The sequence below is a fragment of the Schistosoma haematobium genome, chromosome 2, assembly GCF_000699445.3.
Source record: "Schistosoma haematobium chromosome 2, whole genome shotgun sequence".
NCBI lineage: Eukaryota > Metazoa > Platyhelminthes > Trematoda > Strigeidida > Schistosomatidae > Schistosoma > Schistosoma haematobium.
In genome coordinates this window covers 7,602,387-7,746,565 of record NC_067197.1, presented here as the reverse complement: position 1 = coordinate 7,746,565, position 144,179 = coordinate 7,602,387, and the positions used below count along the sequence as shown (strand labels likewise).

The following is a 144,179-nucleotide window of genomic DNA, read 5'->3' as shown; positions in this document are numbered from 1 at the left end:
CGAGGTGGGGATGAACATCCCAAACCACCTGTTGTAGACAGTCGTGTAGAGCTGGCACATTTAACCGTTTAAAATTCCGACGCAAGTTATTGGTGGGGTATCTTAGCTTAGTTTTGCTGACAAAACTGAAGGTTTTGACGGCATGATCGCTTTTTCCCAGGGGAGCCAGGATTGAGAGGTTGTTAACTAGAAATTCTTCGTTTGTGAATACACAGTCCAAGCGCGATGGTGTCTGACTGTTTCTCCAACGAGATGCCGACCTCATGTTTTCGAACAATCCCAAGTCATCGATGAGGTTGAAGAACCGAGCTTCAATTGACTTGTCGCCTCCAGTATACGTGTGTTCCGCGAAGTTTAGACTTCGTTTTCATTAATGATGTGATTATATATGCGACTCGTAAACGTGCCCCATTATCTAGCTCGGATCACTGTATAATTCGTGTTCTACCTACAGTATATGGAGAGCATGGGAAGAGTACACTCTTACATCAAACCAAGAAAGACAAATATAGGAATTACTCAGAAGAAAATATCCGAAATCTGAAAAACATGTTTCATACGACTAACTGGGAATTATTTACAGATGACTCACTGGAAAACACTACTGACGTTATCACTTGTTACCTTAAATTTTGTTCTGACATTTGTTGTCCCACCGAAACCATTTTTGTAAGTTTTGATCGACTTACATCTACACAACTGAAACGACTACGGAGGATGAAAGAAAGAATGTACAAGGAGAAGAACTCTAATGAAGTTAGTAAGCTAAATGGTCTGATAAACCTAGAGATTAGACGCCTCAACTGTATGTTTACTTAAAAACTCTTGTCTTGCAAAAACTCTCCAAGTATGTGGAAACTCTTTAAAGAACTTACAGGTGACGGACAGTTTAGAAGCGATAACCAGCTGAATGTTTGTGACTTAAATAAGTCTTTTGTACGTCAGTCATCTGATGTGATGCTCCCTCTATCCACGGGTTTAAATAATAGCTGTGTTCCTACTTTCACTGAGACTGATGTATGAAGATGTCTCCAGTGGCTTAATTCATCTCGATGTTTGGGACCTGATGGTATCCCAAACATCCTTTTTAAAAAGTGCTGACGTCCTATGTTATCCGTTCACAGCTATCTTTAACAGATCCTTCCCATCTAATCTCATACCAAAAATGTGGAGAAAGATGAAGATAATTCCTGCACCCAAGAAAGCATCTAGTGATAAGAATGTAAAATTTAGACCTATTGCAATAACTTCACCCTTCCACAAAACAATGGAGAAATTATTAATACCTCCACTTCAGCCTGCGATAAAAGAGCATATTGATCCGTATCAGTTTGCTTACAGACGCAAAAGAAGCACTTCAGATGCTGCTGCTGTTCTGCATCACAACATAGTGTTCAACTAAGAAAAGGGTAAGAAGTATGTTCGATGTGATTTTCTGGACAATACTTCAGCTTTTGATTCTGTACCAAGACAACGTTTAATTAACAAGTTATTCAGCGTCAACACTGACAGCTGGATAACCAACTGGCTATGTTCCTACCTCTCTGGAAGGGAACAGTACACTGTGTTTGGAGGAAAGTGTTCAGAGTCTCTGCTGTCTCATGAAGGTGTGCCACAAGGAGCTGTTCTTTCACCTCTTCTTTTCTCTTATTTTCTGCATGATCTGCCATCTTCCACAGAAAACACTTTTTTTGAAATATGCGGATGATCTTACTGTATGTATGCCTATCTCTTCCTCTTTACATCCCATAGAAATGAATGAGTTATTGTTTCGTATTGATTGTTGGTCTGTTGGTAATGGTGTCATACTTAATCCGTCTAAATGTCAAGCTGTTAACTTTAGCATGAGACATGAACGGAATCTAAACACCATTTTGAGATCCCATAATGCTTCTACCATCGGAGACTCTTTAATATACACAGTGTCGAGGGTCAATTATCTTGGTGTCACTTTTCCCTCTGATCTCTCTTGGTCTTCCCACGTTTTATTGTTATCAAAGAAGGTTTTCCGTCTGACCTACTACATAAAGAGATTACATGCTCTTGGGATTATTCGTCATTTACTCTTACAATGTGTCAATTCTTGCATATTACCTATTATTCCTTACTGTTCTCCATTATTCTTTCCCGGGCTTTTGAGGAAAGACTTTGCTGTACTGCGGAGAGTGCTGAAGGCAGTTAGCAAGATGTGTGGTAAATCTTTCGAGATCATAATTAATATGAATGTGGATAGACATTTAAAATCATGCAAACTCCTGGCAGGTGTTATTTTATCAGATACTAGCCATCCCCTTCACTCTTATCTTTCTCCTTGTATATCTTCTGGTAGAACGAGACGTAATTACATTCAAATCCATACACGCAAGCAAAAGTATAAAAGTTCTATAATACCTTACCTGGCAAATATACACTGTGACGAACAGGTTGTTAGAGTTAACCTAGTCAATAACTTACATTCTTAACATGTCCTTAATTTTAAAAGTACAGTTTTTCGGTTTTTTTTTCTTTTTTTTCCTTTTTTTAAAAAAAATTCTCTTTTTTTGTATCCGTTACTGTGTTTTTTCTTTTGTTGTTGCGTAAGTAACTTGTTGAAATAACCTGTGCTGAGAATTCTATATTGTACCAAAACTATAATATTGAATAAAGCCACTAATAATAATAATAACAGCGTCGGATACCGGCTCAGTGGTCTAATGGTTAAGCGCTGGCGCGCGAGACTGGTAGGTCCTGGGTTCGAATCTCACAGGGTGGAGTCGTGGATGTGCACTGCTGAGGAGTCCCATATTAGGACGAGACGGCCGTGCAGTGCTTGCAGGTTTTTCATGGTGGTCTAGCTTCAATTGACTCATGATTTCAACTATTGTAAGTGTATTTGTTAATCAAAAAGGAATAAATCACTGTTCGTAACTCTGTAAGACATCATTTTTATAGTTGAATATTCTAATGAATTCCCTAGGCTATCGAGCACAAAGTCTTGAAGTGAGTCAAGTTAAAAAAGTAAGCTATTTCGTTTATAAAACTTTATTTGCTTCTACAGTCAAAAATTAACACAGTGCAAAAGCAGGGATCAATACAATTTATGAAACAGAAAAAAAAGTGGAGACAAAAATGGTATATACACAACAATATCTAGAGCACACAACAGTTGAGTCAATGAAACTTACTCTTGTTCATAAAAAAATGTACACGTTTATAATTGGCGAATAGACTAAGCATAATCATATCAGGGTCAGACCGAGTTCATATAGTGGCAGTTTATTAATGCTATTGGTAGATCTGTTGATTGTTCACATTTGACACATTTCTCTGGTTCTTCTATTTATTTAAGATAAAGCACTTATTCGTCACTGATCTTTATAAAATTAGTCAAGTAATTCAAAGGTATCTTCTGATAGATAGAACTATGGCCCTATATCATAACAAAAATTTCCAACAGCGCATATCCGTCTCTGGATTTAGGGGATGGATACTCTTTCATATTGACATCTGAATTGATGAATGTTATTACTTTTAGGGTTACAGATAGGCTTTGTTGAAGAGTAACGTTAGTTTTATTTGTTTAGTAAACATGCCAAAGTGTACCACAAAATCTCACTTCGTTTAATAGTTGAATTATAGATTCTGACCATGATTTACATTTATTAGCTTGTATTACTTTTTAGATTGATGAAATAACTAAAGGATAAAATGTATACAACCCTTACAAATCTGAACTCATTTTGTATATTACTGAAGAGATTTACTCGAATACAAAGCATACATACAGTTTCATCAGATATTAACCATGCTGCAAGTGATTAGTTCGTATTGACAGCAAGTAGTATAATTTTAGCATAAAAATAAGATAATCAATTCCGATAAGTTCTTGATAGTTAAACAACTCAGTCAGTTAATTCAGCTCAGTTCCTTCGTATAGTCAAAACTAGTAAGCTGATGAGGACAAATACAATGCAATTGATTTCTTCTAAATAAAGATTTCCTATGTCATATAAATTGTTCTGGTTTGTTCTCACTAATGAATACAAAGTTATTTAAACAAAGAAAAACTATCCAATAGTCAAAATACTGAAATTAGTGAGTCTCTCCTATTTAAGTAGTACTCTCATATCCAAGTATCCATATGAACTATTGATAGCAATTATTATAATTGATTGAACTTATTTTTCAATCATCAGTTTACATACTTTACTTAGTGTACCGGTTATCAAGAATGGAGTGAAGAGAGAGAGAGAGAGTTTAGACAACCCTCTGTGTACGGCAACAAAAACTTAGAATATTGTAGTGTCGGTTGCTATGTTAAGCTTACATAACTTATTCTCGCTTCTGGACAAGTCAATTCATTCATTCTTCATGAATCACATTTTGACAGCAATTATTCAATAACAATCAGAAACGATCAATTTGGAGTCAGATTAAGGGCCACTAAAATACTAACTATGGATTTTACAATTTATAAATTTTATTGAATCACGGCCAAGGAAGAATGAGAGGTTGAACTAAGGCATTGGTAATCCACGAACTCAAGCCCGAACTTTGCGTGCAGAAACTATTCGTCCAACCTTTCATCCTTTCTTGGCCCTAATTCCCTTTATTGTCGCCTTAGGATAAATACTTAGAATATTAATAATCCTTTTGGCTACTCTTTTATCGAACCATTTAAAAGCGAATAAATTCATCATATAAATTGTTTATTCACGGTGAATAGTTAGTTAAGCATCATATATCATGTACGTCAATCTGAAGAACTAATGCATCTATGAAAAAATAAAATAAACCTGAAAATAATTGAAATAAATTATCAAGAAATAATGCCGTTGATAAATGAATGAGCTGGTTGTTATCCTATTCATTTGAACTATTCTGTTGATTTTGCCAAATGAATATACTAAGTATCTACCTACCTTTGTTTGAGTTCTCAGAGAATTTGATGGCAGAGAATGGGATTCAGTGTTCAAAATTCGATTTGGTTTTAGCTTGTCTAGCTGATCACAAGTTTCTTTTGCAAGATGTAAGTAAGTTTCATCCACCTGATAAACAAATGATATTAAACGGTGAGAATAGATTGTGTGGAACCTTTGAGCGATTCGTTTGATTTAGTAATCATATTTTCAGTATGGGGTCGCGGAGATTGTTGAATATCATCGACATCATGAACCGATCAATTTTAGAATCCGGAAGCACTGGGTGGCCACTTCATTCTAGTATGGGGCTCCTCAACAGTGTGCATTCACGACCTCACCAGAGAGTCAGACTAAGGACCTTCTGTTTCAATGAAACTCAGTAATCTGTACAACCACATACTGAAAATCATCATGTGCTCACCAGTGACTAGCTTCGAAATGTAGTTCTCTGAGTTCTAGTGAGAAGCCATGACTAGTGGAGTTCAGCCGTGTCGGATACAAGGTATTTACTCACCGTAGGTAATATATGTGCTGGATCATGGATCGAATGAAGTTAGACGTCAACATCGTTGGATGCCAGCTCAGTGGTCTAGAGGTTAAGCGTTCGTGCGCGAAACCGAGTGTTCGAGTCCAAAGTGTAAATTAATGGATGCACATGGCTGAGGAGTTCCATACTAGGATGAATGGCCGTCCAGTACTTCAAGGTTCTAATGGTGATTTAACATTGATCGGTTCATGATTTCAATGGAATAACTATAGTTAGCAACGTCGTCAATCAAAAACGCTATTTCCGACCTAAATCTAAACAAAAACAATTGAGAGTGTATGTCATTTACTGACAAGTAACACTATTTGCAACTGAATAACCAATTTGTCATTTTGTTCAGTTTAGCTATCGTAATCATCATGACAAATGAATATGCTAATTATCTACCTACCTTTGTTTGAGTTCTCAGAGAATTTGATGGCAGAGAATGGGATTCAGTGTTCAAAATTCGATTTGGTTTTAGCTTGTCTAGCTGATCACAAGTTTCTTTTGCAAGATGTAAGTAAGTTTCATCCACCTGATAAACAAATGATATTAAACGGTGAGAATAGATTGTGTGGAACCTTTGAGTAATTCGTCTGATGTAATAAAAAAAGTTCTTTCCGCTTGACATTGAAAGAATTGCAGCTTTCAAAAGTTACAGTATCTGAAAACGTTCAATAAGTTTTTCTCTGAGATGAAATTGTAGTCACTGATACTATGTCAAGCCTACATAGGTTATTCTAGCCTCTAAAAAGACCAATTTATTCATTCTTCTCAAGCTACATTTTGACCTTGTTGATTATCCGCTTATTAACCCTGACTGTTTTTATATGATCTTATGTGTGTTAATTGCTTGTCTTATTCATTACGTGTCTGTAATTTATTTATGTTTGAATATGAATATTGAGTCACACTTGATCAGAACGAGTTGGTTCACTTTCCTCCTGCACTGCGCATCCCTTTGTTTCGTCTCACTTCTCTTCCTTCACTTCGTTTCTCTGATTATTTGTCTGGATCAATGAGTGTATGAAATATACGTATTTAAAATTGGTTCTTGTATTTGGTTTATTTTATTCCGTTATTCTCCAAAGTGAATCCAGTCAGTAATTATGTAAGAGGATAGTTGTTATGTGTATTTTGATAACAATCAGTATATGGTTTTATTGTGGACCGCGGGGTGGCTACTCTAATTTCTACCGACTGACCAACTTCAGATATCCCAGTACGACCCCAATATTGTTCCCCAATCTCCAATATATCAGGACACGAACCGTAAACGAAATTGTTTATGGGGTCAGGAGAAGAATAAGAATAGAAATAGGAATAATACTTTACAGACAAATGCATATTTATACAGTTGAGACTACCGTGAATATTGACCAACAGGAAAATGAAACGTGAAATAAGTATTGGCCATTAGGAAAATGAAGCCATTTCACGTTCAAGGATAACGTTAGAATTAACAAGGTAATTTTTGGGACATTTTTCTGAATATCCCAACAGATTTAACTGAAGTCAAATATTCGGCCACTAAACAGGAAGAAAAACTACAGTACAATTTGTTTACTATCAAACATAAAACTGGTTCTCAAATTTCCATGTTTTATATAAACAAAAATTTGTTCACTAAAAATTGAATGGGGTTTGACAGTTTGGTACTGTGAATAGCACCCCGTCTTCATATTCCCTTTTGCTTTAAACTAGAAAGCATAAATTATAATGTTTATCACTTTCATTTTATAAATCAAATTGCTAGTCACTTTCGATAGACGAACTTGATAAACGTGAATTTTCAAAATACTTGGTAATGAAAGATATTTCATATTGAGTTGTAACTGAATTCAGTTAAGATATTTTCATCTTCTGACTTCTGATTACTATAGATCGTAGGTTTCAACATACTTAAAGGGAAAAACAAGATTCTCCGATACAACACAACATGCACCAATCGAATCACACTTGACGGAGAAGCTTTGGAAGATGTAAAAACCTTCACATATCTGGGCAGTATCATTGATGAACATGGTAGATCCGATGCAGATGTGAAGACGCGGATCGGTAAAACAAGACCAGCATATCCACAATTGAAGAACATCTGGAACTCAAAACAACTATCTGTCAACCAACACCAAGGTCAGAATTTTCAATACAAATGTCAAGACAGTTCTACTGTATGTGGCGGAAACTTGGAGAACTACGAAAGCCATCATCCAGGAGATACAAGTGTTTATTAATAGTTGTCTACGCAAAATAATCAGGACCCATTGGCCAGACACTATCAGCAACAACCTACTGTGGAAGAGAACAAACCAGATTCCAGTGAAGGAAGAAATCGAGAAGAAGAAGAAGATCTGGAAGTGGATAGGACGCACATTGAGGAAATCACCCAGTTGTGTCACAAGGTAAGGCCTCACATGGAATTCTGAAGGGGAAAGGAGAAGTGGAAGACCAAAGAACACATTACGTCGAGAAATGGAGACAGACATGAGAAGAATGAACAAGAATTGTATAGAACTGTAAAGGAGGGTGAAGGACAGAGTGGGTTGGAGAATGCTGGTCGGCGGCCTATGCTTTATTGGGAGTAACAGGAGTAAGTAAGTAAGTAAGTAATAAATTGTATAGAACAAAGTGTGCACATCTGTTGGTTTCAAACTAAACCATACTCTAGTTATAAACAATATTTATTTAGTCTTCAGTCTATTTTCAAGCTTTTCATAATTCAAATTCATATCAACAAATATCATTACATAATAATTATGAAATTGCTTACTTCATTTGAGCTTTTCTCTGATGACATTTGTTTCACATTTGACATTTGATTGGATGATTTATTACCATTGTCAATAACTTCATATACTCCTTCTATATAAGTTGAATTCAATGCTTGTGGTATAGGAATAAGCTTCAATGTATATTTAAACTGAAATGTATATAAAACATTTACCTGTAGAGAAAGTAACTATCTTATCTCTAATTTAATATTAAGAGAAAATTGCAATGGTCAAGAGATAAAAAAGAAAAATCACTTTTATATCTTTTTCTTTTTCATTTTTCATAAAAATAATAAAAAGAAAACTGAATTTTGATTCAATTATAGGTTGTCAATTTATGGGTCAGACTGTGGTGTATGCTACTGATGTCGACAGATATAAGTAGTATGTATCATCAATAGAAAGTGAAATGCCTGGCGGATCGAAGAAAAGAGAGTGAGAACAGAGAATGATTGGCATGAAAACGAAGAGATAATAAAGTTTGAGACGACTGACTGATATTTTGCAAATGAAGTATTCACTACTGTATGGTTCTCAGATTTTACTAAGAGATTCTGTAATTTTGTGCTCAAATCCATTTGATTGTCCATACTTGTGTTCTCGTTTACTACAGTACTAGTTGAGTAAATAATCAAATCCACACTTCACTAACATAATGCAACATATTAATCAGGCGAAATAAAACTGAATTAGTTGTATATGGAGTGTTTACAGTCAACAGCTTTTTGTGATTCTATGTAAAAGTTTTACAAATCAGAATTTAGATTGTTACAAATTATTCATAGGATGTTAATACAATCATATTTAAAGGATTTCATACACTAATAAGCACAGTGATTCATTGTGATCTTATTTAAATGATATCACCAAAAAGAATAAATAAAACGGATACACAATGGCTGGTATATTTCTTACTAGTTTTACTAAGCGTTAAAAATCAATACAATCCTTACAACAGATTGATCACTGGGTGGTGGTCAGTGTTATATATGTCAGGTCTTTCTTAGTGTAGATCGAATACTATCGACCAAGTTGCAATGTAGTCACTAGTCTAGGTGATTCGATATTGAATGCACTATGTTGGGATAAGATGATGGTTGGAGATAGTCAACAGGAAGTACTGGGTTTAGGTTTCGTGATACTTGGCATTTGATCTAGTCATTCGCGGCCCAGATAGCTCAGTGGTAACGTCTCTGACTGAGCATCAGTTCCCTCGAGATTACAAGTACATTTTGCTGACGAGCACCAAGTGGCACGAAACCTAGGTCCAGGGTTTCCTGTTGAATACCTCCAACCACTATCGTATATCAATACAGTCCGGAATGAATATATTGATTCTCGTTAGTTAAATAAACCGTAGATATGCAGTGCCGAGGAGTCCCATACTAGGACGAAACAGCCATCCAGTACTTCCAGGTTGTCAACGATGGTCTAGTATAAATCTACTCGCGAATTCAACCGTTAAAATAATACAATCTCCATAAATTTCCATACTGATAGATAAAATGTGTTTACATTGACTATTTTTTAAAAATTAAAATGTTCAAATCATCAACTTATCATAGCATTGTGAAATACTTGACATTAACAGTGAAGAAGTGGTAGTCAGTCAGTATCATACCCTAATTGTTAATAAGTTAATTCAGTTAGTCGGAATTCAGATGTTTCAAAAATACACAGTTCATACAATAAAAAAGAGTAGTTTGTAATTGATTTTATGTAAGTCACTAATGTTAGATCTGAGTTTTTCTTTAACTATGATGAGAAAAGAACTCAATACACGATCGTAACTAGTAGTATGTAAAATCTAACATTTGATCAGTAATTTATAATCTATTTGCATCAAATGTACTTTTTTATTCATTTCTGTTAATTTTTAATGTTAAGATTTCAAATATGAATCTACAATACTCATGGACTTAAGAACGATTGATCTACTCTAATATGATCGGTTCGAATGTGTAGAACGGTAATGGGAACTGGCTAACATAAGGGAAAGATGAATTATGGGAAATCTTGATATTCCAAGTAGAACAAACAGAACATAACGAAATGTGATAACTTCGTATACATAGTAACGAAAACATGGTCTTCAAGTGTGAAGAAATTTAAAGAACTAGAAATAATATTAACCAATTGAAAAACGGCAAAATTTATGTGAGTAATTGGATTCGTAAAGAAATACACTTTTGGTTATTGTTTCAAATAAGATTTTAGTAAAATTTGAGTAATCTTATAAGCAATTGAAGCTAGACCACCATGGAAAACCAGGAAGCACTGAACGGCCGTTTCGTCCTATTATGAGATAATGGTGGGCGGTGACACAATTTCGTAAATTGGTTAAAGTTAGACATTAGTACCGTTGGATCCCGTCTTAGTGGTCTAGATTTTAAGCGTTCACACGTGAGACCGATAGGTCCTGGGTTCGAATCCCACGGGGCGGGAACGTGGATGCGCTCTGCTGAGTGGTCCCATACTAGGACGAAATGGCCTTCCAGTACTTCCAGGTTTCCATGATGGTCTAGCTACAACTAACTCATGAATTCAACTAGTGAATTACTAAAATCTCCACAAAAACCTCTTCTAATAATCTTATAATCATTTAAGTTCCCACTTTATTAATTCATTAAGTTCAGTTAATTTCTTCTCCTTTTTTTTCACGGTTTTGAAATATGGCAACTTTTCTGTATGGTCTTGGTGCGACTTTGTACATGTTATCATATTTTTCTTAATCTTCCGATCTGACTATTGAACTGATCATACCATACTTATTATAATTAACTAAATAGTAGTAAATTCTAATAATTAAAAACTTGACTTTTTGAGTGAAATTAAACAACACAATTTTCTACTTGTAATGAATAATAATAACACCATTATTATCAATTAATAATGATAATGATAATTACTGGTTTCGGGGAACTTGAACTGGTAAGAATACTTAATCTGACATTGATATTAGTAAGTTTTGATGAATCAGAAGATGGAGATTGTTCATTGCGGAAATAGTTCGAACGATGATCAGTCTGAGAATTTGAACCAGCTATTTGAAAGTTTTCGTGATTAGAGTCGTTTGATACTGATAAGTTTATAATCGTTTCTTCTGTAAGTAAAAAATAAACAACTGATAACAACCATATATATATATATATATATATATATATATATATATATATATATATATATATATATATATATATATATATATATTGTAGAAACGAAAGGGTTATATGCTCGCTATTTAGATGTATCAGTTATATCAGAGAATATAACTATAGTGAACGACTAGCATGTAGGGAGTAAAGTCTCCATTTAATTGTTCCATCAAGATCTTCGTCATTTCTTCTAAATTGTATTGACTAACAGTCGAAATAATATAAAAAAAGGCTACTTATTATTACGTTACTTGGAAAAGTAATCATTTCGCGCTATGTAAAATAGAAGGATTGGTTTTAATTTTAGCATAAACAGTATCTTCATTACGTGATAAACTTATCCCTCTTTGGTTAATAGAGTTTTTAAATACTGAGGAATTTCCATAGATTAAATAGCAAGTTGACCCGAGCTACATCATCATTAAAGACCAGGAAGCACTGAACAAATATCTCAACCTATATGTGACTTCTCAATAGAGCTTACTCACCAGAAGCCTTGATCAGATCTATTCAATCATGTAAGGTATGAGACAGTTATCCACCGCAGGCAATGGGAGATGATTATGCAATATTACGATGAGCTATCACTGGTCAAATTCTCAATTGTAGTTTTCTTTAATTCTTATTCAATTTTCACCAAACATTTTATTTTAACCTGACTGCTCTATGAATTTATTAAAAAATATGAAAACTTTCAGAAAATATTTACTGATATCATTTAATAGTCCCAGAGTGAACATCAATTCTGAGATGCAGGTACATCCAGCTGACGAGTCCCAAATAGGACAAAACGCGCTTCTTGGATTCCACTGCTAGCCACTGTCCGTCTTTGCTTATTTAATAGTTATGTTTATTTTTTATCAATAGGCTACGATAACCGATATTATCATTGCTATATCAGAACGAAGATTGAAGGAATGGTAACTCCCAGGATTAATTTATGAATTATTACTATTATTATATTCTTATTGTATAATTATTAAGAGACTAGACTAATATGTATATATCCCCTTTGTCATAAGCTTTCGGTTGACCTATTTACTAATGTTATACGTTTTACTTTTCCTAATTTATTCCCAGTCTATTTTTTACAGTCTCTCCTATTCACACCCATTTTTGGCATGTTTATGAATGATTGTTATTTTTTTAAATAGTGTGAAGCGGTCTGGTCTGTCTGTAGATAAACTACGTCTGTTTGAAATATAATATAGAGTAGAGACTAGTTGCTGACTTCTAGGTCCAAAGTTTTAGTCATGAAGAGCTAAAGAGTCTTGGAGCAATAGTAACTTAGCCGTCGATTCAGGGTTAATAGTTCTGATCGGGCGTGTACTTGACCAAGCCAGAGATACTAAATCGCAGGAGTAAGTTACGTTAGCAAAATAGATCAGATTAGTATCAGGATTCTGAATGGAGATTTTTCAGGTGATTTTGGGCATTGGTCACAAAGCATATCAATTATTACTCCGATATTTATCGGTAAAGGTATAACATACTGATGGCATTGAGTTAACCAATCATAAATGAGACAACATCCTCTGTATTCCGCGCGAATTTTCACATACAGTGATAGATAACATGTGTGTTATCATTAATCCAGTAAAAATTGGCATTATTTGTTTCTTAAAGCGATTGAAGTCAATGAAAATATCTATTATGAAACCAAAAAGCGAATTTTAAATGGTACCTAAGCTAAATTATATAACATACTTGCTCTGAAGTCAGATTGTCTGTTAAAGTACTTGATGTCGTTCATTGTGTAATTAAGTGATGAATGAAACTTGATTGTGTTCTCCTTTTCTTACTCTAACTCTAAATCTCAACCCTAAGTCACTCAAGTTTATAAACAGAAAGATGACAAAGGACTGCATTATAGACGATGTTAGCTCATGAGGAAAGCCCTGACCCTTATTTGTAAACTTGACTCAGAACTCCAGTTTAAATCTCAATGCTTAAATCTAACCTGTTTACGTTGAAAATGATGTCAGTTGCTGGAAAAAAACTTTAAGGGGTGACAACCTCAACTCATAACACTATCCCAACTCCTGATATGTGTGCATACATGTAAACATACCCCTCTTTCTTTACAAGAACGGCTTATGAGGGTTCATTACTATGATCAAAGTCTTTGTTCCACTATTAATTTATCACTTTTCATTGTTAATTATTTTATAACTAGGCAACGTTTACTGATTGGCTGCTAAGTTGTCCAAGGTCGTCGGTATATTATACCTTTACATTGATATCAACTTACCACATGATTCAATATGTGTGTTGGTATTCTTGTGATCATTTGCCACATCACCAGAAGGAGCTTCATTTTGTTTAGAATTTTCGAATATAACCATTTAGATCTATGGAATAAAATAATCGAATGATTATAATATATATGAACTGTTCACTCATTTTTGCGTATTATTACATTCCTTAAAAGTTATAATTTCTCACGAAAATAAGTAAGAACTTGACAGTTTGTCCCATATATTCTTTAATTACTTTAGACAGTGTATTCGAATAATAACAATAAGTCAATTTATGAAATTCAATCGAATAGTGCACGAGTCAATTGATTATTAAGCTGTAGATATCTGATCTGTTAACATCTTAGTGATAATCATTGTCATTACTACTATTGATGCTACTACTACAGTAGTGAAAGGGGACTCAGATGTAAGATTACACAGTGGCTTAGTAACATGAAAATCATACGTTAAATACATTATTTTCTCATCTTCTTTCTTTTTTGTCCTTTACATGCTCCATTATTCTTCCAATTCTTTTGTTATTTTAATTGCTCTCCTGTTTCCTTTCTGTTCTCTTCAATCCCATATTCTACTGTCAGGCATTCCACTCCCGGTTGAGGCTACATACTACTTGTATCTGTCAGCATAAAGGAAATCCACCACAATACAACAACAACAACAACTACTACTACTACTACCACTTCGGAGTGTGGTACTAATGTCGACAGATTTGAGTAGTACTTTTCACCAATCGAAAGTGGAATGCCTGGTTGAGAAAATCGAAGAGAAGAGAACGAGGACAGAGAATGATTGGTATGAAAACGAAAGAACAACAAAGTCTGAGACAACTGATGAATATTTTGCAAATGAAGTATTGCTGTATGGTTCCCAGATTTTACGAATAAGTGACTTTTTTCGCTTCTTCTAATCGATCTGAACTCTACCAATGAGACATTTTATCAGTATAAATTAATGCCTAACGGTTGTCCGAAGAAGGATTGTCAGTGATGGGCGTTCGGATTAGAATTCTTATTTTAATTATAATAAAGAATCTCAAAAATTACCTGTAGATTTCTTATTATAGAGTTGGATTTTTTATATTGTCATTCAATGTCTTTATATAAGTAGCTACATTCTCCATCTCATCTATTTACATCTACTAGTTAAAATGGTTAATTTCAATGATCATAAGTTTATCTAAGAATATTTAAATATTTATGATTGCTATACAGAGGTGAAAATTTTCTATTAGATTGGAGATTCACTATGAGTGGTTTGGCATTACTTTGTCAAGTTTTAGTGTCTATTTATATGCCAAACAATTTAATCGAATTCATTGATATTAGTAGTTGCTTTTCAATGTTCTCAGGAGCCCCTGTCATTCGGTTGGTGCAATGCATATCGCTATTGCTAGTTATGAAGGATTTGACAGTCACGTTATTGGAGTAGGTTAAAATTGGCCTCTTCGTACTGTACATAGTTAATTGACGCTATCATTGACCGGAAATAATGTATGTTTATGTACATATAGATGGATATATACAGTGCAAACGGTCCACCGTGTTTCTGGAGAGCTGTATGGTTGAGCCACAGTAATGAGTTGTGCTGTTTAGTTCGTGGTATTAAGACCTGGATGATGTCTGAAAACCGATGTAAAATTACTTTTATCCACAAAGGTATATTCGCATAACTGTAATGACAATAATAATGATAATAATCAGTATAGTATGCTGATAATTATCATGTGCTCACTAGTAACTAGCTTCGACAGGTAGTTCTCGGAGTTCTAGTGAGAAGCCGTGACTAGTGGAGTTTTTAGTGGCCCGTGAATCTGACTCCTATTTAGAGCGTACGAATGTTTGCTATCGCTGATTCTCGTATATTATCGTCGACTTAAATCACGTTAGTCAATAACGGAATTTAGATAAGTCAAATAACGAGAATGGGATTTTGAATACATATATTTTGTATGTAAAGTGAATGTAATAGAACAGAGCAAAATGACACGCAGGAAAGATGGCTGGGAAGCCAACTCCATTTTAGTCAAGCGTTACTCAATATTTATAGTCAGACAAAATAAAGCTACAGACATGTGATTAATAGGATAAGAAGGGCACACACATATACGCTCATATAAAAACAGTCTAGATTGATAAGCGAATAAATAACAAGGTCAAAGTATGGCTCGAGTAGAATGAATAAAATGGGATATCCGGAAGCTAGAATAAGGTATATGGGCTTGGCATAATAACTGACACTACAAGTTCATCCGTTCCGGATATGATGTAGTTACCTACTGTAAGTAATCGATGAAGGTTTAAGCAAGACCATAGATTGATTGAAGTTAGACGTTGACACCGTTGGATGCCGGCTTAGAAGTCTGAAGGTTAAGCGTGTGTGTGCGGAACCGAAGGTTTCGGGTTCGAATCCTGCGTATGAGTGGTTATTATTATATCAATATAATATATTATTAATAATATATTAATATAATTAGATAAACAAGATCAAAAGTGTATTTGACTTACCAATTAAAATATAAAATAAAGATCAAATGAAGTAGAAATCTTAAAGAGATTAAATTCTCCTCCATTCACTGTAGTATAAATACTGAATTCATACTTAAATACATCCTTAGCTAAATTATAAACACCAATCAAATATACTCAGTTTATTTACTATAGTGATACATTAACATTATATTAATCATTTGAATTTTATTTAGCCATTTTTTTCGAATATTCATATTGTCAACAATCATTTATTGTCCATAGGGTTATGTACTACATTCATAACTAAGTAGTCAATAGTAATGTGTGTAAGTGTTACATATCATAATGTAATTTGTATAAGTCAAGTATGTTTAAGACTAGTGTTCATAATCAATTGTTATATGTACTAATACTTATAGTAACAGTTTATTACACAAAATATTTTTAAAAAAATACATTTTTGATTGGATTAAATGTTGTGCTACTAATCGGTATTTCATATGAACTTGTTTAACGTTTATATATATGTAATATTGTATACAGTGAAGAGCTAGAATGCGGTTGGACGATCTAGACTTTGCAGATGATCTGGTTCTTCTATCACACACTCAACAACAAATGCAGGAGAAGACGACTAGTGTAGCAGCAGACTCAGCAGCAGTAGGTCTCAACATACACAAAGTGAAAAACAAGATTCTCCGATACAACAAAAAATGCATCAATGGAATCACACTTGATGGTGAAGATTTGGAAGATGTAAACACTTTCGCATATCTGGGCAGTATCATTGATGAACATGGTAGATCCGATGCAGATGTGAAGACGCGGATCGGTAAAACAAGACCAGCATATCTACAATTGAAGAACATCTGGAACTCAAAACAACTATCTGTCAACCAACACCAAGGTCAGAATTTTCAATACAAATGTCAAGACAGTTCTACTGTATGTGGCGGAAACTTGGAGAACTACGAAAGCCATCATCCAGGAGATACAAGTGTTTATTAATAGTTGTCTACGCAAAATAATTGGGATCCGTTAATCAGACACTATCAGTAACAACCTACTGTGGAAGAGAACAAACCAGATTCCAGTGGAGGAAGAAATCGAGAAGAAGAAGAAGATCTGGAAGTGGATAGGACGCACATTGAGGAAATCACCCAGTTGTGTCACAAGGTAAGGCCTCACATGGAATTCTGAAGGGGAAAGGAGAAGTGGAAGACCAAAGAACACATTACGTCGAGAAATGGAGACAGACATGAGAAGAATGAACAAGAATTGTATAGAACTGTAAAGGAGGGTGAAGGACAGAGTGGGTTGGAGAATGCTGGTCGGCGGCCTATGCTTTATTGGGAGTAACAGGCGTAAGTAAGTAATATATAATGTTGTAGATCATAGTCATACACTTTCAACCGGATCCTAGTTTCATTGAAATTTAACAACCTCCACAATTTCATACTGATGAAAATTTTATGTTGTCTTTATTTGGAGAAAACAATCACGTGAAATTTCCCCTCGAACCTAAAAGGTGTAAATATTTCAGAACAAACATAAAGTACGAATACAGCAGACAATGATGATGGAATAATGGGAACAAAACACTGTAGTTTACATTCTATGCAAAGTAAATAACAGAATAGTTTATTGTTTGTAATGAATCAAGCTTAATGTTATAGATCAAGTTTTTGGATGAGTATGTAGTGACTCACATTTATCACGAGAACTAGACTGGTTCAATAAAAACGCTTATTATTATAACCAAGTATACCAGTGACTGTTTTAATGTGCTTTTGTTTGACTGTGCTAATGACAGCTATTTTGTGCTTCCATTCTTTTACTTACACTTCGATTGTAACTTCGAGCGAATTCGGTTACCTTCTGTAACCAAGGTTGTATCCTGGCACGATCTCGGTATCCTTTCGATGCCACGAGATCGCCAGCAAATAGACATCGACTTGGTCCATTAATTGCCTTCTGGTATTTGGCTTCTCGGAGATTCTATTGGTTTCTTTGGTTACGTTCAACCTACGCCTTCTGATTTACCTGGCACGTGTTTCTCTGTAGCGGTGTTCATAGTTAATCTCAACTCGACGCCACGCAACAATTGGTGATCCCACAGTTTGGAACACGCCTCAAGTTCTGGTCAAATCTACCAAAGAAGCCAATTCGGTGAGTCTATGATTTATCTATCCACGTCTGTCGTATATTTTCATATTTTTTAATATATAATATACTCGACATGACGGATAACGATAAGAATAGTATTAATATAATAGACTCACATGTATGTGTACCGAATCCTTGTCACTTATTATTCGCGTGACGATGAATTCCACGCTTTATTCGAGAAATTTTCCCCTATTAACTATTCTCCTCGCTGACCCGGCTGCTTGGTACGGAATGCATTCGCATACGCATTAACGTCAACCTCCCAGCATCAAATGGTTAAGTTGAACGGTTTCACTGCCAACTTAAAAGTGCTCTACGAGCACACGAGAACGACAACTGGTACGAAACCTTATCGCTCGTCCCCTTAGGTATTCGAACGAGCTTGAAGGCAGATATACAATGTTCCGCCGCTGAACTGGTATACGGCACGACATTGCGTCTGCCCGGAGAATTCTTCACACCACGGAGCAGACCTCATTTCGGTAAATCAGACTACGTCCATCGACTGTCTGTATTTATGCGAACGCTGCCTCCGGTGTCAACTCGAATACAACATCGACAGGTCGCTCTCCCTCGAGAGTTATCTACCTGTCCACATGTTTTCATACGAGTAGATTCGGTACGCAAACCTTGGCAACAACCTTACGAAGGCCCTTTTCACGTGATCGCTCGTCACGAAAAGACCTTCAAGGGTGATCGACATGGCCGCGTCGAGATCGTCAGCATTGATCGTCTCAAACTAGCACACGTTGATGACAGTGCCGTATCTGATAACCTGAGATTCAATGCTAGACCTATCAAACCTAGCGGGATCCTTAAATCTTCTTCAGGTCCCACGCTGGATGCATCTGAGACCTCATTCTCACGTCCCGGTCAACAGCACGCGTCATCTGCACCGTCTGCGGATGAGACGATAGTCTCACGTCCAGATCAGCAGACCACGCCGCCTCTGACCTCGGATGGGATTGCAGGCTCACGCGACACGAACGAGACTACCGTCTCACGTTCCGGTCGCCGAGTACGGTTGCCCGTACGCTTCCGCGACTAGCCGCACAGTTAACAAACGATACGGTGTAGGAATATTCCTATGCTACACGCATGCTACACTCTTCTCTTTTTGATTTTCTTTTTGTTTCCTGAGCCCACGCCTTCGACCACCTCCGTTTGGTTCAGTCAACTTTGGTGAAAGCTGGCCTGATCACCCACGCTCTTGTCAACGTACTCAGTCGATATATTGGTTTCGAATGCTTGGCATACGCTTGGTCTCGAACATGGTCGTTACGGTCGCTTCTAGTCTTTTGGCTCAACGTGGTTTCGTCCTACGTCTGCAGCGTTTCTGGTCCGCATTCCCTACGAACGCAATCCTCAGATTCTGGATACAAACCACTCTCGTGTAGCATGCCAACTCAAGCAACAAATACAGCACATCGCTCCTGGTACCGTTCTCCGAAAACGACCTCCGTTGGCAACTCGACGATCAACGATCGCTTTCCTGTTCGCCAATTCCTCCGTCCTACAATCGCTCGTCAGCCGATCAGTCCCACGATTTAAACCGCTATTTATCGAAAGTGTAAACCCTTTCTAGCGGGGGCTCCTGTAGTGACTCACATTTATCACGAGAACTAGACTGGTTCAATAAAAACGCTTATTATTATAACCAAGTATACCAGTGACTGTTTTAATGTGCTTTTGTTTGACTGTGCTAATGACAGCTATTTTGTGCTTCCATTCTTTTACTTACACTTCGATTGTAACTTCGAGCGAATTCGGTTACCTTCTGTAACCAAGGTTGTATCCTGGCACGATCTCGGTATCCTTTCGATGCCACGAGATCGCCAGCAAATAGACATCGACTTGGTCCATTAATTGCCTTCTGGTATTTGGCTTCTCGGAGATTCTATTGGTTTCTTTGGTTACGTTCAACCTACGCCTTCTGATTTACCTGGCACGTGTTTCTCTGTAGCGGTGTTCATAGTTAATCTCAACTCGACGCCACGCAACAATTGGTGATCCCACAGTTTGGAACACGCCTCAAGTTCTGGTCAAATCTACCAAAGAAGCCAATTCGGTGAGTCTATGATTTATCTATCCACGTCTGTCGTATATTTTCATATTTTTTAATATATAATATACTCGACATGACGGATAACGATAAGAATAGTATTAATATAATAGACTCACATGTATGTGTACCGAATCCTTGTCACTTATTATTCGCGTGACGATGAATTCCACGCTTTATTCGAGAAATTTTCCCCTATTAACTATTCTCCTCGCTGACCCGGCTGCTTGGTACGGAATGCATTCGCATACGCATTAACGTCAACCTCCCAGCATCAAATGGTTAAGTTGAACGGTTTCACTGCCAACTTAAAAGTGCTCTACGAGCACACGAGAACGACAACTGGTACGAAACCTTATCGCTCGTCCCCTTAGGTATTCGAACGAGCTTGAAGGCAGATATACAATGTTCCGCCGCTGAACTGGTATACGGCACGACATTGCGTCTGCCCGGAGAATTCTTCACACCACGGAGCAGACCTCATTTCGGTAAATCAGACTACGTCCATCGACTGTCTGTATTTATGCGAACGCTGCCTCCGGTGTCAACTCGAATACAACATCGACAGGTCGCTCTCCCTCGAGAGTTATCTACCTGTCCACATGTTTTCATACGAGTAGATTCGGTACGCAAACCTTGGCAACAACCTTACGAAGGCCCTTTTCACGTGATCGCTCGTCACGAAAAGACCTTCAAGGGTGATCGACATGGCCGCGTCGAGATCGTCAGCATTGATCGTCTCAAACTAGCACACGTTGATGACAGTGCCGTATCTGATAACCTGAGATTCAATGCTAGACCTATCAAACCTAGCGGGATCCTTAAATCTTCTTCAGGTCCCACGCTGGATGCATCTGAGACCTCATTCTCACGTCCCGGTCAACAGCACGCGTCATCTGCACCGTCTGCGGATGAGACGATAGTCTCACGTCCAGATCAGCAGACCACGCCGCCTCTGACCTCGGATGGGATTGCAGGCTCACGCGACACGAACGAGACTACCGTCTCACGTTCCGGTCGCCGAGTACGGTTGCCCGTACGCTTCCGCGACTAGCCGCACAGTTAACAAACGATACGGTGTAGGAATATTCCTATGCTACACGCATGCTACACTCTTCTCTTTTTGATTTTCTTTTTGTTTCCTGAGCCCACGCCTTCGACCACCTCCGTTTGGTTCAGTCAACTTTGGTGAAAGCTGGCCTGATCACCCACGCTCTTGTCAACGTACTCAGTCGATATATTGGTTTCGAATGCTTGGCATACGCTTGGTCTCGAACATGGTCGTTACGGTCGCTTCTAGTCTTTTGGCTCAACGTGGTTTCGTCCTACGTCTGCAGCGTTTCTGGTCCGCATTCCCTACGAACGCAATCCTCAGATTCTGGATACAAACCACTCTCGTGTAGCATGCCAACTCAAGCAACAAATACAGCACATCGCTCCTGGTACCGTTCTCCGAAAACGACCTCCGTTGGCAACTCGACGATCAACGATCGCTTTCCTGTTCGCCAATTCCTCCGTCCTACAATCGCTCGTCAGCCGATCAGTCCCACGATTTAAACCGCTATTTATCGAAAGTGTAAACCCTTTCTAGCGGGGGCTCCTGTAGTGACTCACATTTATCACGAGAACTAGACTGGTTCAATAAAAACGCTTATTATTATAACCAAGTATACCAGTGACTGTTTTAATGTGCTTTTGTTTGACTGTGCTAATGACAGCTATTTTGTGCTTCCATTCTTTTACTTACACTTCGATTGTAACTTCGAGCGAATTCGGTTACCTTCTGTAACCAAGGTTGTATCCTGGCACGATCTCGGTATCCTTTCGATGCCACGAGATCGCCAGCAAATAGACATCGACTTGGTCCATTAATTGCCTTCTGGTATTTGGCTTCTCGGAGATTCTATTGGTTTCTTTGGTTACGTTCAACCTACGCCTTCTGATTTACCTGGCACGTGTTTCTCTGTAGCGGTGTTCATAGTTAATCTCAACTCGACGCCACGCAACAATTGGTGATCCCACAGTTTGGAACACGCCTCAAGTTCTGGTCAAATCTACCAAAGAAGCCAATTCGGTGAGTCTATGATTTATCTATCCACGTCTGTCGTATATTTTCATATTTTTTAATATATAATATACTCGACATGACGGATAACGATAAGAATAGTATTAATATAATAGACTCACATGTATGTGTACCGAATCCTTGTCACTTATTATTCGCGTGACGATGAATTCCACGCTTTATTCGAGAAATTTTCCCCTATTAACTATTCTCCTCGCTGACCCGGCTGCTTGGTACGGAATGCATTCGCATACGCATTAACGTCAACCTCCCAGCATCAAATGGTTAAGTTGAACGGTTTCACTGCCAACTTAAAAGTGCTCTACGAGCACACGAGAACGACAACTGGTACGAAACCTTATCGCTCGTCCCCTTAGGTATTCGAACGAGCTTGAAGGCAGATATACAATGTTCCGCCGCTGAACTGGTATACGGCACGACATTGCGTCTGCCCGGAGAATTCTTCACACCACGGAGCAGACCTCATTTCGGTAAATCAGACTACGTCCATCGACTGTCTGTATTTATGCGAACGCTGCCTCCGGTGTCAACTCGAATACAACATCGACAGGTCGCTCTCCCTCGAGAGTTATCTACCTGTCCACATGTTTTCATACGAGTAGATTCGGTACGCAAACCTTGGCAACAACCTTACGAAGGCCCTTTTCACGTGATCGCTCGTCACGAAAAGACCTTCAAGGGTGATCGACATGGCCGCGTCGAGATCGTCAGCATTGATCGTCTCAAACTAGCACACGTTGATGACAGTGCCGTATCTGATAACCTGAGATTCAATGCTAGACCTATCAAACCTAGCGGGATCCTTAAATCTTCTTCAGGTCCCACGCTGGATGCATCTGAGACCTCATTCTCACGTCCCGGTCAACAGCACGCGTCATCTGCACCGTCTGCGGATGAGACGATAGTCTCACGTCCAGATCAGCAGACCACGCCGCTTCTGACCTCGGATGGGATTGCAGGCTCACGCGACACGAACGAGACTACCGTCTCACGTTCCGGTCGCCGAGTACGGTTGCCCGTACGCTTCCGCGACTAGCCGCACAGTTAACAAACGATACGGTGTAGGAATATTCCTATGCTACACGCATGCTACACTCTTCTCTTTTTTGATTTTCTTTTTGTTTCCTGAGCCCACGCCTTCGACCACCTCCGTTTGGTTCAGTCAACTTTGGTGAAAGCTGGCCTGATCACCCACGCTCTTGTCAACGTACTCAGTCGATATATTGGTTTCGAATGCTTGGCATACGCTTGGTCTCGAACATGGTCGTTACGGTCGCTTCTAGTCTTTTGGCTCAACGTGGTTTCGTCCTACGTCTGCAGCGTTTCTGGTCCGCATTCCCTACGAACGCAATCCTCAGATTCTGGATACAAACCACTCTCGTGTAGCATGCCAACTCAAGCAACAAATACAGCACATCGCTCCTGGTACCGTTCTCCGAAAACGACCTCCGTTGGCAACTCGACGATCAACGATCGCTTTCCTGTTCGCCAATTCCTCCGTCCTACAATCGCTCGTCAGCCGATCAGTCCCACGATTTAAACCGCTATTTATCGAAAGTGTAAACCCTTTCTAGCGGGGGCTCCTGTAGTGACTCACATTTATCACGAGAACTAGACTGGTTCAATAAAAACGCTTATTATTATAACCAAGTATACCAGTGACTGTTTTAATGTGCTTTTGTTTGACTGTGCTAATGACAGCTATTTTGTGCTTCCATTCTTTTACTTACACTTCGATTGTAACTTCGAGCGAATTCGGTTACCTTCTGTAACCAAGGTTGTATCCTGGCACGATCTCGGTATCCTTTCGATGCCACGAGATCGCCAGCAAATAGACATCGACTTGGTCCATTAATTGCCTTCTGGTATTTGGCTTCTCGGAGATTCTATTGGTTTCTTTGGTTACGTTCAACCTACGCCTTCTGATTTACCTGGCACGTGTTTCTCTGTAGCGGTGTTCATAGTTAATCTCAACTCGACGCCACGCAACAATTGGTGATCCCACAGTTTGGAACACGCCTCAAGTTCTGGTCAAATCTACCAAAGAAGCCAATTCGGTGAGTCTATGATTTATCTATCCACGTCTGTCGTATATTTTCATATTTTTTAATATATAATATACTCGACATGACGGATAACGATAAGAATAGTATTAATATAATAGACTCACATGTATGTGTACCGAATCCTTGTCACTTATTATTCGCGTGACGATGAATTCCACGCTTTATTCGAGAAATTTTCCCCTATTAACTATTCTCCTCGCTGACCCGGCTGCTTGGTACGGAATGCATTCGCATACGCATTAACGTCAACCTCCCAGCATCAAATGGTTAAGTTGAACGGTTTCACTGCCAACTTAAAAGTGCTCTACGAGCACACGAGAACGACAACTGGTACGAAACCTTATCGCTCGTCCCCTTAGGTATTCGAACGAGCTTGAAGGCAGATATACAATGTTCCGCCGCTGAACTGGTATACGGCACGACATTGCGTCTGCCCGGAGAATTCTTCACACCACGGAGCAGACCTCATTTCGGTAAATCAGACTACGTCCATCGACTGTCTGTATTTATGCGAACGCTGCCTCCGGTGTCAACTCGAATACAACATCGACAGGTCGCTCTCCCTCGAGAGTTATCTACCTGTCCACATGTTTTCATACGAGTAGATTCGGTACGCAAACCTTGGCAACAACCTTACGAAGGCCCTTTTCACGTGATCGCTCGTCACGAAAAGACCTTCAAGGGTGATCGACATGGCCGCGTCGAGATCGTCAGCATTGATCGTCTCAAACTAGCACACGTTGATGACAGTGCCGTATCTGATAACCTGAGATTCAATGCTAGACCTATCAAACCTAGCGGGATCCTTAAATCTTCTTCAGGTCCCACGCTGGATGCATCTGAGACCTCATTCTCACGTCCCGGTCAACAGCACGCGTCATCTGCACCGTCTGCGGATGAGACGATAGTCTCACGTCCAGATCAGCAGACCACGCCGCCTCTGACCTCGGATGGGATTGCAGGCTCACGCGACACGAACGAGACTACCGTCTCACGTTCCGGTCGCCGAGTACGGTTGCCCGTACGCTTCCGCGACTAGCCGCACAGTTAACAAACGATACGGTGTAGGAATATTCCTATGCTACACGCATGCTACACTCTTCTCTTTTTGATTTTCTTTTTGTTTCCTGAGCCCACGCCTTCGACCACCTCCGTTTGGTTCAGTCAACTTTGGTGAAAGCTGGCCTGATCACCCACGCTCTTGTCAACGTACTCAGTCGATATATTGGTTTCGAATGCTTGGCATACGCTTGGTCTCGAACATGGTCGTTACGGTCGCTTCTAGTCTTTTGGCTCAACGTGGTTTCGTCCTACGTCTGCAGCGTTTCTGGTCCGCATTCCCTACGAACGCAATCCTCAGATTCTGGATACAAACCACTCTCGTGTAGCATGCCAACTCAAGCAACAAATACAGCACATCGCTCCTGGTACCGTTCTCCGAAAACGACCTCCGTTGGCAACTCGACGATCAACGATCGCTTTCCTGTTCGCCAATTCCTCCGTCCTACAATCGCTCGTCAGCCGATCAGTCCCACGATTTAAACCGCTATTTATCGAAAGTGTAAACCCTTTCTAGCGGGGGCTCCTGTAGTGACTCACATTTATCACGAGAACTAGACTGGTTCAATAAAAACGCTTATTATTATAACCAAGTATACCAGTGACTGTTTTAATGTGCTTTTGTTTGACTGTGCTAATGACAGCTATTTTGTGCTTCCATTCTTTTACTTACACTTCGATTGTAACTTCGAGCGAATTCGGTTACCTTCTGTAACCAAGGTTGTATCCTGGCATGATCTCGGTATCCTTTCGATGCCACGAGATCGCCAGCAAATAGACATCGACTTGGTCCATTAATTGCCTTCTGGTATTTGGCTTCTCGGAGATTTTATTGGTTTCTTTGGTTACGTTCAACCTACGCCTTCTGATTTACCTGGCACGTGTTTCTCTGTAGCGGTGTTCATAGTTAATCTCAACTCGACGCCACGCAACAATTGGTGATCCCACAGTTTGGAACACGCCTCAAGTTCTGGTCAAATCTACCAAAGAAGCCAATTCGGTGAGTCTATGATTTATCTATCCACGTCTGTCGTATATTTTCATATTTTTTAATATATAATATACTCGACATGACGGATAACGATAAGAATAGTATTAATATAATAGACTCACATGTATGTGTACCGAATCCTTGTCACTTATTATTCGCGTGACGATGAATTCCACGCTTTATTCGAGAAATTTTCCCCTATTAACTATTCTCCTCGCTGACCCGGCTGCTTGGTACGGAATGCATTCGCATACGCATTAACGTCAACCTCCCAGCATCAAATGGTTAAGTTGAACGGTTTCACTGCCAACTTAAAAGTGCTCTACGAGCACACGAGAACGACAACTGGTACGAAACCTTATCGCTCGTCCCCTTAGGTATTCGAACGAGCTTGAAGGCAGATATACAATGTTCCGCCGCTGAACTGGTATACGGCACGACATTGCGTCTGCCCGGAGAATTCTTCACACCACGGAGCAGACCTCATTTCGGTAAATCAGACTACGTCCATCGACTGTCTGTATTTATGCGAACGCTGCCTCCGGTGTCAACTCGAATACAACATCGACAGGTCGCTCTCCCTCGAGAGTTATCTACCTGTCCACATGTTTTCATACGAGTAGATTCGGTACGCAAACCTTGGCAACAACCTTACGAAGGCCCTTTTCACGTGATCGCTCGTCACGAAAAGACCTTCAAGGGTGATCGACATGGCCGCGTCGAGATCGTCAGCATTGATCGTCTCAAACTAGCACACGTTGATGACAGTGCCGTATCTGATAACCTGAGATTCAATGCTAGACCTATCAAACCTAGCGGGATCCTTAAATCTTCTTCAGGTCCCACGCTGGATGCATCTGAGACCTCATTCTCACGTCCCGGTCAACAGCACGCGTCATCTGCACCGTCTGCGGATGAGACGATAGTCTCACGTCCAGATCAGCAGACCACGCCGCCTCTGACCTCGGATGGGATTGCAGGCTCACGCGACACGAACGAGACTACCGTCTCACGTTCCGGTCGCCGAGTACGGTTGCCCGTACGCTTCCGCGACTAGCCGCACAGTTAACAAACGATACGGTGTAGGAATATTCCTATGCTACACGCATGCTACACTCTTCTCTTTTTGATTTTCTTTTTGTTTCCTGAGCCCACGCCTTCGACCACCTCCGTTTGGTTCAGTCAACTTTGGTGAAAGCTGGCCTGATCACCCACGCTCTTGTCAACGTACTCAGTCGATATATTGGTTTCGAATGCTTGGCATACGCTTGGTCTCGAACATGGTCGTTACGGTCGCTTCTAGTCTTTTGGCTCAACGTGGTTTCGTCCTACGTCTGCAGCGTTTCTGGTCCGCATTCCCTACGAACGCAATCCTCAGATTCTGGATACAAACCACTCTCGTGTAGCATGCCAACTCAAGCAACAAATACAGCACATCGCTCCTGGTACCGTTCTCCGAAAACGACCTCCGTTGGCAACTCGACGATCAACGATCGCTTTCCTGTTCGCCAATTCCTCCGTCCTACAATCGCTCGTCAGCCGATCAGTCCCACGATTTAAACCGCTATTTATCGAAAGTGTAAACCCTTTCTAGCGGGGGCTCCTGTAGTGACTCACATTTATCACGAGAACTAGACTGGTTCAATAAAAACGCTTATTATTATAACCAAGTATACCAGTGACTGTTTTAATGTGCTTTTGTTTGACTGTGCTAATGACAGCTATTTTGTGCTTCCATTCTTTTACTTACACTTCGATTGTAACTTCGAGCGAATTCGGTTACCTTCTGTAACCAAGGTTGTATCCTGGCACGATCTCGGTATCCTTTCGATGCCACGAGATCGCCAGCAAATAGACATCGACTTGGTCCATTAATTGCCTTCTGGTATTTGGCTTCTCGGAGATTTTATTGGTTTCTTTGGTTACGTTCAACCTACGCCTTCTGATTTACCTGGCACGTGTTTCTCTGTAGCGGTGTTCATAGTTAATCTCAACTCGACGCCACGCAACAATTGGTGATCCCACAGTTTGGAACACGCCTCAAGTTCTGGTCAAATCTACCAAAGAAGCCGATTCGGTGAGTCTATGATTTATCTATCCACGTCTGTCGTATATTTTCATATTTTTTAATATATAATATACTCGACATGACGGATAACGATAAGAATAGTATTAATATAATAGACTCACATGTATGTGTACCGAATCCTTGTCACTTATTATTCGCGTGACGATGAATTCCACGCTTTATTCGAGAAATTTTCCCTATTAACTATTCTCCTCGCTGACCCGGCTGCTTGGTACGGAATGCATTCGCATACGCATTAACGTCAACCTCCCAGCATCAAATGGTTAAGTTGAACGGTTTCACTGCCAACTTAAAAGTGCTCTACGAGCACACGAGAACGACAACTGGTACGAAACCTTATCGCTCGTCCCCTTAGGTATTCGAACGAGCTTGAAGGCAGATATACAATGTTCCGCCGCTGAACTGGTATACGGCACGACATTGCGTCTGCCCGGAGAATTCTTCACACCACGGAGCAGACCTCATTTCGGTAAATCAGACTACGTCCATCGACTGTCTGTATTTATGCGAACGCTGCCTCCGGTGTCAACTCGAATACAACATCGACAGGTCGCTCTCCCTCGAGAGTTATCTACCTGTCCACATGTTTTCATACGAGTAGATTCGGTACGCAAACCTTGGCAACAACCTTACGAAGGCCCTTTTCACGTGATCGCTCGTCACGAAAAGACCTTCAAGGGTGATCGACATGGCCGCGTCGAGATCGTCAGCATTGATCGTCTCAAACTAGCACACGTTGATGACAGTGCCGTATCTGATAACCTGAGATTCAATGCTAGACCTATCAAACCTAGCGGGATCCTTAAATCTTCTTCAGGTCCCACGCTGGATGCATCTGAGACCTCATTCTCACGTCCCGGTCAACAGCACGCGTCATCTGCACCGTCTGCGGATGAGACGATAGTCTCACGTCCAGATCAGCAGACCACGCCGCCTCTGACCTCGGATGGGATTGCAGGCTCACGCGACACGAACGAGACTACCGTCTCACGTTCCGGTCGCCGAGTACGGTTGCCCGTACGCTTCCGCGACTAGCCGCACAGTTAACAAACGATACGGTGTAGGAATATTCCTATGCTACACGCATGCTACACTCTTCTCTTTTTGATTTTCTTTTTGTTTCCTGAGCCCACGCCTTCGACCACCTCCGTTTGGTTCAGTCAACTTTGGTGAAAGCTGGCCTGATCACCCACGCTCTTGTCAACGTACTCAGTCGATATATTGGTTTCGAATGCTTGGCATACGCTTGGTCTCGAACATGGTCGTTACGGTCGCTTCTAGTCTTTTGGCTCAACGTGGTTTCGTCCTACGTCTGCAGCGTTTCTGGTCCGCATTCCCTACGAACGCAATCCTCAGATTCTGGATACAAACCACTCTCGTGTAGCATGCCAACTCAAGCAACAAATACAGCACATCGCTCCTGGTACCGTTCTCCGAAAACGACCTCCGTTGGCAACTCGACGATCAACGATCGCTTTCCTGTTCGCCAACTCCTCCGTCCTACAATCGCTCGTCAGCCGATCAGTCCCACGATTTAAACCGCTATTTATCGAAAGTGTAAACCCTTTCTAGCGGGGGCTCCTGTAGTGACTCACATTTATCACGAGAACTAGACTGGTTCAATAAAAACGCTTATTATTATAACCAAGTATACCAGTGACTGTTTTAATGTGCTTTTGTTTGACTGTGCTAATGACAGCTATTTTGTGCTTCCATTCTTTTACTTACACTTCGATTGTAACTTCGAGCGAATTCGGTTACCTTCTGTAACCAAGGTTGTATCCTGGCACGATCTCGGTATCCTTTCGATGCCACGAGATCGCCAGCAAATAGACATCGACTTGGTCCATTAATTGCCTTCTGGTATTTGGCTTCTCGGAGATTCTATTGGTTTCTTTGGTTACGTTCAACCTACGCCTTCTGATTTACCTGGCACGTGTTTCTCTGTAGCGGTGTTCATAGTTAATCTCAACTCGACGCCACGCAACAATTGGTGATCCCACAGTTTGGAACACGCCTCAAGTTCTGGTCAAATCTACCAAAGAAGCCAATTCGGTGAGTCTATGATTTATCTATCCACGTCTGTCGTATATTTTCATATTTTTTAATATATAATATACTCGACATGACGGATAACGATAAGAATAGTATTAATATAATAGACTCACATGTATGTGTACCGAATCCTTGTCACTTATTATTCGCGTGACGATGAATTCCACGCTTTATTCGAGAAATTTTCCCCTATTAACTATTCTCCTCGCTGACCCGGCTGCTTGGTACGGAATGCATTCGCATACGCATTAACGTCAACCTCCCAGCATCAAATGGTTAAGTTGAACGGTTTCACTGCCAACTTAAAAGTGCTCTACGAGCACACGAGAACGACAACTGGTACGAAACCTTATCGCTCGTCCCCTTAGGTATTCGAACGAGCTTGAAGGCAGATATACAATGTTCCGCCGCTGAACTGGTATACGGCACGACATTGCGTCTGCCCGGAGAATTCTTCACACCACGGAGCAGACCTCATTTCGGTAAATCAGACTACGTCCATCGACTGTCTGTATTTATGCGAACGCTGCCTCCGGTGTCAACTCGAATACAACATCGACAGGTCGCTCTCCCTCGAGAGTTATCTACCTGTCCACATGTTTTCATACGAGTAGATTCGGTACGCAAACCTTGGCAACAACCTTACGAAGGCCCTTTTCACGTGATCGCTCGTCACGAAAAGACCTTCAAGGGTGATCGACATGGCCGCGTCGAGATCGTCAGCATTGATCGTCTCAAACTAGCACACGTTGATGACAGTGCCGTATCTGATAACCTGAGATTCAATGCTAGACCTATCAAACCTAGCGGGATCCTTAAATCTTCTTCAGGTCCCACGCTGGATGCATCTGAGACCTCATTCTCACGTCCCGGTCAACAGCACGCGTCATCTGCACCGTCTGCGGATGAGACGATAGTCTCACGTCCAGATCAGCAGACCACGCCGCCTCTGACCTCGGATGGGATTGCAGGCTCACGCGACACGAACGAGACTACCGTCTCACGTTCCGGTCGCCGAGTACGGTTGCCCGTACGCTTCCGCGACTAGCCGCACAGTTAACAAACGATACGGTGTAGGAATATTCCTATGCTACACGCATGCTACACTCTTCTCTTTTTGATTTTCTTTTTGTTTCCTGAGCCCACGCCTTCGACCACCTCCGTTTGGTTCAGTCAACTTTGGTGAAAGCTGGCCTGATCACCCACGCTCTTGTCAACGTACTCAGTCGATATATTGGTTTCGAATGCTTGGCATACGCTTGGTCTCGAACATGGTCGTTACGGTCGCTTCTAGTCTTTTGGCTCAACGTGGTTTCGTCCTACGTCTGCAGCGTTTCTGGTCCGCATTCCCTACGAACGCAATCCTCAGATTCTGGATACAAACCACTCTCGTGTAGCATGCCAACTCAAGCAACAAATACAGCACATCGCTCCTGGTACCGTTCTCCGAAAACGACCTCCGTTGGCAACTCGACGATCAACGATCGCTTTCCTGTTCGCCAATTCCTCCGTCCTACAATCGCTCGTCAGCCGATCAGTCCCACGATTTAAACCGCTATTTATCGAAAGTGTAAACCCTTTCTAGCGGGGGCTCCTGTAGTGACTCACATTTATCACGAGAACTAGACTGGTTCAATAAAAACGCTTATTATTATAACCAAGTATACCAGTGACTGTTTTAATGTGATTTTGTTTGACTGTGCTAATGACAGCTATTTTGTGCTTCCATTCTTTTACTTACACTTCGATTGTAACTTCGAGCGAATTCGGTTACCTTCTGTAACCAAGGTTGTATCCTGGCACGATCTCGGTATCCTTTCGATGCCACGAGATCGCCAGCAAATAGACATCGACTTGGTCCATTAATTGCCTTCTGGTATTTGGCTTCTCGGAGATTCTATTGGTTTCTTTGGTTACGTTCAACCTACGCCTTCTGATTTACCTGGCACGTGTTTCTCTGTAGCGGTGTTCATAGTTAATCTCAACTCGACGCCACGCAACAATTGGTGATCCCACAGTTTGGAACACGCCTCAAGTTCTGGTCAAATCTACCAAAGAAGCCAATTCGGTGAGTCTATGATTTATCTATCCACGTCTGTCGTATATTTTCATATTTTTTAATATATAATATACTCGACATGACGGATAACGATAAGAATAGTATTAATATAATAGACTCACATGTATGTGTACCGAATCCTTGTCACTTATTATTCGCGTGACGATGAATTCCACGCTTTATTCGAGAAATTTTCCCTATTAACTATTCTCCTCGCTGACCCGGCTGCTTGGTACGGAATGCATTCGCATACGCATTAACGTCAACCTCCCAGCATCAAATGGTTAAGTTGAACGGTTTCACTGCCAACTTAAAAGTGCTCTACGAGCACACGAGAACGACAACTGGTACGAAACCTTATCGCTCGTCCCCTTAGGTATTCGAACGAGCTTGAAGGCAGATATACAATGTTCCGCCGCTGAACTGGTATACGGCACGACATTGCGTCTGCCCGGAGAATTCTTCACACCACGGAGCAGACCTCATTTCGGTAAATCAGACTACGTCCATCGACTGTCTGTATTTATGCGAACGCTGCCTCCGGTGTCAACTCGAATACAACATCGACAGGTCGCTCTCCCTCGAGAGTTATCTACCTGTCCACATGTTTTCATACGAGTAGATTCGGTACGCAAACCTTGGCAACAACCTTACGAAGGCCCTTTTCACGTGATCGCTCGTCACGAAAAGACCTTCAAGGGTGATCGACATGGCCGCGTCGAGATCGTCAGCATTGATCGTCTCAAACTAGCACACGTTGATGACAGTGCCGTATCTGATAACCTGAGATTCAATGCTAGACCTATCAAACCTAGCGGGATCCTTAAATCTTCTTCAGGTCCCACGCTGGATGCATCTGAGACCTCATTCTCACGTCCCGGTCAACAGCACGCGTCATCTGCACCGTCTGCGGATGAGACGATAGTCTCACGTCCAGATCAGCAGACCACGCCGCCTCTGACCTCGGATGGGATTGCAGGCTCACGCGACACGAACGAGACTACCGTCTCACGTTCCGGTCGCCGAGTACGGTTGCCCGTACGCTTCCGCGACTAGCCGCACAGTTAACAAACGATACGGTGTAGGAATATTCCTATGCTACACGCATGCTACACTCTTCTCTTTTTGATTTTCTTTTTGTTTCCTGAGCCCACGCCTTCGACCACCTCCGTTTGGTTCAGTCAACTTTGGTGAAAGCTGGCCTGATCACCCACGCTCTTGTCAACGTACTCAGTCGATATATTGGTTTCGAATGCTTGGCATACGCTTGGTCTCGAACATGGTCGTTACGGTCGCTTCTAGTCTTTTGGCTCAACGTGGTTTCGTCCTACGTCTGCAGCGTTTCTGGTCCGCATTCCCTACGAACGCAATCCTCAGATTCTGGATACAAACCACTCTCGTGTAGCATGCCAACTCAAGCAACAAATACAGCACATCGCTCCTGGTACCGTTCTCCGAAAACGACCTCCGTTGGCAACTCGACGATCAACGATCGCTTTCCTGTTCGCCAATTCCTCCGTCCTACAATCGCTCGTCAGCCGATCAGTCCCACGATTTAAACCGCTATTTATCGAAAGTGTAAACCCTTTCTAGCGGGGGCTCCTGTAGTGACTCACATTTATCACGAGAACTAGACTGGTTCAATAAAAACGCTTATTATTATAACCAAGTATACCAGTGACTGTTTTAATGTGCTTTTGTTTGACTGTGCTAATGACAGCTATTTTGTGCTTCCATTCTTTTACTTACACTTCGATTGTAACTTCGAGCGAATTCGGTTACCTTCTGTAACCAAGGTTGTATCCTGGCACGATCTCGGTATCCTTTCGATGCCACGAGATCGCCAGCAAATAGACATCGACTTGGTCCATTAATTGCCTTCTGGTATTTGGCTTCTCGGAGATTCTATTGGTTTCTTTGGTTACGTTCAACCTACGCCTTCTGATTTACCTGGCACGTGTTTCTCTGTAGCGGTGTTCATAGTTAATCTCAACTCGACGCCACGCAACAATTGGTGATCCCACAGTTTGGAACACGCCTCAAGTTCTGGTCAAATCTACCAAAGAAGCCAATTCGGTGAGTCTATGATTTATCTATCCACGTCTGTCGTATATTTTCATATTTTTTAATATATAATATACTCGACATGACGGATAACGATAAGAATAGTATTAATATAATAGACTCACATGTATGTGTACCGAATCCTTGTCACTTATTATTCGCGTGACGATGAATTCCACGCTTTATTCGAGAAATTTTCCCTATTAACTATTCTCCTCGCTGACCCGGCTGCTTGGTACGGAATGCATTCGCATACGCATTAACGTCAACCTCCCAGCATCAAATGGTTAAGTTGAACGGTTTCACTGCCAACTTAAAAGTGCTCTACGAGCACACGAGAACGACAACTGGTACGAAACCTTATCGCTCGTCCCCTTAGGTATTCGAACGAGCTTGAAGGCAGATATACAATGTTCCGCCGCTGAACTGGTATACGGCACGACATTGCGTCTGCCCGGAGAATTCTTCACACCACGGAGCAGACCTCATTTCGGTAAATCAGACTACGTCCATCGACTGTCTGTATTTATGCGAACGCTGCCTCCGGTGTCAACTCGAATACAACATCGACAGGTCGCTCTCCCTCGAGAGTTATCTACCTGTCCACATGTTTTCATACGAGTAGATTCGGTACGCAAACCTTGGCAACAACCTTACGAAGGCCCTTTTCACGTGATCGCTCGTCACGAAAAGACCTTCAAGGGTGATCGACATGGCCGCGTCGAGATCGTCAGCATTGATCGTCTCAAACTAGCACACGTTGATGACAGTGCCGTATCTGATAACCTGAGATTCAATGCTAGACCTATCAAACCTAGCGGGATCCTTAAATCTTCTTCAGGTCCCACGCTGGATGCATCTGAGACCTCATTCTCACGTCCCGGTCAACAGCACGCGTCATCTGCACCGTCTGCGGATGAGACGATAGTCTCACGTCCAGATCAGCAGACCACGCCGCCTCTGACCTCGGATGGGATTGCAGGCTCACGCGACACGAACGAGACTACCGTCTCACGTTCCGGTCGCCGAGTACGGTTGCCCGTACGCTTCCGCGACTAGCCGCACAGTTAACAAACGATACGGTGTAGGAATATTCCTATGCTACACGCATGCTACACTCTTCTCTTTTTGATTTTCTTTTTGTTTCCTGAGCCCACGCCTTCGACCACCTCCGTTTGGTTCAGTCAACTTTGGTGAAAGCTGGCCTGATCACCCACGCTCTTGTCAACGTACTCAGTCGATATATTGGTTTCGAATGCTTGGCATACGCTTGGTCTCGAACATGGTCGTTACGGTCGCTTCTAGTCTTTTGGCTCAACGTGGTTTCGTCCTACGTCTGCAGCGTTTCTGGTCCGCATTCCCTACGAACGCAATCCTCAGATTCTGGATACAAACCACTCTCGTGTAGCATGCCAACTCAAGCAACAAATACAGCACATCGCTCCTGGTACCGTTCTCCGAAAACGACCTCCGTTGGCAACTCGACGATCAACGATCGCTTTCCTGTTCGCCAATTCCTCCGTCCTACAATCGCTCGTCAGCCGATCAGTCCCACGATTTAAACCGCTATTTATCGAAAGTGTAAACCCTTTCTAGCGGGGGGCTCCTGTAGTGACTCACATTTATCACGAGAACTAGACTGGTTCAATAAAAACGCTTATTATTATAACCAAGTATACCAGTGACTGTTTTAATGTGCTTTTGTTTGACTGTGCTAATGACAGCTATTTTGTGCTTCCATTCTTTTACTTACACTTCGATTGTAACTTCGAGCGAATTCGGTTACCTTCTGTAACCAAGGTTGTATCCTGGCACGATCTCGGTATCCTTTCGATGCCACGAGATCGCCAGCAAATAGACATCGACTTGGTCCATTAATTGCCTTCTGGTATTTGGCTTCTCGGAGATTTTATTGGTTTCTTTGGTTACGTTCAACCTACGCCTTCTGATTTACCTGGCACGTGTTTCTCTGTAGCGGTGTTCATAGTTAATCTCAACTCGACGCCACGCTACAAGTACTTTAGTATGTAGCGCTTACAAACTTTAAAATCAACTGATATATTTATTTATGAAACGAGGATTCAAGGAAATCCGCGGGAATTTGTTTTAAAATTTTATAAGTGAGGTACTATTGAATGTGTTTTTTTTAGCAATATATTATTTTTAAAATCGTAATTGGATATTGATTCGTGCTATTTTTCAGTTCAACATTTCTTCTTGGGTTTCAAGATAATTATCTGGCTTATAGGATGGGAAACTCACAGCTCTAGGGTTATCAGTACATGCTCATCAATAAGGAAGGAAAGGATAACAGCGAATGTCATCTAGTATTACAGAGTTATCAATGATGGTAGTGAGAACGACATGGAACTGTTCTATGGGAGGCTTCATTTTATCCTAGGAAAAGGATTAACCATTCTGATTAGGGGCCGAAACGCCAAGGTTTTAATAAACGACACTCGGAAAGAAAACACTGTGGGATGATATAGACTAAAAAGAACAAAGATGGTGGCAACATAACCCATGGATTCAACCAAAAGTATAAAATCCTGACAATACTGTATCGAATATGTGACAAACAGGTTGGGAAAGATAATGTTGTTAAGTCACAGCTGTATAGATTCTTATTTTCTCACGAATATTTCATATAATTATGTACAATTTCATTTATTTATATAATGTTTTATATGAATGCGCACACGTTTTTGTAGTGTATAAGAGCAGTTAAGTGGATTATTTAAAATATTGTATTGCTTTTTGAGAATTCCACACTATGCTTTTCGTACAGTACTGAATAAAGTCACTGTTATTATTCGTTGTCATCAAAAGTATTATCTTCTCTGTTTCCAGTTTAGTAAACGTATGTGCGTATGGTATGGGGAGCATTTCAATGTGATTATTTCAGCATCAAAAAGACATAAGCAGAATCACAGAAAGTCGAATATTCGTCCAAGATTTGGCGAACGTGATGTTTGTGTACAAATATGATTCTTTTGTACATTATTCTGCGGATGATTCGAATTCCAAATACAGTACCTTCAACTGTGCTCATAGAGTTCTCCCCGACTTGAGTACTGGTCCATACGTAACTAACAGAGTACAAGTTGGACAGTTCTGGGTATCACTAGTTAGCATGCAGAGTTCTATTACTTCTGCTCCAGGATATGAAAAGCTATTTTATGTATTAAATCTTTGTTTTCTTATATTCTTAGGAAAAAAAGGTTGCAAATCTCTGTCATCACATCGCTACGAAACTTATTCTAGTCTTTGGGCATTTAAATTGTTCTAATCCTCCTATCTGCCCTACTGTCTATATATTCGCCTTTCTCAATCAATCAAGGGTAACCTTGATCACGCTTTATACATTTGAGCATACAAGTGCATGTGTGACCGTAAACTTACTTGTATTCCATTTATACGTATAAAAACTTGGTCACTTATTGCTCATTGAGTTGGTTATTTCTACTCCTATACTTCACGTGCATTTCTTCTCATAACTTATCGTTCACTTACCTTATCGAAAGTCCGAAATATATGATTCACAAATAATATCGTATTCGAATTTTTATATCTGAGTTGTTATCAATGGAATTAGTTGAGAGAGCATATACGAAGTAAGTAAGATAAATATTTCATTAACGTCGTTACCACACGATAATATAAAGTTAATAAATAGATCAATAAATCGTGAAAATTTCCTCAAGGATGAGTCATTTTGCGAATGCAACCGGTTCCTACGAGTTTTTAGGTAATTGTTTGAAGATACAATTCGTCGCAGTTTTCGGGACTTTGTCAATAAGATAATTGCGAAATTATGTTCCGATATTTAATTATATATTGTGATTGTCGTCAACCTGAGAACAGTGTAAAATCCATACCCTATTTGTCCGTATAAGTATGTGAAGAAACCCATCCGTGAATGCTTTTCCATTTGATTATTTCCTTGGTTCATAGTAAATGCGACAATTTCTTGCGATCGATATTCATGTATTTGTCTCATGAAACAATAGAACTTTGTCTTATACCTAAATACAAAATTATTTTGGATACCTTAGTCCACATAGTTCATCTTTCTGCTTAGAATCAAGATGAAATCGCAAATAATAATTCTACTTGAACTCACTGTTTTTTTATTGCATCACAGTATAGACGGTTTGCTGTAGACTGTGTTATTCTTGTTTTCACAGCATGCTAAATTGGGTAACTGGCATGTTTCTTTTTTCCTTTTTGATTATTTCTGCCTGATCTAACAAAAATGATGTTACCAGTATTCCAACTCTCTTTAAATGCTCGAGATATATGAACTTAGGTTCTTCAGTTGCAATCTTTAGTGGGAGTTAGCGTAAAATTACTTGGTTTTCCTCTAAGGGTACACGATAAGGGTTGTATGTGCTTGGCATTCGTCGACGGAAATAGTTGATGAAGTCCTGAAAAATTACTAAGTTATTTCTATGAATTCAACAGAATACGTTGTTTTATTGCATGCGGATCTTTTTCATTTGGTTTGGTCGCGTCTAGATCTACCGTATGTCCGAGGATTACCAACGTTAATTCTGAAAATAGACTTACTTCGGTGCACGTTTACTGCATCATCATCTAGTCATTCTAACAAGGCTCTCAAATGATCTTCGTTATTTAAACTAGGTACCACTAATTAATAAATCACCAATGCATATTTGTTTGAAAGGCGTGATTTGTAAAGATCTGTTCATGCACCATCGATATGTTTGTGTAACATTCTTCAGGCCGAAGGCATTCGCATAAATTAGGACGATATAGATGATATAGTAATATCAGTATTGGGAATATCTTCCTCAGTTATTGCAATTTTGCGGTATGTTCCAACTAAGTCGACGTGAATATCATCATTCCTCGTAGTTTGTTGTCACTGAAACTCCGAAATTTGAGACAACGTCCCTCATCCAAATGTCGCGAATTTTATTCTGATGGAGGCTTGAAGCGTATTTATGAATGTTTTTCTAAAATCTGATTTATTCTGAGTAGTGATGCAAAGCTCTACACTTGTATCCACCAGAATGATCGTGCTCGAATTCCAGGCTCTAATATACACCACACGATTGTTTAGGTACACCTTCCAATTGTCACAACATGTGGACAGGCTGATTTTACCATGCTGACTTGGCATCGAACTTCCAGTAATACCAGCATAACCTTTGAACTGTCATGAAGTGATCTGAGGTCTTGTTGCAATAACGAACTGCTCCGTTTTCTGTTGTCTGTTCGGTCAACAGTCTCTGTGAGTCTCTTGCCGATCGAGTTGGTTTGTACTGTGGTTGAATCTGTCCATGGTTTCGCACTTTGTGTCACACGATTGTACCGATCTGAATCAAGTGCTGAGTGAGGTAAGGATATTTAGATCTCTTGTAAATCTAAACATGGAGGGCTTGCATCAATCCTCGTTTTAAGACTGCCTCACCCACTACGTTGTAACCAAATGAAAATTAATGTCTCTTGCTGGAAATTTTCGGATGCTTCAAATGCTCGACAAAGATAACTGATTAATTATATCTCGTCATATTGCTGTGGGTAGTTGGGGTGTGAGCAAACTTAAAATTATTTCAGGAACCCATTTTGTAAGTGATGCCATGTTGCATCTTTGATTCCTATATATTTCCCTTATGCTCGTAGTGAGACCGAGCCAGGGATATTTGGGGTGTTTTACGTCTTGAAGAGATCGCAATTGTGTCGGCTATATTTCGCAAGGCAAAGTTCCATTGCCTTAAAACATTCCTTCTAAGGTTAAATTTGATCTTCCTAATCAATTTTCCCTCACCGTCGGATAGATTCTAGAGCACTCTTATCATTTCGTAGTGGGGAAGGAAAAAATATATTTCCATGATCTAAATGGTGCCTAGCAGAACTGTTGAAAATTAAGGTGAAAGTTCTTCTATCAAGATGTGTTTCCTACAAAGTGTTTGTTTGATTGTATAGTAAAGGACACTTCGTGTTCAAAAAATTTGGGCATGTTGGGTAATAAGGAGCAGGTTGATAAACATGTTTATCATCTTCTTGCTAGATGTTGTAATCTAAACGAGGTGAGGATAATTTTCAATTTTTACGTATGTTTAGAGAAAATCGAAAGCTCTTGAGATAGCAAAACTTTACCATGGCGTCAGTGAATTCACAACAGCTAAGAGGTCAGTGGACTTGTTATCAGTTATTTCTGCAGTTATGTTGAAGGTTACTTGGAGTTTAGACCCGATTCTGTACCTGCGTACACTCTTTTGGCGAAAATTCAGGAGGATATGGATGATTTATTAGGAGCCTTAGGGACCTACAAGTCCCTTCGAACACTGACCAATCTCGATAAAAGCACTGCACTGCATGGTATGTGTCTCATTTTCGCTCATTAGTTTTAAGCTTGTCTTCTGGCGCAGGAGTCACAAGATATTTCGGAAGTTGAGGTACTTTCTTTACACTTTATAATTGTTTAGTTCTGGTCCGGTGTAGCACAAGACATGTTTCCTTCTGAAAAAATAACATTTCTGTTAAAAGTATTTGTTATTACAGCAATCTCATGTCTCTAGGAAAAAGTCTTGACTCGCGGCGACAAGGTCCCAGAATTGTTAAAACTTTTGGAAGCTCAGTTGGTATGCTATTTCGTCATTTTACCATTTCTTTTCAGCAAAAAGATGAGAGTGATTCCGAAGTCTGTATTCGACTTGTTAACTTGCTTTGCAAGTCAGGATCTATTGTAGATGGATTCTCACGCTGTTTGAATTGCATTAATGCTGGACGACATATCGGTATTGCTGGCTGGTTTCATAACTGCCTGAGTCTTCTGGAAGTAAGTGCCCTCCTTAGTTATAAGTCACGTTTAGCCTGCGAAACTTTCCACCTCTAAAGCAGAACTACCTTTGGAGTCGTTATGTTTGGTTCGTGCAGTTTGTTTGATGGAGTTGATTCGTGTGACATCACAAACTTCCTGTTTGTCTGATATGCATCAGTTACTCATCCAGCTAGAAGCAGTCTCTAGTGAACTTAGTAAATTACAGTCTAAAGATTCAAGTATCCTTAACGAATTCGCTGTTATTTGGCTTAATTTCTATGGTGGTGTTTATGCTCAACGGCGTTTTATGAATAAATGTACTGAGGTTAGTTTTATTATGCAATCTACTAAGTAGCTGACTAGAACTGTGTCTTCATTTTAGCGAATATTTGGTATCTTATGGTAATCTTTCTCAATCCTCAGTAGTATGGAGTTACGAATCATTCGGTTCAGATAACACAGTGCCTCTAGGGTTCATTTCTACTTCAAAGTTGTGAACAGATGCTAGTACTATGTGTTTGAGTAGTTAACTTTCCTAATACACTATTCGATTCAAGAAAAAGTTTCCCTAGATGTAAACAACTTAGTCCCAGTCTTTTAATTGTTTTTGTGGGAATCTCTAGATGGTCAATTGCAGATGAGAGAAATATAAGACGTTGAATTATAAAACAGCCAACACGACTTTAACCTTTGGCGTACAATAGAACTGTGAAACAGGGTTAAAGTGTTTGAATTCTCTTGTAACTCTAATTAAAAAGTGTTTTTATAATTTAGTTACTACCTACATTAATCGCTTTCGTGGTTCATTGTTGGGGTTGGAAGAATTTGCGAATACCTGACGTTACGACAAGGGCGTATAATGCGTACTCTCTACTTGAGAGGTCAATTCATACAGCTTATGGCTACTTAAAGGAGTTTCAGACGGTTTTACTAGCAAGTGTCCGACATAGAACGCTTCACAACAATGTGTCAATTAAGGTTGTAACGCAAGAAATTGTTTTTAAGACGTTGGTTACCGAGTTGATTTTAAGTGCAGGTGCTTTATAAGATTCCACTCTCGTATGGATCAATTACTGTAATGCTAAAGATATTTCACTTAATGATAAACAATTTGTTTCAAAACTTAACTCATTGTTATTTTGGTGCTTAGTCTTCAGATTTTCCACACTTCCTTGCATTCCACTTTTATCAACGTGTAAGTAATACTCGACAGCCCGATGTTACACCTGCGTCTTCCAATATCTCTGCTTCACTTCGACATCATCTTCGTCGAGAATGTTCTTCAATTTGTACTCAGGCTACTTACCTGGTTCACTTATTTTCAACTTCACTTAATAAAACAAAACCTAATAAGGAGAACGCGATCAGCTTGAATACGTTAACGTGGAAGGAGCTAATTAGTTTGACTGATGAGGTTGTGTTATCTGAAATCTCCACATTGGATATATATAGTTTTGATACAGATGACCAGAAATCATCCAAAACCTTCGAAATGCATGGTTCCCTTGACGGTAAGCTCCAAAGGTCTAACATTTTATAGATTACCAGATCTAACTAATTATTGTATTATCTGACCGAATTTTTTCCCACTTAGTCCGAAAAAAATATGCAATTCACATAAGCTCCAGTTTGGTTTATTTTGTCGATACCCCTCTTTTCAATATCAATGCCATATGTAACGTAACGACCTAGCACAAATATGTATCGGCTACACTACATCGTGTCATAGATTCATCAGCAGTATCAGTGATAAGAAAGATTAATCAAAAAACGATTCGAAAAAAATAAGTTTGTGAGGTAAAACGTTTAAAATAATTTTGAAAATCAGGATTTTGTGGTAAGCAAAGTGAATACATCTACATATACCACCTATCGTCTCCAACCACAGTAGTTGCGCAGACTCCAACCAGGTAGTTTACATTTATCAACATGACTCAAAGTAGCAGTCAATGTTAGTCACATGCAACGTAAAGCGTAGTAGTTGACGCATTAATATCAAGCCTTGGCTTGGTATCCCCTAGCTTTTTCCAACCTGCTTCTATGTCAACTAACATTGTGTCTTCTTTGTAATCAATAATTTAGCCTAACTTTGTTCTCTCACTTGTTGTAGCATTAAGTAAGAAACATAATACTGATGGCGGGAATTCATTATGTTGACTGCTTTTTAGCTTGTACAGCAAAAAGCTATTTATTAAAATGTGCCTGGTTAGCGTATGCGTTGGAAAAAGGCTCATACAATAATAATGATTATAATACTACGTTCAATTTTTTATGTTAATTTATTCATTCGTCGGTAACTGTCCAACCCAAAAGTTTAGGTGTATATTCAGCAACCACATTTGCCAAGTAACACTAGTGATATACATGTATGAATTCTCTTCCATCCTTTTGCCTAAGGTGTTGTATACCATACAATATAATCGAGTGTTGTACATCTTAGAACAGGCTTTTTGACTTTAGTACTTTGTTTATCCATTCCACTATGGACTGCTCTAATTTTCAATACGATTATTGTCTGTTATTGCGTATATGTTTCTCGTGCAACTTTGACCAGTTTTTAGGAATAGTTTTTATTTAAGTAATTTGTCGAATTTTTATCCAGAAAATTTTTCCCGTCTTCAGAATACTTAACATCCCCTGATTGTTTAAATCTTATACTGTGGATTTGTGCTCAACAGTTATCATTCTTGAATGTAAGTGACGAGGATTTTACTCTCAACTTGCCTAGACTGGAATTTCTGCTTAAATGTAAGTTCATTTACTATTACCGCATAGGTCTTAATCGAACTGTATTTAAATATGTTGTTTTAGTTTTTGCTACTATTAAAACTACGAAGTACTTGAGTGTTCACCAAAAATTTTCTGTCAGTATTATTAAATGTGTTTAATCATTTTAGACGCGAAGTGAAATGCAATAGTTCTTCAGTTTTCTGTATCTCTAGAAGTTGTGCAACTTGAATCTGTTATTCAACCGCCTATAAAAGTATTTTCGATGGTAATCTGGATAATTTTCATTGTCTTACCATTTGTTATGAACGTAGAACCGGACGTAATGTGCGTCGTCACAAATTATTCCACAAACGTAAAACTGTTCAGAAAAGATACGTGTATGAAGTAATGTGTCTTGTCTGCACAGAGATTTAAAGTGTAATTGCATCTACTGTACGATGGCATTTTAGCCGTTGTCAACTGAGGGTTCGACTATTGATTTTAGTGTCTAGATCACTTACTAACCCTCTATTTCGAGAATGCGGTGTAAGATGTTACGTAGTGTGCACTATTCTAACTCATTTAGAAACTACAGCCTTATATTCTTCACTTTGAGTTACACTTTTTGTAAGTGCTAATGTTACTCTTTGATTGTTCAAACCGGAGCAGGTGGAGTGCAGTTTTGATGTTCGACTTAATGGTTAAATGTCGAATGTTGTAACCATTACTGCGCCATTTGACAGCGTAGATACTTGGGGCTGGGCGTTCACTCTGTGGTTGAAGTATCCAGCGTTCAACCATTGAATCGTAGGTTAAGGCACGACCTCACCCACTTTATTCTGGGTAACTGAGTAGCTTCACTAGCTGCTAGACTTGAAAAAATGTAGTTCATAGATGATTGCATGAATATCTATACATGGTAAATAAGTCCCATTATTTAAGTTATTTATCATTACTTAATGATGCTTACACTAATACTGCATATTTTTTGTATCAGTAGTCATTTAATAATCACTTGTTCTTACAAACTTTTGAATATATCCATGCTACTTGTGGAGCGACATCTATTCATTTTCAATTTCACATTATTATTCAGATTTCAAGCCTATTGATTTTTAGCACATTTAGAGGATAATCATTAGGATTTATAAAATTTGATTATAATTACTCAAATGCACATTTGTGTAAATAGTATCTTACTAAATAATATTATTTCAGTCATAGTCATTAAATGGTATTTTAAATGTTCATTATGCCACTGTCAGTATTATTATTTCTATATTGCTCTTTTTGTTAACTTCCCCTTGTTATGCTTCTGAGAATAGTGGTAACTTGAATTAGTACACAGTTATAAACTAACAACCATAGCAAAAATAATATAGGTACATGGAATGTCCGGACAATGGAAAACCGGGAGGACTAATCAGACAGCTACGGAGATGGGGTGATACAACTTAGCGGTGTTCGGAATCAGTGAAACCCATTGGACCCAAGCTAGACAGAACAGGTTAGATTCTGGAGAGATGCTGTTGTACTTTGGTTACAAAAAAGAAAATGTTCCATACACTCAGGGAGTTGCTCTGGTGATGTCCAAAGAAGCACGTAAAGCACTTGTAGGATGGGGATCTCATAGACTCAGAATCATCTAAGCATCATTAAAACAAATAAGGAGGGATTCACAGGGAATGTTATCCAATGTTGTGCACACACCAATTATAACAATAACAACGATAAGATCAGTTTTCCAAGATGCTGCAACCTATTATAGCAAAGTGCTCAGCAAAGGACCTGACCATCCTGATGGGAGACCTAAACGCTAAAGTCAGGATGAGCAACAATGGCTATGAAGATATCCTTAGACGACATGGACTGACTGAGAGAAAAAAACAAAGATGGGGAGAGGTTTGCATATCTATGTGCATTTACCAAAATGGTTACAAGCGGCACTGTATTCCCCCCACGAACACGTGCACAAAACTGCTTGGGTCTCACCGGATCACACTACAAAGAACCAGATCAATCATATTTGCATTACTAAAGAAAACCACAAGGTCAATTGAAGATCTGAGAACCAGGAAAGAGCTGACGTGGCTTCAGATCACTACCTGGTGGTTGCCAAGGTGAAACTGAAGCTAAAGGAGCACTGGACAACTGAGAAAACAGCATTATAAATGTCCATTAAAGCCGTCCTTCGAAATACTGAAAAACTCAACGAATTCAAGATAACTCAACAACAAGTTCCAAGCCTTACAAGATCTACTCAAAGACGAAGAAACAATTGTCTACGCAGGATAATCAATGTCCGTTGGCCGGTTGCCATCAGCAACAGGGAGATAATAAACTAGCTTCCAGCTGAAGAAAAAGTTACGAGAAGAGGTTGGAGGTGGGTAGGAAACACATTGTAGAAACCATCAAACTTTATCATGAGGTGAGTCATGACTTGGAATCTTAAAAAGAAACGGAAAAGAGGAAAACTTAGGAACACACTGCGTCAGGAATCAAAAGCAGATACCAAAAAGATGGATAGCAACTGAAAAGGATCGCCCGGGACAGAGTTCGATGGAAAATGCTGGCGGTCGATCTAGGCTCTTTCACTAGAAGTAACAGGCGTAATTAAGTAAGCTATGACTTAACAGCCCTGTCAGGTGACAAAAGCGTCAATTGGAATTCGTTTCAACAGTATGTCAACGGCTAATTTCGTATTGGTCTTCGATTCGGTAGCTTCTCTCCCTGCCCCGTCCACAGTTCAGGACACAGTAATCAACCTCCACTATGCGAATACTACATTCAAGCATACGTAGCTTACATGCAGACATAGCCGACCACATCACAACATAGAATAAAAGATAACAGTTATATATGATCAAGCCAAAAGTGGCTTTGGCTAAGGGAGATTACAAATAGTAAATTGGCAATAGACTAAGAACAGTAAATCGCATAACAGTAGTTAGTGAGTCAACTGAAAGCTTATGGCCATATATATATAATTGTCCATAAATCAGTCTCGGAAGTTATCATTATTTTAGTCCTCATTCGGATATAGCACACACTTGTTCAGATTCTACGCTGTTTATGACTACCTGACTGACTAACTTATCACCGAAAATGTAAAGATATCGGTTCTGTGTCCTTTTTAGATACATTATAAGAACTAACTGATTTCATGCTTCGAAAGTTCATATAATAATTTAATTTTACTAGACTTTTTTTAATATGAGTAACTTATCTAATTCTTTACAGCGGTCAAAAAACTATTTCCCAAGTTGGAGTTTTCTTGTCCATCACCCGTTTTTGGATCACCTTCTGAGCTTAAATCTGATTCAACCGCAAATGTTGATCAACTTTATCAAATCGACGTAATTTGTTTTCTGATCACCTGTTTTCTTCATATTTCTACACGAAGTCTTTCCAAAACAAACTCAAATTACGCACAATCTCTTAGGTCACAGTTAGCATTTAACTCAACCATTTCAGGTGTCGGACTCGATTTTCTCTTCCTGCCTTTGTGTTTGATACCTACTGTGCAACTTGCCACTTCTACACAGCGTTCATGGTGGTCATTACTTACCAAGAATACATTAGAATTTAGTTCACAGTACGTTTGGCTTTACTTCAGTAGTATAATACACTATGTTTGGTTCTAAGTTCTCTTCAATATAACTCTTGAAAAAAATATATCCTAATGTCGATATCTTTATGCCAGATTTAATATAATTGTATTTAAAAGTATAATGAATTGGTACGAAACTTTGTGTTAAATATTAGAGTACAATTGAAATCAAAAGTTGTCAACCAATTAACTTCAATCTCACTTTTTTAAAATTTTGATTCACTCACCTGGCACAGAGTCGTGTACTTGGTTTCGAGTCACTTTCAAAATGTGGTGGAAGCTAATAATATAATCTGGTTGCCCAAACTGTTATGTTGTTGGAGCGGGATTCGAACGTAGTACTTAGTAACTGAGGGTTGGGGGCTTTGGCCAATGAAATGCCGTTCTATGAACTAAGTAGTAAATTTTCTGTCGAAATATATTGGGGCGCACTAAAATATTTGGATTTAATGCTTCCAGGGAATCTACATTCATTAATGTGTGAACGATTACATGAACTTAACGCCTACATATGTGTTACTGTTAGAGATTTTGTTTGACATCGTCTGCAGTGGTTATCATTTAGTTGGTGTTCAAACATTAATTTCCGTCTTAAAACTAGTAGAGCATCGTTTCTCCTCTGTCGGATCGGAAAATCGCTGTTATAAAGGGTTAGTTCTAGCATTTATGACGAAAGTATATATTTTGACCTCCAAATGCCCTGTTACAGGCAACAGTGATAAGCCACGCGTTTATAGATACTGCTAGGCAAGTCCTATTCTGCTTTCTCATGGCGCGGGTGTTGTTTACGAAATTAAGAGGGCAAAAAGTGAATATCCAGTTCTTAAACCGGGTTGGTGGGTAAGGGGGTCCAGCTAGGGGAGTTGGAAAACTCTGATTACAAACCAGTGATAAGCATAGACTCCATGTTTGTGATGGAACAGATGGAGTATGAACCTATTCTTTGTTCCCAGCCACCTTGGGACTGCATTTCTTAACGTTGCTTCACTGCCTTGTTGTTTAAACTTCTAAGTCAAACGCTTGGTGAGTGACTCCCGCTTCGGTTTAGGCACCCGGGCAGTATTCCAGCCCTCACAAATTTACTGATATCTACTTTGTGTGACGCGTATATATTTTAGTACCTTTTACGTATTAATGTTTATGTTTAGATAAATAAACAAACGAATTGAGTTGTTTACATTACGAACAATGTTTATAAATATATATTACTCTCTAATACGGTATGACTGACTGGTAACCCACAAAATCTCGTTACATGCTCATGTGTGACAGTTATTGGATGCAAGAATAAAGATGACCAATTATTTTTGTAAACATCAAAAGGTACAAGTTTCATGGGTTATTCATGATCCAGTGAAACTAAAACCTGACTCTCTGGTTTGGTTCTTGGTTCACTGTAGCAATCGTTTGTCTCAAGGATTTATTGTATACATTTGATTTGTTCACATTTTAAACATCTGATATTGTTATTTTCGTTATTCCTGTGTAAAATTGCAATTGTGTGTTTCATTTCTACAGGAATAAATTGGAGGACGATAATCGTGCGTTTTTTCAGTGTGGTCTGAATCAACTACGACTTATATTCCATCCTACTCGCTGTCTAAATTATGAAGGTGGTATTATGAGTCCACCTTTTTTGTTTCGAGTTGCTCAAGGTCTCACTAATTTAATGAACTATTGTTCATTCAGTCGACTGGAAACTTTTGAATCATGGCCTTTACAATACTGGTTATTTGCTTTGAAGAATCATATCTTAGGTTTTTCAACTGAACAAAGTACTCCAGTCATTCAATCACACAATGCTTCTTTTTGTTCGGGTTACAAAAAATTTGGCACCAATCGTTGTTTTAGGTAAGCTTTTTTCTATAAATATTAACTAGATAACTGTGACATTTATTTATTCTGGATTTTTGTACTTCTCAAAATAATCTATACATTCCTTGATAAAAAAATAAAACATCCCTTGTTATTTCATCTTTATTATGGGAAAATGTCGAGATTTCCAGAGATAAACTCCACTTGCCCCCTTTCCTTAGTCTAATTAATCTTTAGTGATAATCAATCAAAACTTCAATTTAAGAAATAACCATACCTTGGGTTATGTTTGTAAACTAGCTCTTCAATACATTTCCACCTAAGTTATTTCATCTGCTAAATCTAGTATTTCAACATTTAACAGTAGCGTAAATGTAAGGAAATTATTTTGGCTACTGTAACTTGTCCTCATATTTCTAAAAAACGGACAACATATTACCGCTTGTATGCTCATTTCTTGGCTATCATTTCGTTTGATAATTATATCCATTTCAAGGGTATATAACAGTTAGTGTCTCATATGAATGCCCTCAAATAATTACTAAACTTTCATATGTCAATGGTTATTTTTATAACATTATGTGATTCTTTTATCAGATATCATTATCACAATCAAAACGTACTGTTAATATTTGTTCAGAATTATTTTACAGTCGAATGTAGTACAAGCAGTGCTGTGTACAAGTATTTATTGTCTATTTTTTTTAGTATTTCTTATTGTATGTTACTGATTTTAATCATTTAACTTTCATATCAGTCCTATGGTGAATCGAAATATGCAGTGCAATAAAACAGAATATACTGGTTCTCATATCTTGTTTTTAATACCGTCAAATTACAACAGTTGGTGTGGTGTTTCAAATGATTCAAAAGACATCTCTTCTTTATGCATTGAATGGTGTAAACGGGGTTGGCTCTGGTGCTTAAATACTATTGAAGATTATTTTCAGACAGGTTGTGAAGTAAGCAATAATGATAAAAAGCTTGTGAAATTACTTAGTCGTTTAAGTGATCATGATTCGTCGATTTGTGACGCGACAGCCTATTCACGTTTGAATAAAATTCTTGTTCAGTTGTCAAAATCAAATGAATTTACTAGTCTTACAAATACAGAATCTCCAAGAATTAATCATGATCAACGAGTCAAAAGTCTACAATCAGACCAAAATTGTTTGCGAATGTCACGAAATACCTATCCAGTAAACGAGTCTAATGCTTATAATTCTATTTCGTCAGTTCTCAGTAGTTCAGTAAGTTAATACACATATATACGGTGAACAATATTTGTTTCAATATACAAATTTTTATTTTTATTATATTCTACCGTTCGTACATCTTCTAAATGGACATACTTCTGTATATACTTTGTCTGCATCACCCTACTGCTGTATCTTCTGTCCTACTTGAAGACCATAACTACTGAAATTCCCACAAAAGGAAGTAAACGTACGGATGACTTGTGGAAATGAAGATTTACTTACTCTGTAAAATAACATTCCCAAAACTAAAGTACACTCATCTATATACTGGTTCTCACACACGTACTATCGTCACATATAAGGAAATATACATAAAATTACTGCAGAAACACAGAATATAGTTTACCTTAATCAGTGCAGTGAATATTTCACGTTGAACGTGTTGTGACTTAAAATTCTAATCGATATCACTTGTTATATTGCCTAATCATAGATCATGATTAACGATTAGTTCACTTATGAGCAGGAGGATCGATTTTCTAATTCACGAACTGACATATCAATCGATGTACAACACTCAGGACCTTAAAGCTTATTGGTCCTTGAGCTCCTTCCAACTCAGTAGCCAGTCAGAAGACGCAGACAAGAAGCAGATTTGTTCTCTATCTTAATCATTTCAATTCATTACTCAAAACACATACAAATAATATACTTAAAATGAATGAGCACACATCCTACCAAGTTAGAAATCATACCATAAGGAATAGAGAGCTAAACAAGCAGTACATAATTAATTAACAATAACTAAAGGATTGTAAAACCTATAGCGACATTCAATAGATCCAATAAAACCTTACAATAGGAGGTATATAGAAATCTAACAACATTGTTGTCTACTAATGAAGCAATAAAAATGTAGATAATGATGCGAAAAAATAGTTCCAAAAGTTCACACTCGTCATATTGAATGAAATTTATACTTAATCGATACAAGAATATTAACCTGAAATAACGTCACATTGAACGAGAATTCACAGGTGTGTCATGCTGGATGAAATTCATACTGATCAGAAACAATACCACATTTTTATTCTTTCATAACAGTATACAAGAATTTGAGCTAGAATTAAAGCATAAATGGAAGTGTTACTTTATGACCAGTCAAACAATAATAGATAAAATTCAAGATTATCATGTACTAGTGGTTGAAAGTTGTTATAAAGTTTTCTTCATTTTCCATTTATTTGATAGTTTGGCAACGAATGTATTCAACTATTTACAACAAGTTATCCGGAAAAAATTCTCAAAATATTATTTATGCATATATATACATATATATAAGCCTGTATTTAGGAGGTAGGACACGTGCCCGTGAATTCGTAACACATCTTCCTCTCAATGTATAATGTATATGCAATATCCGGTATTTTCCTGTTCATTTGGTGATTAAATATCTGCATCTAATTGCATCATTTTCGCTGAACATTTATTGCAAACTCTAACGCGTCCAGCAAGTTGGGTTACACTACACTGATGCGTCCGCAGAAGACACGTAGATACCTTTAGATGGTTAAAATAATGTCTTCGGTGAAAATTATACTTTTAAATGCAGGATTGATACACTAAATGAACGGAAGAACGCTCAAAAATGCTAGATATCACTTTTGTTGAACATTTGAAAAGGCTGGTTATCCTTAAATGTAATATATCTTATCTAGAAGTGTTGTCACGTTCTATTTTTAATTGTTTGTAATGTGAATATTTAAAAGATGATAGTAAGAACTTAGTATAATCACGTCCTTTTTTACTGCATTGTAGGATACAAAAGAAATGCCTACTATAGTTTCACCTATAGTTCAAATGAACAATTCACATCTTAATTCATGTTCTGTTACAACTAACAACAAAGATACAGAACATTTACAAGTGAATGCAATGAACAGTATCAATCAAATTCAGACTCCTTCACAAACTTCCATATCACCTTCATCGGTTAATACTCCTATTCGTTCAACTTATATAACAGCAGAAAATCCTAACCATAATGTTAACTCAACTCTTACTTGTTCATTAACAGAATTTTGCAAATCACTACAAAATGCTACTGGTGTACCATCTGTTAATCAAATGACAACAACAGCTTATCGTCAGGTAGATGAATTTCTTCAAATAAATACTTTGCATCTTTTTTCTTCTCTCCTTCTTTGTTTACCACGTGATATGATTTTGTTAATTTACTTTGTTCACAGAATAGTTAAATCTTTTTCATTTCTATGTAACATACTGGTTGTAATATTGTTACTTTCCTTTAAAATAATTAATAATATTATAGTAAAAAGAACACGATATTTTCCCCTTTGTTTGTACTTTTTGATTGAATTGTTTGATGTGCTTTCATAATGACTGTATGCTATCTATTACATAACAGTGTGTTTAAATCTTGATTCTGTTTTTTTTTCTCTTTTTTTTCATTTTATTATATTTTAGGATTCTTGTCTAACTAATCTAATCAGTGTTTGGCAGACTTTAGTCAGTGGTCTGTCTTGTCAGTTAGCTGAAACAAAAGCTGAACTTACACGTAGTCGAGAGCTTAATGAACAGTTATCTAAGCAATTAAATGAGACTAGCAAACAGCTATCAGATGCAGTTAATAAATTTATTGAATTTGAAAAAAGTAATCGAATTGTTTCAACTAAGCCTTCAATTGATATTACTGCACCACTAGGAGTTAATATGTTTGAAAATCCAATCCGAGAACTTTCAGTTGCTATTAGTGAACTTCGTCATTGGCTTCCAGAGAGTATGGCAGCTGCTGCTTGTGCTGCTGTCGATGCGCGCTTAACAACTTCTGTTCAAGCTCCTGTACCACCGTGTAGTCAGTATCAATTATCAAGTCATTCAGAAGTATTAATACAGTCAAATAATACGGGTATTTTTCGCATGTATCTTTTCTAATTATTCGATTATTTCTTAAGGTTTTTATTACCGAATAATGAGTGTTTTTCTGTGCTATCATTCGTTCTTTAGATCAAAAATTGACACAATGAAATCCTATGAACATTCTTGTTTACAATCAAAAAGATTTTGGTGTATTGATTTTCGAAAACTTGTCACAAAGTTTAGTGTTCTCTTTTTTTCTTCCAAAAAGAACTCCTTTACAAATAAGTTTTTGATAAGTATTGAGCATATCAACTGTACTGGTGCTTAACACAAATCCCTATATTGATTCTATCTGTCCTAACCAAAAAAAAACCACATCAAAATTATGTCAAGGATTACAAACTTATTTTCTGTTTGTCCCGTATATTGAATGCATAAGATTGTCAAATCTTGTAATGTAACAGTGCAAAACTGTTATAACCGTAAAGAAACAATGTAGCTTTTTTCCTATAGGGTAACACTCTAATTGTTACGAATATAGAATTGTCAAATAGAATTTATGCAAAAACAAATCAATATAGATTAAAATGAATTTCTGTAACATTATTCAATGTGATAAACTGTGCTCATGAACTTCCCGTCTACTTTAACTAGGATTTCTGTTCAGTGACAAATACTCAATTCATAATTTCTATTCATTATAACTAATATGTAATAATGATATATAGTACACTGATTGAAGTTAGACGTCGACGCCGTTGAATGTTGACTCTGGTCTAGAGGTTAGACTTTTCGCGAGCGAGACTGAAGGTCATGGGTTCGAGCCCTACGTGCTGGACCGTGAATGCCCATTGCTCCTATACTAGGGAGAAACGGCTGTTCAATGCTTCTAGACTTTTAATAATGATCTAACTTGGGTCAACTCGTAATCTCATCTATGAAAATACTACAATCTTCACAAATCTCTATACTGATAAATTATAATCGATTAACTTAAATGCATTTTCAATTTATATACTTGGGTCATCGCCAAGGGATCGACTAGAAGTGGTTTTGTTCATTGTATTAAAGTTGGCAGTTGTAAAAGTATATTAGCATAGTGCGTGAACGTACTATGATTATATTTGATATTTATTTGTTTTATACAATATTTTTACAATTGACCCTCAGTGTTTTTCACATATTGATTACTTGTTTCTTATCGGATTGTTTCTTAACAAACGTCAGAATATATATCTTGTTCCATCTTCTACTTTTAAAGATTCTTTGTAGTGTATTCATTTGTGTGAAATGATCACTTTATTGAGTCTTTTCGGAAATAGACATCGTCAAAAATGCTTGACCCTAAGTTTTCTAAACAATTAGTTAACTAACATTTGGTAATAATTGTTATCAAACAACTTCCATTTCTTTCATAATTGTCGTATTCTTAGTTTAGATATATTATAACAGAATTAACAGTAAAAAATAACTTGATATCATGTTCGATTTTAGATAATCCTTTTGTCGTTATATCTACTGAATCTATCAATAGCTTTGTTAGTAGTAATTTTAAGCGATGGTCAAAATCACATCGTGATATTTTCTTTGGATTTAGGTTACTACTGAATTGTAAAGATAGGTTTCTTCAATTGTTGCATAATAAGTGAGATTAAAAGTTTAAAACAACACGAACCTAAAATTTCATGGGCGATTTGCCCATTGACTAGTTTGTGAGTAGTTATTCACACTTCCGTTGTTAGTGCTATGCTGATGTTTAAAGCCCCCAGGAGCTGAAAAGAGATTGTTCAATCAGCAACGCTCAGTGAAAAAGTTTCTAGAAAAACTAAAGATTGTGTATCACATTCTGATCGGATCATTTCCTATTTCGTCACTAAATTAGGCGTTTTCTCAGACTTCAAGAATGTCAAGATCACTTCACAAACCTAAAAACACAGAAATCAACTCCGAAAGTAAAGCTTCTGCTCATAATCCTTGTCTTTTGTTGAATGTTCGGAGTTCAAGTGTACAAAAATTGTGAGGGATTAAGAAACGGTCAAAAAGCCATTATGAAGCTTTTGAGTACCGGATATATCAGTTCATAATTAGGCACTACATATTTTCAACTAGTACATGTTTACTTCATACAATTTCACATTTTTTAAAAGCTAAATCTGTCCAAGAAAAACCAAAGCTCAGTACTGTTATTTCGTCACCCAAATCAAAGGATAAAGATTTCGAACAATCTCCTGAGGCTTATGAACCAGATGTACATTTTACACCCGTCATAGAAACACTTCCAGATCTTGTTGAATTGAAAAACGAAGAGGAAGATGAACAACGTCTATTTTGTGAACGTGCTCGTCTATTCCATTGGGATAAGTCAAGTGGGAGTTGGAAAACTCGTGGACTTGGTGATGCTAAAATTTTAAAGAATCCAAAAACTGGTAAATGTCGCTTAGTTATGAGACGTGATCAGGTATGTATGTGTATTCTTATTAATTTAGGTTACATTTATTGTGTTTTTGTTCATTCAGTATCTCATTGTTGGATGTTTAGATATAGCTTTTTTATATCGTTCACATAGCATTTCTTTTACAACAAATCCCCTGCTACTAGCCTTTTAAAGCAAGTTGAGATGCCATAATCAAATTTATTTGTGTTAACATAAAGTTTGAAAATAGTTGTTTTCATTGTTGTACCAGATATATTTTACTAAACACCATACATTAGTTGCTTATTTCTAGTTTTCCTCTTCATTTTTTTAGGTGAAAAAATTATGCGCAAATCATTTTATTACTCCTTCAGTTAAACTAACTCTTTCAACGAAAGATCAAAAAATGGCTATGTGGACAGTTAAAGATTATTCAGAATCTATGGAGGGTATCGATGAATTGTTTATGATTCAATTTAAATCACCCGAAATACTTAATGATTTTAGTAGAATCTTCTCTGAATGCACAAAAGAAACCAGTATTGTAAATACATCCGTAAAGTTAATATCTGATACTGTTAATAAATCACCATTCAAAAATGATACTACTGTTGGTGTAAAATCATCAGGACCTGTGACAGAAAGTGTTCAATCAACTTTGAATGTTAATTCTAAGCCATTAAAAGTAGACAAATCGAAAAACACTGTTCAATCGACCAAACCGTCATCGAACATAGACCTGTCAAAGTTTGCTCCTAAATTAGATTCATGGGAATGTCCAACTTGTTTACTGTATGTTGACTCGTCTATTACTGTGTGTTCAGCATGTCAAACTGCTAAACCGGGCTCTTCAGGAGAACATTCAACTGTTACTTCTAAATCTACTCTTTCAACATCTTTATTTGGTGGCATTTTACAAAATGCTGGTGGTTTTGTATTTGGAAATCCAAAAGGTTCAGAGTTCATGACTACTACCACTAATACTACTTCTACTACTACTACTAATGCTAATATTACTGATTCTGTTGCAATAGTCACAGCAACAGTTACAACGTCAACAACACATAAACCTATATTCAGTTTTGTTGCCACCTCTCCTAAGCAACTTACAAATGTATTTCCTTCTTTATCATCATCTCAGACACCAGTAACAAAGTCGTTCCTTTTTACTTCTCCATTCACTACGAACTCTTCTACATGCGCACCATCGATCCCTACGTTTTCCACTCCTTTAACATCCAGTGCGTCAGCTGACGAGAAGAAGACAGTTGCACCCAGTTCAGGATTCACTTTTTCTTTTGGTAACGCATTATCTAAACTGAATGAAACAAATAAGCCATCGACAGTTAATTTTTCAACTCCCACTCTTAATAGTAGTCATCATAACGACGATAATGATGACGATAAAGTCGAACTTCTAGATGATTCGAAGTTGACATTTAAACCTGTGCTTGAAGTTATGCCACAAAAGATTGAAGTTGTAACCGGAGAAGAAAATGATGACGTTATATTTTGTCGTCGCGCCAAACTTTATCGTTGGGATAATAACACTTGGCATGAACGTGGAGTTGGTGACTTAAAATTACTTCGTTCTACGATAACTGGTGTAATACGTTGTTTGATGCGTCGTGATCATGTTTTGAAAGTATGTTGTAATCATGTGATCGGAGCTGGTATGCATTTAAAACCCATGAACACTGGAGGTGGTCGTGCTTGGAGTTGGTGGGCTATCGATTATTCTGAGCAGTCTGATGAAGCTAACAAAACGACCGAAACTGACTCATCTGATTTGGTTGGTGGGGGTAAACGTGAGACATTTGCAGCTCGTTTTAAGCTTACTGAGGATAGTGATGAATTTCGATCACTTTTCGAGGAAGCTGTTCAAACGGCTGAGAACCGTGCCAAAACATCTCAGTCAAGCGAAATAAAACTGTCGAATAAACAAACAGTGGATCTAGATCAAAATGGTGATGATACGGACTCTGATGTAGTTGTCGTTGAACTTCCTTTAAAGGTTAGTTCAGTGTTTATTATGCTCACTATGAATCTGTTTAACAAACATAGATGACGTGTTCTGAAATAATTTATCCCATCGTTTCGTATTTTCAAATGTTTATAGTTTCTAGGGAATAGTGTACTAATGTGAGGTGTTGACAGTTGACATATGTTATTTTCTTAAGATATATTTAAGTTAACTTGTAGATTAAAACTTTCTTGGCCGTCTCCCTCCACAACTACATTTCGTCTTTTATACTTATATTTCTAGGTCTCAGATGATCAATTATCTAGGGCTCGTAGACTTAAATTACCTGATGAATTTTACAGTTTTGAAAATGGTCACATAACTGGTGAATCAGAGCATCTTACAGCACGAGAAGAAGCCGAAGAAGATGCACTATTAGAAGCTGCTGTAAAAAGTAACAGAGACAGTGGTACTACTACTACTACTACTACTACTACAGAACATTCAGATAGTGATTCTACTGTTAAACTCACACCGACTTCTAAACAGCAAAACGTAACTACCGAGGTTCAGTGTACAAAAGCAGTTACAGGTAAGCGTTTGTTTTGCAAATCCAACGAAAGTACCAGTTTCCTTTTTTAAATACATATTCAGCAAGCTTATGTTTTATCAACGGTCTTCGTGTGTTTAGTCTCCAATATTTAAGTAATAAATAACACTTATGTTAGGTTCCACGTCTAACGCGATTGAAAAATGTCAATTAATTTGGACATGAATTTCTGTGTATTACTCATAGTGCTGAATTGAACGGCAAGTTGATCAGATATAGGTTGGAATATTAATAACGCTGGAATAAATCTTGATTATTTTTAATAACTAGCTAAATCATAGTTGCAATTGTATATACAAAACTATTATGTAGGGGTCCAATTCAGTCAATAAAATTATTTTTTGCTTATAAATTTTTTTTCTGATATTCTCTGTTACTATTGTAACTCATTGACTAAATATCTATATACTCAGCTTTAAGTGAGCTACAATGTTTGTATGATGGCTAGTGATATTATTAGGTATGGTTGGCCAAATCATTGCACTTGAACCTGAGTTGGAAGCCAAGGGTTTTAATCATTCAGCTACCACTGATATCTTCTATATGACAAATATTTTCTTGTTAGATCACTAAATCATGAGAACTGTAAATAAGTATACAATATTAACAATACAGTGTGATTGAATAGTTTGTTTTACTGCTCACAATATCTTTACATTTATTTATTGTAACGATGTTTTCACCTACTTGTCAGCTTCTTCATCGTCTTCCATGTACATCCCACAAGCCAAGGGTTTAATTAGTTTTTCAACGTTGAGTAGTGCTGCCTCTAAAGACAGTCAACCAACATGGGGTTCACCGAATAATGCTCCAACATGGAGTAATGTAGGTGCACAACTATTTACTAAACCTGTCAAGGCAGCAACTGAACAAGATGACGAAGACACATCTGACACAGAAAATGATCCTCATTATGAACCGATTGTTCCATTGCCAAAACTTGTTGAGGTATGTCTTTCCAATAGTATATCCATAGTTTTCAATTTGATTGTCTTCCAAATTTTAATAATAGTAGTTCTGTTCAGATTTCAAAAACCAGAATTAAATACTGCAGTTTTCATTGCCTACACATCTATATGTTCTTATTATTCCAGGTCAAGACTGGAGAAGAAGAGGAGCTTTGTATTTTCCTTCGACGTTGCCGTGCCTACCGTTATGTTGATAAAACCTGGAAAGAACGTGGCATCGGTGAAATCAAAGTTCTTGTACAACCTCGTACTATGCCTACAGATGCTAAACACTTTGGACCACGTGATGTAGTCCCTCTAGAATATAAATTGACTGACATTGGACGTGCACGTATTTTAATGCGTCGTGATCAAGTTTTAAAATTATGCTTAAATCATCCTATTAGTCATGAAATACCAGTGTTAAAACCAATGGGTAATATGTCTAGTGGTAATAGTCTATGTTGGGTTGGTGAAGACTATAGTGAAGGTTCAGCTAGCCTGGAAACATTAGCTGTTCGATTTAAGGTGAGTGTGATAAAAAGAGTAGAATTCAATTTATTTAGATAATCAGTATGGGATTGTAAAGTTTTCTATTGAGATCATGAGTTGATCAATGTTAGACCACCATTTAAAACCTGAAAGCACTGGACGGCCGTTCCGTCCCAGTATGGGACTCTCCAGAAGTGCACATCCACGAACCCGCAAGCAGGGTTCGAACCCAGGACATCCGGTCTCGCGCGACAATGGATACCGACTTAGTGACCTAGAGATTAAAAGTTCGCACGCGAGACTGTAGCTTCTGGGTTCGAATCCTGCTTGCGGGGTCGCGGGTGTGCACTGCTGTCGTCCCATACAGGACGAGACGGCCGTCCAGCGCTTCTAGGTTTACTATGGTGGTCTAGCATCGATCGATTCATGATCTTAATCATTTAAATAAATATGATACTACCAGTAAAGTTTTATTTGTGGAGTCGCTTCTTTATTGTCCTAAAAAAGTTATTATTTCTTTCTTTCCTTTTCGTTATCGTTTAGCTTGATACAGATGCTGAGGAATTTAAAGCTGCAATCTCACGAGCACAAGCAGCGCTAAGTGATTCATAATTTCAGCGAGGTAATAAAGTAGTATGTATGTTGTGTAATATACTTCGAAATATATCTTGTCTGTTCAAAATCGATTAACTATTATACTTTTTAATGATTTGCTTACCAATTGAGTAATAGCTATTTTAATTTGCGTGATTAGTATACAATTTGGTCTCTACTTTTTTGTAGCTAACTCATTTGCGAAGTACAACTCGATCACATTTGTCTTTGCAAATTGCACAGATTTGTGATAAACATATTTTTGACAAAAAAGCGACATATATGTATTGGTTAATAGAGGACATATCATATTCCAAGGAATACCGTCCAGGTGATAACTGCTCACGAAATTGAATTATTAACATAAGCTCTTGTAAATGATAGTGTAATCAAACAACGCAATAGGTCATTTTACTTACGCCTGTTGCCCTTCGTTGAGGAGCATAGGCCGCTCACCAACATTCTCCATCCAACTCTGTCCTGGGCAATCTTTTCCAGTTGCTATTTATCCTTTTGATATCCGCTTCCATGACCAAGCTTTGCAGATTGCTCATATGGCGGTTAGATTTTGACTACGAGGTTAAATTTTCACTCGTTATATTAACTCTAGTGATAATAATTAGTCAGTGATTCAATGCTTGAAACATTTGACTATCCCAATTACTACTGAATTGCATATTCAGACAACCACTTCACACCAATTTCAATGTAGATAGTCATGCAGTAAATGTCATTAGCAAGCCTTATAGACAAAGTTAACTCTAATCCACACTTACATATATTGTGTAAAATGTTAATAGTATTATTGTCATACTATCATCCATATTTGTTTGAGTAAAATGATAAAGATTCAAATTTACAGGTCATTAAGTAATCCTCATGCATTACACTCATATGGCCACGCGTATATAGCCTCTGCCAGGAAGTCCTACTCACTGCCTTCTCATGGCGGGGGTGTTGTTTACGAAAATGAGAGGACGAAAAGCGAATGTCCGGCGCTTTAACCGGATCCCAAACCAAACCAATGGTGCACATGGGCTCCAGTATCCTGCGGGGACAAACGGCGTATGAACCAATCGTTGGTCACCGGCTTCCATGGGACTGCATCTCCTTACGATGCTCCACTGCCTTGTGGATCAGACCTTCAGTTCGAAGGCTCCGGGTGTGGCCCCCTAAGAAAACCACCTGCTTCGGTTTGGACACCCGGGCAGTATCACAGCCCTCACACATATCAAATGAGATCTGTGTAGTGCATATGTATTTGGTGTCTCCTTGTACCAATATCTATGTGTTAAAATAATAAACGCTCATATTTACTTGTAAACTTTTTAATCTAATCATACATTTTGTTTCTTTTCCATTTCAGTATTATCTTCTCCTTGGATAAATTTCTTTCGTGAATGTTTTCATGACTGTTCAATTATAAGAATGTCTTAATCTTATTCATTTACCATCTCTTATATATGTTATTGTATTCTCGACTCTCTCGATCAATGTACATCATTAAATACTACTTACAATATAAAACTGGTCATATATACCTATGTTTTGTAATAAAAAAATATAACATAGATTTATCATTTGTCTTCCCTCTTTTTTGTTGTTGGTTCTATCCCCATTTCAAATCCAACCGATAAATAAATTACTAATATACAATTAGATTTTATTTCAAAGGAATAATAAAACTGAGTAGATTATCATCATACAAAGGTTACAAATGTTATTTAATAATAGTTCGATCAATTGTTTGTTCATGAAGTTGTATCAATCGAGGAATTAGAATAGATTCAATTTCTTGTGATATGATTTGCCGTTTATTAATTTCATCAATATTATTCTCCATATTTATATGTTCAACAATTATGTCCTGTGTATTGTTCTGTTTAAATACTAACCATACTTCTTTTGATCTGGTTTGTAAAAGATTAGCAACTATCACATTGGGATTGTACATTTCAAGGGATTGTTTTGCTTTAACTAATAACAGTCGATGATCTGTTTCAAGCTCAAAATAAATAAATACATTTATCTCAACATTTTATAAGAATTATAAACAATATTTTCACAATAAACCAGTTCAATGCTAGGCTTATATTAATTTCTACATAATACTGTCATGAACGAGGATACAGGGTGGGGACAACCAAATGTATTTTTAATTAAAAAAAAACAGAATGTCTTTGTTTTATTACGATCACTGGTCAGTTTCTCTAGATTGTGATCATTTTATTCCGGAGTTAAACTAGTTAACTGGCCTGTTAATATTGTGTAGTTGCTCGAACGTGATTTGGATTTTGTATTTGTATAGATGCCGTGTTGAAAGCGTAAATGAGCAGTTTGTGGTGGGGTTGTTTAATTACTCAACTTCACAATTGATTGATCACTGGGTGGTGATCAATGTCATGCTTGTCTAGTCCTTATTAGTGCAGATCGAATGCTATCGATCATGTTGCAATGTGGCCACCAGTCTAGGTGACTCGACACTGCGGGCACTATGTATTGAGATTTAGATGGTGGTTGTAGGTAGTCAACAGGAAACCCTGGACCCGGGTTTCGTGCCACTTGGCACTCGTCAGCAAGGCGTACCTGTAATCTTGAGGGAACTGGTGCTCCCTGGCGGATTCGATCTCGTGTCACCCAGCTTCACAGTCAGAGACGTTACCACTGAGCTATCCCAGCCGTGACTGACCTCAACTTCCACTTATTAGATTTTAGTCTCTGATACCACTTCATCTACCTAAATCTAATCAATTGGTTAGTCCTTGTAGTTGAATAGTGGCTTGAATTTTGGTTACACCATTTATTTTTGGTTGTAGTATTGCTAGCCTTGACATAAAGGAATGTAACTAAAGGCTGACTGTATTAACACGTAATTGGTGAATGAGTAGCGTTTGCATCGTAGTACTTGCAATCAAAGGAAATTTGTCAAAGCGATGTGATATGTATCAGTAAAATACATTTCAACCTGATCACACGTTTGGTGTTGTGTTATCTGAGCTGGTCGATTGAATTATGAAGTTTTCTTTGCTTAACTAGACAACTTGTCATCAATACATATTTCAAAAGGCAGTGAGCTATTGGAATTTTTTCACAATCGATTAATAGTTCGTTATTCTGTTGACATGGAATCCGGAAGGATTGTTGTCCATTATTATATGGACGTTGTTTGCTTGCAAACAACTTAATACAAAGTTTTGGTTGTGATATTTTATCCGAGAATTCAATAAGTTAGCATTAATTCACTACAGTTTAGATTTTACAGGGAAAGCTCCTAAAAAAAAGCATCACCTTTTTTAGTACAATAATCAGATGCCTTAGTAGCTTAGTTATGTATATCATCGCTAAATAGAAGACTACATCCAGTTTGGTACATACAAATTATCACATCAATCTATCAAAATTATAAGGTGTGTAATGAACTTAGAAAACAGGCATAAGTTATTCAAAACTGTATAGATTTTGAGAAATAAGTAACAGAATATTTACTTGTAAATAAATCACATTTTTAACTAATTATAAATTAAGGTCATTTTGAAATGTTCCATAGTGAAGGCAAGTATTGGTAAAGCAAGAGTGGCATTCCTACAGTTGAAGAACATATGGAATTCGAAATAACTGTCAAACAATATCAAAGTCAGAATCTTCAACACGAACACGAAGATAGTTCTGTAGTACGGAACATGATGAAGAGCGAGTACAAATCAAATCTAGGTTAATCAAATGTCTAATGGACGACTGTGAACAGTGGTGGGCAACGAAAGCAAAAGAGATAGAAAAGGCGGCGGCTATAGGGAACACAAGACAGCTCTACAGACTAATAAAAGAAACTGGAATTAATAAGTCAACTGTAAGTCAGACTATTTCGGAAAAAGACGACACTCTCATCTGCTCCCAGTCCGGACGTTTAGAACGATGGGTGGAACATTTTAGAGAACATTTCAGCTGGACTTCGGCTACTCCACAACTACCCACCATTCCCAGACAGCCTGAATGGAACATTGAAGTAGGTCCCCCAACTCTAGCAGAAGTTCGAAAGACTATAGTTAGTCTGAAACGAGGAGGAGCAGCTGGTTCAGATGGATTGGCTCCAGAGGTCTTCAAGGATGGTGGTCCCATTTAAGTGCTTAGGTTGACTAAGATTTTAGCTAAGATCTGGGAGTTGGACGTAATCCTATCTGACTGGTCACAATCACTTATCGTCCCAATTTATAAGAGGGGGTTAAAATCATCCATAGAGGGATTAGTTCAACTAATATAGTATATAAAATACTAGCTCCGATGATTATCGGACGCCTAACTAAGACTCGTGAACTGCAAACTCAAGAAAATCAGACTGGCTTCAGACATGGCCGTGGCTACATCGACCACACATCATTCGTCATGATCTAGAACCCAGGCGTACTTATCGACGTCCGACAATGGTGGTCTTTCTTGATTAAAAAGCAGCATTTGACTCCGTAGACCGCGAGATTCTGTGGCAGTGTCTGTCATTGAAAGGTGTACCTCAGAAGTACATAAAGCTTGTGAAGGCTCTTCACTCGAACACTACTAGTCGAGTCAGAGCTTATGGAGAACTGTCATCTGCTTTTGCAACCTCAAGTGGTGTCCGTCAAGGCTGTCCACTTTCTCAATTTTTGTCTGACTTCATCATAGAGCTGCTGATGGAAATAACGCTTTCGTCGACTGAATTTTCAGGAATTGATCTTCCAGGAGATCCAATTATCGACTTAGAATACGCAGATGATATAGTCCTGTTTGGTGAAGACGCTGAAAAAATGCAGTCTTCTGGTGGCACTGAGCAACAATGACAGGATGTTACGGATGCGTTTCTCTCTATCTAAATGCACGTTGTTGCTTCAGGACTGGTCTGCGTCAACACCTGAATTAAGGATAATGAGTGAAGTAGTCGAATGCATCGACAACTTTACTAATTTTGGAAGTCTGATCAGCCCAGATGAGTTAGTGTCTGACGAAATCTCCGCACGGATTCGAAAAACTTGTTTAGCTTTTGCCTAAGGGACGAGTATACTGCGCGGCAGTTCGTTCTGTTCTAATTTACGGCCGCGAAACGTGGCCATTAAGAGTAGAAGATACTTGTGAGCTACTAGTGTTTGACCACGGATGCCTTAGAAATATTGTTGGCGTCTGCTGGGATCACCGGGTAAGTAATAGTGAGGTTCGATGCAGGGTATTAGGGAATGATGGTAAATCAGTTGATGAGGTTGTGAATTTTCACTGACCGAGATGGTCTGGCCATGTGTTACGCATTCCCAACCACCGATTACCACGACGCTCAATGCTGACTAGTGCTGGAGATGGTTGGAAGAAAGTTAGAGGCGGCCAAACCAAAACGTGGCATCAGTGCTTGAAGACACTAACTTCTGATATGAGCCATGTTGGTATATGCAAATTACTTGGTTGGGGTCCGCGTGACTGTCGTGGCCAATGGCTGGAGACTCTGGGTGAAATGGCTCAGAATCGATCGTCTTGGCGTGGGTGCATACACTCTTTGTTTTCCTTTAGACTGAGATTAAAATTGCTTTATACCTTTATTTCTACGAACTAGTACACAATCTTTCTTTTATATATTACTACCATTGCAGTAACTACTATGAATTCGATGTTCGTCTTGTTGTGCCAGTGTGGTGTGGCAACTTGGACCGATGTGTATATGTGCTTGGTCCTGCGTTGTTGCTTTTGACTGATTGACTGATGGACGTGAAACCTGAAGAACTACTACAACCATCATCTGAAAAGTGTAGGTATTTATAAACATTTGTCTACACAGGCTGATACATATCTGTTGGGCAAATACCATCAGAAAAAACCTACTGTGGGAGAGAACAAGCGTGATTCCAGCTGAAGAAAAAATTACAAGAGGCTGGAGGTGGATACAATACATGTTCTGGAAATCATTAAACTGCATCACAAGACGAGTCCTGACTTGGTAAAACGAAAAGAGGGAGACTAAAGAAAATATCACTCCGTTATTTGGAGGTAACACTTGGTGACAACTGTAAAGGATTTCCCAGGACAGACTCGGTTGGAGAATCCTGGTGGGCGGTTTATGCTCCACCACGAATAGTATCAGGTGTAAGTGATTAAGAACGAGCTCTTAATTTTGTTTATTCATAGTGATGGGAACAGCTTTAATTTATTCGTGTGACTATTAAATAAGCAAAAAAGATAACGCTGAATCTAACTGTGACAGTCAATTTAGCTTTGATATTCATTTTCAAATCATTAAAAATGAACTGTTAATTTTACCTAGGTAACTTCTTTTTTAAATGTGGTTAGCGAATATAGGCAAAAGCGAACACCATGTCAAAGTATAAGTTTTTGTTGTTGGGTTTCAACTCTTTGATATCGTAATATAAAGATTTAATAAAATATATCACTCACTATTGTTTAACTCACTTTAAAACTAATAACATATGAAGAAGGTGACCATAATGTAGTGAGTAATTTCATAACTTTAGGTACTGGTTGTAATGATAAATGTAAATCTTCTATTGTTGATAAAGATTTGTCTAAATAATCATCACTACTCTTAGCAGTAGTGGATAACATTGATTTTGTTTGTATTTTATGCTCTGGACGATATTCTCTATTTAAATAATAATCGGAGACAGCAGCAGATAAATAAAAGGACAAATGAATTTGTTTCTGTCTACTGCTTCTGTTTAAATGAATCGCTTCTAATTGTTTTGCTATCCAACGTAAACCGATTAAATAATCTTCTATCGTTTCAAAATCTAGTGTAAATAAGTACTGACCTTGTGTTAATTAGGCATGAATGAAAACAGAGATCATTGAAAAGGAATGATTAGTATGTTGTATTATAATAAATGCAAGCAGTTAACAAAGAGTCATTTTAGGCGTATATTAACGTTCAACAATTCATGGCAGTCAACAGGAAGCTATGGAACTAGATATAGTCAATACTTATCAGCAAGAATGGATAATCCAAGACGTGGCATCAGTCTATGGAATAATTCATTGTTGCATTAAGCTCTCTAGGTGGATGCAGATTATCATGTTGGTATCCTCGCGATTATTGTAACCAATGCTTGAAGATGGTTCAAAATCATTCATCCTTTCGATCTTGAGTTTTAAAATTATCGTGTATTTTTCTATTTCTACAAATTCGTTGTCCAACCGTATTGTATATGCCGAAAGTTTTCTACTGGTACTGTTACTATTTCTACTACTAGCGTATTTGTCTTGATAGTTTCGTCTGGCTATATCAAGATGGTGTGGCAACTTGAACTAGTACAAAATTGTGCCAGCATTTGGATGACTAATGAACTCTGTTAAATTCTTATTTGTTCGTATCTAGTCTAATGATTGAAAAATTGTTGCTTCCATTCTGTTGCATTCGAAGAAGATTAAATGAATGGTAACTTCCAGGAATTATTTATGGACTGGTATTTTATATATATTTATTGTATAACTATTCATATTCCTTTTATCATAAGTTTCATTTGACGGATTGGCTACTGTTATACGATGTGCCATTCTTAATTTATTTCCAATCTATTGATTACAGTATTCCATACTCACAGCCACTTTTAGCTTGATATTGTATAATTATTATTTTTGATTTTATAGCGTGATGCAGTCTGGTTTGCTTGTATATAAACCACGTATGTCTGAAGTGTACGATTCATACAGTGGAGGCTGAGATTGTGTTCTGGGCTCAACAGACAGGGCTAGGCGAAAAGTTACCATACAGAGGACCAATAAGGATCCACAGTTGACGCAAGGCCGCTAGTGCGGGTTGATGTATAATTGGTCTAGCTCGGGAACAAGGTCACAGAGGCTGGTGTTCTGATTGGTGGCTTTGTTACGTGCTATTTGACAAGTCCATAAGTAATAACATATTTTTAAGTTTGACTATTGCGTAACTTTACTCGATACATGATTTTTGCCTTACTTTTGATATTTATGTCAATGATGCAATACTTTTCTATTTTTATTGTAGACTACTTTGTGTAAAATTTAATATTAAATACGATTACACAGCTTTAGTAAGTGACATTGTCAAATACAAAATGAATTTTTCGATTGAGATCATGAATCGATTGATGTTAGACTACCATAGGAAATCTGGAAGCGCTGGATGGCTGCTTCATCCAAGTATGAGACTATTCAGCAGTGCGCATCCACGATCCTGCATGTGAGATTCAGAAAAAGGATGTTCTGTCTCGCACTCAAACGTTTAACCTCTAGACCACTGAATTATCTTCATTATGCCTGATAAGAAACCCATTTTAAAATTATAATCCACCGGGTAAAAAATTTAAACAACAATGAATAATAATAAAAACATGCAATAACTTGACAATATACTGCTCACCATACATAGTATATTCATTGAATATTGAACTTAAAAACTGTACAGAATTCTCTTTCAATTGTAATTTATTATCTTGTGGATTAAACATGAACCAATTAAATATTTCGATGTTATTTTGGTTACTATTATTATTATTATTATTATTATTATTATTATTATTATTATTAGTAGTAGTAGTAGTAGTAGTAGTAGTAGTAGTAGTAGTAGTATTAGTTAATTTGTTTGAATCCACCTCTTTGGTACACTTTTGTTGTTGTTCTTTTTCTTCTTCTCGGTGATAATTTTGTTGTTGATTGGTTAAACGATGTAAAAATGGTAGTAAAGAACCTTTACGATGAAAATATAATACAGCATAATTTGAGCGTAGAAAATATTCGGCAGAAAGTGCACCTCTTAAACCTGTACTGTTATTTGAAAAAAAAACAAACAAAACAAAATAGTCAAGTTGAATTTTCAATGCATACACATTGTAATCTATCATAATGAGATACGTGAACTGAATTTATAAGAACTGCACAAAATTAAAGAAGTAGCAATTTTATCCACTTTAAATTGCATCCTATATATGAACTCAGAATCATAGAATAGAATCGTGAGTACAGACAACTTTTTATAAGTTCAATTCATCAGTAATCATCTGGATATTAGATCGGCGATCAGAAAGCAAATACATTCAGCTTTTATACCAGTATAAGAGGTTATCCTAATCTTGAATAATTTTTACAGTCCTCATGATCATCGTAAGCGTTTGTACTTGGATGCGTATCAGAGAGAAGAGGAATATTTAACAAAGACTTTTGAAATATTTGATGTATCTTTAAGATTCATATCTAACATCCAAACTAAGTTACGAACAAGTTTTCAATCTATCAACATACAACGATACTTAATATACAACTATCCTATGATTGACAATGATAGGTGTTAGGGATGAGCATTAGAGCTGAAGTTGTACCATGGAATTGAATTCCTACTGCAATAAACTTATGTAGTGTTTAGCTAAAAAGCTCAATTATAATGAAAAATAACCAGATGTATCATTTATCAGCGATATTTGTTCCTTCTGAGTGCAATCACTAATGTCCTTATAAAACTGTTCAAGAGCTAAGTTCTTATGTATTAAATGGAACACAGGTTGGTTCCAAGAAAGGAAGATACGTATATCATTAATTCGACAAACAGCCAATAAAAACATGTTAAATCTAAAGAGAAAATTAGTGAGATCCTGAAATAACTATTTTAAATACTATCTGGAAAATTGTTGAGCAACAGTTAGACAGCAACTATTATACGATGAAACGGGATTCAACACTTATTCTAAGCATAACTATTTAGGTTTTAGTGTACTATGAATAAAGTTGAAATCCTGAATTGCTGATCCATCCTACATAGAGCTTATCAAACGGATCTAAGTGTTGATGTACACATACTGTGGGACTCGAACACAGTTCCTATCACTACAAACATTAAAGCATTGCCCATTAGGATAGAGTAAAAATTCTTATCTGAATAATGAACTTACCTGAAATTATCAATATACCTAACCATATTTGTTTCTAAAGGAACAATAGTACCTCCAGAAGTGATGCAAACAATTTTATTTATTATAGGGTGATCTAATATTTTGTTTAGCCATGAATTGAGACGATATTCTATTGAAGATCTGTTATCATGTCTACTACTATTTTCAATTTCCAATTTATCCAACCAAGAATCCAGTAAATTCATGTTTGTTTGATAATACTTGTTATAAAATCTGATAAGTTATAAATCAGTAAATAAAAGTAGTGAATTAGATTTTGAAAAGAATGTTATGAAGTTACTCATAAGTAGAATAAAAGCAATCAAACAGTTCACGGGTAAATTCGGATTATAGTTTAATATACTACTGAAACAATGATTTTAATGAGAATGTGAATAAGTTACTTTAATATTACCAAGTTACTCTAAGTAGACTTAATCATTATTCATATAGTTCAGCTATTGTAAAAGACTTTAATGGGTTTCCTGACATATCAGACTATTGACTAATTTGCATGCATATTATATTGATAACTTGAAAAAAATATCTGTACGCTGTATATTACAATCAAGGGTAAACATTCCCCAATTGAAAGCCAATGGATTCAATATTAAAATGAAATGGAGAACTAGTTGAAGAATTCTACTTTTATCCATTTAATGTCATGTGAGAATTTTCGCCTAACTAGTTCCTTTCAGCTAAACAAGTAGTATCACTAGCCCACACAAAAGTATGGTTCATGAACGAATAAAGCTCTGTTTACTTGGGTATGCAAGTCTACAAGACAGTCCAATTTCCCAATAAATATAAGTAAATCGCTCCAGTGTTTCTCGAAGTTTTCATGACTGATCGCAATCCATGCGTATGTGCGATCAAGTTGCATTTTGAATATCTATTCAGTTATGACAATTAATATTACTGGTCTACTATGACCTAATGTATTCAATTTCGAAGGACTCTATTCTTGTAAAAGCAAATGAGACCACAAGTTACCCTTAAATTTAAGTGAGTAAGGATGAATCTTAATGTCAAAACTACTGACTGAAGGTGAAACGAAGTGACTATTACACAGAAAATATTGGTGGTAGGTGGACGTCTAACAAGAGGTGACTGAGAGTTTAAATTATGCAAACACCTATCAATGATGTTCATCATGAGATAACTCATTACTAAAGGAATTTGACCGTACGGTCATAGGTCAAAGATTGAAATAAATAGACATCACCGTAAGTAGTTCTTACGTTAGTGACTTAAACTATTTCCAAGCCAACGTGGAATTCGATATCTTCAGGAAGTTAGCATATGTTCTAGATATACTAATGGTGCAACATTTCTATTAGCTCTAGGTTTTGTTCAGAATATAAATGTTAACAAAAGCACTGGTAGTTGTTACAAATAAAGTACCGTAGAATCTTACCACACACCAAAACTCCCTTTTACTTGGGATCGTGAATCGATCAATGTTAGACCAACATTGAACACGTGAAAGTACTAGACAACTGTCCCATCCTGGTATGGGACTTTTCAGCAGTACACACCCACGAGCCCAGAATCTTCAGTGTCGTGCGCGAACGCTTAACCTCTAGACCACGTCTACATTCTTTTTCTTATCCAAAACACAGTATTATATCTCGATAATCAACTTAGTAGACGAGTTAAGGATAAGTACCCATAAAATTAGGCCTTTTTATCTAATAAAATAGTATACTTATAAACACGTTGACAGAAAACCTAACATAATCAAACATCATAGACGATTGAAGAAAATCAGTGGTGTATTTCACTAACTTTATAATCAATTAAAATTTGAATGTGTTAGGCATAATTCTTGTCTATTATATCCGTGTACAATTCACTAAATAACTATAACTATGTATAAAGAGATACAGTCATTTATTAATTATGTTGACGACTTTCATTCATTCTTTAGGATATAAACATTAAATGTACGAAAATGATTTAGAATAATTTTACGAATAACCAAACGAAGACAGTAGTTTATTCATAATAATCCTAATAGTTGAGATCATGAATCAATTCAAGCTAGACCACCATGGAAAACCTGGAAGCACTGGACGGCCGTTTCGTCCTAGTACGAGACTCCTCAGCAGTGCACATCCACGATCCCATCTAAAATATACGGGGGTTGTTGTACGAATAATTTCTTCTGTATATACATGACAAAAAGTTATTGAAATTAATGTTTACGATATTACGCAACAGACAAGTAGTCAACATAACACTTTCCTTTGGTAAATTTAACTAAATATATATAAGTGAATATATATGTATTTATTTATGTATATTTCAAACTAACAAAATGAATAAGAAAGAAAGTTCTTCTTCAACAGTCAAGTTTGAAATCTTGTATGTATATGATAAGGAATTGTCGCGTAAAACAAGCCACATTTCAACCAATTAAGAATTACATATGTATAATATGCACAAAGGGCTTATACATGTACAAGGAATAGAGAAAAAAAAATTTACACCTAGAAAACAAAGAAGTAAAAGAGAAAAAAAGAGGAAGAAATTACTGTACAACGACAACAATATAAACAACACATAATCGGAACATTTCATTTTCATGACAACTGACTTATTATCATTATTATCATTTCTGATCTTGATCCATTCCATTTGTTATTATACAAGATTATGAATAGATGACTGTACTCAAAAAATAATTCAAATTAAAACAAAGATACTACTAATAAGATCATTAATTTTAGCGATATGTTTGTTGTAATAGAATCCAAAAAAAAATATCAAAGGGTGAAGATAAGACAAAGTGGAGGAGGAGAAGAAGAAGAAGAAAAAGCAATAGGCGAGAATAGGACAATAGAAAGTTAAGTAAGCAGAACAAAAAAGGCACACTTGAATGTATGGAAGAGTATGATTAAGACTAAACACAATGTAGAAATATTCTGTTGTTATAAATATTATAAAATGAGGAAAGATATGATGAAATAGATATCTTTTTCTATTAAAAAAGAAAGAGAGAAACAACAATAAACAAACAGGATTATCTAAAGAAGTCTTACTAAACTTTTATTTTTTACGGAAGAGAAAAGAGGGGGAAATCATTGATACATGTAAAAATGAAAAGATACAATAATGTACAAATTTTGAAAGATCAGATTAGGGCATACACAAGTGGGATACCATACATAATACTATATAATAATAATAATAATAATGATAACAATATGGTGATTTTAATGAATTTCGAAATATTAACATAATATACAAAAGATAGTTTCTTGATTGTCGTATTAGTCAGTAGTCGATAGAATACTTCGAATTGCTGCATCAATATCTGGATCTTCAGAGTGTTGAACTGTTGGTAAGCTATGAGTTTGTCCATTGTCAAGTAAACGTAATGATTTATTAGGTGGTTCATCCTACAATAATTAAAAAGAATGAACTAAGGCAGATGTGTCCATCATAGTGGAAATGAATTTTTTTTGAACATACATGAAGTATATGACTATTAACTTGTTACCGAATACAAATATATATTTTTGGCTTTATTTAAGTCATACTCTAAGTGTATGAACGCCTTGCACATTAAGCCACCGTGCTACACTACATATAATTTCAATTTTTGAGCGAATAGGGGATACTCCAAATTGAAGAATGTTGAAGATGTTTTCGACACTTGTTTGGCTACTCCAAACTGTAAAACACGACTACTTATTTTGTACGAAATTCAACAGACCAGCTAACAAGGAGTACAAATGCATACACTAGTACAGATATTCATTAATGATTGAAGAAAATAACTATTACAACAATCATAGCTGAAGGTGTATTACCAAACTTTGATTGTAGATTGAATGGAAAAATAATCGATATTTCCAACACGTTAGGATGATGATCTTGTTAAAGTTTCAAATTATTTACTTCTCTTTTGCTATTCTGATGTGAAATATTGATTCAGCAATAATCATTTTTATAGAAACAGATTAGCATTTTTATGTTAAGATTCGAGTTGCATCGAACTTTAACGAAATTAACAGCTGTTTTTCTTTGAACATTCATCGAAGCGACTAGAAAAAGGATCGACATTCGAATAATACAATGAAATGTCACACCTACTTTACAACGAATATGTATATCTCGGCCGTAGGTGCTACCATGACGTGGTGGTCAAGCTTGTCTATCGTGATGATCTGAAAGGGTTATATTACACAGAACACTTGTTCTTTCACGTCCAAACATACAAACCAAATAGGTCGTTTGGAGAAATGAAAGACTATAAACAGCAGATCAATGTTCCAGGATGAATTCGTACTGTTGAATGTAAAGGGGTGCGACAACACTAAGACATTTCTTTCAGACAATTAGTATCTCACAACGGAAGGGGTTAAAAAAGGTCGAACTTAGAAACACTATACCTCATCTTATCCCATAGGTTTCCGTATCCGGAAGTAAGGCCTTCAAAGCCCATATATGACCGAACTCAAGCAGTTGTCTGTTGAGTTTTGTGGTCATTAAGATTATGGTCAATTCAGCTTCCTTTTCAGACCCCTCACGAAGAACCATCTTTTCACGATGTGGAAATTGATGTGACCACTCTCCACACATCAGTTACAACCTCCAACATACATATATCTTGAAAATTACTCACGTCTACAAAAATAGGCTGGATTCGAAAAAAAGAAACTTGAATAGGCGAAATATATGTATGAAATAAACAAAGATGATTACCAATAAATTAGATTCATTATCAAAATTATTCTCTATTAGACCGGCATTCATATCCTCAATATTGATACTTCTATCATGCATTAATTCTTGCCAAAATGCATAAGCTTCATCGAATTCTCCATCGTCACTATCACCACCACCCCCATCGCATTCCGAATGATTTCTAATACCTCCAGTAGATTGATGATTATTATTATTGTCGAGTAGACCATTTGTAGAATTGTTATCCAATAATTTTGACCGATTAATAATTAAAGCTGGAATACCACTACTATTACTACTACAACCACCACCACCAAGACCAAGTAGTCGATCAGCTTCAGCTTCATCCGACGATTCATCATTTACATCCTCATCATAATCATTGTGTTTTTCTACTAGCAAATTATTTGCTAAGTTAACGGTATTTGATTCAGATATTGAATTAATTAATATCACATTATTGGAAGAAGAATCAGTAGAAGATTGTATTTGAGCGTGTGTATTATTTTCATTGTGTACTGTTAACTCTGAGTCGTTTGAAGGGAGTTTAATTTCAGCTACAGTTGTGTTACCATTAGTATCAAAGTTTAAAGGACGTAGATAGGCTAAAGGACCTAAGAGATCACACCATGGTGAAGGAAGCAAAGAAACTGAGTGCTTTAAAATGGGAGTAATTTTCTTGTTCAAATGCCTTTTATCATCACTGTATTTGTTTGATATAGATTGCTCATTTACTGACTCAACAATAATTGGTTTCTTATCATTATCATCATTATGAATATCAACACAATTCTCTTTTTTGTCAAAATTTAACGCTTCTGCAAATATTTCTTTTTCAGTAGTAAATACATCACGTTCCAAATCTAAAGCCATGTTAGCTACCAGTAAACGGTCTTCTAAAAATGGTTCTAGTTTGTGCTGTTCATAATTCAGAGGAAAAGAATAAATTGGAAACAGAAAATGTGTTATCAATATTGTCAGGATGGAGGAAAAAGGCATAATTGTAAACTTTATTCTCGGCTTATTACCACGTATTATACAATTTTGAAAGAGTATTTTAATGAGTTAACAAATACACGTCATGTGGCTGACACTGCGCTCTATGAAAACGATTAAACTTACGCTGTGGATGGGCACTACTGAGGAGTCTCATACTAGGACGAGACAGTAGTACAGTGCTTTCAGACTTGGATAAGATGAAGGGAAATCCACAGTCTGCTGAAAGCAATTAGTCCTATTATTTAGTGAAATCATAATTATTTCAGCTAACTGATAGTGGGTCACTGAAATGTCTTTTTAGCTTAGCAGTCAAATCACTCTACTCCCAACCAGTAGGTCGTAGGTTCAAACCATACTAAATCTACTTCAGTTTGGGCAACTGAGTAGGCCTCACACATATAAGGGATTGCATTAAGATTCAACTACACATCTAGATATTGGTCATAACAGGTTAAAAGTTTGCATATATATATTGATTGAAATCAGATTGGATCAGTTGGAGTAAGAGTATTTACTCGGACACTTAAGTTATAGTTATGAATATTAATGAGACAATATTGTTCAAATCGTGACGAAAGTGTATATAAACTAAAAATATAGTGTCTATCTGAAAGTGAATGAAGTCATTGAGTGACGATACAAAGTATATAGATAATTGTGATGTAATGTTTCCATTGAAATTTAATAACTAAGCTGAAGTAAATGAATAACAGAACTTACACATTTAACGATAAATAAAAAAAAAACTAAGAACATAAACTACATTATATCTAATAGACGTGAAGAAAAAAATTATTCGGAAATTCTCCAAATGCTCAACGTCACCAATGAATAGAATGTATTGATGATGTATACATACATAAGTAAATTAAACACTCTTAGTGAGAACTATAAAGACTGTTAAAGAAGCTGTAACCAGTGGAGTTTAAATGTATAGGGTGTGAGGAAGTTACCCACCGAAGACAACTGAAGATGCTCGTGCAATATCTTGAATTGGTTGAAGCCAAACAATCGTCTGAATATTAAGAGCTCACGCGCGAGACCGAAGGTCCTGGTTTCGAGTCTCATGTGAAGGAACGTGAACGAGACGACCATCCATTGCTTCCATAGTGGTCTAAAATTGATTGATTCACGATCTCGACAAAAACTACAAGCATGATTTAAAGCTAAGACGACTACCAATCTCATGTACGGACGGAACTATAGGATATAAATGGTTCAGCGAAGAGATTAACTTCTAAAGTATTTCTAACGAAAACAAAGACTTGGCCAAGTGTATTGCTATAAATTTGCAAGTGTTGTTTAGAAGGGATATCATCAATGCATCCCAACTTTTGTGGGTCTTTATTACTACAGTTAGCATTTTTGTTAAATGTAGTTTATATACATATATACATACCAATGATTCCTTGAAAATTAAAGAGTTCACAGCTTCAATTGTTTCTTTTTTCTTCTGTAAAAGTAGATTAACAGATTTTTCCAATATTAGGTCAACTAAAATTATGATAAGATTATAGAGAAAGAAAAAGAGATCAATAGGTGAATAAAAATTCTTTATTATTTCTTTATACAAACTCAATTCATTTAAGTGAAAACAAATATGAACAGTAGTACCAGTTAAGGTGAGTAAAACAAACAAATAATTCACTGTAAGATTGTGCCACTTATAAAGTTTTAAAATGTGTATACTTTAAATTTGATTTGAATTTTTATAATGAATATATAAGTTCTTATTTGTTTATCAATACTTAATGTTGTAAGCAGAGATGAATGGTGGATAACAATGAGACCTCTTAGAGTTGATCTTCACTCTAGGATAATACGAGACTGATCAATTGCAATCCTAAACATCAATCGGAAGACTCAAACAACCAATAAAAAAAGTAATGTTTCCTTTAAAAAAAATCAGGTTTATTAGTTAGCTTGGAAGATTGTACAGTACAATTTTACTGATCCCGTGCAACTACTACTAGCTGACAAATGAATTGTTTCAAAGGACAATTTTACTGATGAAGAATGTATTGGATATCCTATTAAATGTTACTGAATTCATTGAGAATAGCACATTTCATAGATAATTTATCTCATGAAGATAATATGGGATAGATCATGTCAATAGATAAATTTTACAAATAAGAAATGTTAAAATGACAAAAACACTTTTATTTGATACCTTACTACTCTTTCAGACAATTTTAGGTAGAAATAAAGAGAGGAAAGATGAAAAGCTACAGTATAAATCAATTTTATTATCTTAAGGTCTACTTCTTCTTTCCTCGGTTGGTAAAGTAACAAGCTTAAAAGAATGACCACTTTAACCCTACTTATATATGTTTTGTTTAGGATTGAAATTTCAAACATTAAAAAAAACCCATTCATGATACATAATAATCACCCATTAACTAGGAGAGAATTGTTAAAAGAAACAATAATTTATGTAGAGATAGTCTGTGACGAATACAATCTATATATAATATCAATCTTTACAAAACTCCTTCACATCAAATAATAAGCTTACTAGTGACTTCAGGAAGTTCCTAAATTTATACTAAGAGGTCATGACTAAAATGAAATTCAGATATATAAGGAGTGAAACGATTGTGACCTCGTTAGGCTATATCCGAAATCGATTAAAATTGGAGTAGTATCACTGGTTCTAATCGTTAACCGTACAGAGTGATCCGTAAAGGTCCTGAGTCTGATTTACGGCGAGGTTACAGATTAAAGCTGGTGAACGGTCCCAAACTACGATAAAAGAGCTGTCCAGTGTTCTCTGGTGGGTCTTCAATGGTACACCAAGTGAGGTCAGTTTGGGACGAATACAACCTACAAATCAAACCAATCACCACCATTTCTCTTTAACAATAATTTTTCTAGTTCTCATCAACTGCTTATAACATCAAGTTAAGTTATAAGCCGCTAACGAGAAGCAAACGTAATGAGATGAACTCATATTGTTCTGCTAAAATCCCTGTTCGTGATCTCATCAAGGTGACTAAAGGGTCCTAAGTGCATAAAATTAATGTGAATGATTACTATTATTACTGAAATGAACCAACCTTTATCTAAGGCTTCTTTAGTATTATCTGCATCATTAAGAACGTGATAAGGTGCCAACGCTTCAAGTAGTTCTAATGGACTTGGTAATTTTGTTGGATCATTAGTTTGTAATGTTGGCGGTTTGTCGACTGCTAATCTAAGATCATTGGTTAAATAAGCACGAAGTCGACCTATTCTAGCAGCCTGAAATTAAATTATAAGAAATATGTGGTAAGAAAACCAGTTTCTTATTAGACTTGTAAAAACAAGTAGTAGACTAAGTTTACAGTTAGTAATGGGGTAACTTAATGTAAACTGCAGGATAGGAGAAAGAAAAAATCTCAAATATCAAGTATGTGTCGATGTAATATACTAAAGTCGGGATAAGAGTAGCGTGATAGACTTAGAAGTTCACAATTCTTTATGTAATCTAGATATTTTTAAATTTCGACAATCAAGGTATTGGGGTTTCCAGTAAGCCTACAGTAAATTCTCTTTGCCGTCAGGGTTTATTTGATAACGACGAAACGAACAAGCACTTGAATAGACTGGATGTTTGTCACACTACAACACTTCAATATCAATATTCAGTGTAGATGCATTATATGTGGTTACTGAATCGTCGGATCACTTTTTCTCTTCTAGAATATCTCTTACACACGCCCAGAAAATAAGGTACCCCCTCAGACTATACGTAGACACATTACAAAATACCATAGAAGTTATATCTTTTAGAGAAAGAACTGATATGTAATAACCAAAAACTAGATAACCTGATCATTTCTTGGTAGACTAATAGTTAACGGATATTTTAAAAAAATTTCCAGCGTACTATCATTTCAGTCAGGATAGCAGATTTAAATCGATGAACGTCTGGAACAACAAAGTCACTTGAATGAATTCTAACCTGTTCACATAAAGTCGAATCTGACTAGTGTTCAATTAATGATTTCACTATACATAAACAGCAACTTGAAAACTCTTAATATCTCATTTCTGTAGTTATATTATACGCTAGTCCTCGGATATCGTGCTTAGCAGATGCAAGTAGTAGAAAGAAGTGAACTGATTTGTAAAATCTACACTTGATGGGCTATTCAGATATCTGAAGCTATGGGCAAGGAAATATTTGTTTATTTATAGAGGAAAAATGATTGAAAAAATTGATAACATAGTCAGGTAATTTACTTGTTGAATATTCAGTGCTACGGGTCGTATCGAATTAACAACATTAATAGATTCAGGTGGTAATGTGAATGGACCAGACTGTGTACAGAACCCACTAGTATTAGGAGTTAGAATTGTAGTACCAGTAGAATTGACTAAAGTTGAATTCGATAAAACAAAGTTTTGCGCTGCATTATTCACAGTTGAACTAAATGAAGTTGTAGGTATTGTTGTTAGTAAACCACTTGTTGCATTTATGGTGGACATCATTGCTGAGGACATTGAAAGACTAGGTGAAACTGTAGGAATATTAACTGCAGCAGAATTTAAAGCTAAGGCGGGTGCAAACACTGAAGAAAAATAATGAGCGAGGGAAGGAAATTAGTGAAAATGATGAGAATTAAAAAGCATTTTTGAACGAAATGAGTAGTTTGGAAGAGAATATTTGAAAAAGCACAAGTATATAGATAGTTGTGGTACATCAGTCATTCATTATATTTAAAAATAATCAACTGGGGTAGTTCGGACATGTTTTAGGCACGCTTACATAAATATTACTTATTTTGAAACGAAATGCCGGTCAGCGTAGAAGTCGATCAAAAAAAGATTAAGAGTGGTAATAAGAAATGGAGTCAATTTACAAGATATATGATCTTTATAGTTGGAGATCTTAGGTGACAAGGTTCAAAACTGATCGCAACGTCGTGAATTTATTTACTTCTTATCGTACTCTAAATATTGACAATAGTATTAATCCTTACTATCTACTATTCCCCAAATTTGTCTTTTTAAAACTACACTTGATATGCTGAATTCGTAACTTTTATTAACATTATTACACTATTTTTAAATAAACAGAATCCAGAGAAGAAAATTTTCTTTCCGACGAAACCACTTACTTAAGCTGTACATTCGTATTTATAGTTATATGGTAAATATATGTCTTTAAAAGGATAGAAATGATTACATCATATATTGATTCGAGACTCTTATTGTCTAGTGAAGTTACGCAACAATCAAGGGGTAAGAGGAGAATATAAGGATGAAAATAATTTAAGGTATTGGCAATCCACCAACTCAAGCCCAAACTCTGATTGCAAAAACGATAGGTCCAACCTCTCATCCTTCCTTGACTCTAATTCCCTTTTGTAGTGTGTTTTGATTATCATTTTCATTATCATTAGCGAAACAATCTCAGAGAAAGATGGACATATTATTCATTCTCAATCCAGGAGATTGGATCGATGGGCAGAACACTTTAGGGATCAGTTCAACTGGGCTTCAGCCACACTTCGGTTTCCCACGATCTCTAGTCAACCTGAATGGCAAGTTAATGTAGGTCCTCCGTCCCTTTACGAAGTTGAAAAAGCCATAGGAAATCTGAAACGAGGGAGAGCAGCAGGCCCCGACAGGTTTACTCCTGAGATTTTTAAGGATGGTGGTCCAGTATTAGCAATGAGATTAACCGAGGTCTTAGGTAGAATTTGGGAACTGGACGTAATCCCATCTGACTGGTCTCAATCACTGATTGTGCCAGTCTATAAGAAAGGACAAAAGTCTTCTTGTAACAGTCACAGAGGAATCAGTTTGACCAATATAGTGTCTAAAATATTAGCTTCAATAATACTTCGACGCCTAATCAAAGCTCGTAAAGAGCAGATTAGAGAAAATCAGGCCGGTTTTCGACCTGGACGTGGTTGTATCGATCAGATATTCACACTACGTCAGGTTCTAGAACACAGACACACATTCAGACGCCCCACAATGGTAGTATTTCTCGACCTTAAGGCGGCATTCGACTCTGTTGATCGTGAGGTTCTATGGCAGTGTTTGTCACTGAAAGGAGTACCAAAGAAGTACATTAACCTTATAAAGGATCTCTACTCGAACACAACTGGTAGAGTAAGAGCTTATGGCGAACTGTCATCAGAATTGATTACCTCAAGTGGTGTTCGTCAGGGCTGTCCACTCTCTCCATTCTTGTTCAACTTTGTCATTGACGCACTTTTAGAGATAACACTCTCCTCATCTAAATTTCCAGGGATTGAACTTGTACCGGGAGGTTCACTTGTTGACTTAGAATATGCTGATGACATAGTTTTATTTGGTGAAGACGCTGACAAAATGCAGAGTCTTCTGACCACTCTAAGCAACAATGCAAGCATGTTCGGGATGCGATTCTCCCCCTCAAAATGCAAAATGTTGCTTCATGTTTGGGTTACATCGACACCCGAACTAGTGATAGGGAGTGAAGTAGTTGAGTGTGTCGACCGCTTCACTTATCTTGGAAGTCTCATCAGCCCTTGTGGTTTGGTGTGTGACGAAATCTCAGCACGGATACAGAAGGCTCGACTAGCTTTTGTTAACTTGCGTCATTTATGGCGTAGGCGAGATATCCGTCTATCAACCAAAGGACGTGTTTACTGCGCAGCAGTTCGTTCCGTCCTACTTTATGGCAGTGAAACATGGCCGGTAAGAGTAGAGGATATCCGTAGGCTACTAGTATTCGATCATAGGTGTCTTCGAAACATTGCTCGTATATCATGGGACCATCGAGTAAGTAACACAGTTGTTAGGAAACGGGTACTAGGTAAGGATGGCAAATCAATTGATGAAGTAGTGAAACTTCATCAGTTGAGATGGCTGGGACACGTGTTACGTATGCCCAACCACCGACTGCCTCGACGTGCTATGTTCAGTGGTATAGGAGTAGGTTGGAAGAAACCTAGGGGCGGCCAGATCAAAACATGGTACAAGTTCATGAAGTCACTGACAAGTGGACTGAGTCATGTTGGTAGGTGTAGACTACCTGGTTGGGGACCGCGAGATGATAGCAACCGATGGTTTGAGACCCTGAATGACATGGCTCAAAATCGTTTGCAATGGCGCAGGTGCATCCAGTCTTTGTGTTCTCCCAGATTCTAATCTTCTGAATTCTCCATGTCCCTTTTTTCCTCTTTCCAAATTTATTTCACTGTATTATACTCTTTAAATAACATCTCCAAACCCTAATCTTCCCGATTACTGTTTATACTCTTGCTACCTCTACCACTACGGGATTTGAATCGACAACTGCATCTCTGTGCTAATGTGGTGTGGCAACTCGAACTGATGTACGCACGTACGAAGTTCTACGTTGTTACTGACTGACTGACTGAATAACAATAATAATACGATCTTTGAGCGACGCTAAAATCATCTTAAGAGAATTCACCTATTTAATAAGGTAAGAAGAGCGTTATAAATTAGTATCAGGAATTAGGATTAACATTTCGAGTTAGATGTCAGGATTGGGAATTAGGACAAGGGTTTTCACCACAAACTGACATAAGCTATAGATGAGTGAATCTCGCGCTAAAATCCTAGACTTGCCTACAATACATGAAGACTAAAACAAACATCATTGTGATTTCTAAAAAAAACATCGTTCATTAAAATATCTTACTAGGATTATTAACACAAGTTCCAATAGGAGGTACAGCTAAAGCAGTAACAACACCTACAACTGGAGTTGAAGAACATACAGGAGGAATATTTGATCGAACAATAGGTCCTGATATAGCATTTGGTGGTACAACTGGCCGAGCTGTAACCAGTCGTAGACCAGATGTACCATGAAAAGTGTGCATAGGAGCAGCTGCAAACGTTGGAATTCCAGATTGTAATCGTAAGGGTTGTGAAGCAATACTAAACCCAACAACTGGAGATGTTGTCATAACTGGATTACTACTTTGACTGGAAGGAGCTGGTAATCTTGCCCGTGGTGTTGAAGCAAGCAGACGACTTTGTTCCTGTTGAAAAATAGTTAACACTTCAGCCTGACGTTGTGGAGTATTAGTAAAAAGTAAACGTTCCATATCAACTTTTTGAGAGCGAGTTAGTCGCAGTTGATATCTTTGTTGATTTAGACGAAATTCTACTATGAAAGTTTCTTCATTGCTAGATCCAATAGGTTGTGGTAGTAATTTGTGCTGAGAAAGTAAATCTAAGACTTCACGACGCTAAAAAACAAGATGATTAAAAGAGAAATCTTTAATAAGTTCAATATACATAATCACAAAATTAAAACAATAATTAAATTGAAATATGATAAAGTATGAAAAATAAGCAAATCATAAGTATAAACGAAAGGATGAGTGAACTGATTTGTAACCAAAGTCTAATAGTTTCACATATTGATTTAATTTCCTTTATGCACTATATTTAGAATCTTTTTGGCAGTGAAACGTGACCACACATTTCTTGTCGACGTAAGGAGTGGCTGGGCATACGTAACACTTGTTTCAATCACCTAAGCTGATGAAAATTCACTACGTCATCAATCAATTCGCTATATTTATCTAGTACCTTTAACTCGTCTAGGCAAGAAAACAGGAAAACCTTAATTTAAAATACGCTGATAAGATTTAAAAAAATAATAATGGCAGTAATTAATATTATTATCAAACAGGTATCTGAGTTTTATTTAATATCTTACTGTAGGCAATAATTTGAATAAAATCTTACCACACTTGGAGTGATCTGCGCACACACAGGACTAGGATTTCGACAAGCAGGAGTATTCGTAACCGCATTAGATGTTGGCAAGCTACGAGGAGCCAATGCATTGGGAGGATTGGCAGATATATTAGATACTTTTGTTAATTGGTGTTTAACTTCAACAAGCTGCTTTAGTCTATTTAATTGCATTTCTGTAGGTGCAGTCAAACGTTGTAATGAAGCTATTTGATCATCTAAACGACGTAGTACATCTGTATCGGCAGGTGGAGAACCAGTTAACTTTGGTCTGGTACGTGAATTAGGAGCACTACGTTTTGGTGCAGTTGAGGTATCATTTGGATTAGCCAGTGTAGATGGAACACAAGCATTATTTACAAAAATCGGTGATGAACCTGATATTCCAGTAGAACTAAGCGACACTGTAGCGTACGTTCCATTCGGCAATCGGGCAACGGCCATTCCACTTGGCAAAGCTTGAAGACTAGTGTACTGTGATGTATTCGTTCCAATACCTAGTTTTTGATTCTGAAAATGTAAAGAAAATAGGTAAGTAAAACTTAGTGACAGAAGATATATACTTAAATACTTCTAAGAAAGTTCAAAGCTTTCAAAATATGCTGGAAAAAAAGCTGGCTATACTGAATACACAAGTATTACCAACCCTTGGGATCTGTAAACTAAAGAAAGATAAATAAAACAGAAGTTGAAGGTAGTCAGTCAGCTAAAGCGTAGGACCAGGCACATATATGCATTGGTCCAAGTTGCCATACCTCATTAACACAACAAGATGGACACCGGATTCATAAAAGTAGTTAATTCAGAGGCGGTAAGAGTAAAAGCAACAAACCCAAGGTCCGAAGGCGAAGTCGTACTGCTGACTGTACAGAGGTGTGACAGCAGTAAGGTGTTTCCTTCAGACAACCAGCATGACAGCGGTGCTGCCTTCCCACAAGGAGGGATGGGGTTAGAAAAGGTCGACCCTAAAATTGCACACCTCGCCTTATCTTACGGATATCCGTCTCCAGCGGTAAGGTCTCAACAAGTACGGAGCTAAAAACGAAAATTACCCATAAAAAGGTCGTGTGTGACCGACCTCAAGCAGTTGTCCCTTGGGCACTGCGGTCACGCTCCCAGGTCACTAAGACCACCTCTAATTAGTTGACCACAAGTTCCAACTACCTCAGTTGATGAAGTTTCATAGATTTACGAGCCGATTTGCCACCTTTACTCAAAACCCTACTTTTAACATCCGGATTGGTTACTTGATGGTCCCAATATACGAGAGCTGTGCTTTGAAAGCACATGTGACCGAATTTTAGAGACCTACAAATATACTCCATTTTTAAAGGCAACATTTCATAGACTTGAGGTCGAGCAGAGCATACCGCTGCACAACATACTCATCCTCTGATTGGAAGACGGACATTTAGATTACACCATATGTGACGCACCAATAGAACTTTCATAATCTATACCGAGATTTGGCAGAAGAAAATTCATCACTATATTCAAAAGTTGACAGGTATGTATTTATTTCAGAACCTGATCAGTACATTCACGTCAATGTCCGAAACCAGCATAGTTTTCCCAGAGTTGTTCTTTACAAGTTCTAGTTTAGCATTTAGTGATTATTAAGGCTAATATACTAGGTATTATATTGGTTAAATAGATTTCTGAGAGGTTAACACAAGACTTCTGTTCTTCCTTATAAACCGGTATGACCGATAATCGAAATCAGTCAAATGGGATTGTCCATTTCCTAAGCTCGAGTTACCATATCACCAGTCAACTTAACAGCTGAAACTGGACCTCTATCCTTATAAGTTTACATGAGGACTGGCTGATTTCCTTCACTTTAAACTAGCTATTTTTCTCGCAACTTTGCTAAGAGTTAATCTTCCATTCTGGTTGTTTCGAAAAAGTGGATAACCATAGAACAATTGAACTGTTCTTCGGAGTATCCCATCCACCGATTCATTTATCCGGGCTGGTAGTAGATGACAGTCCTGATTTTATGGAGATAGTCTCACTAACAACTGAACTTTTTGATGCCCAAAAAGTTTCGTTGTTACGGTAATTGAATTGTCGTCCTCTCAATGGAGGCATTGAAGCAGCATGCTTAAATATGTTTTAGGATATTTTAGACTTTGGTTTGGCAAAATAACATTTATTGGGGAGTGATGTTGATAAATGTTCATTAGTTATGCATTGAGGCTTATGTAACAAAAAGGTTGTGCGAATAAAGACTACAGGTTTGTATTACACATTACCAAATATTATGCAGTTATACAATTGATATATTTTAGAACAATTTTTATTACTTGTACAGTGTATGCATCTAATATTGGAGTTCCAGGACTGCAGCCTGTGGGGAGAAGTAATCCAGATCTATTCATCATTATTCCAGAACAAGCAGGATTCAAATTAGTACCAAGTGGTCTAGGAGCCAACTGAGCTTGATTTGATCCAGTCGCAGGGGTTATAAAAGTACCGGATTGGCCATATAAAGCATTCATCTGTGAGTTAGCGAAGGATACTTGAGGTCCTGGTTTCATTGTTGACATTGGATGAGTTTGAAAATTAGTACCAGTATTCAGTTGAGAGGTAGTGAAAACTGTATTACCAACACTGACACAACTGGTTGGCATCTGAATATAGAATGCCTGTGAGACAATAGATTAAACGATAAGCACGTAAGAAACTCAATGATAACGCTGATTTGCACAAAATATATCAGAATGCTGTTATTTGGAAGTGACTAACTGTTTACTTAGAAAAAATATATAGAAGCTGGATAATGTCAAAGCAAGACAAAAACTAACATCTACAGACAATAAATGTAAACCTCTATGCACAATTAAAGCAAAATGTTTATTTCTTTTAATTAACTTACTTGGCCTGATGGTGGTTGGGCGATTTGGGGAGTCAACGAAGGTATTGTAGATGAATTTACACTAGTAGGTGCAGATACTGTAACAGGGAAGTAATTAGGCTGAGGGCCACAAATACGAGTTAAAGATGATTGAAGATTTAAATTATTAGGAGCAGTAGCTGGTAAGACAAACCGTCCATCAGGAAGACGAATAACACAATTTGCTGGATTTGTATGAGTGGCCATTTGTCCCGCGATGGGTGCCTGGGATAATGGGTGAGCAACCACAAAAGCATTTTGATTAGTCTGACCAGGAGCAAAGACAAATGATGGAGCACCCACAACTGGAGTACCAATAGGTGTAGATTGGGCAAGGAAAAAGTTTCCCGGAGCTCTGTTTAAGGATTGACAAGAAAAGGACAAAAATTAAACGAGAGTGCGATTTATGTTAATTTAAACCCATATGAATGAATAATTTGTCAGTCAGTTAGCTACAAAGTAGGACCAGACACATACATGCATAGGTCCAAGTTGCCATACCTCATTAGCACAGCAAGATGAACATCAAATTCGTAGAAGCAGTTACTCCAATGGTAGAAATATATAAAAGATTGTATATTAGTTCGTAGAAATAAAGGTGGCCAAACCATCTCAGTCAGTGAAAATTCACAACCTCATCAACTGATTTACCATCATTCCTTAATACCCTGCGTCGAACCTCACTATTACTTACCCGGTGATCCCAGCAGACGCCAGCAATATTTCTAAGGCATCTGTGGTCAAACACTAGTAGCTCACAAGTATCTTCTACTCTTAATGGCCACGTTTCGAGGCCGTAAATTAGAACAGAACGAACTGCCGCGCAGTATACTCGTCCCTTAGGCAAAAGCCAAACAAGCTTTTCGAATCCGTGTGGAGATTTCGTCAGACGCTAACTCATTTGGGCTGATTAGACTTCCAAGATAAGTGAAATTGTCGACGCGTTCGACTACTTCACTCCCTATTCCGAATTTATTGTCTTAGTGAGATACTCCTAGTATATCATATGGGGTCGTCTTATCACTACAGGTTGCATTGCGGACGTTATTTGGAGTACTAATGTATGAAAAAGTTTGCAAGACAGGAAACGTAAACAAACTCAATATAAAATGTCAGGTTATTTAAAAAGTTAACTAATTATTGCCTACTACTATTATTTATGTTGTATAAATTGTTTTCCGGATGATAAAGAGTAAGAAATGTTACATTTTTCGTCTATTTATCAAGCATTTGAAAATTTGGAACAGAAACAGAGAGGAAACCGACTGAAAAGTGTACATCTTACCACCCGGTTTACATACTAATTATATATGCTTTTCTTTTAAAGCAATCAAAGCTTACTGAAACAGATACAATGACAAAAATTATGTAAGAAATGATTAAAAGTATAAAAGCTTGTAAGTATTTTGCTTGCTAACTGTTGATAACCCCGATTTTCATACTGTCGATAATATCTGAGTGAACAGCTCTGAAGAATACTCCAATCAAATACCACTGTTATGATAGTTTTGCACGAAGAAACCTAGTCTAATAGAATATAAAACAAGGAATCATTGCATACGACTAAAGTATAAGGGAGGAACATAAATGTATTAAAAACCAACAGGAGTTTGTACATTGACAAATATATTCAACATATCCAAAGGATGGATGATCTGAAAACAGAAAACCACAAGTTTTGATACACCTGTGTATATGGCAATTAAATTCTCCCAAATCTAAAGATTAATCATCAATATTGGTTAGTATTTTTAAATAAGATTTTGTGAACCGCTAATCCTAACTCAAAAAGGTAATTAAATAAGCGAAAAAAGGTTTCACTTGCCAAAAAATTTTAATGATTACTAACAGGATAAAATTTAACGAAATAAATAGGATGAAATAAACTCACGCAGAAAATATTACAGGCTGTTGAGACTGTATGATATTGGATCCAGGTATAGGGTTTGTAGACGTTGGAGATGTGCATACAGGAATAGAAGAGTAAGAAACTGCCGGCATTAGGCTAAATGTAGGTTGAGCCATGGAATTTAAAAAGGCCTGGTTTTGCTGAGAGAAATTATTTTGAACTTGATATTGAGGTAAGCAAGAACTTGGAATTGCTGTTGGCACAGAAAAAGAACGCATAGCAAATACACCAGCTCCATGCAGTTCTTCACAAGTAGAACAGGGTGAAAACTAATGACTAAATTACTTTATCCAGTCAGTAATGAATAAAGAATAAAACTAAAAGATCGTAGAAATGAATTTAAACAATAGCAGCTATGAGAAGGTCTGGTAATTGACTAAAGCCATGGAGATTAATTCAACATATGATAGATTGCCTAAAATTTGGGAACAAAGTGGAAACGTATTGAAAGTCACAGGAAAACTGAAATCTAGTTGATCGAAAGAGTTGATACAATTGAAAATTGGCAGTAAAGGTACGCGTGAGTAAACTACTATTCTCCATACATCATAGACATGATATCGTTTAACACTTTTTATGATCTGATTTTCTTCTATAAGGACACTTACTTGGATGGCATTGTCTTAATAAATTTGGTTTTATTGTATTGCTGATGTGCGCACAGAAACTATGGCTGATACGATGATGACCAGATTGAATTTCTGGACTGTTTACTCATCATCTGTGTAAATACTGGGTAAAGTTTTCTTGATTTTAATTTGTTTTAACTGACAACAACCGTTGATCGTACTATTTATTCACAACATATCACAACCCTGAACACCAAACAAAAAACAGGAGATATCAATGTGGTTGGCATGCGTTTTTAGTAAAATCCAGAAAACGTACCCTAAATAAAGGTAAAGCGAAATATGATGGTTATACAAGTATTACAAAATCAGAGGATTTGATGGCGAACAAGATGATCTCAGGTGTTGTTAGAGGTATGAGGGTAATCGTTACTTATCAGCTGAGTACACCGTTAAACGATGGTTCAGCTTAAAATACATGAAAAGGAAGCCAGGTTAGCCGAGGTCTTATAGATCTGAAAGTGTGGCCGCAATGCTCAGAGGACAGCTTTTTGAGACAAGTCATAGTGCTTTTTTTGTGAGATTTTAACTCCATACTCTGAAGGCCTTACCTTTGGATATGGAAATCCGTGGAATAACGTGGTGTGACATTTCTAGGACCAACCTTTTTTAACCTCTTCTTTTTGTTGCGAGGAGGCAGAATCGCTGCAGATGCTAGTGGTTGTCTGAAGGGACTAACTTACTAGTCGCACCCGTGTACATGCTAAGTTGTAATGTAACTAACCGGAAACATCTGTGATGGAAAGTCAATATTTAGAGAAAACCTTGGATGTCATGGAATTTAGAGTAATAGAAATTTGTTGCAATATTTTGTACTTTTGTGCTGAGGATTCTTTGTACTGAATAAACAGTAGTGAATAATGAATACATAATTCTGTCAGCTTTTATATCGATTTAACTTGTTTGGGACCATGTTGCAACGGATTCGAAATATAACGCCAGTTCCTAGTGTCGAATTGTCTTGATTTTACATGTTATTGCCGACCCTGGTCATTATTAAGTGTATTAAGTACATCCTATGGGCTCACTGTGTTTTTGGCTCTTGTTTTTTAATAGTTTCCTTACTTTTCAGAGTTTATACACGCTGTTTTGAATGCTTCTACAGTACAAAACGTAACTTCAGATGACACACGAATCGCTATACATGTGACTGAAGTGCATCCTAACAGTCTGAAACTATAAACTTCTGGTACTGATATTTTTGGTGAGACCATAATTTATGGACGACCTTTGAGCGACGCCAGATTGACCTTGAGAGTGTCCACTTAATAACCAAGACCAAATGGGGGTTATAAAACTGTGTGGGGAATTAGAAATTACAGTTGATGATTAAGGTTAGGAATTAGATTTCGGGTTTTCATCACGAAATGACATCAGCTATATTGCTAAAACTCTGTTTATCCAAATGGATAAATGAATTTCGCGCCAAAATCCGAGACCTGTTATCTGATACCTGATTGGTCCATTCATAAATTATAGTCTCGCTAATATTTTTTTTCTTAAAAACGAGGAAAGAAAAAAGAAGCCCGTATTTAGTTCATATTTTAAACTGGATTCATTTAGAGTATTTTACGGATGAACCGAAAAAGCTAAGCATAATTAACCGGTAACTTCAGATCATCGAGATAGGTTAGGAAGAACTAGGATGATATCAAGTGATTTGGGAAGTGGAACAAGCATTGGAAAGGTAGACCTGCAATTAGCAATGTAGGCTGCTATTTACTACCAAAAAATATCCACTTATGTAGGAAAGAACAAAACTCAAAAAAGAATGAGTAAAATGTATATATACCAAGTAGAGGAAAAAGTCAAATATTGAGTGGGTATTGCTCATAACAACAGAATCGTAGTGTTTGACGTAAGGAATAAGTACCAATCAAAAATTTTGTCACAGGCGATTGGAGTAAATCAGCTTGTAGATCACTAATTCTCCAATTATTTAGGACCTGACCGTTAGACTTAATTTTTGAGAATCGGATTACATAGACAGATTAAGCTGTCAACAAACTGATTTGTAGATTACAGAAATAACTGGAGACATCAGTAGGCTTAAGCCCCATGCTTATTTAGATGAGCCAGTTAGATGGTTACAGAGCTTGAGTATGGAGAATAATTCTGGAAGCAGTACAGCAATACAGAATAGCATGATGATATATACCAGTACACTATCAACAGAACAACTCAACCAAAAAGAGAATTTCGCTAAAGTGTTATCCAGATTAAAGTGACTAATCAATTTAAACTGCTTGAGGGGTTGCAAGGTTTCTGTGTTATGTCCCGATAAGCATAATAAATGGTAACTTTGGGATCCATTTATGGACCAATACTATGCTTATAATTTATCGCATAATTCTTAAATAAATAAAATATACATATTCATGTCCCTCTTATTATGAGCCTTATTTTGACCTATGAACTATTATTATACGTTTTACCATTCTTGAATTATACCGTCTATTAATTACTACCTCTCACATTCACAGCCACATTTGGCTAATTATTGTATAAATGTTTTTTCCTATTTTATTGTTACGATGTGGTCTGTCTGGTTGCTTTATATACCCAGTATGCTTGAAATAAATGATTCATATTACAGAGCTTGAGATTAGTATTCTGGACTTAACCGGCTGGACTAGGCGGAAAGCAGGACCAATAAGGACTCTAGACTGCTCTCACGGGTTTTATGCGTCACTGGTCCGATCGGTAATTCACTGCTCTCTAATTGGAGGTATCGTTACCTTATACATTAACAGGGCGCACAGGCTACAAGTTATAACAAATGGCGACGGGCTAAAAAAGACCTCTGGAGCCAATCCATCTAGACCAGCTGCCCTTCCTTGTTTCGGATTAACTATAGTCTTTTGAACTTCAGCTAGAGTTGGGAGAATGGTGGGTAGTTGTAGAGTAGCTACAGTCCAGCTGAAATGTTCTCTAAAATGTTCCACCTATCGTTCTAAACGTGTGGACTGGGAGCAGATGAGAGTGTCGTCTTTTTCCGAAATAGTCTGACTTACACTTGACTTAATAATTCCAGTTTCTTTTATCAGTCTGTAGAGCTGTCTTGTGTTCCCTATAGCCGCCGCCTTTTCCATCTCTTTCGCTTTCGTTGCCCACCACTGCTCACGGTTGTTTCTTAGACTTTTGCTTAACCTAGATCTGATTTGTTTACGCTCTTCATCGTGTTCAGAACCTGATGGGATGAGTTTGCGAAAATCTATCAGTGCAATAGACCTTGAAGAAATCCATTGGTTCTTTGTAACCCTGTGGTTTAAATCACTAATAGATGTCACTGCTGTTTCCACAGCTGTTTGTATGTCTTTCCAAACAACATCTGGGTCAGCCTCGTTTTCAGAACTACCTAAGTGTGACCTCAGTTGTTCCTGGAACCTACTTTTGGTTTTCTTGTGTACGTTGCGTACGTTGAAAGCTACAATGTGTAATTTGGAGCGAGGTTTCAGTAGACCTAGGACAATGTTTCGCGCTTCAGAATCGTTGGCTATGGTGACACTTGAGGACGCCGAAAGAGGAAGTTTAGAGTTGAAAGTCGATGTAGGAGGAATAATAAGAATTGAAGAGGGAGGTTGATTATGAATATAGTGGTCTTGAGTGCTGTTAGAGCTTCGCACCCTAGGTCAAATAGGTCAGCAGGCTTCCTTGGCTAAAACCCTAGTCTCGTACCATTGATGTATGCTGTGTCTCCGAAACACACAGGATCCTAGTGTGGCATTCACTTGACCCCAGCTCGCCAAAACGGAGAGCCAACGAGATGCACCCTCCGTGTATCTGGTGACTCGATGGCCAGTTCTCATAGACTGGCAGGTGTGGGCATAGCACTAATAATGAGGGCGGAACAAGCACTGTTAGAGTGGATCCCCGTTAACAGTCGTTTATGTGCTGTTCGGTTGAACGGCTCTGTAAGAATTCGGAAGGATAGGGACACACGTCGTTGCCTTTTTGTCGTTCCTGCCTACGCTCCTACTGACTGCAGCTCGGATGAAGTGAAAGATGAATTTTACAGAAAGCTCTCTGAACTTCTTCAGAAAGCTAAACGTCCAGACATAGTACTCGTAGGAGGTGACTTTAATGCTCAGATAAGCAGTTTAAACTAAACAGACATTTAGGTGGGTATTTTAGTATTCCGGCACAACGAACAGATAATGGTGATCGTCTACTGCAACTGTACTCAGACAATCGTTTATTTTTAGCAAACAAATTTTAGGCATAAGGATTGATATCGTCTAACATGGCGACCCCCTACACCAAACCAACGATGGACTCAAATAGACCATATTGTCATCAGTCATCGTTGGAGAGGGTCGGTAGAAGATTGTCGCTCATTATGATGTACCTGTTTGGACTCCGACCATGCCCTAATACGGGTACGCATCTACTTGCGCCTCACCGGACGCAGAAAAGCCACACTAAAAAGACCCATTAGAACTGAATTGAGTAGCGAGAACACCAAAAGTAGGTTCCACGAACAACTGAGGTCACACTTAGGTAGTTCTGAAAACGAGGCTGACCCAGATGTTGTTTGGAAAGACATACAAACAGCTGTGGAAACAGCAGTGACATCTATTAGTGATTTAAACCACAGGGTTACAAAGAACCAATGGATTTCTTCAAGGTCTATTGCACTGATAGATTTTCGCAAACTCATCCCATCAGGTTCTGAACACGATGAAGAGCGTAAACAAATCAGATCTAGGTTAAGCAAAAGTCTAAGAAACAACCGTGAGCAGTGGTGGGCAACGAAAGCGAAAGAGATGGAAAAGGCGGCGGCTATAGGGAACACAAGACAGCTCTACAGACTGATAAAAGAAACTGGAATTATTAAGTCAAGTGTAAGTCAGACTATTTCGGAAAAAGACGACACTCTCATCTGCTCCCAGTCCACACGTTTAGAACGATAGGTGGAACATTTTAGAGAACATTTCAGCTGGACTGTAGCTACTCTACAACTACCCACCATTCTCCCAACTCTAGCTGAAGTTCAAAAGACTATAGTTAATCCGAAACAAGGAAGGGCAGCTGGTCTAGATGGATTGGCTCCAGAGGTCTTCAAGGATAGTGGTCCAATTCTAGCGATTAGGTTGACTAAGATTTTAGCTAAGATCTGGGAGTTGGACGTAATCCTATCTGACTGGTAACAATCAAATAAGAAAGGGTCAAAATTATCCTGTGACAACCACAGAGGGATTAGTCTGAGTAACATAGCATCTAAGATAGTAGCCTCAATAATTACTGGACGCTTAACAAAGATTGGAGGACTGCTAGCTTCAGACCTGGTCGTGGCTAAATCGACCACATATTCATCATTCGTCAGGTTCTAGAACATAGGCATACTTATCGGCGTCCGACAATGGTGGTCTTTCTTGATTAAAAAGCAGCATTTGACTCCGTAGACCGCCAGATTCTGTGGCAGTGTCTGTCATTGAAAGATGTACCTCAGAAATACATAAAGCTTGTGAAGGCTCTCCACTCGAACACTACTAGTCGAGTCAGAGCTTATGGAGAACTGTCATCTGCTTTTGCAACCTCAAGTGGTGTCCGTCAAGGCTGTCCACTTTCTCAATTTTTGTCTGACTTCATCATAGAGCTGCTGATGGAAATAACGCTTTCGTCGACTGAATTTTCAGGAATTGATCTTCCAGGAGATCCAATTATCGACTTAGAATACGCAGATGATATAGTCCTGTTTGGTGAAGACGCTGAAAAAATGCAGTCTTCTGGTGGCACTGAGCAACAATGACAGGATGTTACGGATGCGTTTCTCTCTATCTAAATGCACGTTGTTGCTTCAGGACTGGTCTGCGTCAACACCTGAATTAAGGATAATGAGTGAAGTAGTTGAATGCATCGACAACTTTACTTATCTTGGAAGTCTGATCAGCCCAGATGAGTTAGTGTCTGACGAAATCTTCACACGGATTCGAAAAGCTTGTTTGGCTTTTGCCTAAGGGACGAGTATACTGCGCGGCAGTTCGTTCTGTTCTAATTTACGGCCGCGAAACGTGGCCATTAAGAGTAGAAGATACTTGTGAGCTACTAGTGTTTGACCACAGATGCCTTAGAAATATTGCTGGCGTCTGCTGGGATCACCGGGTAAGTAATAGTGAGGTTCGACGCAGGGTATTAAGGAATGATGGTAAATCAGTTGATGAGGTTGTGAATTTTCACTGACTGAGATGGTTTGGCCACCTTTATTTCTACGAACTAATATACAATCTTTTATATATTTCTACCATTGGAGTAACTGCTTCTACGAATTTGATGTTCATCTTGCTGTGCTAATGAGGTACGGCAACTTGGACCGATGTATGGGAGAAAGAATAAGTGCCAACAGACTAGGAAGAAGGATATCTCATCAATATACCGAGAGATCTGAGCAAATGTGAGAACTACAGAGAAATCACACTAGTAACGGTACCAGGGGAAGTTTTCAACAGTGTTGCTGAACCGAATGAATGATTCAGTAGACGTCCAGCTTCGAGATCATCGGGCCGGATTCCGTAAGGACCGGTTTTGCACAGACTAAGTCGTGACACTATGGATCATCGTTCAACAATCAATTGAATGGAACTCGTCACTATATATCATATTCCTGGATGAGAAACCATTAGACAACGTAGATGAAAATAGCTGTTTTTTATCTGTAGGTGGGAGCTCTCCTTTTTATAGCTGTCGACTGGATTGGGAAGGCATCAATATCTTAGTAAAAGACATATGGCGGCATTTTCTGCAGAAATAGGCCTTAAAAGAAAATCGTGAAATACAATTATGATCACTGACCAAATCACATTTGATGGTATAACGACTAAAGACTAAAAGTGGAAACCTTTACGTGCCTTGGCAACAGAGACAGACAGAGAGGACCTGATGCAAATACCAAGTCATGAATCGCGAAAACAAGCGAAATATTCTTACAATTGAAGAATATCTGTCACTCAATAAAATTTTTACTCATGACCAAGTCAGAATTTTTAGCACTATCGTTTAGTCTTATTATACATATTTGGAGGCCATCAAACTACCGATACTATGACCAAAATGTACAGGTATTTATAAACAACTATCTACGCAAGATACTCCGGACGTACATGTCAGAGTTCTGTTTAAGGGGTGTCCAATATGACTGAAAGGCGAACCCAAGGTCTACGTGAAGCGATTAGTGTGTTTTTTCATTCATTTGGTGCTGGCACCTTGTATCACAGCTAACCACTTGGGTACTGACACATCTTATCATTTAGATTTATCTATGGCACATGAACTCCGAGGTTATCACACATGGGCTCAAAAACCGTGAGAAAAAATCAGTATGGGAGTTATTAAAGTGTCAACATCTGGGCAAGTGGTGTGTCACCAGTAAGCAGCAAAAGGATGAGGCTTTCGCAGAAACACTTGATAAAATAATGAACACAGGTCGAATGAACTATTATATCTATTATTTAGTGATGTAGAAGTTAACAAACATAAGTAATAGTCCAAATAACATCGAATCACTAATTATAACGTGTGAATGTACATTCAATTATGGAAGCAAAGACCAAAGGCTAACACACACTCACTTCTTTTTGAAAAACTGAATAGGAGTTAGATATGATATAATTGACGAAAGTTATTTCCGCATCACAATTTACTTTACATATATCACAGGATGTAAAGCGTGTGATTGGATAGATGAAATTTTCATATTTTTATGTATCTGAAGACAATAAACGTAATCCTAGATGGGGCATCAAATAGACTGTCTTTAAATAGGTCTTCGACATTATCCTCTCAGTTCTTTGCGAAAATCCGTAGACACCGCTAAATCGAGCGTTTAAACAAACAAGCACAAAACAATCCATTATTTCAGTTATTTATTCATTGAAGTCATCTTATAATATCTATCATTCTAATATTTGTGTATATTGGTTATTAGTCTTGTAATCCGGAGGTTATAGTTTCTATGGGCGTTTGGTTCGGTTGGATGCGTTTCGAAATATCTTGTCGTATTAAATTATTGTCAGATACTTATATCATTGAAAAGATATCCATCTGTAAGTGCTCATAGTTTTATTGCTTGTTAGTTGCTTTTCGAATTCTTGTTATCAACTACTTTTTAGTAAAGAACTCAAGTTACTTGTAAATAAAAGTGTACTTTGCGGAAAGGCGGGACTCCATGCTGATGTTCGGTGTGAATTAATGCAAAAATTACAATTCGTTCTTTTTTGCCTGCTTTAAAGGGTCAGTAATGTCCTAAATTGACTCCTTAAGGGTAGATATCTGAAAGTTTGCGTCCTTTCTTCAGCATTAATTGCAAACTGTTTACTTCATATTGGAAAAACGAATGTCCTCTTAAAGTAGCCCGTCCCAAGGAGAAAGGCAGGTTTTGGTTTCTGCTTAAATTTCTCTAAAGTTGTTTGCTTCCAACCTGTTGACTGTTTTGTGACCTGTAACTTATTATTTCACTCTCCTATTAACATCAAAATCACTTCATCCTTTTTATTGCTTACGTCTTTTGCACTGACAGTCGTTCTTTAGATGAGACCTATTTTCAATGCCTTTATGTAGTTTATGTACTTGTTAATCATAAGGTCATTGTAGTGTGGACTATTTAAATAAATCTGAGTGACTTCATGCAATGTATTTTTCGCGAAGTATAATTCAGTGAAGCACTACTCTGAACTGTCAGGTGTAGGTTTGGACCTTGGTTGATGTACCTCGACGAAGTAGTATTACGGGCCGTTGCGCCAAATTGCGTGGCTTTAAGTCAATCATATGAACCTGTACTTTAGTAAATGAGTTGCATCATTTCTGTCTAGAGGTTGTTCACATCCGTCAAATAAAAGAGGAGATGTGTTTGACACTAATTGCTTATGTTCAAACGTGTTTAAACCTTTTCATGTCATAGGAGTGCTTATGATGCACTTTTTCGTTAAAAGCATATTGTTGCTAGCTCTTCCAATATAAATCGCACCAGTTAATCTCACATCGCTACTCTAATGCACGACTTCCACTCTACAACACAATAGACTCACCAACTTGAAGCGTTTTTAAATATTTAGTACAATATCCTCCACAAAGTTATTGGGCGAATGATAAGCATTACCACTGACAATGTTAACTAGGTTCTATCTGTTCATTTGCACTAAATAGATTTTCAACAATTTAATGATATAAGGTAGAAGTAGGTGACTAAACGTCCTTCGAATCAGTGAATATTTAATCAAGGATAAGCGGTTATCTTGGGCTGCCTCAGCTCTCTTGCAAAAGTAAACCTGCAGCTGTAGGAAAGCTGTGTTACTCTGTTATCTGTAGATTGCGCTATTCATAGTGACTAGGATGACAACTATGGCAATCAAGCTAACATGTTAAGCTGTTTGTCTGCGCTCAAGATATACAAATGATTTAAACCGTCTTATTAATCTGTTTGGGATAGAGTCTAAGACAGGTATGTGTAATTCATCAAAACCTTTTAAGTCACCAGGCTTCATGTTATTTATTCTTCGAATGACTGGATTAAGTACCTTTTCATTTATCTGTCTATTCAAAACATAAGTTCTGGCACAATAATATGCTAAAACGTTGCCTGCACAAATGAAGTCGAGATATAAGGGAACGGAAAAATGTGTCATACAATACATAAACAAGATCGATGTCTCTTAAAAGGTACTTTTAAGTTAAAAATACAGGTAAGAAAGATTTCAGTTAAGGAAGCTTATTTGACTTCTAGGGATAGTATAGGAGAACTACATTAGGGTCAATACGTCGTGATAGCTTCTTATGTCTGGTTGTAATATGGATTAGATCATCTGGCTTTCGAAACCTCAGTAGACCTTGTCTGCGTCTATCAATCACAATTAATAAAGCACACCATTTATTAAGCATTCGTTCTTCGAGATGAATTAATGCGTTAAAAGCCTGTTATTACCAACTAGGGCGTACGAATGCCTTTTATTATTATTTTAACACATAGATATTGGTACAAGGAGGCACCAAATACATATGCGCCACACAAATCTCATTCGATATGCGTGAGGGCCGGGATACTGCCCGGGTTCCCAAATTGAAGCAGGTGGTTTTCTTAGAGGGCCACTCCCCGAGCCTTCGATCTGAAGGTCTGATCCACAAGGTAGTGGAGCATCGTAAGGAGATGCATTCCCATGGAAGCCGGTGACCAACAATTGGTTCATACGCCATTTGTTCCCGCAGGATACTGGAGTCCATGTGCACCATTGGTTTTGAATCCGGTTAAAGCGCCGGACATTCGCTTTTCGTCCTCCCATTTTCGCCACGAGAAGGAAATGAGTAGGACTTCCCTATACTTTTGAGCAATATATTAAGTTAAAGGTCACGAGCTTTTAGACTTTATTACTAAAGGCTATTTGTAAATAATTAGCAAATTAAGTCTTTCACCTGATTATCATAAGTAATTTAGTTTTATAACCACGAGATTGGTCGGGATAAAATATTTCCTAGCAGTTGAATAGTGCTATATTTTCGGTGCTAGTTCCTTAACACTTCCATTGGCTTATAATTATTTATGAGTGTTATGTTTTCTAGTATAGAATTCTTTGTTGAGGGTCTCGCTGTCGTTCCGGACTAGGTATTCTTCCTACTAGGCAATTAATCTATCATGCATATAAGTTTCAAAACTTGATATGTAGTGTATATTTCAAACATGTATGTAGTTAGGTCCGCGCGATCATCATAACCAATGTCTAAAGACTTAGGATGATGGCTCGGAATCATTTGGAGTAACGTAAGCACATCCACTCTTTTTTCCCCTTTAGATCCTAAGTTCGTTAATCATCACAAAGAATTCATTTATTCCATGAATCCGTATTTTGCTCTATCATCATATCTCATGTACATAATCTTTTCTACCATCACTAATATTGTTACTGCATATATTACTGTGACACTTCTGTGCTTGTGTGGTGTGGGAACTTGAGATGATGCACATATGTGTCAAGTTCTGTGTTGCGTACGACTGACTCATTTGATGTTGAGTAGTAAACTGATAACCTCTTAACAAAATATCACAGTAACAAATGGTTTAATCCTAATAAATTCTATATTACCAACAAAACCACGTCTAAATGTTGGTCTTTTGGTGTAACAAAACTTACCAGGAATAAACGAATTATTTTGTCCTAGCAAAATAATAAAATGTCAGAAATATTTGTTGACAAGTGAGTATCCTACACGGCCGTCGCATATGTTCAGATACATTCGAAAAATCGTATTTTGCTTGTCGAATGTTTGTATGATTTCATATGCTTATAAATAAGAAAACAGGCCACGTATAATGTAGGGTTGTGTATATTCTTCATGAATCACTTGTGATGCAGATACCTGCTTAAAGGTAGTTCTGATCCCAGTTTGGCATTAGCTGGTAAACCATTAAAAATAAGAGGCCACAGGTGTTACTCAGATCGATAGGGATTGCGCATTATTTCAAATCGATTGTTTGAAATTTGACCGTTAGATCTAAACCTGCTGACTAAACAGTAGTTTACTAGCAATCGAGTTAAACTTCGTATCTACTAGTAATAATACATTTGTGAATGCTCTCTAGCAAAAACGAAACAGCTATTCCGTACTTCCTAGTCTCTATTACTTTGCTGACCAGTGTCAGCAATTTTCATTATAAGTGTACTAGACCATTTTTCAAAAATTGGTTACGTCAGTTATCTTACTTACTTACTTACTTACTTACTTACGCCTGTTACTCCCAATGGAGCATAGGCCGCTGACCAGCATTCTCCAACCCACTCTGTCCTGGGCCTTCTTTTCTAGTTCCCTCCAATTCTTGTTCATTTTTCTCATGTCTATTTCCATTTCTCGGCGTAATGTGTTCTTTGGTCTTCCTCTTTTCCTTTGACCTTCAGGATTCCATGTGAGGGCTTGTCTTGTGACGCAGTTGGGTGCTTTCCTCAATGTGTGTCCTATCCACTTCCAGCGCTTCTTCCTGATTTCTTCCTCCACTGGGATCTGGTTTGTTCTCTCCCACAGTAGGTTGTTGCTAATAGTGTCCGGCCAATGGATCTGAAGTATTTTGCGTAGACAATTGTTGATAAACACCTGTATTTTCTGGATGATGGCTTTTGTAGTTCTCCAGGTTTCTGCCCCATACAGTAGAACTGTCTTGACATTTGTATTGAAAATCCTGACCTTGGTGTTGGTTGACAGTTGCTTTGAGTTCCAGATGTTCCTCAGTTGTAAATATGCTGCTCTTGCTTTGCCGATCCGCGCCTTCACATCTGCAAAAAAAAATTATTCAAACGTCAGTTATCTAGTTTAGTGAATTTAGATTCCAAGGTGACCTATCTAGATGTCTGGGCCACCTTTCTCCTAACTATAAATATAGTGATTAACGTTACTGTTTTCAATCAGTTTAGATTGAATGATTATGAATACTAGCTATATGCGCTCAAATACTGTAATAGAATGCTCACAATTTATTGCGTTGTTATACATCGAAAAGTTTAAAAGGGAATGTCACATTTGTTGGTATATTTTCCTCTTTATCTGTTCTTCTATATAGACGAGAGATGAATGTCATAATTCATGCATGGCTGTTGTAAAATAGTTGTAGCAGTTGAACTAATAAAAACGTTTTGTGACCGAGAACAATTGGGAACTACTGATTGTTAATAGCATTTATAAAATATATCAATAAATACTTACAGTTTGAATGCATGTTAAATAGAAATTTGTCGCAGTATTGCATAATCAAGTTCCCAGTTCAGTTTCACGTTCCATTAAAGATTGAATCATTTTCTCTATTTGAATAAAGCATTCTGTTTCAGAAATCTTTATTTCATGAGAGACAGGTTTTATCTCAGATATTTGTTTATATTAATGAATATTAGAAATATTCTTCTTTTAAGTGTCTATTGTTTGCTTACATTAGAACGAAATTGAGTCTTCAACCTATAGACATTTCATTTATTCCTTCGCGTTATTTAAGTATCTTTAGCGGAACTGTTGCTATTGGTGTCTACCGATATTACTAATGTGCTTTACAATGTACCTTTGGTTAGACATCAGTGCTAATAGCTTACAGTTAAAATTTAAACTGCACGATATCATTCTATTCAAAAATCGTCGTCCGAATTCACTTTCAGTCTCATATGTGTATCATATTCCTATTAAATTGTGAATGTTTTGTCTTTTTATGCAAGCTCAAGTGGTGAGATCCAAAATTTATGATACCTAACTGTTCTTTAATTAGTCGCTTATTCGACTTTGCTTTTTATTGTCCTGTTAATATGTCTGCATTTTTATGACTAGATCCTCTGTCATTTTTAATAAATGTCTCATAAAAACACGCTCAAAAGTTCGTATTCATTATTTATATGATTAATTTTTTCACCACATACTTGGGTATAAACTACCCTTGAAGTGTAAAAACATGATACTATTCGGTTGCCTAAGCTGAAGTAGATGGATAGAGGATCAGGTTCACGACATATTGGCCAGAGGTTGAATGCCTTAACCACTAAGTTATCAATTCACTTGTATGTGTGAGATGTGATTAATATACTTATACTGGGAATATCTCATGTGATTGATAGTCTCATCTAAATTTCTTAAATTATATAAACTGATAAAACTTGATAGAAGTTATCAGTATTAGTCGTTAAATCATTCTTTCCTCTTGAATAATTTTCTTAGTTATTTATCACTGAAATACAGTTAATCAGATAAAAATTGAAGATAAAATTAATTATTCCTATGCGATTAATAATAATAATCGTAATCATCATCACTTGTTGTATTTCTTGTTTCAGTGTCTTTTGCTCGCACACACACACTCACATCACATTCTCTTTTCAATTCTTGTTTATCAAAAGTGATCATAGACTTTCTTTTCAATCCCTAATATTCACTTTCCTATTTCTTCACCGTTTTTTTTTGTTGCTAATCCATGTTTCTATTGGTTAATTGTTAATTATAATATCGAGTCATTCACATCTGATATTGTTCACTTTAAACCTTTGTAATATTTTCGCTGTTTGTTATTGCAGAATGGAATGAAATGTTCGCCTCCTTTTTACATTATGATATATATATACCCCAACACATCCATCTACTCATTCTTAAAAATTACGAATGGATTCATTCTCTGATAGACATGATTTCTCATTAGTGGATAGTCGTGAACGTCAACGTCAGCGTAGTGTTAATCAAGCATTTGCCGAGCTCAGATATATCCTACCTACTCATCCACCGGATAAAAAATTAAGCAAACATGAAATTCTACGCCTCAGTATAAAATATATTCATATTTTAGAAACTATTCTCAAGTATCAAGAAGAGGTAGAAGGACGTTTACCTATTTCAAATACATCACATATTTGTACAGCAACAACAACATCATCGTCATCAAAATCCAAATAAACAATCATTTTCAAAATATATACTACTTATAAATATTAAATTAATATAGGATTCTTATGTTCATGTGAATTTATTCTTATTTCCTTTATTTCAATTACTATCAATATTCTGCTGAGAAAACAAATTGTCCTTTCAAAATGATATAGGGAATTATGTGTATAAAATTGTCCTTTCATTCATATAGAACTTAGTTTTGCTATTGTTTCTTTTATATATGTAGTTGTTTTTTTTTAACATTTAAACTAATTTTACATTCCAGACTTGTTATTGTCACTGTTGGAATGTCTTTTCAAACAGATAGTGTAACTCCTTATGATCTGTAAGTTTTAATTTTGTTTATATATATGTGCAAGTAGTTTCTATTTAGACTTTTTTTGTTTTGTTATGATTTCTTTCAATAAATCATTATTTGTTATGTTATTGAAGGTCACTAGAAATCATAAATAGTTGGGTTAAGGATTGAGTTGCCCTGTTGATATTATTATTCAATAAGTTCGAGCCTTCTGCTACCGTACAAAGGCTTGTGTACCAAACTGTTATAGGTCGTAGACTTTGTGATTAGGAGTCATGACATCAATGGGATATCAAATCTGGGCAGTTGGCTAATCATATTGAATACATAACTTAACCATTGAAAGTTCAGTATCAGGATGAATTTCTCATAGTCCCATTAACTATCTGTCTATATACATCTATATACATATAGTTAAATAATTAAAGGCATATCTGAAGTAAAAATGTATTACATTTTAAGATGTATGTGACAAATCACAACTTTCACAGTTTACATCACGGGCTGGTCTTTGTTGAACTACATGTGCGCCACACAAATCTCATTCGATATGTGTGAGGGCTGTGATACTGCCCGGGTGCCCAGACCGAAGCAGGTGGTTTTCTTAGGGGGCCACACCCCGAGCGTTTGACCTAATGGTCTGATCCACAAGGCAGTGGAGCATCGTAAGGAGATGCATTCCCATGGAAGCCGGTGACCAACAATTGGTTCATACGCCATTTGTTCCCGCAGGATACTGGAGCCCATGTGCACCATTGGTTTTGAATCCGGTTAAAGCGCCGGACATTCGCTTTTCGTCCTCTCATTTTCGTAAACAACACCCCCGCCACGAGAAGGCAGTGAGTAGGACTTCCCTGGCAGAGGCTATATACGCGTGGCCGTGTGAGAGCATTTCGAGAGGGAGAGCGGACTCTCCCCACTTTCGGCCGTACCAGGGCATTTGGGGGCCTTTGTTGAACTACTGTTGAAAGCGAGGAAATGCTGGATAGCTGTTTGGTTGTAGTATAGAACTCCTAAAAAGTACTCATCCACGATGTTACTGTGAATCTAACCCAGGGCCTTCCGTCTGGTAGAGAAGGCTTAACCTTTATTCACCTGGGTGGACGTTATTGAAACAGTCCAACATCTCTTGGTTGTCGATAATTTCGTCGCATACGATTAGTATGTCATCTGTGTATCGACAGTAATAATCTAGCTTACTTAGGATGCCTTTTAATGGTACATTTTCTAATTTGGCCACAAAAATATTAATAATAATTTGAAAGATGGTATCATAAATTTGGACAAATAATCTATTCTGTTAATCCTTTATTATTTGTGAATATAGGGTACAGCGCAACCATTAAGGTGTTAAGGATTCGCACAGTTATGGACTAACTCGTAACTAGATAACAAAATAAACATTTAAATATATTACATAAGACATTATGGTGAATGACGCTCTCGGTAATGTAATTGGTTAAGTGAACTGATGCAATTCCATTGGTTCGCTTTGTTTTGTTCTTAGAGAATGATAGAAAAATTTCCAGGTCATTTCTCAGGTACCTTTTTATGTACTCGGTTTTGAGACACGTGTTGAATATATGAACTAGTGATAATACCGAGCTATTAAATTTAAATTAGATGAATCAACTTAATGATTAAGAGCCAAGTTATTTTTATTCACTTAACCATCTATCAGATAACCGTTCATATTAACCTAAAATATTCTACATGTTCACATATGTTGGACATTTGTTGAAAGTTATCTGTTGATTCACGGAAAAATCAATATCATGAAAATAACCCAACAGCCTTGAGCACTAATACTCTGCATTCAAAGTCAATTCATTGAAATTCAGTCAGTCAATAATAACGTAGAACTTCGTACGGACGTACATCAATTCGAATTGCCATACCACATTAGTACAGAGATGCAGTTGTCGATTCAAATCCCATAGTGGTAGAGGTAGTAAAAGTATGAGCAATAATCGGAAAGATTAGGGTTCGGAGATGTTATTTAAAGAGTATAATACAATGAAACAAATGTGGAAAGAGAAAAAAAGGACATGAAGAATTCAAAAGATTGGAATTTAAGAGAACACGATTTTGAGCTGACCTTTTGAACTTACCTATTTGGTTTTATATTTTCTTGTTGTTATGACTACTAATAATCGTAATATAAATTACTGTTCATTATTTAAATTTTAACTGTTACATCAATTTCAAATTTTATTTTTTCAGCGATGAAGTTTCTTCGAATCCAGCTAAGAACAACAATAAAACATTAACTAATAATAGTACTATACAAAATACAATAAGACAAATGAAGTTTAACATTTCAAATTATTTAATCACTAACCGAAATAAATCAAATCAAATTAGATTAAATGATAATATGCATATAAATGATATTACTAATGAATCATCTTCTAAATTATCTCATCAAAATGATTCGGAATTTCTCAATACCGGATTTACTTTAATTGCTTATACATTTCTACTTCAAATGATTTTACATATCATGACATTTTTATTGAATAGTCTTTCTTATCGTTATTTGGATACAGCTAGTTTAGGCTTAGTCAATGTTCGACTTGGTTTATTTTATTCAACATTGATATTTACTTCAAGAGAAGCATTTCGTCGTGCATGTCTTAGTCGTGGTGGTCAAGTAGTCAATAGTAACGATAATAATAATAATAATAATAATAATAATAATAATAATAATAATAATAATAATCGAAAATCAACTGAATCATTATCAAATGCAAATGTTACTACAATAATTGATTCTACAAATGAAGATTTTGTTGATGTTTCTCAGTTGATTAAAAGTTGTAAGCATGAAATTAATCAAGATGGTCATACTTCAATTCAGTGTAGTTTACAATATAAAGAACAATTGTATGGAATTTTAAATCTTGCTTGGCTAGTGTAAGTTTAATTATATTGTAATAAATAATTTCAAAATTTTAGACTTCCAATTGGTTTCATCATTGTAATACTATTGAGTTTTGTGTGGATTTATATCTTACCATCTCCAAGTAATCTAATTAATGAGTCAAATTCTGAATTAAATTTAACATCGTCAATTATTGAACAACGTTACATCCTCTGTATCATGATATACGCTTTATCTGGTCTTTTTGAATTAGCTACTGAACCATTATGGCTTATTTGTCAATTATCTCATGAAGTTCGTGCAAGAATTTTCATTGAAGCTTTTGCTAATACTGCTCGTTCAATTGGAATACTATTTGCAATATTTACTGTACCATCCCAGTATGCCATTTATTCACTTAGTATACCTCAAGTAAGTTTTATGTATTAACAGTTATCATATTATTTGTTTATGTTGTAGTAAATGAGAATTCAGGTGGGGTAAATCAATTACTTCTACACACTACTTACATCTGTCAGCATAAGTAGCATGTACCATAGTATAGGTACAATTTTTCGTTTTTACATTTAAACATTCATGCAATCATCAGAACATCATTTATTTTAGTCAAGAGTATCATTATGGTTTCAGTTAAATGGTCGCTGAAATTGATATGCGAACTGAACTATTACGATTGTCGGTTACAAAATTTACTAAACAATCAATCGCATCGTAGGACAAACAATAAACTGTACTTTGTTTATAAAAACTTTCAAGCATTTAAATATTCATGTATGTTTCGGTATGTTAGCTAACCTCTACATTCGGCAGGGACATTTTGTGAATTTCTGGCCAGTAATTCGATTGTCATGTTAGGTCATTTTCCTTGTTCACTATGGATGTTTCTAAGCATAAAAAAGGAAATGGACTAATTATATTGTTTCATGACATGGATAGTATTTTGACTGATGAACTTTAAACTTTGTAAAATAACGTGTTTATAACCTCAGTTCATTTGTTTATGGAACATACTATATATGATCATAATATTTACCTCTATCTGGGTGTATATTTGTGTACTGTATTCTTATTTCGAAGATAATTGTAGCTAGTATTAGTATTAAAGTTTGTAAATATCGTTGGACTTTTTAGCTGGCAACATGGGTTGATCTTAGACAAACATTACAAACCAGAAAACATTTGATTGCTGTTTCGTTGTAGTTTATGGGGGGTACTCAATAGTACATATCCACGACTACACCAGGGGTCAAATTCGGGACCTTCAGGTCTCGTGACGAGCATTGTGGATGTGTAATACCCAGGAGTCCCGTTTAATGTAGTAAAAAATTTGTACTTATATATGAACCGTAGACAAGGATGTTCTAGTGCCTTTTCAATCCATCATTTTCGGTTTTGATTTTTTTTAGCTTCTTCATGGTTCAACATTGTTCATAAGTTACTTATTGTATTTTCAATATGGTATACCACGTTCAACATCAAATAACGAATTGAAACTTAAAGGAATCACAGGAATCGCTTCGTTAAAAGATATTTTACCAAGTTATTTTCGGGTTAGTTCATATTTCTGCGTTTATATTATTTAGGCAAATGAAGAAAACTCAGTGAAAGAACTTTCTTGTCGACAAAATCATTTACTTAAGCTATACACTCGTATTGACAGTTACTTGACGTATATTTGAGTCCATCGGTGGATAGGAAGACATCACATCGTAAATAGATCCGAAATTTAAAATATCAAAATGAGGTTGCGTAATGATCGAGAGGTCAGAGAAGAGTAGGAGGATGAACATAACTTACGGTTAGAATTGTGTGATAATTGTCCATGTGACAGAGATGAAGACAAAATGAAAAAAACATAAGGGTCATAATAATAACTAAATAATAGTCATGAAAAATTGTTATTGGATAAAAATAACTGATTACGGTTTAAAATTACAAAACACTAATTTAAAGAAAAAAACATAACCAAAAGATACTGGAGAAGAGAATTAGGACCAAGGGACGATGAAGGGTTAGACGTATTGCTTTTGCATTCAGAGTTCTGGTTTCAATTGGTGAATTGCGAACTCCTCAGTAGTCCATGAGTTTTAGATTTGGCCTCCCTTCGATCCAGTTCTTTTTACCGTGTAGATTGTTTTGAAGGACAGTTTCTTTGGAGTAACGTGCGCAGAGTTGAAGTGCTTCTGTGTTGAGCTAGTGATCGTTCTGTATTTTTGCTTTAAAAGCCACAACGAGTAGTGCTCTAAAATGCGTCATCTATTGTGTCATGAGAGCATATTCGCCTAATTCTCGAGGGTAAAGGGTGAATTAGGTTTCTCTTCTTATTCAGTGGAACTCTGCTATGGAATTCGTGTACTGACTACTTCAGAGTTGCTTTCTATGTTTAGATCTTCGTAAGAACTCACCGAGCGTTCTTTTTAACAGGAAATCAAGAAAATGAAATTTCTCGTTCATCTCTGCTTTAATGGTAATCTAATTGCGTAATGACAATAATTGAATTCATCCAAGATTTCATTGAGATCCAGATTTTCTTCGCAAATAATAAGTGTCATCCACATATATGTCTCATATAAATGAAACTTCTTAATTATTGGTTTAAATACCTTATTTTACAGATTGAATATTAAACTGATGGATTTGCAGTGTGTTCACCACAGGGCCTCCTCTTGGCTGATAGTTTCATGGGCTGACTGAATCAGTAAAGATTATTACACCATTATATAGAAGTAGTTATACAACACCACTGATATGTAGCTTTTTTCCACTTTTAAACCTGGTCAAAATCATTTAACTGCTGACTGTACCAGGTTTGTAATGATAGTCATGCTTTTCTAACGGAAAACCCAACATTGCCCCAGTTATATTTCCTTCTCGCAAACTGAGGAATGGTCTAGAAAAAATCGACCCTTAAAATAGCCCATCGTTTGCTCCTCAGAGCTAATACAGCAAATCTTACTTATAAGCTGCTATACGAAACCGGGCCCTTGCAATTGTTTAATTTGTTCTATGGTATTACTACCTGGTCAACAAAACTTCCAATTCTAATTTAATCCCAAAACGATTCAACCCATCAGTTCTATTTAGCGATTTTCATTTGCCCGCTTATCATAGCAAACGTTAAATGCATTGTATTACTTAAACTGATAATCAAAGTTGCCTATAATAAGTTTATCTGGTCCGGACTAACGCGACATCCTATATCAATGGTTGGAGACGCTAGACAAAATTGTTTAAAATTACCCACAATGTCACAAATCTATTCACATTTTATATTCTTCTAGATCGCTACTTCCAATATTCTCTTTTTGAGCTAAACTCTGTGTTCAATCTTTCTTATCTATCTTAGCTGCTGCATTTTTTATTCGTTCGCTATTTGTTTCTTTAAGTTTATCTCTTAGTGCTAATTTCTTATGTCAACTTGGGTCAACACAAATCTGTGCCGGGCTCTACGTTGATTATGAGTGACTATAATAAATTCGAGTCTAAAGACTAATTTTCTTAGTTATAGAAAATTAGGCTGTCATAGTAGTACTTAACAGTACCTGAATCTATTTCTAGACTAATTTTGGAATTAGAAGAAAGTCACTATCGTTTCTCTTCGATTCAAAACTATCTATGTTAATATTAATTACCTACAAAATGTAACTAATTACATTTCTTTTGATTTTTTACACCATGAAAGTATTCTATCGATCGACAAGGCCTACAACTTGTAAAGAACTTTTTTGGTCAGTGTATACTGAAACAACTTTTAACAGAAGGTATGCAAATATTTTGTATGTTTAATATGAAGTAAGAAGTGTTAACGTTGATATTATTTAAAATTCCTCAGACAGTTTCTTTCGAGGTGGCAACATATTTGTTAGTTGACTGTGGTACTACTCAGTTGCCCGAACCAAAGGAGGCATTTTACTTGAAGGGACTACTCCCCGATCCTCTCATCTGGAGGTTTGATTCACAAGACACTAGAGTGACGTCAGAGGATGCAGTCCCGTGGTAGCAGTGATCAAAATATGTATGTACTCCACTGGTTTGTAGTCAGGTTTTTTCAACTCCCCTACTTAAACTATCCGTACCCACTAACCTAGTTTAAGCTCCTGACATCCACTCTTCATCCCCTAACTTTCATCAAAAGCACCGATTGCTACGTGAAGATAGTGAGTAGAGCAGAACCTCTGTGATAGGAACTATAAATCTCCGTTCACATGGGGCATTTCGAGGTGGAAAAAGAACTCTTTCCACCCTCATCTGTACCAGATTATTTTGAGGTTATTCGCATTCATAAAGCTAACACAAATCACCTATGTACAGATGCATGTAACAGTCTATACACTACTTAGTTATTATAAATACAAAATAAAAATTGGATATATTTGTCTGTTTTTTAGATCAAGTCTCAACTTTGTCAGTATGGGGTTTTAAAGATTGCTAATTCTCGTTGAATTCATGAATTAATCTGAGTTAGAACACCATATAAATCTGGGAACACTAGACGACCGTTTCTTCCTAATATGGGACTCCTCGTCATTGTGCATCCAAGAGTCCACGCAAGCGAATCGATTTCTGCAAACGCTTAAGCTCTAAATCACTGAGCCGGTATTCAACGATATTAATGTTTAACATCGATCAATCCAAATCTCAACTTGTTGGTAGAGTGGTATTTTAGTTATTAAAATACTCGAGTTTCACCCTCCGACCAATAAGTCACACGTATTTGAACCCACTTGGTCCACTTCTGTTTTTACAGATGATTAGCACAACTAAGCATCACAATAAAAAATATCGTACGTCATGAAGAAGGACCTAACATACCTAGTGATCAGTCAATTGTAAATAGTAAGTGAATGTTTAACGTATGGACAGTTAATTTGCGTCATCAAGTTTCAGCATTGAAATTAAATTCTCGTCTTGTTGATTTGAAAATTCATTACCTCTGGATCAGTTTAATAATTGCTGAACTGTTTTACTTTCGTTCTAACTTTGTATTTATAAAAATATTTTCACCAAATAAGCTAATTAATTATTTTGATTAGGCAAAATAAAAATCCAACTTTCCTTGGTGCTAAACTCACGTTGATTTCAACTTCTTTTGTTGGTCTATTCAGGTGAAAGATATTTAATCAGTGCGTTCCATCTGATAAGTTTCACTGATCAGGGTAAGTAGTAATTTTAATTTGTATAGGAAACATATATGTGTCCTTTATTTTGGAATTATTTTATCGATGGTTCGCACAAATTTTATTGAACCATTAGTGTCCAATAATTAGACAATTTAACTTTTGATCAGTAGGATTCAATACTCCTATTCTGTTTAATCTAATGAGTAAAAATTAAAATTTATAACGTTTTGGAGCGTAGTATAAGACACTTCTTCGGTGCAGATCAATAACAGACTTAAATGAGCACAAGTTTAAACAGTATTACGATCAGCATCATAATGGGTCATTTTTGCTCGAGGCGATTCCATGTGAGATATCAACATGGGCGTCATATCCCACTGTATTTATGAATTTTATATCCTTGTGTGGCCATACATACATAGGGAGGAGTAATCATGATTTGTGAACTACGGTGTCTGAACATGTAACTAAATGGCTGCGGAAACAAATAAAATCAAATGATGCTATAAGGGTAGATGACAAACATCTATCTTCCTTCTAAGCTGAGATGGATGGTGGCTAGCAGTGGAATCTTCGATACTCATTTAATCGTATTTGAGATTCATCAGCTGGATGTATCTGCATCCCAGTGTTGATGCTCAACACGGGACTCGAGCCCAGTGAAGCAAAGGCCCTAAATTTTCAGTAATGATGATTTGGGCTGCATTACTTCCCCTAAACTATGTCGATTTTCTTCTCCTCTCTAGGTATATATGATCTCGTCAATAATTTGGGCTCTTTAGCGGCTCGTCTACTTTTCTTACCATTGGAAGAAAGTTGTCATTTTATGTTTAGTCAATGTATTCAAAGAGATGTCTCTCCAAGTAAACAAGACAAAGTAAGTTCCCATTCATACTGTGTATATTTTGTGATGTTTAATTGAATTCTTACTATGTAGAATAATATGAATTGGATACGAATAGGTAAATAGGGATGAATGCTAAATAAATTTCTCAAAGTGTTTACAAGTGTTACAACAATAATGATGACAATAATGGTAATAATAATAATAATAATAATAATAATTATTATTATTATTATTATTATTATTATTATTATTATTATATGTGTGAATAAGATGAGTTTAAACTATAAAATTGAACATTGATCAGACTGCTTCACCATGTCATAAAAATGGTTATCAACTAAGTTAGCTCAGATGTTGACCAAGGTAAAAGGTATGGATTTTAATAGCCCTATATCTGACTTCACTTAAATCATATGGATGATTGTTATTGAAATATACAATCATTGACTTAAATTGCGCCTAGTGTATAACGGAATTAAATAAGTCAAATACGAGAATGGATTTCGAATACGTGCATTTCATACAATCGTTGATTGGAAAGCGATGCAAAACAAAGTGACTCTCAGTGAAGAAGGCGATTGAGCCAACTCGGTTTAACCAAGCGTGAATCGATATTTATAGTCAGACCAAAAATAAGTTACAGGCATGTGATGATTAGGATAAGAAATACACACACATACGCCAATATAAAAACAGTCAAGGTTGATAGAAGAATAATTAAAAGTGAATTTATTAAAAAGAATATTCTTCGTTCATCTATCTCTTTTTTTGTTAATATGATATAATTTTTTCAGCGATTGAATTCTTGCTAATAACAGGGTTTACTTTGTGTCAATGTTTTGATGTTGACCGGATAGAGTTCTAGCCATTGCTTATTCAGTTCAGGCTGAACTTCGAATATGGCGATTGAGACATTTCCTACTAATCATCACTAGTAGGTAAATGGATAACATACTGGGAGATACTCGAATACGTTTACTTCTGTATCTTTGTTGTTCGGTTTTGTTGAAATAGAAATTGTTTTTTTCTAGTTAAGGGATACCAGACGGTAGAAAAATGCAACATGTAGAGATAATTTTAAATCTTGAAGATGATTTTTGTCGTGACCTATATGAATTTAGAAAATTTGTAGACTATCGGGTTTTTAATCAGTTGGTTGGGGGTAAGTCTTGCAACTTTTATTTATGGATGACCTTTGAGCGATACTAAATTAACCTTGAAAACGTCAAAGAATTATAGAATTCCAAATAGGGGGTATGAATTAGCCTCAGAAATTAGGATTAGGAGCTTGGCGTTAATGTTTTGATCATATCGGCTATCATACCAAAATGCTAGATTAAGTAGTATTTCTTGCCGATTACATCCAAACACTGAACATTCTAACTTAGTGCACTCGGTGTCGAGTCATTTACACTAATGACTATATTGGAACTTTGCCGAAAGGATTTAATCCACCCTGAAGGAGGACTAAAGAAACATCACTCTAACCACCACTCAGAGATCAATCAATTGTATTTATGTCTTTTCAAGTTACCTAGTATGGTAACCGAAAAGGGTTTTCATAATCTGAGCAGTATGATAATTTCCGTGATACATATTATTTTTATTCAATGTTGCGTTATACTATTTTTAAGATTAAGAATAAAACATAACGTCTGTGATATCTATGATCATCTCATTTACTAGTGTACCACATCTCTGTACGTACAAGTTTTGGGTGATGTATTTTAAACCGAGTTTCTAAACTGATGAGTAGGGCTTATTAACCTAATTTGCCCGAACCGAAGTTGATAGAGCTGTAACTCGAATCTACTTGTTGGTCAGACTTATACATAACTATAAATTTTAATTGATCCGTCTTGTTCTCTCTAATTTGCAGAAATTACTTATGGATGCATTTCGTATGCTTAAAACAGCTTTACGTATTTCAAGTCTTATAGCCTGGATTGGTGTAACTTTTGCTCAAGCTAATTCTCGTTTATTATTAATGACTTACGCCGGGCATAGATTAGCTAATAATTATGTAGCGGTCAATTTATTACAATTATATTCTGCTTATGTTTTGTTACTTGCATGGAATGGTTCGACTGAAGCGCTGTTGAATTCCGCAATGTCAACAGTAAGTTTCGCATGTTTTATTATATATGTATATCGTTCTTATTTGAAAAAAGAAACGTATTAATACAGTTCACTTCGTTCTGTTAACAAAATGTTTAGCTCAAATCACTGATATGACTTTCTCTTCGGACTACTGAATTTCAAGCTCGATAGGTAGTGGTTACTGTGTATCCATGACTTATACTTACCCAATCACCACCGACGCACAATGTTAGCTGACATAAGATTAGGTTGAAAGAAGCGAATATAGGAGACTAAATCCCAAACCTATTGTCCTTTAAGGAAGTCATTAACCACTATTGGGCAACCGCTACTACTAACCAAGTCCCCTTTTTGTTTTATCTATCTCAACTTATTTGATGTTCGGAGAGTTTCAAAATTTTCCTCGTCAAAGTTTTTAGAGTCACAGAAACTCCATGGAACGTCTTATCTAATCAGCGTTGAATACTCATCACAAAGGCATCTAGAAAATACATAATTGCGTACCACGATTTGGATTAAATATTCCCATATACCGCTACTATATTTAGTATGGTTCCGGAGACCCAAGGTCGTGTGCAACTCTATAAATACCCTCGCTTTTTTGTGCATAAGCTAAGTTTGAAGTAAAGCTTTTATTTGTAGTTCGCGGCTTATTTCTAGTGTTCCAGTTGACATGTACAAGTAGATGAGGTTATAGGGACCGGCTAAGAAGACAGTTTAGGCGTATCAGTAGGAAGGCTTATCACTTTATTTAATAACTACCACTTTTTTATTTCACAGGATGAAGTTTTACGTCACAATCAACGATTAGTAATATTTTCTATAATATTTCTCAGCGCAAATTGGTTTCTTGTCCCAATATTCAATGTATACGGTTTTGTACTGGCCAATTGTATTAATATGACTACTCGTATTTTATATAGGTAATAAAATGAATGTTGTGTGTTTTTAAAGTGTTTTTTATTAAATTATGTTTAGTCCCTGTTCTCACATGACCAGGCGTATACAGCCACTCTCAGGGAAGTCCTACTCACTGACTACTCGCGACGGGGTGTTGTTTACGGAATTGAGAGTACGGAAAGCGAATGTCTGGCGCTATAACTAGGTTGGTTGTGGATACGGAGAATCCACCTAAGGGAGTGGTAAAACCCTGATTCCAAACCAATGGTTCACATGAGCTTCAGGATCCTAAGGAATTAAATGGAGTATGAACCTGTTGTTGGTCACCGGCTACCATGGGACTGCATCTCCTTACGTCGCTCCACTGCCTTGTGGATTAGATCTTTAGGCCAAAGTCTCGGGGTGTGGTCCTCTAAGAAAACCACCTGCTTCTCTTTGGGTACCCAGGTAGTATCCCAGCCCTCAAACAAACCGAATGATTGATGTGGAGCATATGTATTTGGTGCCTTCTTGTACCAATATTTATATGTTCAAATAAGTATATAAATTTAATCTAAATTGTGAATTTGAAGCAACTCGTATCTAGCCAGAAGGTAATTTATGTGTTAAGGGAGCCCATAGAGTAGTTTGAGTGATGAGAGCTGTAGGACAAGAGTACAAAAGAAAAAGTGAGCTGACGACCTAGCAAGCTCACGAAATGCACCTACATTTAATAAGGAAAATAATACATATAAATCAACAACCAACACAATCTGGAAATCGAAACTATAAGCAGATAAAGTGGAGTTTTTCACCAGCTAAAAATTTATAGTGGTTTACGGGATATGAGATAATCGTCACAAAACATATTAGATGCTGGTCACACATTGTCTACAATTACCTGAACATGGAATTATGGACTATTGAATATCAAGTCACTGGTCTAATGGTACTGCACTAACTGGCAATCTTCAAGGATATGAATTCAGTCCTTGATAAATCATTGGCAACCAGATGATATCATCGATTTTCACATTCTAATTGTGCAATTCAAAGCAGAGTACATAAACATATATTATTGGTATACAAGTTGAATCATCCATATCGTAAGTGATTATACTATTGAAGAGTTCAGTATTATTAGGTTGAAAAAGTTTTCCAATACGTCCTAGCGTTTAATGGTTGTCCAGCTAAAGATATTTTGATGACTTACACTTGTTACCCCTCGTGGAGGAGCATAGGTCGCCGATCAGGATTCTCCACCGAACTCTGTCCTGGGTAATCATTTCCAGTTGTTTCTAATTGCTATTCATTCATTTGATGTCTGCCTCCTGACGCAATGTGTTCCTTAGTCTTCCTCTTTTCCTTTTACTTTCGGGATTCCAAGTTAGGGCTTTCTTCATGATGCAGTTTGGTGGTTTCTGCGATGTTCTTCCTATCCACATCCAGCGTCTTTTCCTAATTCCCTCTTTAGCTGGAGGTTGGTTTGTTTTTTGCCTCAATGGGTCTTTGCTGATTATATCCGACCAACGGACATTGAGTATCTTGCGTAGACCATCGTTTTTGATGAGGTGAACTAAAACCATTTGAACTGATATATATATAGTCGATGTGCTAGAATAGTAGCTTAGTGGTTAAGGCGTTCAACTCCCAGCCAATAAGTTGTAAGTTCGGACCTCGGTCCACCTACTTCGGTTTAGACGGCCGAATAGCATCATTTCCTTTTACACTTCAACACTTCAACGGTGGTTCATACCCAAGTATCTGGTGAAAAAGTTATATATATATATATATATATATATATATATATATATATATATATATATATATACCCCTATGTTTCGCTACTAATATTGATTCTGTTTCTTATTTGATGATTATTCTTTTGACAGTGTTTATTATATTAACAATTTTTTGGCAAAAATTGATGAACCAACGAATATTGAAAAACAAAACAACTTGGATGATGATAATGATAGCAGCTGCAGTAGTAGTGATAAATCATCGACCTTCGTTGTGTTATCAAACTGTGAAATGGAAAAATTCTCAAATATTTCATTATTATCATTAATGTTTCCATCATATAGTGAAATGTGCATTCTATCCATTTCACTTGTATGTACTTTAATTTCACAAGTAAGATTATAGTTGTTTGTTTCTTTTTTTCTTTCTTTTACCTCTATTGGTATTATTGTACATTTGTTTATTGATTTTTATGTTTAAAAAAGGTCATAGTAATTTTCAGGTTGTATTCGTCACAGATTGATCTCAATCGAGGTATCATTGAGAAATAAGAAATGAACATTTGTTTCTCCCCAGTATGGGACTCCTATGTACTGCATACATGTCGCCCCCATCAGGGATCGAACTCAGAATTGTTGTGTATCATGAAGAAAGCCTAGTCATTACAACCATTGAATTGGTGTTCAATTGTACACTTCTAACTCTAATCAGTTTTTTGATACATTGTGAAGAACATCGAATAGCAATTTTTTCACTCTAAATATATTTGGACTTTATTAGTCATGACTTTTGTCTATTACTCCTTGGTTTTCTTTGATATTTCAACTCAGATCAATCTGTAAAATTACCAAGATGAAAACCAAAGCTACATAAGTAGTATTAGTAATAGTAAGAAAAGATTAAACAGAATGTAATTCAAGTGGAATAAATTTTTAGAATAAAAATATATTATGATCGTGAAATTCAGGATCTATGGCAGACGATTAGTGAATGCATTTACACCATTATGACCGATTTTGAGGGATTTCACCCAATGTATCCAATCACTGGTCACGGTTATGGTGCCGACTCCAACCAGGTAGTCTGAATCTACCGAAATGGCTAACTTCGACAGTTAGTGACTTGATTGAATGATACCACGTCTTGGTTTGGCTACCTATAGCTTTCTTCCAACCTACTCTGATTTCTATTATTTTATTTAAACACATAAACATTGGTACAAGATGGCACCAAATACATATGCTCCACACTAATCATTCGATTTGTGTAAGGGATTGGGTAATACCGGGATGCTCAAACCGAGGCAGGTGGTTTTCTTAGGAGACTCTACACTCCGAGACTTTGACCTAAAGATCTAATCCACAAAGCAGTGGAGCAACGTAATGAGATTCAGTCCCATGGTAGCCTATGGTAGTCTATTTGTATGAATAGGATCGTGAAGATTTTTGAGTTTCGCTGAAGTCATAAACTGATCAATGCTAGACCATCGTTAAAGACATGAAAGGACTTCAGTTAAACATTAACACCGTTAAGTACCGCGTAAGTGGCCTAGAGGATAGGCGTTCTCGCGAGGTCGAAGGTCCCGGGTTCAATTCCCATCTACTGAGTCCTGTTTGTGCACTGTTTGAAATACGATACTATAAAGAAATGGTCGTCCAGTGCTTTCAGTTTCCCAATGATGGTCTGATATTGATCGATTCATGATTTCAATGAAATCTCTGTCTTCTGTTATACTTTGCCAATTTTCATTTAATTTTCTTGCTTTGTTTTTTTTTACTGCTTTAATTCTTTCTAGTACTTTTTCTGTTGTTCTTTTGGCATTCTATGGATGATATTACATGGTACAATTACATTCGGATTCTTATTCATCACATTAATAATAATTTATTACAAAGAAGTTGATATTCTACAACTTATTCAAAATCGTTTACCATCTTTATTACAATACAAAAAATCACAATAAATCCCAGTTATTAATCATACTCTTTCATTTGTAATGTTCCTTATTTCAAATAAATGCTTTAATTCAATGCTTCTATAGTCTTTCACAGTTTATATTTCTTTGTTGAGTTCATTCAATATCTTGTTGAATAGTTAAAAAGAAAAGTACTTATGCTGTTGTAATAATTATTTTAAAATGTGTTTAAATTATACTTTTTTTTGATGGAGTTTTGTTTTCTGAGCTGGATGGTTTAGTCTAGGAGCATTCATCGTTATTCTGAACAATATCATTATCTACCTGAAGTATGTTCTGATGATGTTGTTCAGAAGAACTATGAAAGCTCCATGATTAAACCATCCATCTCGAAGAATAAAACTTCATCAAAATCATCCATCTGAGCTACAAATCTCCACTTTTTTGTGCTTTAACTGTATATAAATATAATTTCATGAAAATTAATATCATTCCATTAAAAAACTTAATTTGTTTAGCTTTCTTGTCAAACTATGAATGCATGGATCGATAATGACGCATAAACCTCCCTTAAATTGATTAACATTCATAAGTCTTATATGCTTTAAAATTGAATTGTTATGCTCAACTGGCCTTGAGAACTTTCAACCAATCAGGAATGAGCAAATGTGCATGAATAAAACATTGTACGAAACACAATTATTTACGAGTGCATCATTGAGTGCGAGTGTACTATAATGACGGCCTTAAGAGACGTTAAATAACCTTGAACCTGATCAGATAGCCAATCAGGATGCAGCTTTTGTGGAAAAAAAACTGGAAGATTTACGCAGATTTCAGGATTTTAACGTCATTATTTGATTTTGTTAGGGGATACCATCGGTAAATTAGGCTGGAAATCTTGATGGCTTCTAAACTTTAACTCCTGATTCTAACACTTTAAACCTAACTTCTCTAGACAAAATAGTCCTCATCCATTCCATTAAAAATCGGGAACCTAGTGAGAAACATGGTATCTAACATAAATCTATCCATGATAACGTTTTAAATTCGCTCTAATGTTCAACATTGGCCACCTTAATTTTGATTGCTCTCTCAAGGATTTAAGTATAACATACTTTTATCAAATATTGCTTTTGCGTGATTAATTCATTATACCCAGTTTAGTTGTGGGTTTCCAACCGTTAACGTTTAGTGTTAACTTATATATTACCTAATCACTATTCCTAAAGTTAATTCTATCCCAATTCTAACCTTAAAATCTATTGCAACAAAATATCACTTCTTATAATATTTTTCAAACTGATTCATAATCTTTTGATCTCCATATTCACAAGTTAGTGTTTTTTCTCATCAATCTGACCCGTAATCAAAGATACACTCACTTCTATGTTGATTTGTATACCCACTGGATTTTTTGTTTAGAAAAAAAGAATTACATTTATGAAATGATAACATAATCGCATGCTAGACATATTATGCTAAACATTAATTCACTTTCATTGAATACAAGAATATTGTATCTTGAATAAACGTCATTTTGAAATAAAGTATATATTATAATGAGTAATTATATTGAATTAAAAAACCATAGTAGTGTTGAACGAAAATCACAATATGTGTCTCCTATTCCTTCATCTTATCATAATCAACTGTAGTAAGTCAGTAGTTAAAGTCTTGGTTCTGTATCTTTAATATGACCTTTAAAGCGTTTCTTTAATCTTGGTTAGTTCTCTCTGTGTTCAATCATCGTTGTCTCCGAAGGATTGCTGACATCCAGTGACAACACCATGTTATTAATGCAGAGGTTCGGCATCATGTGTTCGGGTGCAGAGACGATAATCCAATTGGTGTCATCATCTTGAAACATCGACTTCGGTGGCTTGGACATGTTCTACAAATGTCGTCCTAGAGAATTTCACGTCGTTCATTATTTGCCGACGCTGGGACTGGTTGGAAAAAACGGATAGGTGGTCGGTGTATGACATGGTGTCGTGGTATGAAAGAAAGCTGCACAGGATTGGCTCCTGTTGGTCCTTCACGACTCCCTGTTTGGGGTCCAAGAGATGGTGCGACACAGTGGCTAGAGACGTTATCAGATATGGCTCAGAATAGGAGACAGTGGTGATCCTGCTGTAACCTTCTTTTACCTTCTTCATAAAAGGTGGTTGCTTCTTCCTTAACTGAAAGATCTCTTTCTGATTGTACGATTCTGTTGCCCCCATTATTATTATTTTTACGCTCCTTACCTTTTTTTTCCTTCTTCTCTTCAAATTCTCATTGTTTTTGTGTGGCGCATATATATTTGGTGCCCTCTTGTACCAATATGTATGTGTTCAAATAAATAAATTAGTTTTTTATTATGTTCAAACTTAACTTTCACTTGTTAATAAGAATTATATGCTTACTAGTAGCTAATTTTGAGATGGATATTGGAAGTCCTGGTGGGTGGGAAGGTATGATTGGTGTAATCCAACCATATCAAGTATGAGGCAAGTGTATAACCGATGAAACTCAGCTATAGTCTCATAATCATATCATGAATTGATTAAAGCTGGAAATGTGAATTATTAGGTGGAAACCTGTTAATTCCAGAGAAATAATTCGGGCTACTGCATTTGATTTCGGACCATGTCACAAACTTCCCAACCTTAGGATACATTTATGGTACATACGACGATCAACAAGATTGTGCTCACTGAAACAACTAAGTTCACCATCCAATCACATTTTGATCGATGCTACTTTTTGGTTTGGCACCACCTAGCCTTCTAACTAATTCATAGTTGCACGTAGATGATCCCTGAGCATACATTACACATACTCCAACCACTTTGGCCTTTTATAGTTTACGTGCATTACAATCGAATTCATGTCATGGACGTCAGCAAATCTGAGAATATTTGAAGTACTTGTCTTCCAGAATAATCCAAACCTCAATGAATATAGTTGGTATCACTTATTCGTTTGGTGTTTTCCAGCAATTGATACTGTCTTACAATGTCGCTCATGGTCAGCGTTTTTCCTTGATCGAATATGATCAACAATCATGTCAGATATCACCAAGTTATGATAATTAGACCATTTATTTATCTACGTTGATGATCGCAAAGAGTAGTTCACATTCATGGTTTACAGTACTAACATTCATCATAAAGCCATGTTCATTCATTAATATTTTCGAACAACTGCTTCTAGTAGGAATGACTAGTCATTATTATTTTTATTATTATGGCACACTTGAGTGATCGTTCTCACAGTTTTTATGAAGCCCCGGTTTCATAGTGCATACAGTAATATGACGTCACAATATTTATCTACTTTTGTTGATTTCAATTTTGGTAAAAGTAAACGATACTGACGACCTTGAGAGACTTGCTTAACAATCATGATAAAAGGTTTTAGTATAAAACAATTGACCATAAAAAGCAATAAAATCACAATATAATAATAGTTTTAATGTGATTAATTGGCTCATGAATGTTGAAATATGCTTTACAGTTAAAGAAGAACATTGAGTTTACATATTAGGAGTTGAACTAGTTTTGTTATTCAGGCTTGTGACCCTGTAAGGTTTTCTGTCACCCAAATGATAACGGCTGTGGTTCTTGAAAGTTAGGAATAAGTATTAAGTGTTAAACTAAAGTTATGAATCACGGTTAGGGTTTTCATCGCAAACTGACATCAAATGTAATACAACGATACATCGACAATCCTTCGTTTACACGCTTAGTTGAGATTTCGAGTTAAGAGCTAGAGTTTTAGGATATTGTCTAGCTACGCAAACAGCCTTGAGTATGTATTCATTGAATCACATCAAATGTCTTAACATACAATCAGTATCAAAAGCAGGTATTTCTTGATGTTTAGTCTAAGTACCATCTTATATTAGATATTTTTATTACCTTCAAGCATTTTAAAAGCGAAATATTGTCAGTTTCCATAATAATAAGAAGGCTATCATTCACTGCACTTTCAATTTCATGCCGAAATCCGTGATTTTATTCTTGAAGCTGTACAATTATATTTATATCCATATTGTTTAGAAGTGCAGTGTTTTTAGTGGTGCTTCAGCTGTCAGTTCATGATGAATACTGCCTACAGAGCAGTTTGCCTAGACAATTATTATTTTGAATTTCATTTAATAATATGCGGTTAAGAATAAAGTTAATTCTAACCGTGTTGTTGTAGATAACCAAAACGAGTTTATATCATTTATATGAGTAAGTTTAAACTGTGATAAGATGATAATATAGGGATGAGCATAAAACAACTGCAACGAATTTCTAATTAGTCGAAAAATGGCATATTTAAACACAGTTTATGGAAAAGAAAACAATACTGTTTCAAAATATGAAGAGCTTTTCTGGGATTCATACATCTCTCAATGTCTCTTATAGGTTAATCTGCCTATAAGTCGAAAAAAAGTCATACAAACCTGTATTTATCATTCTAATGGAAGTGATAAGTTGTCCATCACGAACTCATAAAAGGACCCAAATAGGTTTTCACGATATCCCATATTATTCCTAGTTAGTGTTAGGTATTTAGGACTAGGATGAAGGGTTTAAAGTGGCTATCTGGACTCAGTAGCTAAAAGGATAACATGATGACGTTTAGAACGAAACGTACCGGGTTCGAATTTCGGACTCAACATCAACTCGGATGTAAGCACATCTAGCTGACGAGTCTCAAGTACGACGAAACGAGCGTCGTGGACTCCACTGATTAACATGAGCTCTATTGTAAGATAGTTTTTAGCTGTAAGGGTGATTGAGTTTCACCTAAAAATGCAATCGGCGTTGTCTTAGTATTTTTTCCATGAAATATATTGCCGTTATTGTAAAATTTGCTTCAGGATTACAATTTAGGGATAGCGTTCATTTGCCTGTTACGTACAATGTCCAGAGAAACGATTAAGCATTCGTAACTTTTAACATTATCATTTCTAAAGAAGGAGATTATATTTGTAGAAATCTCAGCGATTGAACTGTACAAATAAAATCTTCCTTAATGTCCTACATTAACTCAACCCCTAACTATTGCGAAACCTGGAAGATGGTCTCGCAATATCGTGGATTAGTTGAAGTTAGACATTAACACTGTTGGATGTTTACCGGCTTGGTGGTCTAGATTTTAAGTGTTCACAAGTCTTATGTTCGAGTCTCTCCATTGGGATCGTTAATGTGCACTGTTGAGTCAGATCTCGATATACAACATATCTTTGTTTTCCAATAATAGTGGGGATTTTTTATTTACAGTAAAAGTAATCTTTCTCTCTTATGGATTTCATGAGTTTTCCTATATAAAGTACCAAACGTTTTCCATTCATTGAAACTTCTACTAATGCAGGCTGAGTTTTTCGGAAACTTTATTTTAACTGCGCTCGATCTTTGATTAAGATAACCTACAAATTCAATCAAACTCTACAAAACGCTTTCAAAGAAACTATAACAGTCGGCTGAGTAGTGACTTACTTTAAGAAGTCATGAGTAGTGAAGTTCGAACACGTTGAGAGCTAAACATTTGTCAACAACGACAATGAATGATTATCGTATTATTTCACAGATTGGTTGAAATTGAAATCGTACCGTTGAATATACCGCTGCATCATTGATAGTCCGATTGGTTAAAAGTTCCTCTTGTAACCTGAAAATCCTAGGTTCGATCTTTTTTGGAGTCGCATAGCTAAAAAAACTCAATCTATAACAAAACATGTTCTATCTTGCCTTCAATTGTACCTCAACTGAAATCAGTCTCTGACGAATACAACCTACAAATATTCATTTAAGCCTTTACTCATGTTTATTGAATTAAAACAAAAATCAATAGTAGCACTTCATTCATTAATGCTAATATATAACTAGAGGAAAAGAGACAAATATAGATCATCTCATTAATTGATCGATTAATTTAAGTACACAATTGTCATGTAATTTATCGAAAAAAAATGTACCAGAACAATAGCAATAAATTGTTTAGAGTAAAATGAATTCATCATTCTATTTTACAGACTTCTCATCAATTATAAATAATATAAAATAACAAAAAAGTAATACTATAATGGATAAATATTCGACATTATTTAGTTAGTGCATTTCAGTTGAGTCTCAACGTCTAATAGGTTACATAATTCGAAACCTTTACAATAATGAGTCACGTATTCTAATGTACAAAGTTTGTGCTCGATCTCTTCTAGAATATTGCACGTTTATTCTTAGAAGTGCGCGCATAAAGGATAAATTAAGGCTGGAATCAGTACAGAGACGATTTACGCTTCGTATTCTTGGAGCTGATTGTACCTTAACTTATCATTCTAGATGTAATAAACTTGAGCTAGACCCTTTATGAAAAAGGAGACTAAAACCAAATCTTATCTTTTTCTTCAAAGTACTTCATAAACTATCGTTTACATCCAATCACGTGATTTAATATGCAGAAACTTCTCATTATAGCATCCGTAATTCCTTGGCACTAGTGAAACAAACCTACCACAATCTATCCGTACGATAAAATCACTCCCATTATTTGTTCGCTGCATCGATACATACTGCTCCTCCGAAATGCATTGAATGTTCTAACACCTTTTAATGTATCTCATTCCACAAGTGATATTTTAGGAACCTTAAATGTTTAGCCATTTTTATTAGTGCATTCCCTAAGTAAAACCACTTACTGACTGTAACTTTATGTTAAAACTGTCCCCAGGAAGTTAAATTTTGAATAACATCAACAGTATATCACTGTGTCACATGACACACGCATTTAGGTAGAACTGATTGATATATTTTGGTAATTACTGCTTTGTTGTTCCGTGTTCTCTGTTTTCGTTTTAATTTCTCTAGTTGTAGATAATTATCATTAATTCGATCTGGAACACGAAATGACCTTAATTACTCCGTTCATAAATCAACAGGCTGTTCATTTAAGAAATATTAAAAATTCCCGGCTGATGCATTGGATTGCTGTACTACATGTACTACCTAAACAACTACTGAACTAGTATACTTAAAACTTTCTTCTATCATATGTTTGTTCTGTACATCTAATGTTGCTATTTATATCAAATTGATCATACCTGTAAACTGGCGTGGATTCTGTAATTATTACTTTCAGAATATAAATTATTATTATAATGGATGAATTAAAACGATACAAGAAACTATGAGTATAAAATCTCATTCTTTTTGCGGTATTCTACACTAATACGGTAATAAGACTGATCTGGGTAACTGGGTTTATGATACCGCTAGACTGAATACCCAAACGAACTACTATATAAAAACAGACCAGGTCACTTTATATCAGATACTTAATTCATCACAAAGATAGGGAACTAGAGCAATGTTAGACATTACTTTACTGCACACAATTTTAAGCAGTCGCTTTCAATGATTCCAGAGTAAAAAATTAATAATAAGAAAAGAAATTACATATTTATTTGTCAATAAGCTGAATGACTGTTTGTCCGCACTCAGTGACTAATCACACTCACTTTCAATACCTCACAATCAAATTGAAACTGGTAATTAATAATCAAAGGAAGAATATACAAGATGTGATATTAAATATAATTAAGATAGATACAACACCACCTATTGGAAACTAGTCTTGTAAAGTAGGGTATAGTTAATCATTATAAATATCAGAGACTTCATATTCATAATAAATAATGAGTAAATTGACAGTCATCCAAAAGAGTTTTATGGAAAGTGTATATCAGAAAAAATGTATTATGAAATATAGAATATCGTACTATAAAGATTATATCCAATCAACTGTCGGTGGTTGATAAGAAATAATGTTTTTCAGGTTAGATGCCATTGTAAACCCATCAATATAACCTGAATAATTTATCGTACATTTTAGAAGCGACAATTTCAATTTATCTAGTGAAGTTGATATATATATATATATATATATATATATATATATATATATATATATATGACAGCTCAAATATGCTTGTAAAGATTTGTTCATTCCTTTTATGAAGGTTAAGAGCTAAAAATGATTAACACGAAACTTAAGGACTTAATTCCACTACCAGTCACTACCCAACTTTTATAAAAACTTGTAAATAAATGATAATATCGAGGCAATCTGCTCAGGATACACTGACCAACACTCAGTTTTTAAAAATCAGTTCAAGTGAATACAACTGACGAGTTCAAATTAAACAGAAACATTTATCCTAGATTCATATGCTAGCTCCTCTAAGAAAAACTCTTAAAATACACGTTAGTGAAGTTAATAGTCCGCATACAATTTAAATTAATGATAAGTGAGTTGAAATTTTATAGATATAGGAAGAAAGACTGAAGTTTCATCATGAAAAATATTCGTCACCTTCGGTCAAATGTGTGTAAAAATGTATCCTATCTGTCTGCTATCGAATAGCTTATATATGACTTCAAATAAACTTACCAAAACAGCTCATCTCACACACGAATAGAAATGGAAGCACGATTGAGCATTATGAGAGCAACATTGTCACAATCGATATTCAAACGTTTCATATTTGCTCTGACTAACTCAAGTGGAAGATTTCGTATATTTCTCATGTTCATTGAAAAGGTAGTGAGTGATTGATATGGGGAATTCATATGCTCTTTGACTTGTCGTATGAGATTCTTCTGTTCATAAGCCATTACAGACAATTCCAACTTGATCTGCAAACACTTCCACAATTCACACTCAACAATACGTGAGTGTGTATCTATTCAGGTTTAAGCTACTAACACAATGAATCAATTATGAGAATTGAGACAGTTCTGCATAACACTGGAACACGGGAATCCACCACTGAACAACGTCATCTCATTCATGTAAAAACAAATTATGAGTGAGAGAAAATGGGGTTGGTTAAAAGTGTTCAATTCACTTTTGCGGTTTCGAGTAAGATGAACGTTGAAAGTAGTCAGGTGGCACTCATACTATCGAACTAAACTCTACGTGTCTCAACAATGAGGATAAACTATGTTAAGCAAATACTAATAATGAGTTTAAATCTGAAATAGAAACTGGCTTGTCTTATGGTCATCCAATGATGATTGTACCTTGTTGTCCCTAAATTACTGACATATGACACTTTCCTGAGAGAATATAGTCTGAACAAACGAAGTATTTTTATTACTAGTATCTGGTTTACTGTATTAATTGATATTGTCATGTATGAAATATGACAATATGAAGAATGGTCTGTTGACTGCCAGAAATCCCTTATTTAAGGTCGTTACAACATCGTCCATGAGGTCAACAAGTTAAGTTTAAATAAAATTTTCTTTAACTTGTTTATTTAAAATTTGTGTGTCCAGAAATACATCACTTTTCAGTGTCATCAAAAAGAGTTTGGTCTCATTCAGTGAAGACTTAATCAACGGTTCCGATAAAACACATGCTAACGAATTCCAACGGTGGAATTAAAATAGTGAGTAATTTGTGAACTAACTGTTTCATCGATATTTTTAATTATCACGCTCAACTATCATTAACGATTACACAAAAGACAGTTCAACAGTAGAGTGCACAAGCGTAATATGTATTGAATAATGATGCACTTAGAGAGGCACAACTCTTCCAATCCATAATCAAAAACAATATATAAATGACAAATCACACTAGTTTACATATCACCACACCGAATACAACAACACAGACAATTGGAAAAATGAGATCGTCGCTCACACTCGTCTTCTTAGTAGCCATTGGTTACGCCACCGCCTACCAAATATCACATGAAAGTCCGAATGATTACGGTGGTGATTGCTACGGTAGTGATTGTGGTGGCGGTTATGGAGATGGTGGGTATGGTGGTGGCGGATATGGTGGTGGTGGTGGTGGTGGCTATGAGGGTGGCGGAAATGGTGGTGGTGGTGGCTATGAGGGTGGCGGATATGGTGGTGGTGGCGGTGGCTATGAGGGTGGCGGCGGGTATGGTGGTGGTTGCAATGGTGACGATTGTGGTGGTTACGGTGGTGGTGGTGGTGGTGGTGGTGGCGGTGGCGGTGGCGGCTATGGTGGTGGTTGCAATGGTGGAGGCTGTGGATATGGCTTCGATGAAGCTTTCCCTGCTCCCTATGGTGGTAATCAAGGCTACGGTGGCAACGGCCATGGGAAGGGTGGTGGTAAAGACAATGGCCATGGAAAGGGTCATGGCGGTGGCAAGGGTGGTAGCAAAGGTGGCAAAGGTGGCAAACCCAATACTTACAAACCCAATGCTTACAAACCAAACACTTATGCAAGCACTTACTGAGGCACCAGTTGAATTGTGGATTATTCTTACTTGTTTGTGTCACACTGTCCACTACCCATTTTTCCACACACCTCTCAATTCAACTCACTGTAATATAGTCGTGTTTGAATTCGAGATGAATAAAACCTATTCATTCTAAATAGTGTTTTCCATGTACGCTTTGTATTGTGTAATGAACGGACGTTAGTTTTTGTGATATTTCGAACTGTTGAGAGGTACGTGTTGTTAGTAGACAAGTGCGCGCCATGCCTCGCTGTTGTGACCTCATAATTATAAGAAAATGTACATATCAATTCACTGAACAATGCAGTTTGCATTATTTTGTATTATCCCGTTGTTGGTATATTTGACTGTAATTTGACCAGTCTTGGTTGACACATAGACATCGTATGTGGATTGTCTCGATATAACCATTATGACACGAACTAATGTAGGATAGATGGAATGTGGCTAGTAGTGGAATCTAGGACACGCGTTTTGTTCTAGTTCGGACTCGTCGTTTGGGTGGAGGCAATCTGCAAAAGGTGAAATGAAACTACATTAAGTCCACGCTCAGCCTAAATTCCACTGTTAACCACACTCCATCTATCCCATTTCACTCGATTGTCTAGATTGTTTATCAGCAGATGTGTTCATGGCGAATACCATGAATGTAGCTGAATACCCTGGTCGAACGCAGGTCACTTTATAAGAGATACGTGGATGATATTATAGTTATCTGTGAATGAAAGGACCACATGACATGTTTGTTGAATAAATTTGACGTTTATCAAAACTGCATCAATCTGTTATGGGAAGAGGAGAAGAGTGACCAACTTCCTTTCTTAGATATACTTATAAGTAGAAGAGAAGACAGTTCCGTCGAACGATCCATTTTTAGAAAGCCAACTTGGACAGGCCAATATCATATTTATTATAGTTACTGCCCAGTACAATGCAAAAGGGTTATGATAGTGGGCCTATCTAACAGGATTAATCTTATTTGCACAGACTATGATACTGATGACGACGTTAGGTTGTTGAACAAAACACAAATGGAAAGTAGTTATCCGTTAAAATTCATAAATAGATAGGAAGGTGATGGTATAGTGAGGCCCACTACAGCCTTGGCACAAAACAGCCTGTCTACACAACCTTACTGTTCAAAGGTGATTCAAATAGCCTTTTACTGAAACAAGTGATAAATCAGTTGCTAACAAAACGTACTACATAAAAAAGGTCATTATCAGGGGAAAAACAAGGCCCATGCTTCACCAAAACCTAAAAGACATGAAGGCGATTGCGTCATATCACACTGTTTCTATCAATTTAAGTGCGCGTGTGTGCGTGTGGCCACACATACACAGGGAGGAGTAACCATAATCTGCAAATTAGGGTATCTGAACATGTGCCTAAATGTTTGCGGAAACAAGTAAAATCAAATGATCGGATAAGAGTAGATGATAAACATCCATCATCTTTTATTGCCTAACATGTAGTTGAAACAGGTCATAAGATTGATTTTAAAAGTCTTTTGTGGTGTTGTACAAAATGTGTTAAAGGGCGTATACTAGGGTTTATTGAAGCCTCAGCCAAATGAAAATTCAAACCACTTTATGTATTCAAATTAAGTTTGTTCTCAACTTAAATCTTTCTTGGTAATATCAGCATATTATTCAGCGTGATGAGGTTTCAAATCGTTTTTCATATTTATCTTATTATCTTTGGCTCCTCCTAACCTCCATTTGTCTAGTTGACATTTCTATTTTTATGTATAGATGTTTTGAAACAGTATACGTGTGATTAGGTTGTTTGAAATGTATTGCGCTAATATATCACATAATCCTGATAAACTGTGTCTTCTTATCACCCTATCCAAATTAAATCTTCCAGTTTATTAACACGTCTCAATATATTTGATGAGGGATTTAGGCTGTAGGTGAAATTGGTGATTGAATATCTGTCATTTGTGGATTTCTAATATACATTGTTGGCCTCACAGAACTACTCCATGACTAGATATTTTCTTGCTGAACGTGTTCTCCATGTTGTGTGCACAATCACTCCACTGATTCAGTCCCAACGATGAATTCCACAATAAGAACACATTTGAACATCAATTTCACATATTTCACAGTGTTGCACATCAACGATCACTATTTGGTTAGGGATTGTCCACAAACACTTGCCTCATCGTTGTGATTTCATCCCCTACAAAGTGGTCACCGTCAACTGATGATGACAAATTTTCATACCAATCAAATATTTTTATCATTGTAAATAGGTTGCATGTTGAAATAAAAATGGTCGAACAAATGGCCAAACGAGGACTGATGAACACCTTACTCGTATTGCTTGTAATTCGACACCCCTTAGTCTGTTTTTGCAAAGTTGCATCCATCTTCAATACTCAACTTGTTCGTAGTTCATCTCCTCCATGAACGACTGGACTGTCGATTTTTAGTGTTAATGATCTACCTCATTGTGTTGCGGACAACAGATCCGCATATTCTCGTCAATCACATGGAGGAATTACTTTTCTCGTAGCTACTGACTATCGCGCAACTGAATTTATCTTCATTCGATCCCTAATGTGTGCATTGTTTCATAGATGAATTCTCATTTTCCAACCAGATCCATCACTGTTGTGGGAATTAGTCCCATAAAACTATCAAGTGAGATAATAAAGTGGAATTAGAATGGGAAAACATTTTCAATAAGTTAATCATCAGGCTCTGAAATTTAGACTCCATAATTATTGCACAACTGTGATCGATGTAATGTGTTTATGTGTCAATCGTGAATCCAATAGTGAGTTTCATGTGTCTGGATTGTATGCAAAATGTATCACTTGTGAAGTTGGAAATTCACCTAAGTATGTTAAATGTGTGAAGAGTGGTGTACTGTGATCAATTTAATAATACGATGTTGAATAGGAGAAATGTTTTATGTCGGAATGATTGTGTCAATGTTGGATTGGTGTGTGGCTGTGGTATGCGTCAACCTTATAGTGGGCAAAGATAACTAAGTAGGCTGCACACAGCTCTTTTGAAAGCATAGGTTCGGCTTTTTGAAGTCGGTGCAGACAGCTTCAGCTATGTAAGGGAGTGGTAATATTACTCCTTCCGGCAAACTATTCGGAGCTGGATGCAAAAACAGGAATGTTTCTTCTATTTCGATGCGATATTCACTATCTGCAAAGTGAGAGCGGGAGACTGTGTCAGCAAAGTGACATGAAACTTAACAGCGTCAAACCTCCATTCAGTCAATCTTCCACGTCGACTTGTCGATATGTCACCCACCATGTCCTCCCTACAATCAGGTCTTAGGAAGAGTGTTTTCTGACTGACAGCGTCGACATTTTTCTCATTTCTCGATTCGGAGAAATAACCGTCGACGAATCAGTTTGGATAACGGTTGTTCAGTGGTGAGTTTGTTAGTTTACGTGTTCATCATTCTACACTATCGTCAGAGCATAACTCTCTAGTTTAGTGTCTGATACACTGAGCACGATTCATTGTGTAATGAAGACGTGAGAAGCCATGAGAATGAACGATGTTGATCAGTATGAGTGTATCGAGAAAATATTGCCTTGTAGATACTCGTCCACCCTTCTGGAAAGTAGGATATTCAGGAAACTATACCAATCCAATGTAAATCGAACCGAACACAACTACCCCAATTGGACGTACTGAACGTTCCGAAACTTTAACACAGAATGATAAGCCGGTTATCCGAACATGAAAATCCACAACGAGAAAAAATCCACATTATTCACTCCAATATTTCCACATTCACATTAGTGGAACTTCTCAAACTAGTCTACCCTTTACATTTTTCGATACAGAAGCATGAATGCGTATTGTGAGTAGATATATGAGAAGAGGATTGGAGTAATATTCGTAGAACTGCATGACTCACCATGTGGTACACAAACTAACTAATATCTCATTCAATTTGATCACACAATGTTCGATTGCAACTCAGTGCATCTAAGGTGATCCATTCACCATGTCAACACAAAGATGAGGGTTTCTATCCTTGTCATGGTGATGTGTGCACACTGCCAACGAGCTCCTTACTAAGCTGTAACAGATGTTCAGTGCTTCTAGATTGGTTACCGTTGTCTAACTGAAGGCAGTCAACGATCCATCCATAAACATTTCATTCCACAATAGAAGATATTTCCAATCAGTCCCATGTGGACGATGATGGCTTAGATAAACTGAAATATTCACTGTTGTTTGTCTTCTTCAAAATTATCAGGATGAGTTGACGTATGAAAATGAAGTAGTCTTGATATTTCCTGTCTGTTGACAATTTTTGAGGCTTTTATGCACCAATTAATGTCGTGCATCTACGATGTGAAATATTAGTGATGTGTTTGAGCTAACATCACATCTGATTTGAAGATTGCCTTGTACGTTTACGTGAATAAAAGTAGTAGATTAGACTCTGTTTGTTGTACACAATGGAATGAGACACAACAACATATTCAACCACCTAGTTTTAACCCAAACAATACAACTTGGTATCCAAATAATATTCGCATACTCCACACTAATACATAATCACTCATTTTCTCTAATACCTCATCATATATGGAGTCCGATTTTCAAACAGTTAGTACTATTTTCAGATTCATTTGTCAATCAACTCGAGTCCAGATGGTAGATTATTTTCTTGCATCAGCTGATCTATCTTCATGAACCGCTATATCGACAGAGCATCTGTACAACGAATAAAAATGAGATCACAAAATATTAGATATTAGTTGTTGTATGTTAAACAATAATGGGAACACTTCACAATCGTACTGCCTTCCTAAATCAGGTCTCGTACATAAAATCGGATAGCTCAACAGAGTTGGATACTGTTAACTGACTGGAACTTTATGTCGTTGTTTGATGTCACCTTCTGAAAACAGTAGAATTTTCATCGACACATCTCAAACGAAATCTGTTTGAGACAAATGCAAAGGTTCAGTATTATTGAGTAGTATAGTGTGAAGATTAAATCTTTCACCAGTCCTGGCAGGCAATCATAGATAAACTCATGAACTGACCTGTCAGGTACAGTTGAATTGAGTGCAACGAAATCGATCATTGGAATGATCATATATACTGCCACCGATAACCAGAGCTGATTTAGAAAGTAGAGTTGATTAACCACAATCTATGCATATGTTGCTTAATATTGTCCACATTGGAATTAAGCACTCCAAGAAAATCAACCTACCGAACAGCTCATCTCACACACGAATAGAAATGGAAGCACGATTGAGCATTATGAGAGCAACATTGTCACAATCGATATTCAAACGTTTCATATTTGCTCTGACTAACTCAAGTGGAAGATTTCGTATATTTCTCATGTTCATTGAAAAGGTAGTGAGTGATTGATATGGGGAATTCATATGCTCTTTGACTTGTCGTATGAGATTCTTCTGTTCATAAGCCATTACAGACAATTCCAACTTGATCTGCAAACACTTCCACAATTCACACTCAACAATACGTGAGTGTGTATCTATTCAGGTTTAAGCTACTAACACAATGAATCAATTATGAGAATTGAGACAGTTCTGCATAACACTGGAACACGGGAATCCACCACTGAACAACGTCATCTCATTCATGTAAAAACAAATTATGAGTGAGAGAAAATGGGGTTGGTTAAAAGTGTTCAATTCACTTTTGCGGTTTCGAGTAAGATGAACGTTGAAAGTAGTCAGGTGGCACTCATACTATCGAACTAAACTCTACGTGTCTCAACAATGAGGATAAACTATGAACAACACGCTACAATTGGTGATCCGTATTTTGGAACACGCCTCAACCTCTGGTCAAATCTACCAAAGAAGCCAATTCGGTGAGTCTATGATTTATCTATCCACGTCTGTCGTATATTTTCATATTTTTTAATATATAATATACTCGACATGACGGATAACGATAAGAATAGTATTAATATAATAGACTCCCATTTATGTGTACCGAACGCTTGTTATTTTTATTCACGTGACGATGAATTCCACGCTTTATTCGAGAAATTTTCCCCTATTAACTATTCTCCTCGCTGACCCGGCTGCTTGGTACGGAATGCATTCGCATACGCATTAACGTCAACCTCCCAGTATCAAATGGTTAAGTTGAACGGTTTCATTGCCAACTTAAAAGTGCTCTACGAGCACACGAGAACGACAACTGGTACGAAACCTTATCGCTCGTCCTCTTAGGTATTCGAACGAGCTTGAAGGCAGATATACAATGTTCCGCCGCTGAACTGGTATACGGCACGACATTGCGTCTGCCCGGAGAATTCTTCACACCACGGAGCAGACCTCATTTCGGTAAATCAGACTACGTCCATCGACTGTCTGTATTTATGCGAACGCTGCCTCCGGTGTCAACTCGAATACAACATCGACAGGTCGCTCTCCCTCGAGAGTTATCTACCTGTCCACATGTTTTCATACGAGTAGATTCGGTACGCAAACCTTGGCAACAACCTTACGAAGGCCCTTTTCACGTGATCGCTCGTCACGAAAAGACCTTCAAGGGTGATCGACATGGCCGCGTCGAGATCGTCAGCATTGATCGTCTCAAACTAGCACACGTTGATGACAGTGCCGTATCTGATAACCTGAGATTCAATGCTAGACCTATCAAACCTAGCGGGATCCTTAAAACATCTTCATGTCTCACGCTAGATACACCTGAGACCTCATTCTCACGTCCCGGTCAACAGCACGCGTCATCTGCACCGTCTGCGGATGAGACGATAGTCTCACGTCCAGATCAGCAGACCACGCCGCCTCTGACCTCGGATGGGATTGCAGGCTCACGCGACACGAACGAGACTACCGTCTCACGTTCCGGTCGCCGAGTACGGTTGCCCGTACGCTTCCGCGACTAGTCGCACAGTGAACAACCGATACGGTGTAGGAATATTCCTATGCTGCATGCATGCTACACTCTTCTCTTTTTTGATTTTCTTTTCGTTTCCTGAGCCCACGCCCTCGACCACCTCCGTTTGGTTCCGTCGACTTCAGTCAACTTTGGCGAAAGCTGGACTGGCCACACATGCTCTTGTCAACGCACTCAGTCGATATAGTGGTTTCGAATGCTTGGCATACGCTTGGTCTCGAACATGGTCGTTACGGTCGCTTCTGGTCTTTTGGCTCAACGTGGTTTCGTCCTACGTCTGCAGCGTTTCTGGTCCGCATTCCCTACGAACGCAATCCTCAGATTCTGGATACAAACCACTCTCGTGTAGCATGCCAACTCAAGCAACAAATACAGCACATCGCTCCTGGTACCGTTCTCCGAAAACGACCTCCGTTGGCAACTCGACGATCAACGATCGCTTTCCTGTTCGCCAATTCCTCCGTCCTACAATCGCTCGTCAGCCGATCAGTCCCACGATTTAAACCGCTATTTATCGAAAGTGTAAACCCTTTCTAGCGAGGGGCTCCTGTAGTGACTCACATTTATCACGAGAACTAGACTGGTTCAATAAAAACGCTTATTATTATAACCAAGTATACCAGTGACTGTTTTAATGTGCTTTTGTTTGACTGTGCTAATGACAGCTATTTTGTGCTTCCATTCTTTTACTTACACTTCGATTGTAACTTCGAGCGAATTCGGTTACCTTCTGTAACCAAGGTTGTATCCTGGCACGATCTCGGTATCCTTTCGATGCCACGAGATCGCCAGAAAATAAACCTCGACTTGGTCCATAAACTGCTTTCTGATATCTGGCTTCTCGGAGATTATATGGGTTTCTTTGGTTACGTTCAACCTACGCCTTCTGATTTACTTGGCACGTGTTTCTTGGTAGCGGTGTTCATATTCAACCGCAACTCGACGCCAGGCTACATACTAATAATGAGTTTAAATCTGAAATAGAAACTGGCTTGTCTTGTGGTCATCCAATGATGATTGTACCTTGTTGTCCCTAAATTACTGACATATGACACTTTCCTGAGAGAATATAGTCTGAACAAACGAAGTATTTTTATTACTAGTATCTGGTTTACTGTATTAATTGATATTGTCATGTATGAAATATGACAATATGAAGAATGGTCTGTTGACTGCCAGAAATCCCTTATTTAAGGTCGTTACAACATCGTCCATGAGGTCAACAAGTTAAGTTTAAATAAAATTTTCTTTAACTTGTTTATTTAAAATTTGTGTGTCCAGAAATACATCACTTTTCAGTGTCATCAAAAAGAGTTTGGTCTCATTCAGTGAAGACTTAATCAACGGTTCCGATAAAACACATGCTAACGAATTCCAACGGTGGAATTAAAATAGTGAGTAATTTGTGAACTAACTGTTTCATCGATATTTTTAATTATCACGCTCAACTATCATTAACGATTACACAAAAGACAGTTCAACAGTAGAGTGCACAAGCGTAATATGTATTGAATAATGATGCACTTAGAGAGGCACAACTCTTCCAATCCATAATCAAAAACAATATATAAATGACAAATCACACTAGTTTACATATCACCACACCGAATACAACAACACAGACAATTGGAAAAATGAGATCGTCGCTCACACTCGTCTTCTTAGTAGCCATTGGTTACGCCACCGCCTACCAAATATCACATGAAAGTCCGAATGATTACGGTGGTGATTGCTACGGTAGTGATTGTGGTGGCGGTTATGGAGATGGTGGGTATGGTGGTGGCGGATATGGTGGTGGTGGTGGTGGTGGCTATGAGGGTGGCGGAAATGGTGGTGGTGGTGGCTATGAGGGTGGCGGATATGGTGGTGGTGGCGGTGGCTATGAGGGTGGCGGCGGGTATGGTGGTGGTTGCAATGGTGACGATTGTGGTGGTTACGGTGGTGGTGGTGGTGGTGGTGGTGGCGGTGGCGGTGGCGGCTATGGTGGTGGTTGCAATGGTGGAGGCTGTGGATATGGCTTCGATGAAGCTTTCCCTGCTCCCTATGGTGGTAATCAAGGCTACGGTGGCAACGGCCATGGGAAGGGTGGTGGTAAAGACAATGGCCATGGAAAGGGTCATGGCGGTGGCAAGGGTGGTAGCAAAGGTGGCAAAGGTGGCAAACCCAATACTTACAAACCCAATGCTTACAAACCCAATACTTACAAACCCAATACTTACAAACCCAATGCTTACAAACCAAACACTTATGCAAGCACTTACTGAGGCACCAGTTGAATTGTGGATTATTCTTACTTGTTTGTGTCACACTGTCCACTACCCATTTTTCCACACACCTCTCAATTCAACTCACTGTAATATAGTCGTGTTTGAATTCGAGATGAATAAAACCTATTCATTCTAAATAGTGTTTTCCATGTACGCTTTGTATTGTGTAATGAACGGACGTTAGTTTTTGTGATATTTCGAACTGTTGAGAGGTACGTGTTGTTAGTAGACAAGTGCGCGCCATGCCTCGCTGTTGTGACCTCATAATTATAAGAAAATGTACATATCAATTCACTGAACAATGCAGTTTGCATTATTTTGTATTATCCCGTTGTTGGTATATTTGACTGTAATTTGACCAGTCTTGGTTGACACATAGACATCGTATGTGGATTGTCTCGATATAACCATTATGACACGAACTAATGTAGGATAGATGGAATGTGGCTAGTAGTGGAATCTAGGACACGCGTTTTGTTCTAGTTCGGACTCGTCGTTTGGGTGGAGGCAATCTGCAAAAGGTGAAATGAAACTACATTAAGTCCACGCTCAGCCTAAATTCCACTGTTAACCACACTCCATCTATCCCATTTCACTCGATTGTCTAGATTGTTTATCAGCAGATGTGTTCATGGCGAATACCATGAATGTAGCTGAATACCCTGGTCGAACGCAGGTCACTTTATAAGAGATACGTGGATGATATTATAGTTATCTGTGAATGAAAGGACCACATGACATGTTTGTTGAATAAATTTGACGTTTATCAAAACTGCATCAATCTGTTATGGGAAGAGGAGAAGAGTGACCAACTTCCTTTCTTAGATATACTTATAAGTAGAAGAGAAGACAGTTCCGTCGAACGATCCATTTTTAGAAAGCCAACTTGGACAGGCCAATATCATATTTATTATAGTTACTGCCCAGTACAATGCAAAAGGGTTATGATAGTGGGCCTATCTAACAGGATTAATCTTATTTGCACAGACTATGATACTGATGACGACGTTAGGTTGTTGAACAAAACACAAATGGAAAGTAGTTATCCGTTAAAATTCATAAATAGATAGGAAGGTGATGGTATAGTGAGGCCCACTACAGCCTTGGCACAAAACAGCCTGTCTACACAACCTTACTGTTCAAAGGTGATTCAAATAGCCTTTTACTGAAACAAGTGATAAATCAGTTGCTAACAAAACGTACTACATAAAAAGGTCATTATCAGGGGAAAACAAGGCCCATGCTTCACCAAAACCTAAAAGACATGAAGGCGATTGCGTCATATCACACTGTTTCTATCAATTTAAGTGCGCGCGTGTGTGCGTGTGGCCACACATACACAGGGAGGAGTAACCATAATCTGCAAATTAGGGTATCTGAACATGTGCCTAAATGTTTGCGGAAACAAGTAAAATCAAATGATCGGATAAGAGTAGATGATAAACATCCATCATCTTTTATTGCCTAACATGTAGTTGAAACAGGTCATAAGATTGATTTTAAAAAGTCTTTTGTGGTGTTGTACAAAATGTGTTAAAGGGCGTATACTAGGGTTTATTGAAGCCTCAGCCAAATGAAAATTCAAACCACTTTATGTATTCAAATTAAGTTTGTTCTCAACTTAAATCTTTCTTGGTAATATCAGCATATTATTCAGCGTGATGAGGTTTCAAATCGTTTTTTCATATTTATCTTATTATCTTTGGCTCCTCCTAACCTCCATTTGTCTAGTTGACATTTCTATTTTTATGTATAGATGTTTTGAAACAGTATACGTGTGATTAGGTTGTTTGAAATGTATTGCGCTAATATATCACATAATCCTGATAAACTGTGTCTTCTTATCACCCTATCCAAATTAAATCTTCCAGTTTATTAACACGTCTCAATATATTTGATGAGGGATTTAGGCTGTAGGTGAAATTGGTGATTGAATATCTGTCATTTGTGGATTTCTAATATACATTGTTGGCCTCACAGAACTACTCCATGACTAGATATTTTCTTGCTGAACGTGTTCTCCATGTTGTGTGCACAATCACTCCACTGATTCAGTCCCAACGATGAATTCCACAATAAGAACACATTTGAACATCAATTTCACATATTTCACAGTGTTTCACATCAACGATCACTATTTGGTTAGGGATTGTCCACAAACACTTGCCTCATCGTTGTGATTTCATCCCCTACAAAGTGGTCACCGTCAACTGATGATGACAAATTTTCATACCAATCAAATATTTTTATCATTGTAAATAGGTTGCATGTTGAAATAAAAACGGTCGAACAAATGGCCAAACGAGGACTGATGAACACCTTACTCGTATTGCTTGTAATTCGACACCCCTTAGTCTGTTTTTTGCAAAGTTGCATCCATCTTCAATACTCAACTTGTTCGTAGTTCATCTCCTCCATGAACGACTGGACTGTCGATTTTTTAGTGTTAATGATCTACCTCATTGTGTTGCGGACAACAGATCCGCATATTCTCGTCAATCACATGGAGGAATTACTTTTCTCGTAGCTACTGACTATCGCGCAACTGAATTTATCTTCATTCGATCCCTAATGTGTGCATTGTTTCATAGATGAATTCTCATTTTCCAACCAGATCCATCACTGTTGTGGGAATTAGTCCCATAAAACTATCAAGTGAGATAATAAAGTGGAATTAGAATGGGAAAACATTTTCAATAAGTTAATCATCAGGCTCTGAAATTTAGACTCCATAATTATTGCACAACTGTGATCGATGTAATGTGTTTATGTGTCAATCGTGAATCCAATAGTGAGTTTCATGTGTCTGGATTGTATGCAAAATGTATCACTTGTGAAGTTGGAAATTCACCTAAGTATGTTAAATGTGTGAAGAGTGGTGTACTGTGATCAATTTAATAATACGATGTTGAATAGGAGAAATGTTTTATGTCGGAATGATTGTGTCAATGTTGGATTGGTGTGTGGCTGTGGTATGCGTCAACCTTATAGTGGGCAAAGATAACTAAGTAGGCTGCACACAGCTCTTTTGAAAGCATAGGTTCGGCTTTTTGAAGTCGGTGCAGACAGCTTCAGCTATGTAAGGGAGTGGTAATATTACTCCTTCCGGCAAACTATTCGGAGCTGGATGCAAAAACAGGAATGTTTCTTCTATTTCGATGCGATATTCACTATCTGCAAAGTGAGAGCGGGAGACTGTGTCAGCAAAGTGACATGAAACTTAACAGCGTCAAACCTCCATTCAGTCAATCTTCCACGTCGACTTGTCGATATGTCACCCACCATGTCCTCCCTACAATCAGGTCTTAGGAAGAGTGTTTTCTGACTGGAAGATTACTTACCAGTTATTACGTTCAATCCCTACGTAGATTATAAAGTAAAATTCAATTGACTGTCGTAATTTAATATATTTTTTCGCAATCTCTTGGTATCGAAATAATATGGAGATCGTGCGAAGGGCGGACATGTGGGACTAGTTAGCGTACGCGAATGCGTGGAAGTTCACAGTTAAACAAACAGGTTCCTTAATGCAATCATTGGTACAATTGGTTATGATTATTCTCGTTTCAATTATACCAATCGCGTTCTCTTGATAGAAGTATGTCACTACAGGAGCCCCTCGGTAAAAGGGGGCTACACTTTTGGTACGCAGCGATTCTGTTTGAAGGACTCTAGGACGAAAGTTTTGGCCAACAGGAAATGATCGTTGATCCCTGAGTTGCCACCGAAGGTCTTTTACGTACAACGGTCCCAGGAGAAACGTGCTGTACTTGTTGCTGTAGTTAGCGTAACACTCCAAAGTGGATTGTATCCACGATCTGAGGATTGCGTCCGTTCGGATGCGGGCCAGAATGCACTGCAGACGTAGGACGGAACCACGTTGAGCCAGGAAACCAGAAGCGACCATAACAACCAAGTGCGAGACCAAACGTATGCCAGGCAGATTCTAAACCAGAATATCGACTGATTGCGTTGACAAATCTCGTCCGTAGATGGTTCAGATGACACGTGCTGTTGACCGAAATGTGAAAATGAGGT

At 37.1% G+C, this 144,179-nt stretch overlaps 7 protein-coding genes across 11 annotated transcripts; 4 read left to right on the top strand and 3 right to left on the bottom strand.

Moving 5' to 3' along the window:
* Positions 1-2,547: 2,547 nt before the first annotated feature.
* Positions 2,548-16,221, bottom strand: MS3_00006129 (uncharacterized protein). 2 transcript variants are annotated; one of them, XM_035731324.2, is made up of 7 exons: positions 16,122-16,221; positions 13,608-13,707; positions 11,111-11,304; positions 8,201-8,350; positions 5,840-5,965; positions 4,902-5,027; positions 2,548-4,860 (listed from the first exon to the last, which is right to left on the bottom strand). In XM_035731324.2, the coding sequence occupies exons 2-7, from the start codon at positions 13,699-13,701 to the stop codon at positions 4,843-4,845; spliced, it is 708 nt and encodes a 235-aa protein (XP_035587333.1). In that variant the 5' UTR covers positions 13,702-13,707; positions 16,122-16,221; the 3' UTR covers positions 2,548-4,842. The 2 variants fall into 2 exon arrangements, with proteins under 2 accessions (XP_035587333.1, XP_051067389.1); XM_051214238.1 differs by lacking the exon at positions 4,902-5,027.
* Positions 16,222-16,622: 401 nt separating this feature from the next.
* On the top strand, positions 16,623-18,518 carry LAMC1_30 (Laminin subunit gamma-1). Its single transcript, XM_051214234.1, has 2 exons — positions 16,623-17,709; positions 17,749-18,518. Exon 1 carries the CDS (start codon positions 16,641-16,643, stop codon positions 17,091-17,093), a length of 453 nt encoding a protein of 150 aa, XP_051067388.1. The 5' UTR covers positions 16,623-16,640; the 3' UTR covers positions 17,094-17,709; positions 17,749-18,518.
* Positions 18,519-40,757: 22,239 nt separating this feature from the next.
* Positions 40,758-69,565, top strand: RANBP2 (E3 SUMO-protein ligase RanBP2). Its single transcript, XM_051214233.1, has 23 exons — positions 40,758-40,841; positions 40,876-40,943; positions 40,976-41,133; positions 41,167-41,210; positions 41,241-41,300; positions 41,334-41,396; positions 41,432-41,593; positions 41,628-41,900; positions 42,726-43,086; positions 44,198-44,323; positions 47,525-47,879; positions 49,413-49,745; positions 50,467-50,959; positions 52,727-53,059; positions 53,396-53,837; positions 55,936-56,246; positions 56,536-58,215; positions 58,468-58,756; positions 59,469-59,722; positions 59,869-60,249; positions 60,757-60,835; positions 62,174-66,900; positions 68,792-69,565. The coding sequence occupies exons 8-21, from the start codon at positions 41,745-41,747 to the stop codon at positions 60,823-60,825; spliced, it is 5,583 nt and encodes a 1,860-aa protein (XP_051067387.1). The 5' UTR covers positions 40,758-40,841; positions 40,876-40,943; positions 40,976-41,133; positions 41,167-41,210; positions 41,241-41,300; positions 41,334-41,396; positions 41,432-41,593; positions 41,628-41,744; the 3' UTR covers positions 60,826-60,835; positions 62,174-66,900; positions 68,792-69,565.
* Positions 62,337-73,328, bottom strand: CAB2 (Phosphopantothenate--cysteine ligase cab2; the record flags this gene model as incomplete). Of its 2 annotated transcripts, none has more annotated exons than XM_051219133.1 (5): positions 62,337-62,812; positions 67,225-67,583; positions 69,167-69,570; positions 70,689-70,922; positions 73,288-73,328. In XM_051219133.1, the coding sequence occupies 5 exons, from the start codon at positions 73,326-73,328 to the stop codon at positions 62,528-62,530; spliced, it is 1,323 nt and encodes a 440-aa protein (XP_051067386.1). In that variant the 3' UTR covers positions 62,337-62,527. The 2 variants fall into 2 exon arrangements, with proteins under 2 accessions (XP_051067386.1, XP_051067385.1); XM_051219132.1 differs by having other exon boundaries at positions 62,337-62,802.
* On the bottom strand, positions 71,013-98,216 carry MS3_00006124 (uncharacterized protein). 2 transcript variants are annotated; one of them, XM_051214231.1, is made up of 11 exons: positions 98,106-98,216; positions 89,891-90,723; positions 87,982-88,354; positions 87,410-87,751; positions 85,095-85,613; positions 84,034-84,589; positions 80,610-80,938; positions 79,442-79,625; positions 77,782-77,876; positions 75,402-76,301; positions 71,013-74,092 (listed from the first exon to the last, which is right to left on the bottom strand). In XM_051214231.1, the coding sequence occupies exons 2-11, from the start codon at positions 90,124-90,126 to the stop codon at positions 73,964-73,966; spliced, it is 3,663 nt and encodes a 1,220-aa protein (XP_051067383.1). In that variant the 5' UTR covers positions 90,127-90,723; positions 98,106-98,216; the 3' UTR covers positions 71,013-73,963. The 2 variants fall into 2 exon arrangements, with proteins under 2 accessions (XP_051067383.1, XP_051067384.1); XM_051214232.1 differs by lacking the exon at positions 98,106-98,216 and having other exon boundaries at positions 87,982-90,323; positions 90,517-94,634.
* Positions 98,217-102,665: 4,449 nt separating this feature from the next.
* Positions 102,666-121,204, top strand: ARHGEF9_3 (guanine nucleotide exchange factor 9; the record flags this gene model as incomplete). Of its 2 annotated transcripts, none has more annotated exons than XM_051214230.1 (12): positions 102,666-105,250; positions 107,447-108,139; positions 108,182-108,518; positions 109,514-109,657; positions 111,790-111,868; positions 112,496-112,943; positions 113,213-113,263; positions 113,974-114,104; positions 115,954-116,193; positions 116,955-117,097; positions 118,946-119,189; positions 120,592-121,204. In XM_051214230.1, the coding sequence occupies exons 1-6, from the start codon at positions 105,213-105,215 to the stop codon at positions 112,537-112,539; spliced, it is 1,335 nt and encodes a 444-aa protein (XP_051067382.1). In that variant the 5' UTR covers positions 102,666-105,212. The 2 variants fall into 2 exon arrangements, with proteins under 2 accessions (XP_051067382.1, XP_035587337.1); XM_035731328.2 differs by lacking the exon at positions 112,496-112,943 and having other exon boundaries at positions 102,666-104,912; positions 105,191-105,250; positions 120,592-120,759.
* Positions 121,205-128,757: 7,553 nt separating this feature from the next.
* Positions 128,758-143,433, top strand: MS3_00006121 (uncharacterized protein). Its single transcript, XM_051214228.1, has 2 exons — positions 128,758-130,892; positions 140,020-143,433. Exons 1-2 carry the CDS (start codon positions 130,319-130,321, stop codon positions 140,136-140,138), a joined length of 693 nt encoding a protein of 230 aa, XP_051067381.1. The 5' UTR covers positions 128,758-130,318; the 3' UTR covers positions 140,139-143,433.
* Positions 143,434-144,179: the final 746 nt, after the last annotated feature.

Coding starts and splice junctions, on each gene's coding strand:
- MS3_00006129 (XM_035731324.2), bottom strand. CDS start 13,701: ATGGTTATATTCGAAAATTCTAAACAAAATGAAGCTCCTTCTGGTGAT. Junction 11,305..13,607: donor CACACATATTGAATCATGTG/GTAAGTTGATAT, acceptor TTTTACTTACAG/AAGAAACGATTATAAACTTA. Junction 5,966..8,200: donor CAGAGAAAAGCTCAAATGAA/GTAAGCAATTTC, acceptor TTTGTTTATCAG/GTGGATGAAACTTACTTACA.
- MS3_00006124 (XM_051214231.1), bottom strand. CDS start 90,126: ATGCGTTCTTTTTCTGTGCCAACAGCAATTCCAAGTTCTTGCTTACCT. Junction 88,355..89,890: donor CAGCCTGTAATATTTTCTGC/GTGAGTTTATTT, acceptor ATCCTTAAACAG/AGCTCCGGGAAACTTTTTCC. Junction 79,626..80,609: donor TAGCACTGAATATTCAACAA/GTAAATTACCTG, acceptor ATTTAATTTCAG/GCTGCTAGAATAGGTCGACT.
- LAMC1_30 (XM_051214234.1), top strand. CDS start 16,641: ATGCGGTTGGACGATCTAGACTTTGCAGATGATCTGGTTCTTCTATCA.
- RANBP2 (XM_051214233.1), top strand. CDS start 41,745: ATGCATCAGTTACTCATCCAGCTAGAAGCAGTCTCTAGTGAACTTAGT. Junction 47,880..49,412: donor ACATTAGAATTTAGTTCACA/GTACGTTTGGCT, acceptor TCATTTCTACAG/GAATAAATTGGAGGACGATA. Junction 50,960..52,726: donor CGTCAGTTCTCAGTAGTTCA/GTAAGTTAATAC, acceptor ACTGCATTGTAG/GATACAAAAGAAATGCCTAC.
- MS3_00006121 (XM_051214228.1), top strand. CDS start 130,319: ATGACAAATCACACTAGTTTACATATCACCACACCGAATACAACAACA. Junction 130,893..140,019: donor TGGCAAGGGTGGTAGCAAAG/GTGGCAAAGGTG, acceptor GTGGTAGCAAAG/GTGGCAAAGGTGGCAAACCC.